At 38.5% G+C, this 121670-nt stretch overlaps 7 protein-coding genes, 1 long non-coding RNA gene and 2 pseudogenes across 10 annotated transcripts; 4 read left to right on the top strand and 6 right to left on the bottom strand.

Moving 5' to 3' along the window:
* Positions 1-18551: 18551 nt before the first annotated feature.
* LOC121978465 (zinc finger BED domain-containing protein RICESLEEPER 2-like) lies at positions 18552-29565 on the bottom strand. Its single transcript, XM_042530807.1, has 8 exons — positions 27955-29565; positions 27557-27875; positions 27326-27453; positions 27062-27125; positions 26949-27008; positions 26449-26525; positions 19032-19089; positions 18552-18718 (listed from the first exon to the last, which is right to left on the bottom strand). The coding sequence occupies exons 1-8, from the start codon at positions 29563-29565 to the stop codon at positions 18552-18554; spliced, it is 2484 nt and encodes an 827-aa protein (XP_042386741.1).
* A 5377-nt stretch (positions 29566-34942) lies between these two features.
* LOC121975773 (sialyltransferase-like protein 5) lies at positions 34943-46511 on the top strand. 2 transcript variants are annotated; one of them, XR_006110414.1, is made up of 12 exons: positions 34943-35181; positions 35275-35348; positions 37118-37204; positions 37298-37375; positions 37440-37531; positions 37615-37816; positions 44089-44179; positions 44551-44609; positions 44714-44862; positions 45545-45626; positions 45710-46178; positions 46309-46511. XR_006110414.1 is itself a non-coding variant. In XM_042527613.1 (11 exons), the coding sequence occupies exons 1-11, from the start codon at positions 35064-35066 to the stop codon at positions 46106-46108; spliced, it is 1431 nt and encodes a 476-aa protein (XP_042383547.1). In that variant the 5' UTR covers positions 34943-35063; the 3' UTR covers positions 46109-46307. The 2 variants fall into 2 exon arrangements, 1 of the variants encoding a protein (XP_042383547.1); XM_042527613.1 differs by lacking the exon at positions 46309-46511 and having other exon boundaries at positions 45710-46307.
* On the bottom strand, positions 46469-49368 carry LOC121978463 (G-type lectin S-receptor-like serine/threonine-protein kinase At5g35370). The gene has a single exon (XM_042530806.1). The coding sequence runs from the start codon at positions 49280-49282 to the stop codon at positions 46622-46624; it is 2661 nt and encodes an 886-aa protein (XP_042386740.1). The 5' UTR covers positions 49283-49368; the 3' UTR covers positions 46469-46621.
* Positions 49369-79975: 30607 nt separating this feature from the next.
* On the bottom strand, positions 79976-81409 carry LOC121975770 (mitochondrial uncoupling protein 5-like). The gene has a single exon (XM_042527611.1). It carries the CDS (start codon positions 81208-81210, stop codon positions 80230-80232), a length of 981 nt encoding a protein of 326 aa, XP_042383545.1. The 5' UTR covers positions 81211-81409; the 3' UTR covers positions 79976-80229.
* Positions 81410-82776: 1367 nt separating this feature from the next.
* LOC121975771 (bet1-like protein At4g14600) lies at positions 82777-85767 on the top strand. Its single transcript, XM_042527612.1, has 4 exons — positions 82777-82903; positions 83036-83159; positions 84306-84362; positions 85421-85767. Exons 1-4 carry the CDS (start codon positions 82860-82862, stop codon positions 85580-85582), a joined length of 387 nt encoding a protein of 128 aa, XP_042383546.1. The 5' UTR covers positions 82777-82859; the 3' UTR covers positions 85583-85767.
* Positions 85768-86565: 798 nt separating this feature from the next.
* Positions 86566-96009, bottom strand: LOC121975769 (probable bifunctional riboflavin biosynthesis protein RIBA 1, chloroplastic). 2 transcript variants are annotated; one of them, XM_042527609.1, is made up of 8 exons: positions 95852-96009; positions 92289-92357; positions 91551-91941; positions 91242-91463; positions 88990-89315; positions 87816-87945; positions 87413-87709; positions 86566-87038 (listed from the first exon to the last, which is right to left on the bottom strand). In XM_042527609.1, the coding sequence occupies exons 2-8, from the start codon at positions 92336-92338 to the stop codon at positions 86784-86786; spliced, it is 1671 nt and encodes a 556-aa protein (XP_042383543.1). In that variant the 5' UTR covers positions 92339-92357; positions 95852-96009; the 3' UTR covers positions 86566-86783. The 2 variants fall into 2 exon arrangements, with proteins under 2 accessions (XP_042383543.1, XP_042383544.1); XM_042527610.1 differs by lacking the exons at positions 92289-92357; positions 95852-96009 and having other exon boundaries at positions 91556-91690.
* Positions 92364-94952, bottom strand: LOC121975772 (annotated as a pseudogene).
* An 8702-nt stretch (positions 96010-104711) lies between the features above and the next one.
* On the top strand, positions 104712-108972 carry LOC121975766 (annotated as a pseudogene).
* A 27-nt stretch (positions 108973-108999) lies between these two features.
* On the bottom strand, positions 109000-110460 carry LOC121975767 (peroxidase 17-like). Its single transcript, XM_042527607.1, has 3 exons — positions 110023-110460; positions 109744-109935; positions 109000-109657 (listed from the first exon to the last, which is right to left on the bottom strand). The coding sequence occupies exons 1-3, from the start codon at positions 110242-110244 to the stop codon at positions 109055-109057; spliced, it is 1017 nt and encodes a 338-aa protein (XP_042383541.1). The 5' UTR covers positions 110245-110460; the 3' UTR covers positions 109000-109054.
* Positions 110130-111084, top strand: LOC121975768. The gene is made up of 2 exons (XR_006110413.1): positions 110130-110270; positions 110458-111084. It is a non-coding gene; the product is annotated as an uncharacterized LOC121975768 (long non-coding RNA).
* Positions 111085-121670: the final 10586 nt, after the last annotated feature.

The following is a 121670-nucleotide window of genomic DNA, read 5'->3' as shown; positions in this document are numbered from 1 at the left end:
GAAATGATGTTGATACTTGAACAACAACAAATGCTACTTGAGTTAGCTCAAAGTACTTCCTGTGGAACACACAAAAGAAGGTATCTAAATTGAGATCATGAAGTCGGACATGCTCGTCTTGTTGATGATTACTTCACTTATGAATCAGTATTTCATAGTGAAGTATTCCGACGGTGATTTCGTATGCAAAAAGAGTTATTCCTTCACATAGTCCAAAGCCATGTAAAATCATTCCGAATATTTTCAGTTGAAGGTCAATGCAGTTGGAAAAAAAGTTTTGTCATCGCTTCAAAAATGTACGGCTACTATCCGTCGATTGGTGTATGGAGCCCCTGTCGACCATTATGATGAGTACCTATGAGTTGTTGAAAAAAATTCCATCAAATTCTTGTTCAACTTCTGCCGACGTGTGATTAACGTATTTGGGGCACAATACTTGAGAAGACCCAATGCTACTGACATTCAACGTTTACTTGAAATGCATGAACATAGACACGGCTTCCCTAACATGTTAGGTAGCCTTGGTTGTAGTCATTGAGAATGAAAAAATTGTCTGGTCGCTAGGAAAGGTCAGTTTACTTAAGGTGATCATGGAGTCCCAACAATTATGCTTGAAGCAGTTGCATCGGTAGACTTGTGGATATGACATGCATTTTTTGGGGTCGCAGGTCGCGTAATGATATCAACATGCTTAACAAATCACCTTTATTCAATAATGTAATACAAGAAAATGCACTGGAGGTTAGTTTTACAGTAAATGACACACAATATATAAAAGGATACTATTTAACGAATGAGATCTACGACTACTTTAGTCAAAAACTTTTCGTGCCCTAGGATCCCATGAGAAAGAAGTTTAAAGAAACACAGGAGGCTGTGAGAAAGGACGTCAAGCAAGCATATAGGGTGCTCCAATCTCGTTGGATAATAGTCAAAGGTCCCTGTTGATTTTGGTACAAGAGTAACTTGAAGGATATCATGCTTACATGTATAATTTTGCATAACATGATAGTTGAGGACGAGGGGGATCAGGAGCAGTCCTGAGAAAAATTAGGCCCAGGGCAAAATTATAGATTTAGCCATTTGGACCCTCCCTCTTGCATTAACTTGAAAAATCAAATATATATTAAAAGATAATTAAATATCTTAATTAAAGTAAACCAAAATATGCAATTGAAGAAACTATATATTAGAAAACATTTTACATAGACGTCTCAAAATAACTTATTCAATAATCAATATTATTTAAAATGTACTCTTCTTGTGTCTTTTGAAGCAAAGTTATCAATTATATCATCATATGAGATATCCTCGAATATATCTTTTTCCAGGATTGCTAAGTCATTCAATCTCTCTTGACTTATTGTAGTTCTCAAATAAGATTTCAATAATTTTAACTTTGAAAAGCTCCTTTCAACTGATGCTATAGTCACAGGAATAGTCAGTAAAATTTGATAGGCAACCACAACTATAGGAAAAATATCCATTTTCAATGCAAACTTTAAAATTTTAATGGTCGTCCAAGATTTATTTGTGTCATATGCTTCCAGAGGTAGCAACTCTTGCAACATTCATAATTCTAAAAGTAGATCATATGCATCAATATCAGATAGATTATCCCTTTTTAGATCAGATTCAAGATTCACACAATATTTTCTCAAATCATCTTCATCCAATGCTATTAACTATTCTCCATCAAACAAGAATCCAAACATCTCTTCAAAAATATTCAATTGTTCAAACCTACTCCTCAACTCCATAAGAGCAATATCTACCACAACAAGAAAATAATGAGTCCTAAATCATTCTTCAGCTTTTTGTGGTTCTCTTTTAGTATTAGCAATCTCATCAAATTGTCTTTTTCTAGAAGTTTGTCATCGCTTAGGAAATACAAGGTCAACTCTTATATTGGAAGCAATTTCTTTAGTATAATTTATGGCTGATGCAAATCCTTTTTCCCTATAATTCTCAAAAAAAAAAAGAAACAACCCCTTTCAATTATTTCACCACAACATTAATTCAGATCGTTTCAAATTGTAAAGATTTACTAACTGAGTTTATGTTGTAGAGAATATCATACCAAATTACGAAGCTTAACAACTGCTAAGTGCATGTGTTGCTAACAATCTAGTATCCCTTGATAATCTCACATCATTAGTTAAATCATCTACTTTAAATAAAGCTTCTCTGATTTGCCCAACTTGTGATTTAATGGCTTTGACACTTTCGATATGACTTTCCCACCTTGTGGTGCACAATGACTTAAGTGTCAAATTATCCAAACAATCAAGTAAAATACTCCAATGTTTTGTAGAATTGGAGAACACTATATACATGCATTGACATGCTCCAAAAAAAATTTTTACTTTAACACAAAAGTTTGCCATATCACCAAATTAAGACAATAACTATCACATGGCATGTAAAAGGCTCTTGGATTTATATCAAAGAATGTTTTTTGAACGCCTTGGTGTTTTCCTTTCATATTAGAGTTATTATCATAACCTTGTCCTCAAAGATTATCAATATCAAGGCCAAGAGAGTGCAATGCATCACATAATTCATTGAAAAACTCAATCCACTCGTGTTTTCAACATTCAAAATTCTATTAAGTACTCCTTAATTTTTATAGGAATACATGACACATCAACACACTGTAATATTAAAGTCCTTTGTTCCTTGTGGCTGGCATCAGGAGTACAATCAAGTATCACCGAATAATGCTTTGCTTTCTTGACCTTTTCAATAATTGCACTTTTTTACTTTTAATGACATATTTGTTATCAACTCATTTTGAATTTTATTACTGAGGTAATGATGATGAATTTCTTTCCCTTTAATAAGCCGAAGATGTTCTTGCATTATAGGATCAAACTCAGCAATCATCTCAATCAAGCCCAAGAAATTACCTTTTGAACCATCTTCCAAGTTTTCATTCTTTCCACGGAATGCCAGGATATTTTTAGCCAAATATTTTACCACTGCTACAATTCTTGTCAAAACCCCTCTCCAACGATATGTTTCATTTTTAATCTATTCCTGTAGTTCTTTGTCAATATTTCATTTTCCCTCAATGCCACCTGTGACTCCACCATGGATCTTAAATTAGAAAGATGTTCACAACATTGTTCGTGTTCAACATTGTTCGTGTTCTCTAAGTTTCTCACTTAGATGTTTCAAATCTCTAGATCCCTCTTTTACTAATTGACCTCGTGATTGTAGTGTTTTGAAAAGTTTACAACAGGAACAAAATACTTTATCCAACTCTTTTGAATAGACTAGTCATTTTCTTCCATAATTTGTTTTGTTTGGAAGCTCTATATTATAATGATATGAGGGAAAATGTCTACCAAATTCATCATAAGGGTATTCAAAATTAACCTCTCTAATTAGGTTGTTTTCAATGAGTAAATCCCTCATTTTTATATCAAGGTCATCCCAAACTCTTGGATTAAATATATTTAGAGAATGATCTATGTTTCCATCTTCCTCATTATTATTTTAGTTTTGATCTATATCTTTAGTATTTGCAACATACACATCTTCTATTTGTTCTTTAGAATGGTTTTCTTGTGTGCTCTGATTATTTAAATCGTCAATCAAATTTTCTTGCTCTGGTATTATTTCCTTTAAAATAAATTTGTCCATAGAACCTTTCATTGATTAAGTCATCTTCTCTTCTGTTTGTTTTTTTTTTTCCTTTTAGCACTTTCGGAGGAGTATTTTCTAGGCATCATTTTTCTTTAGTTTTTCTTCACCAAGTACAAACACAATAAGATAAAAGTAATAATTTAATTTCTGATATAACACAGAAACAAAAAATAAAATAAATTATGTTTTGCTAAGGAATTTTAACACAGATAAAACTTAAAAGAAAGAATAATCATGTAATTTCTAAAAATGACTAATAGAAAAAAAAGCATGTACAAAGTTATAACACGGATCATCATTCATAGAGAATTGGAATTTACAACACAAACAATACAATTCAATCGAAAATAATAGAATTGTGTTATCTGGCAATATAACACAAATCTGAAACAATAGAAAAATAATAGTAGTCGTGCAACATATATTGATGATAACAAATAGAAAGGCTATTGAAGATGAAGGATAAGACAACAAATCCACTATACCTTGTTATAGATCCCTTGACAATTTCAATCCAGTTGTTCTTTTTCGACCAAGATGATCCAATACTAAATACTTTTGGGTCCAATTTTACTTGAACTAACAACCAAATCAAATAAACAGGAAATGACACTTCAAAGATTGCAACTTCCCCAATCACTACAAATAGTTCGATCACAGCAACTAAATTTTCAACAAATAAGCAACACTCACCTTGAGATTTGCAAGGGAAATACCCTCCAGAGGAACGGCTAAAAGAAATTAACTTCCGATAATCCTTCCATTGCATACAGCTTGCCCTCTTTGGTAAGGAGATAATTGTCCTTCTCAAAAATTAAAATCATGCAGGAAAACACAATAAAAAATCGCTCCCAAAAAAACTCATGAAGCGTGAATTTGGTGGATGACACTAACAGAAGGGATCAGATGTTAGAAGATCTGCACGGCGAGGGTCGATGTGATGACTTCACATGTCGCAACGAGGGAGGTAGGCATGAGGAAACCCTAGCTTTGACGCTTCATGCCCTCATCATTGCAAGTGAGAGCGACTCGAGGGAGGGCATGGTGAGGGACACTTCGTTGCAGGGAGCTTCGAAATTCAGGCACGATGAGGGAGGGTGTGGCAAGAGGGAGGGCGTGAGGGGACAAGAGATGGCTACGACAATAGGGCTTCGCTTCAGCGAGGAGGAATCGAGAAATAAACTAATGTCTATATTTTTTATAATGTATTAAAACAAACAAATTTGGGCCCCGCCCAAAGTGGGGCCCTAAGTAGGTGCCCTGCCTACCCACCCTAAGGGTCGTCCCGGGGCGATATAGTAGGTAATTAGTCATATAAAGATGATAATGATCTTTTTGCATAGGTAAATTAGGGCTTGATAGAAGAATTATATTAATACATAAGGAAAAATTACGAGTTACATGATAATCAAATGAATCATCAGCTTCAAGCCGACTTAGTTGAGCACATATGGACATGCTATGACAGATGAATAAAGATTCATTTATTAATTTTGAAACAATTAATTATCTGATGTTTTATTTTATGTAGTATTTTGTAATATGTCAGGGAAACTCTTAGGCTATGTTTATCTCAAAAGAGGAAAAGGGAAAGGAAATGAATTAATGGGGGAAGAAAATTTGTAGGGAAGGGTAAGATAAAGGAAAGAGAAAAAAAAAAGAATACAGTAGGAAATGAGAATGTGGGAAAAACCCATGTTGCCCACTTCTTAGGGGCAAGGTGTCCCTTATATCCTTGAGTTATTTTTTTTTATAAGGGATACATCCAAGGATCATTCATGAAAAGAGGAAATAACGAAGTGTGTTGAGAATAGAGAGGGCTGGGAGAACATCCAAGGTGGTGGAATTTAGTTCGTAGAATTGCGGAGAACTTTCCGATTTTGTGATCATTCTTCTAACAATAAATCTTGTCGTCGCCGATTACAGATCCACAAGAGATCATTGTCAGTGTTTAATTATTTTATGCAATTAATATATAATTCCTACATTGGTATGCATTAGGAATTATATTATATCGCTTTGCATTTTCTCGTCTCTGAACACGTCGCAACAAGTCATGACGGTGACTATTTGGCTAGAAATCTCCGAAATGAGTTTTTCCCGGAAATCTCCATGCGGTCGACGGTTTGGTCGCTGCATAGGAGTGTCGATAATTGCATCACGACAGTAGGAGACTGGCGACAGGGTCGCAAGTCAGCGATCGAGTCGCCGTCGGTGTTAGCATTGTTGCTTGGCATCGCACTGCACCAAAATCATGACAGGGTTACGATTTCCATCAGATCTAGGGTCATGCCGTGGAGATATGCCGATGACGGCAATCCATGGCCGGAGATGGCATCCCGACTGGCCTAGACTGGCAGAACAATCGTCAGCGACCTTGTCAGGCCGAGAGCGACCTGAGTCTGGTGTCGGAAAAGACTAACGACCTTCCCAATAGGTCGACAAGAGACTGGCATGGCCGGTGACTGCGTCCGTCGTGGTTGTGCGGTTGAAGTGGCATGGGTGATGAGCGGCGAAGAAACACGAAGCATAGTACTTTGTGAGAAAATGTTAGATTTTAATAAATCAATTAAAAAAACAAAATAACTTTTTTTTTTATTTTGCATGATAAGTTTGGTTGAATAAAAGAAAGATAAGTTTGGTTGATTAAAAGAAATAAAAAAAATAAAACAAAACGTGAGCATTTAGCTTCACGTGAACGAACAGAAAGGAGATTTTTTCCTTCTTCTGTTCTGTTGGCTGTTGGTCGGTCTAGTTCAAGCCAAATGAGTTCGAATCAGATTGATTTAATCATACCATTAGGTCTTGGTCAAGTTTAAATCATTAGTTGATTTAATAAATTAGATAGGATCAAATGACCAGATTTATTTGATTGAGTCTAATTTGATTAAATTATTAGATTTATTCTAATGAGTCAGACTTAATAAAATGAGAATTGGTTTGATCAAACGGACTTGAATTTGATCAATAAGTTTAAAATTGACTAAAATGAGCTTAGATTAAACAATAACAGAACATAGGCACAGAAAATCCCTGTTCAATTAGATTAGTTCTAATGAGGGCAATGTCCCGAGCTTAGAATCTGGATTACCAATCGACCAGTCTGATGGATCAGTAGACTTAGACTCTTGAAAATCGAGAAGATTTATTTTTCTTGATTGATTATGTTGGTACTATGCTTGTATAAATTGAATTAAGCTAATTTTATACTGGTTAGTCGGTTTTGTACTGACTTATTTAATTTTAATTTTTCAGATAGCTAGTTGCGATAAACGATAACATGAGCTTTGGGAGGAGATTAAGGAGCTTGATTATGACTCGGTTTATGGAGTTGGATGGTTTATTGGTCAGCTCGATCGGTTGTTCTGGAAACTCGAGCGAGAAGAGTTTCCAGTCCAAGACGCACACAGAAGATGGGCCCTGGTTTATTCACTGTCGGAAAATCTTAAGCAGATAGCATTTCAACTTTGGGATGATTCTAATGGGCACGTCTCATATTCAGAGGTGTGCAGACAATTACTTCATTTCGCTTGGAGTCCTAAAGAATCAGAAGCGGATCCGGACGAGGATCTCGATAAATTCTAGGAGGATTCAGAAGAAGATCCCGAAGAATCAGAGGAGACTCCAGAAAAGTGTGGAGAATCCAGAGTTGGATCCAATTGTGGATCCGATGGAGAATCCTGAAGTTGTCCCACCTGAAATTACCTCTAATGAGTTTAGGTTGAAAGGGATTATATTGACCACTACACTAGTATCTGTCCTAGTGAAAGTGGTGATAGCATATCTAGTTCATTAGAGTTCTATCATTGTTATTATCATTATATATGAACAATATTAGTCCATTTCGTTCATGTTAATTTATTATATGTTAACAATATGTTGTATATTTATGTTAATGATATGTTCATTCATATGTTTGTTTATGTTGTTTACTCTATATGATGCATGATACTCTTTGATTAGTTCATTATGAGTATAATATATAATGATTAGTTCATTAGTTGGGATGCGTGTAATAGTATTGATCGATATTGATTTGATTGGTCATATGAATAATGAGTGAAAACGTAGTTATCACTTGATTTTGTAAACAAACTCAAATTAATATTGAGTCAATCATAAATTACATACATATGAATTACACTGAATACTAAATAATGTGTTTATTTATGATAGATTATGGTAACTAAAAATATTATAGCTAAATTCAACAAGGGTAAAAAACTTAATGGGGATAACTATAAGATCTGTCACCTCATGATACAGTATGTACTTGAGGAACAAGAAGTTCTAGAGACTGTAAATCATGTTATAATAGAACATGTAGATAGTCCCACTGCACAACGCAGATGAGATCTTGATGCCTATAAGGCATGGAAGAAAAAAGGACTCCACTGTAAAGGTCATATCAATTAGTTCAATGATAGATGACCTAGCTTTTGAGTATGAGTCATATCTTTCGGCTTATGCAGTCTGGGTAGCCCTTAAGGAGAAATACAGTGGAGTAAGTCTGAGCAAGCTTCGACAGCTAACAATCAAGTTTGACAGCTATAAGAAGCGTCCGAATGTATCAATGGTTCAACACCTCAGGGGATGTCGAACATGATTCGAGATCTTAAAACTACTGGTCATGAGTTGACCAATGAACAACAGGTTCAAGCAGTTATTCGTTCCCTTCTAAATTCTTAGGAGACCATGAAGTAGACCCTAACTCACAGTAAAAGTATCAAGACTTTTACTGATGTCTCACGCCATGTAGAATTGGAAACAGAGAGAGTTGAATCCACAAGGATTTTTGGACAAGCCTATGTGGCTGTGGGTTCTGTTGGATCATCTGGATCCATGAAAAAGAAATGGTTAAAGACAGAAAAGGGAAAGAAGAATAAAGCTGTTACTGTGGGACAGGGTCATTAAGAAGACAAAAAAGAATACTGGAATGAAACCTAAAAGCAAGTTGACTTGTTTTAATTGCGGCAAGAAAGGTCACTTCGCTCGGGAGTGCACTGAGCCAAAAAAAGATAAATCCAAGTGTATCTTCTTTTCTTGAGCATTTTATTGCTAGTTTAGTGTTGTTAGCTGATTCTTATCCTTTGTGGATTATAGATTCGGGAGTAACCAACCATGTAGCTTGGGAACAAGTTACATTTGTAGAGTACTGTCGGATACCAGCTGGCAACAAATGGATCTATATAGGAAATAATGTAAGAGTTGAAGTCAAAGGAGTCGGCACTTGCAAACTCAACCTTTATGGTAGTAGTGTTTTATTTCTACATGATGTCTTGTATGCTCCTGAAATTTAACGGAATCTTGTTTCTGTTACGTGTCTTCTTGATTTAGAGTATTGTATAAGTTTTTACAGTCGATGTGTTGAACTTAAGATTGACTCTGTGTTAATCGAATATGATTTTTTAACAAATAATTTTATGGTTCTTGATGTAGAACCAGATGTCAATTATGCTATTGATTGTTATTTTTCAAACATTGCTCTAACTAGTGATGCAAATATAATTAATGAGGTTTGACATGCTAGATTAGGACACATAGGACAAGAACATATGAATCGGTTGACTAGAGATGGTCTATTGGACACTCAGACTAAGATTCACTTATCTATATGTGAACATTGTCTTACTGGAAAAATAAGTAGGAAATCATTTGATAAGACTATTAGAGCTGAATTATCATTGCAGTTAATTCATTCGGATATTTATGGTCTAATAAATGTGAAGGCTAGACATGGAGCTTCCTATTTCATTACATTTATTGACAATTTCTCTCGTTTCGGTCAAGTGTATTTGATTACTCATAAATCTGAAGCATTAAATTGCTTCATTCATTATATGAACGGAATTGAGAATAAAAAGGAATGTAAAGTTAAGACTTTACGCACTGACCGTGGAGAGAAATATTTGTCTGATATGTTCAAGACAATATGCAATGATAAAAGGATTATAAGACAACTGATAAATCCTGGAACTCTACAGTAAAATGGGGTAGTTGAAAGAAGAAATAGGACTCTTCTTGAAATGGTTAGGTCTATGATGCCACAGGTTAATTTTCCTATCTCCTATTGGGGAGATGCATTATTAACTACGACCTATATACTTAATAAGGTGCCTTCAAAATTAGTTTCATCTACCCCATATGAATGTTGGACAGGCAGAAAATCAAATTTAAGTAATCTGAGACCCTGGGGGTCAGCTGCTTATGTTCATGATAGTTCTCACAAGTATGGAAAACTGGAATCTAAGGGTAAGAAATGTATCTTTATTAGATATCATGAAACCTCCAAAGGTTATGTTTTTATAGGTGAGCAATTAGATGGAACCATCTTCGAAATAGATTCGAGAGATGCGACTTTTCTCGAAACAGAGTTCCCAACCAGAGGTGATGTTAATAAAATAGTTCCTCTATTTGAGGAGGATGAGATATTATCAACAAGAGAGGTGTCAAAAGGGATGCCTGAGCCTAGTCAAATATGTGAGAGTGATATGCCAAGTCATGAATTGACTTCTCAATAGCCCAACTTACGAAGAAGTATTCGTGAAATCAAACCTAAGAAGAGGTTTGATATTAAGGATGAGGCATTGATAACACTTTTAGTTGACGATGACAAACCTCAATCCATTGAGGAAGCATTGGGATGTAGAGTTAGAGAAAAGTGGAACACTACAATGGATGAAGAGATTGAGTCAATGAATCAAAATCATGTTTGGAACTTAGTCGATATTCTTTCAGGCCGAAAGGCGATTAGGAATAAGTGGATTTTCAAGATAAAGAGGAAAGATGATGGATCGATTAGCATATACAAAGCTCGTTTAGTTGCAAAAGGATATACCCAAATGGAAGGTATTGCCTTTGAAGAGACATTTTCTCCCATAGTGAAATTTGTATCAATAAGAGTTATTTATGACTTGGAATTACATTAAATGGATGTAAAAACTACTTTCCTTAATGATGAGTTTGATGAGGAAATCTATATAGTTCAACCAAAAGATTTCATTGTTAAAGGCCAAGAGGAGAAAGTATGTAACATTAAAAAGTCTATATATGGGATAAAGCAAGTGTCTAGACAATGGAACATAAGATTTAATGAAATCATTTTATCTTATGATTTCGAGATGATCAATGAGGATCATTTCGTTTTCTTGAAAAGGGAAAAAGGAAAGTATGACATTTTATCATTATATGTTGATGATATACTGATAGCTGGAAATGACATTGGGTATGTGAATGAAGTCAAGAAGTGACTATTATCACAATTTGATACAACGGATATGGGAGAAGCTAAGTACATCTTAAGGGTGAAGATCATTAGAGATCATCCTAAAAGACTTTTGGGTTTGTCACAAGAGTCTTATATAAATAAGATGTTACATAATTTCAACATGTTTAATTGTAACGTAGAACATACACCTATTGTGAAAGGTACTGTTTTGAACAAGAATATGTGTCCTAAAACTCTAGCGAAAATAGCTTAAATGAATAAAAAACTATATGCCAGTGCTATTGGTAGTTTAATATACACTATGTTATGTATACGTCCAGATATCATCTATGTTGTTGGCTTAGTCAGTCGCTTCCAATCAAACTCAGGACCAAGACACTAAAAAGTAGTAAAAAAGGATATTTAGATATCTGAAGGTGACAACAGATTATTGTCTCTATTTTCAAGGATCAGATATGAGTCTGAAAGGTTATTCAGATGCAGATTAAGTTGGGGACCTGGATGATAAAAAATCCACATCAGGCTATGCGTTCTTGTTGAATGGTAACTGTTGGTGCGGGAAGCATCAAACGATCGAACCTTAGTTTTGATAATGGCAAAAGGGATTCAAAGTTAAGTTTAATTGTTATCTAATGTGCTTGAATGAGTTTGCAGGAAAGTCCTAACCGCGGCTAGGCAGGTGGAAAATCCTAAGGGGCGATAACCTTAGATCCTAGGGGGTGGTAACCCTAGGTGGTGGAAAACCCTAAGGGGTGGTAACCTTAGGTCCTAGGGGGTGGTAACCCTAGGAGGAGGAGAAATCCTTAGGGGGAGGTAACCCTAGGTGGAGAAAAACCCTAGGGGGCGATAACCCTAGGTCCTAGGGAGTGGTAACCCTAGGCGGAAAGTCCAATCGGTTTGGTGGGCCAAACTGCCATCAGGTATGATCTCCAGAGTGGAGTGGTGAGGACGCATTCCCCGGAAGAGGGAACAGTAGACGTCGGTTCAACCTAGGGTTTCCGGTCGAAAATTCAAAGTCAGAACCGGACAGTCCAGAAACTGTCAAATACTCTTTTTATTGGATTTATATGTGTGTTAACTTTGTCTTGCAAGGTATGTGGGTGTTTTGTGAAGTAACACATTTTGTAGGGACTAAAGTGCACATCTTACCCTGGATAAACAGTACCCGAGTCACCCTCATGGAGCTTGGAGGCACCTCGGGTGCAGAGTGTGAGCTGGTTGCAACGAGGAGCTGGAGGCGCCTCAATGGTCATTGGAGGTGCCTTGGACCACTGCTTTGAGGCGCCTCAAAGGGTGATGGAGGCGCCTTCAAGCAGATAAGTTGCGACCTGTTCTGTTCTGATCCGCGCGGCTGACTCGGCAAGTTGGAGGCGCCTCAGACAGGCTTGGAGGCGCCTTCAGCAGGTTATGTAAGCAGATTTCAAGCAACACTTCAAAAGATCAACGCTCAAGTGTTCCTTTTCCTGTGTGCTACTAACGAAAGGTTCCGGCCAAGCTACGACAAGTCCCCGACAACCCGACGCTCCGATTTCTATAATTTAGTTGTCAGTATTGCTTTAAATTTTTGTTGTATCCATTTCATACTTGTACTGAATTTTGCGATATTATAGTTGTTGTCCACTGAAAGCGATCACCGATCGCGGGCCTTGGAGTAGGAGTCGCTCAAGGTTCCGAACCAAGTAACTCTTGGTGTTCTGTTGTGTCTTTTAATTATTCTGCTGCTTTTCTCATCGATTTACGAATACGAAACGCGTGAAAGCCACGAGCGCAATTCACCGCCCCTCCTCTAGCACGGTCTTGATCCAACAATTGGTATCAGAGCGGGGTAGCTTCGATTTGGTGCAACCACCAATCAAGCATTCTTTTCGTGGTGATTTCATTTTTTTTCAGAGTCGATCGGAATCGGTATTCTTGCAGTCTTTCGATCTTATTTCTTTCGTAATCAGATTTGTCTCGAAGTTGGTGCAACACCAGTCGAGATCGTAATTTATTTTTACTTTAATACCACACTGCTAATCCAGGATTAAGTCCTGGAATAATCTTTTCATTTATTTTTTTGTGTGCAAGTTTTTCAAATGGCCCAACAAGAAGGCTACAGCACAGTTCGTCCCCCGCTCTTCTCTGACGAAGACTTTAGCTACTGGAAAGGCCGAATGGAGTCATACCTGTAAACCCAGTTAGAAGTCTGGATGATCACCAAGACAGGCCTCGAACTCCCACTTGACGGCACGGGGAAATTAGTATCATACATGAACTATGATGCATCCTTAATAAAGAAAATAGAAGCGAACGTAAAGGCAACCTGCATACTCCAGTGTGGTATGACAAAGGAGGAACTTAACAGAGTAGGACCCTTCTCAAGTGCAAAGGAGCTATGGGAAAAGCTAATCGAACTACACGAGGGTACATCAGAAACCAAGGTAAGTAAGAGAGATTTACTTTTCAATAAATTATATAATATCAAAATGCAGGAAGGAGAGACAAGAAGCTAGCTCCACACCTGGATACAGGATCTACTCAACGGTCTACATGCAATTAGACAAAAAGTAGAGAACCGGGACATCTTGAGGTATGCCTTGAACGCTTTTCCGAGGAATACCTTGTGGGCATCCATGGTAGATGCTTACAAGGTTTCCAAGGATCTCTCTTCCATTAAGTTAGATGAATTATTTGCAGAGTTTAAATTACATGAACAGGTAAACTCACGTTCGGCTAAGAAAGGTGTTGCTTTTGTAACGACCCAAACTTCCTCATTTCGAGTCCTAATAGTACTTAAAAATATTTAGAAATGTTTTATAAAAATTCTAGAGATTTTTAGAAATTTTTAGAGTATTTTTATGTAATTTTTTGAGTTCGTTTGGTATTTTTACCAAAAGAAACAAGTTGCAAAAAAATTAAGAAATTTAGCCGAGGTTTGAACCGGAGACCTCCGGTTAAGCAAAACCTTAAGTTGTCTCGGCTAGCCAAGTGCCCAAGCAGGCGTTGCTGATTAAAGAAGAAGCAGAATTAATTTAAGTAATAGTTAATAGATAGAAAATAAATGCATAAAAAGGTTCGACTGAGGATTCAAACCCGCAACCTCCGACCTGAACCAAGTCTTAAGCGAATCTGGATGACCAAGTGCCCAAGCGGGTGATGCTAATCAAATAAGGGATGGAATTTATTTAAGCAGTGGTTAGAAAACAGAGAATAAATAGGAATAAAAAGGGATGCAGTCGAGATTCGAACCCGCGACCTCCGACCGACCCGAACCTTAAGCAAATCCGGCTGACCAAGTGCCTAAGCGGGTAGTTCTGTTTAGAAAAAATAGCAAAATTTATTTAAGAGGTTAACAGAATATTGGAGATTATAAAAGGGATAAGTTGATGTTGATTCCTCCCGTGACCGAAAACCCCTCTCCTTCTTCTCTCGCTCGCGACGGCAGTGCTCGGGCGGAGAGCAAGGAAGGTTAGGGCTCGTCTCCGGTGGCCGGCCAAGGGTCCAATCTGAAGGGTTTTCTCCACCATCACGATATCCTCGTCAAGGAGAGTTCGTGGGCACGAGGAGGAGCCGAAATCTTGAGCTAGCCGAAACCCTAGGAGCCTTCTTCTTCAGTAGTGAGTCCAAGAACGCCAAGGCAAGTGCTACTCACCTGCGGTAAGGGTAGTTTCGAGCTTTGATTTAGTGTTTCTTTTAGTTTTCGGAATATGCTGTAAAGGATTGTGGTTGCTTGGGAATTTAGAGTAGATCCAAGATTTGTTTTCCCCTTGTAATTAGAAATTTAGATTTTTATGCAGATTTTAATTAAGCTTATAGTGCAGATTTTTATTTAAGCTTATAGTGCAGATTTTAATTAAGCCTATAGTGCAGATTTTAATTAAGCTTATAGTGCAGATTTTTATGTAAGCTTATAGTGCAGATTTTAATTAAGCTTATAGTGCAAATTTTAATTAAGCCTATAGTGCAGATTTTAATTAAGCTTATAGTGGAGATTTTTATGGAAGCTTATAGTGCAGATTTTAATTAAGTTTATAGTGCAGATTTTTGGTGGAACTTGTAGTGCAAATTTTTGGTGGAATTTATAGTGCAGATTTTTAGTGAAACTTGTAGTGCAAATTTTTGGTGGAACTTATAGTGCAGTTTTAAAAAAAAAAGATTATAATGCAGTTTGGTTAAGTATTATAGTGCAGAATTTATGTTTGCATAGTATGCAGAAATTGTGTAGCATAGAATGCAGAATCTTGATTAGTAGAGTATGCAGATTTAGTTTTCAGTTTGTGATTTTGGCTTAGCATTCCAGTTTAGATCATGTTGTAACATGCTTAAAGATCTCTATTGCTCTATAAAAGTATAAGCTTTACATAGGTATCAAGCTTTAACAGATTTTTAGTGTGGAATAGCTATGTGTAGCATTATAGATTTTGAATTGTTTAGCATTGCAGTTTTGATGGTTTAGCATTGGAAGATCCAATTAGATCTCTAGTAGCTTAATTGGATTTGCAGATTTTATTAAGCTTACAAGTGCAGATTTTATTAAGTTTACAAGTGCAAATTTTATTAAGCCTACAAGTGCATATTTTATTAAGCTTACAAGTGCAGAATTTTGTTAGTATAGTATGCAAAATTTTGATTAGCATAGTATGCAAATTATTGTTTATACATTTCAAAGTTAGAATTTGTTTAAACATTTTAGTTTTAAAGAAGCATTCTTTTATTAGAGGTATTAACAAGTATAAGAAAGATAAAGAAAAGAAAGAAAAAGGCCAATGCCTTAAGTAAATCCCAAAGTCAAGACTTTAGGGATTTTGACACACAAGGTGCTTGTTAAAATGTCAAGGCATTTAAAGAAGAAATAATTAAGATAATAAGATATTTTACTTTGAAGAGGCTAGTACCCGACTTCCAAGGTTGTCGTTAAACAAATCCAGGTGTCCAATTCCAAAGTCTTGGCCCTGGTAGACCAAGGTCTGCTCTTTTAGGATTGGTGGCTCGCTACCCCAACCTATTAGGGAACGCGCATAAGATGATACTACGTCTGGGCCCAAGAGAAGTTGATTATTATTTTGAAGTATTAAAAGTATAAGCTTTTGAACAAGTAAAATAAGTTTCACATAAGTATAAAAGTATAAAGTATAAGATTTTAAACAAGTGAAATAAGATTCAGAAAGTGTTTAAAATTCAGCAAGTTTAGTTCTTTATGCTAGCATGATTGTATAGATTTGTTTTAGATGTTTAGCATTTCAGTATGTTTCTTTTGCTTGTAGATGAGCATGAGTAGTTTTCCTTTTGAGCATTCAGCTTTTAGATTTCAGTATATTCACATGCATATTCGAGTTTTGTGAGTTAGATAGCGCTTACTAAGCAATTTTGCTTATAGTTTGCATTTCCTCTTACTACAGATAAAGGAAAAGGAAATCTATAGCAAAGGAAGGCGTCAAGGAGGTGCGGATGGATGTGTGATGCTTGGACTATAGAAGCCTTGGGATTTAGCATAAGAATCTATTAAGATTGTCATGTATTTAGAATTCTTTATTTAAATTGTTATGCACATTAGATCTATTATCTGAGTTGTATAATGGTTGCATGCATGTTTAGATTAATACATATATTTCAGCATGATTAGATTGATGTATAGTTTTAGTTGTGTTCATATGTTGGAGTAGGATGTAGAGATAAGTTATTCATGTTTTCCGCTGCTATCAGTTGCATGTTTAGAGAGCTTATGTATTGATCTTTACATGTGAACAAGGATAGTTAAGTATAGTTAGTAGTCCAGTAGCGCTCCGCCCTCGCAGACTAGTAGTGAGGAGGGTGGGGTGTTACAGCTTTGGTTGCAGGTACAAGCATAACCAGGGAAGCAAAAACAAAGCGTGAAACCGAACCAGAATCGGAAGAAGAACCGGACTCTGACAACGACAATGAACTCGCAACAGAACTCATCAACATGGTGAAGAAACTCTACAGAAAGAAGAGGGGCTTCAACAAAAAGGATATTCAAAAGGTAATTCAGTCAAAGGAGGCCCAACCAAAGGTAAAGTTTGAGGTGACGTGCTATGGATGCAATCAGAAGGGGCACATCAAGGTGAACTATCCAAATCAGAAAGATGTAAAGAAGTCAAGAAGGAAGAAAGCTCTGAAGACAACCTGGGATGAGTCATCCTCAGAAGAGTTTGATGACGAAGAACTCGAACAGACGAGTTTTTTCGCGATGACGGCCCGGGACTACGTCAACGAATCCGAAAGCGAGGATGAATCAGAAGCCAAGTCCTAGAGAAGCCACAGATCCGCATCCGTTTCCGAAGGGCCAAACCACTCTGTAAGTACAAATCATCTATATAATTTAATTAATTTTTTAATGCATAAGTTATCAAAATCCAATGTTCAGATCAAGTCGCTTCTAAAGGAGGTAACACCCCTTAAAGAAGTGACTAATACTGAGTCCTTGGCTGACCCTGTTCAGACTGGAACCTCAACTCAAGTCCAAAAACTTGAGGAAGAGAATTCCAGCCTGAAAAGTCAAGTCAAGGATTTTGGAACGGTTTACACTGAGTTCCAAGAATCTTGACTTGATTCTTGGAAAACAGAAAGTCGTATACAATCGATCTGGACTAGGATATAAAGCTAAAAAGAAATATTGGTCTTATTTATCACTTATTAACAGACCGAATAGTAAAATAGTCCAGGCATGAGTACCTAAGTCCAACTTGGTCAATCAAGTTGGACTTGGTCAATATTGCGTCCCCAAGGATCAAGTTCATTACCTTGATAGACCATATCGAGGCTATAATATAGGGGGAGCCAATAGAAAAACTATCTTAATAAATAAATAAAACTGTTTGATGATTGTTCATTTACTTGAATTATGCGTGTTTAGATTAGGATAGATTAAGGACCTAGGTAGGGCTGTGCAAAAAAATCGACAAACCGAAAATCGGACCGAAACCGGTACCTTACCGGTTCCGGTTAACCGGTTCGGTTTTCGATTTAGTATATTTTAAACCGGTTAATCTAAGTTGGCAAATGATATTCTCAAACACCTAACATAAGTTTGCTATTATAATATATATTAAAAATAAATAAATAAATAAAATTTATAATGCTTATTGATAATTTAAAACTCATTCAGCTGGGCTTTAGTCCAGAACTCATCTAACAGTCTCAAGCAAGTGGTTTAAAGGAATCAATTCACTAGAATTATGTGATCAAGCATCAACGTCATACATTCCTTACATCCTGAATCAAGAATAGAATTAACCAAAGCAATGCATTGACATCCGTGATGGCCAAAAAACAGTATCAATTCCCCAAAAGAATATGATAGAGAGAACAAGACTCTTTCATTCCTTTCATCGAGATCGCTTAGAAGTGACAAAATCAAAGTATACCATTAGCATCGATTCAATTCTTTGGAATCGACCGCCCAATCACGTGTCGAACAAAAAAAATAACAACGGAGAACAAAGAAATATTCCAATCTCGGAAGAAAAAGTTAACGATTCGAAGAAGGACGCAAGGTTTCGATGAGAATACCTTTGAGGGAGAAGTTGAGAGCGACAGAGGGGTAGTATCGGATGACGCCGGTGCCATTTCCACGCCACAGAGAGAGCATTCCCTCCTCGCGAACGGTGCGGGTAATGCAATCAATCATACCCTGGAGGCGGCGGCCACAGCCAAGGAGCGTAGCGTTCCTCTCCTACATCTGGAGCAGCAGCTTGCCACGCTCGATCGGCGCCACCACGGTGTGAACTGCGCCTCCCATCACCGCCCCGGCGATCATGTCCCGCTGGAACTCCCATATCCGCCCCTTCGACTGCCAGCTGTCACCGCCGCCGCCGCCGCCGCCGCCGTCGCCGCCGCCTCCTACACTAGCAAGGGAACTACTTGTCGATTCCATCAATAGACGCCACTTCTCCCAATTCTCTCCTCTCCCTCCCTCCGTCCCTCCCTCCCTCGCACTCCGATCACGTCAGCCGGCGAAGGTTTTCCTTCGACACTCCGTTCTCTCTCACAGATGACTGCCCTCAGCTCTTCCTCCCTCCCTCTTCCAGCTTCCAGTTGGACTTGGGTCTATACACGGAGAATTGAAACACGTGCAACTTAAGCTTGCAACTGGGCTTTAATTTACTTATTTGGGTTGGGCTTTAATCCAATTACTAATAGTTACTAGGCTTACCGGTTCTTGGTTGGAACCGGTTAACTAACCGGAACCGGTTCAACCGGAACCGGTAGAACTGGTAATAATACCGGTCGATTAACCGGTTGTCAATAAAATGCGATTAACCGGAATTGATAAACCGGTAAACCGGTTAATCAACCGGTTGAACAGGCCTAGACCTAGGCATAATTTACACTTGTTCAGTTAAACTTAGGGATTTCAAAAAGAAAATTAAATATGACATTTCTTTGAGCGGTTCTGTCTAAGAAGTGGTGGATGATCACATACCCAAGAAGGCCTAGTGCCTTGCCACAACCTAGGAATCAATCCTTGAAATACATATTTAATTGACTAATTGAAAAACCTAAGTTTAACTCAAATATAAATTAATCCTTAGAAATAATCTAAATCAAAGATAACCATCTCACAAAACTACTTAAGGTTCCCTGATTGATAACTTAGAATCAGGTGAGATAGATTTAGGTTGAATTTAGTTTAAATTAATCAATTAACTTAATCAATCAAATTAATCAATTAACTTAGTTTAAATTAATCAATTAACTTAATCAATCAAATTAATCAATTAACTTACTTAATCAATTAACTTAATAAATTCAACTTAATTTAATAATTTAAATTAATTAATCAATTAACTTAATTAATTAATTTTATAATTTAACTTAATTAATCAATTAACTTAATTAATCGATTTAATAATTAACTAAAATCCAATTCAATTTAATTGACTTAACCTAATTTACTCAATTAACTTAATAAACCATCTCACAAACACCCATAGGAATACCATGGTTGATCATTTAGACTGGGTGAGATGGAACATTAAGATAATTTCTGTCAAACTATCTTCTAAATCTAGTAAATTGACCCAAATCAAATACTTTATGTAGGAACATAAAGATTTGGATCAATGGATGCTAGATAGTGGATGCTTTAGACACATGACTAGAGACAGACTAAAATTCACGAAGTTGAAACTCAAGAACCTAGGGTATGTCGCGTTCGGCAACGACGGAACCCTTAAAGTAATCGGAATAGGTAATATCCAATTAAATTCTGATTTTTACATTCGAAAAGTATTATTAGTTGAACAATTCAATTTCAATTTACTTGGTATTAGCCAGTTATGTGACTCAGGATATTTAGTCACATTTTCAAAAACTGAATGTATAATTAAGAATATTAATAATCCTGAAATTACACTTAAGGGTATTCGAAAAAAGAATATTTATACTATAGACCTACCAACCTCCTCACTAGAGTGTTTATTAACACAACAAGAGGAAACTGAGTTGTAGCACAGGAGACTAAGTCACACTCATACAAGACTCATTTCAAAAATGAGTCAAAATGGTCTAGTTAGAGGTCTGCCCAAATTAAAATTTATAGAAAATTCATTTTGTGATGCTTGTCAACAAGGCAAACAAGTTAAGTCAAATCATAAGTTAACCAACCTAAACAGAACAATTTCAATACTTGAGCTTCTTCGCCTAGACTTGCTTGATTCACATAGAGCCAAGTCACTAAGCAAAAACCAATATTGCTTAGTAATAATCGATGACTACTCAAGATTTACTTGGGTAAAATTTATAAAACCCAAAGATGAAACTCTTGAAATGTTTAAAGTTTTTTGTAAATTAATATAAAATGAAAAAGCATCTCAGATAAAAAGAATTAGAAGTTACCATGGGGGAGAATTTGAAAATCATAATTTTATTGAATTTTATGAAATTAATGGGTATAAATATGAATATTCTTGCCCTAGGACACCCCCAACAAAATGGTCTAGTAGAACGTAAAAACATAACCCTACAAGAAGCCGCTAGAACCATGTTAAACGAATATAAATTATTTAATCAATTCTGGGTTGAAGCAATTAATACAACCTGTTATATACAAAATAGGATTTTAATTAACAAATTTCATAATAAAACACCCTATGAAATATACTATAATAAAATTCCTAACTTAAATTATTTAAAAGTATTTATTTTAAACACTAGAGACTACTTAGAGAAATTTTCATCAAAAATAACCCTAGGAATATTTTTAGGGTATTCAACAACCAGTAGGGCATATAGAGTGTATAACAAAAATACCCTAAAAGTTGAAGAAACAACAAATGTAATATTTGATGAAGAAAATAAACTACCCAATATAATAAATGAAAATAATAATATAGAAAATGTTAACTCAAGATATACAGATGATAATGAAGAAATTCAACCTGAACCTAATGAATCTGAAGAACCAATTACTAACCCAAATATAAGACCAACAAGAACAAGCACCGATCACCCATCTAACCAAATTTTGGGTGATTCAACTCTAAGAGTCAGAACTAGATCATCTTATAGGAACCTAACCCAAATAGCTCTCATTTCCAAAATTAAATCCAAAACTATAGATGAAGTCCTACCAGACCTAGATTGGACCTTAGCAATGCAAGAAGAGTTAGCCCAATTTGAAAGAAATCATATCTGGGAATTAGTCCCTAAACCCATTAACAAGACCGTAATTGATACTAAATGGGTCTTTAGAAACAAATTAGATGATCAAGGCGAAATAGTTAGAAACAAAGCTAGGTTAGTAGCTAAAGGGTTCAATCAAGTAGAAGGGTTAGACTAGGATGAGACCTATGCCCCTGTAGCCAGACTTGAATCCATTAGAATGTTGTTGGCCTATGCAGCACACAAGGGATTCAAGCTATACCAAATGGACGTAAAATCTGCATTTTTAAACAGATTTATTAAAGAAGAGATATATGTAGGTCAACCCCCAGGATTTGAGGACTTAGAACATCTAAATCATGTCTTTAGACTAAAAAAGGCCCTATATGGACTAAAACAAGCTCTTATGGCTTGGTATGAACGTTTGTCCAATTATCTAATATCAAAAGGGTTCAACCAAGGTCAAATAGATCCAACCCTCTTTGTAAAAATCTTAGAAAAAGATATTTTTATAGCCCAAATTTACGTAGACGGTATAATTTTTCGATCAACCAACTCCAAATTTTTAAAAGAATTTACCAAATTAATGAAAAATGAATTTGAAATGAGTCTGGTAGGTGAACTTAACTTTTTTTTAGGTTTACAAATTAAATAAACCAAAGATGGAATTTACATTTATCAAACTAAATATGCTAAGGAATTAGTTAGAAAATTTGGAATGGAAAACTTTAAAAATATTAATACACCAATGACCACTAATATTAAAATTGACTCAAACTTAGAAAGTAAACCAGTAGACTTGAAATACTATCGAAGTGCGATAGGAAGTCTACTATACCTAACTGCAAGCCGATCGGACATTCTTTTTGCGGTAGGTATGTGTGCAAGATATCAATCTTGTGCAAAAGAGTCTCACTTAATCTTTGTCAAAAGAATACTTAGGTATATTAAGGGAACTTTAAATGTAGGACTCTGATACCCTAGGTCTTGCACCCTTGACTTAACTGGCTACTCTGATTCAGACTATGCCGGGTGCAAGTTAGATAGAAAAAGCACAAGTTACAGCTACCAATTTCTAGGTCAATGCCTAGTAAGTTAGTCAAGCCGAAAGCAACACTGTGTTATTTTATCTACCACTGAGGCAGAATACATAGCCCTAGGAGAATGTGCATCTCAATTGTTATGGATGATGCATACACTTAAAGATTATCAACTAGAATATCAGAAAATAAAAATTTCAATTGATAATATAAGTTCAATTAATCTAACTAAGAACTCAATTCATCACTCAAGGACTAAACATATAGAAGTAAAACACCATTTTGTAAGGGATCACGTAGCTAAAGGTGATATTGTACTTAACTATGTTGAGTCCAAATCAAACATGACTGACATATTCATAAAGTCCTTACCTGAACTTGAGTTCAGTACACTTAGAAAGCAAATAGGAATGTGCTTAGTAGAATAGAACTTATTTTCTGTTTACTATATTTATCAACTTACTTTTTCAAATTGGTTTCAAAATTCTAGGAAAAATGATATTTTCAAAATCCCAATTTCTTATATTTTCAAAATTTGGACTTAGCCTAGGCACTAACCCTAGAAATCATGTTCCCCTAGATTTCAACCAAAGCATCTCACAAGCACACTAGACATAACTTGTTTGTGTTTGAAATACTTAGAATGGAGTGAGATGCATAGGGTACAGTCTAGACTTCAGAATGCTTATTTCTGTGCATCGCAGTAAGTCTAAACAATAAATACCAAAATAATAGTAATCAAGTTAAGTTATCCAGACTTAGTCAAATATAACTAGATCACTAACTTAACTTGACTAGCCAAGTGAAAGTTGTTGCCCTCTAGGTAATCAACTAGTAACTAATGGTTAGACATGTGGCCAAGGAATTTCAGTTACTCATGCTTGGACTTTAGGAATATCTTTCTAGAGTAAAAATGACCTTGGTTAAAATGTTACAAGCTTTTTCAAGTTAACCATTTTTCAAAATTATCTAAGTATTACTTCCTAAAGCTTCTTTCCAAATTTGACTAAGTTTTTTTTGGTGTTTAAAAGCTTCTCAAAAATTAGCTAAGTTACTTTTCAAAGTCAAAAACTACACTTAGCTAAAAGTTTTACAAGAAAATTAAGTGTTTTCCAAAGTGTGTTTAATCCTCCATTTAAAAGCTTTTATATTTCTTCAATTTTTTCATTCCCTCTTTAAAAGCTAAGTATTTATTTGACGCTCTATTTTTGAAAAATAAGATGAAATTATTTCTGAAGAATTTAGGTTTCTTAAACTAAAGAAATTCAAAGAAATTCTTTTTCTCCCTTAGTTATTTTGATGTATGACAAAGGGAGAGCGTATAAAGAAATTCAAAGAAAGTTTGAAAGTTTGAAAATTTTTAAAAAAATTTAAGGGGAGCCTTTATTAAGGGGAGTTCTTGTAAGATTCTATTAAGGGGGAGCTTTATTTGTGCTTATCATATTTATGCTTGTGTTAAACTTTTACTTATGCTAGTAACATTTTTTATTATATTTTTCTACTTAACTTTGAATTTAAGTTGCCATAATAAAAAAAGGGGGAGATTGTTGGTGCGGGAAGCATCAGACGATCGAACCTTAGTTTTGATAATGGCAAAAGGGATTCAAAGTTAAGTTTAATTGTTATCTAATGTGCTTGAATGAGTTTGTAGGAAAGTCCTAACTGTTGTTAAGCAGGTGAAAAATCCTAAGGGACAATAACCTTAGGTCCTAGGAGGTGGTAACCCTAAGTGGTGGAAAACCCTAAGGGACAGTAACCTTAGGTTCTAGGGGGTGGTAACCCTAGAAGGAGGAGAAATCCTAAGGGGGGGTAACCTTAGGTCCTAGGGGGAGGTAACCCTAGGTGGAGAAAAACCCTAGGGGCGGTAACCCTAGGCGGAAAGTCCAGTAGGTCTGGTGGACCGAACTGGCATGAGGTATGATCTCCAGAGTGGAATAGGTGAGGACTCGTTCCCCGGAAGAGGGAACAGTAGGCGTCGGTTCGACTTAGGGTTTTCGGTCGGAAATTCGAAGTCAGAACCGGACAATCTAGAGACTGTCAAATACTCTTTTTATTGGATTTATATGTGTGTTAACTTTGTCTTGCAGGGTATGTGGGTGTTTTGTGAACTAACACATTTTGCAGGGACTAAAGTGCACATCCTACCTCGGATGAACAGTACCCGAGGCACCCTCATGGAGCTTGGAGGTGCCTCAGGTGCAGAGTGTGAGTTGGCTGTGAAGAGGAGCTAGAGGTGCCTCAATGATCATTGGAGGTGCCTTGGACCACTACTTTGAGGCGCCTCAAAGGGTGATGGAGGCGCCTTCAAGCATATAAGTTGCGACCAGTTCTGTTCTGATTCATGCGGCTGACTCGGCAAGTTGGAGGCGCCTCGGGCAGGCATGGAGGCACCTTCAGCAGGTTATATAAGCAGATTTCGAGCAGCACTTCAAAAGACCAACGCTCAAGTGTTCCTTTTCCTGTGTGCTGCTAACGAAAGGTTCCGGCCAAGCTACGACAAGTCCCCGACAACCCGGCACTCCGATTTCTGTAATTTAGTTGTCGGTATTGCTTTAAATTTTTGTTGTATCCATTTCATACTTGTACTGAATTTTGCAATATTATAGTTGTTGCCCACCGAAAGCGATCAACGATCACGGGCCTTGGAGTAGGAGTCGCTCAACGCTCCGAACCAAGTAACTCTTGGTGTTCTGTTGTGTCTTTTAATTATTCCGCTTCTTTTCTCATCAATTTACGAATATGAAACGCGTGAAAGCCACGAGCGCTATTCACCCCCCCCCCCCCCTCAAGCGCGGTCTCAATCCAACATTAACGTCATCTCAAGGAACAGCAAGAAACAAGCTTGTGTAGCTTTGTCAACAATGGAAGCTGAATATGTGGCATGTTTAGCGGATGTACAAGAAGCAGTCTGGTTAAAAAGGTTCATGAAGCATTTGAAAATTATTGAGGACAGTCGGAGTCTAGTAACTGTCTATTGTGACAGTCAAGCTGCAATAACTTTTTTCAAGGATCCCAAATATCACAGCAAAGGTAAGCATATAGAAATTAAATATAATTTTGTGAGGGATATTGTGGCTAAAAGAAAAGTAATTCTTGAGTATGTTCTTACACGTGTTATACTTACAGATCTTTTTACTAAGTCAATAACTAGAGAGTCATTTAAAGAACATGTAAAGTCTTTAGGACTTCGTAGAATGTAACAATATTGAAATAACAATCAAACTTTATGATTTGATTGTGTGATTTGTCATAATTTATTCAGTGTATATGTTATTTTTATTACATTCATATAAGATCTCGGTAAGCATGTGACAGGTTGAGATTGGTCCACTCACATGGACAATCATCTCTGTTTATTGAGTATAAATAGAGGTAAGACCTTTACTTATGGGACATCTTACATAGCTGTGAAAAGAGACAAACCATAAGTTAAGGTTGCCTTGATAATTGTGTCAAGTTGAGATCATTTATGTGTTAATAATGATCGAAGTAAATGCACCCACCATTTGTTGAACTTGTTGAAGTCTAGATTGGAATTTATATGTTGAATTCAAGATTAGACATTAGGTATGTCTAGATCAAAATATGTACGATGTTAAATATTAAGAAAAATATGCGTGCTTTTTAGTAAAGAGAATAACATCGTAGCATGTGATTCATACCACATGTACTATTGTGACAATAAAGGTAGTAGGAGAATGGATCCATATTTCTCTACTATGTGAGACCTTTGAGATTATAAGTTAATCTCAGTTTTTACCCTTGTGACTATTTAGCTGTTTACTTAAAATTTTAATTAGTGTCTGCTACTTTATCGTGTATTCTATGGCTATGGATGATTAGAGCCGTCAAACGGGCCAACCCGTAGCGGGGCGGGCCAACCCACCAAAAACCCAACATTTGGCGGGGCGGGGCGGGCCGACCCACCATCCCGGCGGACTGCAAAATCTTCAACCCAACCCAATTCAAGGCGGGCTGCGGGTTAAGCGGGCCAACCCGCGGGCCTGTAAAAAATAAAAAAAAATAAAAAAAATAAACTAATCAATATGAAAAATCATCACTGATAAGTGATAATTATTCTCATCCAGCGCTGTTTACTTCATTGCAAAACTGCATTAACTATTCGAAGACTCCAAAATCCAAATCCTTCATACTAAAATACAAAACTGCAGCGGTTACTTATTTTATATTTTCATATTCCATAGTGTAGACTACAAATTCTAAATTCTAATGCAGACTTCAAATTTCAATCCAAAAGACCAGAATTCCAGAATCCGGATTCTAATTTCCAACTATGGTCTACAACTTACAAAATTGCAAATCTACACCATAAAATAATTAACTAACTAAGAGATACCACTTAAAGAGATTACACAACAACATTACATTTACAACAAGTAAGCACTACTACACCAGTACACCACAACCACAGTCCGTAGGTCCACAACCACAATCCACAGCCATCAGCAAGTCATTAGTCAACAATACTGCCAAAACATAATAGCATTACATTTTTAGCAACTCAACAAATAAACACTACTCCACCAAAGCCACAGTCCGCACTCCGCAGGTCCACAGTCCACAGCAATCAGCAAGTCAACATACTGCCAAAATATAACAGCATTACATTTACAACAACTCAGCAAGTAATTGTAAGCACTACTACACCACAGTCACACTCACAGTCCGCAGGTCCACAAACCACAGCAATCAGCAAGTCCACAATACTGCCAAAACATAAAATAAAACTGAAACGAAAAATTCAATGACTCTAACACAATATTTTTTAAATTCTATCAATAACATCATCCACATCAATTTCTTCTGATCCTCCTTCATCTCTTTTCTCTTCATTGATATCCTCTTCTAGAGTATTTGATTCTTGCTTAGAGAATGTTGTTTTGATACTTGCATTATCTTCATTATCTTTATCTGCACATAAAATATACAAGGATGAAGATAATTAAAAAATAAAATAATAATAAAATAGTAATATCAACTAAGTTAAAAACATAACTAAAATAAATAAAATTACCAATAGCATAACCATGTAACCAATTGCGAGTGCAAATAAGAGCTTGTACTTTTTCATGAAGGGTGCAACTTCTATACTTGGTAAGTACACGAGCACCAATGGAAAAAGCTGATTCAGATGCAACAGTAGTTATAGGAATAGCTAAAACATCACATGCCATTAGTGCAAGTGTTGGATATCGATGCTTTTGATTCTTCCAATGCTCCAAAATATCCAAATCTTGATAATAAGCAAATTCAAGTTTTGGCTCCTCTAAATAGAGATCCAATTGAGATTTTCCAGCACTTGTAATTGTTTGGCTCTCATATGCCATCATTTCCTGCATTAATTGAAATAGTAGTGAAAAAAAATTATAAATCAATCAGAGAATACAAGGAAAAAAATATTAGAGTACTTACATCAAAGATTCTTTTGTTCTTTCCCTTAACTCCTCCTACACTTTGTGAAAGTGTATGTGTGGTAGAAGATTGTGGTTGTGAAGAACTTGTATTGTTCGTATTAGAATACTGGTCAAAAAGCTTATACAATTTTGTCTTCACAAGATCCATCTTCTTTTGGCATTTAAGAGCATCACTTTCAACCTTTGAATAAAAAAACTCTAACATCGAAAACTTTATTCGTGGGTCAAGAATAGCTCCAAATGCAAGCACCATGCTATATTGAGTCCAATACTTGTCAAACTTCTCCATCATTTTTTTACACATACAACTTATCACCTCATCTTCATTCGATAAGTTTTCCTTTAACAAAACTTCAATTTTCCAGACTTGCATAAAAAATAAATTTGATGTAGGATAAGAAGAACCAGAGATTAAATTAGTAGTGTCATAAAATGGCTCAAGGAACTCACATATTTTCTCTCCTCTTTTCCACTCTTCACTTGAAGGACAATATTTATAATTCTTGTCATTGAATTGAAGAGAAGCAAAAGCTTTTTTATATTTGATGGCACTATCCAGCATTAAATATGTTGAGTTCCAACGAGTAGACACATCCAATCGCAAGCCAATACTAGTATCAATGTTACCAACTGCTTGTACACACTCTCCAAATTTCTTCATCCTAGTCTCTGAACCTTTAACATACTTGACCGACTCTCTAATTTTATTCAAAGCCACAGTAGCCACTTTCAAACCTTCTTGGACAATGAGATTCAATATATGAGCAGAACAACGAACATGAAAAAATTCACCGTCACATAATAAACTATCATGCAAAGAGAGTTGCTCTTTCAAATGAACTTGCATGTTATCGTTACTAGATGCATTATCCAATGTCAAAGAGAAAACCTTTTTCTCAATTCCCCATTCCTTCAAATATTCAAACAATTTTGCAGCTAATTCAACTCCTGAGTGTGGAGGGGGCATATGAGAAAAACTAAGTATTTTACTATTCAATTTCCAGTCATTATCAACAAAATGGGCAGTCAAACAAATATAACCCTCACTAGTGCACGCTGTCCACAAATCTGAAGTTAAACAAACTCTATTCTGAATAGTAGTCAAAACATACTTGAGTTTTTCTTTCTCCTTCAAATAGATTCGGTTAATATCAGAAACAAGAGTATTTCTAGAAATGCAAGCAACATCAGGATTTATATACTTCATCCAAGTTCTAATACCATCATACTCAACAAATGAAAATGGTAAATCATGTCTGATGATTGCACAAGCCAGTAACTCACGTGAAAGCTTTTGATTTATTTTCTTAGATCTCATCTTCCCATCTTGATCAAGAATCATTTGTCCTACATCATTAAACTTTAATTTGTCACAAATTTTAAGATGACGCCACAACGTAGAAGTTCCATATTGTTTACCCCCACACTTGTACTGTTTTTTACATCCAATACATTCAGCTTTATCTATACTATCAACCCCTTTGATTTTCTTAAAATACACCCAAATATCAGAAGTTTCTTTGGACCTTTTAATTGACCCCTTGTCATGCTTAGCACTTTCCAATTCATCATCTAAAATAACAGTTTGCTTTTGAGAAGTAGAGTCCATTACAAAATCAATCTGAAATACAATAAATAAATTTAGTTTCTAATAAAACCAATCAAACAAAACTCTAAATGTTAATAGCATAATAGCATAAATTCATTTTTGTGTTAGCCCTCTGGACTACAGTCTACAGAACAAATCAATCAAAAGAAATGTTAAAACAATCAACAAATGCAGAACAGCAGAACAAAAGAAATGTTATCAACACACTAGATAATGTTAAAACAATCAACAAATGTAGAACAGCAGAACAAAAGAAATGTTATCAACACACTAGATATGTTGCGTATCAAAAGAGAGAACTAGTATTGCTATTGCAGAAGAACAAATTGTTCTTAACAATTAACAAATGCTAAAACATTAGAGAATACTAGAATAGGGACTGCAGATTACTGGAAAATAGAAAGAAATTAGGAAAGGAAGCTAAAAATCTTACCTCAAAGTCTCAAATAAGAGCTTGGAGAGTCGGAACTTGGATTCAAGCTTATCGCCTATTGAAAATTTGAAATCGGACTGCCTTCTTTAAGCACTCTGCTCTCTGCACTCTCACGCGGCTACGGGGAGATGTTGATGCAGACGCGCACGAGGCGGAATGTCACTCGTTCTACTCCACGGAGGCACGGACCACAGACACGGCCCACGGGGAGGCGCTGGGAGGCGGGCGCTGATGAGTGATGCGTGCGACTGTGCCAGCACGAGGTAGGTGGCGATTCGACGGCAGGTGCTTGCAGGTGCTTGCAGGTTGCAGCGTGTGCGCCTGCAGCTGCGACTTTGCAAGTGGAGCTGTGGAGGTAGGCGGCGAGCCGGCGACAGACGTGAGACGACAGTGGAGCTGTGGAGGTGGAGCTGTGGAGGTAGGCGGCGAGTCGACGACAGACGTGAGACGACAGTGGAGCTGTGGAGGTAGGCGGCGGCGATAGAGCTGTGGAGGTAGGCGGCGGCGATTCGGTCTAACAGTCGAAGGCTCGAATCGATCTCAAAGTGGTGTCGGCGGTGAGAAATAGGGTTTAGGATTTTAGGTCTTTAGCTTTATGTTCACAGTTCACTGTAGCTACAGTGATGGTTGAAATCTCAACCGTTGGATATCTAGCTTTAATTTTTAAATATTACTTGCTTTTTTTTTATCCAGCCCGCGGGCCAACCCAAGCCCGCCACGGGTTGGCCCGCCTTGACCCGCGACCCGCGCGGGCTGACCCATTTAGGCCCGCCAGATGATGGGTTGATAAATTTTCAACCCAACCCACTTAAATTATTTGGCGGGGCGGACCAACCCGACGGGCCTAACCCAAATTGACGGCTCTATGGATGATTCGGTCTATGAAGCATAACTAGGAAGCAACTAATTGAAATGAATAGATTCTAGCTAAAAAAGAAGATTGAATATATTTACATCTTTTGATGTTATTCACTTGTTGACTCATTTCTGTTATGTATGGAAATAATAGTGAATATTTGAATATGAAACATGCTCTTGACATAATAGTCATTATAAGGGATTAAAGATGTTCATATTGATGTAAATGAAGATTATTTAATCTAGATAAATAGCAAGACATAGATATCTCCAAGATAATAGTTGTGTGTCACTGGGAGATTGAATGAATCCTGGATAAAGGCTATGTGCCACTAGGAGAGAGAGGCTATGTGCCATGAAGAGTGTGTCTCTAATTTATTTGGAAGAGCGGCTAAGTAAAGTGTAACAACTTTGTTAGCATTGATCGCTCAGAGACCGGCTATGTAAGGTGTAACAATCTTCTTAACAACTATTGCTCAATGTGCTTGTTGTCGCATAAAACCATTTTCTCTAAATATGGATTAGATGTTCTAATATGGTCTTTGTGACTAAACTCTCAAATAATATATGTGACTTATTTAGTCTTTGTGACTAACTAATCTTACTGACTTACCTTGGACGAGTAGGATATGTAGGAAATGGGAACGTGGGGGAAATCCACATTGCCCATTTCTTAGGGGCAAATTGTCCATTATACCCCTGGGTTATTTTCCTTTATAAGGTGCGTCAAAGGCTTATTCATGGAATGAGAAAACACAACAAAGTGTGCTGAGAATAGAGAGGATTGGGAGAACATCCGAGGTGGTGGGATTTGATTCGTGGAACTGCGGAGAGCTTTTCGATTTTGTGATCGTTCTTCCCACAGCAAGTCTTGTCGTTGCCAATTGTAGATCTGCGAGAGATCACTGTAAGTATTTAATTGTTTTGTGCAATTAATATATAATTCCTACAAATACAAGGGGGAGAGAAAAGAATAAAAACTCTCCATAGAAAGAAGGGAAAGAAGCGAAAGAAGAAAAAAAATAAAGAGAATCGCAGGGCCAAAGCATCGCTCCTTAAAAAAATCCTTGCACATCTTCTGTTTGATTTACCGGATGATATTTCTACCGCTCGTTGGCGGTGCGATTGTTAAGCTGAGCTGATGATCTCGGTGTTGACGATCGCGAATGCTTGGACTCGGGATTAGAGATTCAGTGGTAGGCTCCGAGATGTGGCGAGCGGCTATGATCACACGAAGGCAGTGAAGATGTACCCGACGAGGTGGGCTAAGGAAAAGGAGGAGCGAGAAGCATCCATGGGGCGTCGGGTCTCCAGAAATCCAACAACGATTCACTAATATCAGGCATCAAGAGTAGTAAGTTTGTTTTTCCTCTCCTCACAGCAGCAACAATAATTTTCAGTCGTCGCTTGTTGTTTTTGTTGTCTTTGCCAGCCATGCACAGCAGCCGTCGGAGCTAGCCAGGATAGTCATTGGATCTCGTCGAAGCTCGCCGAGGCCATTGGCGAAAAGGAGAAAGGTTCTCCTTCCTCTTCTTTCAATGTTTCCACAGCTCGTTGGTTTGTCATGTTCTCTCAGCCAACAACAATAAACCATCACTCCTTTCATCTCCTCTAAGATTTCCAACAACAACAACATATCTCGCTGCTTTTTTTTTCAAGCTGTTGACCATAATGAGCCAAAGGTGAGAGCTACCCGCTCTCTTGTTGCCCAAATCGTAGGACATTTAGGTTTTCCATCTTTGAAATGTGTGTTGGATTAAGTATAGGAAGAGAAAAAAGACACTAGAACCTGCATCCCACACTGACGCAAGTGAGCTGGCTGGTTCCCCATTAGATGTCGCCTCCGATGGCAAGGCAAGGGAGGTGCTGAGCCTAAAGGATCTGAAGATGAGACAAAGACTACAGCACGAGAGGATGCTAAAGTTGTTGCTCTTGTTGCACGAGAAACAGAGAGGCACGACAAGCAGAGAGATGGGAGGGAGGTGGAGGAGAAGACAAGCGGTGGAACATGCATGGCAAATAAACTCTCGATCGTCGGGCCACCGGTAGGAAGAGAATGTCGTGCTAGGCAATTGATCGTGTTATAGTTGTGCACGTTAAGGGAGAGAATTGTTTTCCGCCCGATTTGGGTGGAAGCAAAATGATGAAAAAATTATTCATCGATGGATTTATAAATTTGTCTGTCCATTAAGTAAGCAAGATGGAGGGAAATAATTTTTTCAATTTTTCGAAGTAAATAAGAGAAAGGAATATAATCCATCATTTTTTTAAAAAAAGTAAACAAAAGAAAATTTTTCATGATGGAAATATTTCCATAATTTATTTCTTTCATCCCAAGTAAACAAAGCATTAACCTTGTATCTCCTTTTTAGTAGGTGATAAATATTTTTTTTTTTATCGAATTATTGTTTTTACATAAATAAATATATAAAATTTAAAATACTAATATAATTATAAATATTAAATTAAAATATTAAATAATATTATATATAATAAATGAAATTATAAATAAAGATAAGTAAAAAATATAAATTGATAGTGAATTTTGAAAAGAAATGATATTTAAAATTTTTTGATACAACGGAGCATAAATCTTCGTAAGAAGTTTACGACTATAGATATCCTAAATATATTACAAAGTTAGTACTATATAACAATTCTATCACACTTTTAAATTTATAATAAATCATTAACTAAATAAAATTACATAAATTTAACAATTTACTGAAAATAATTTATTCTAAAAATGTCAAATTTGTCCTTACACCAAATCCAACATTTTTAGCATATGCCCAATAAAATTGATATACATCTTCTTCTGTCTGAAATTCCAATCCCATTTGTGATATATCTAAATCTGTTTCAATATTCAAGCATGTACAATCAAACAAACAAAGCAAGTTGGCTAAAAAGGAAAATTTGATATACTGAAGCTCAATACATTCCCAATATGATTCTTATTACCTTTGTTAATAACATCAAAGTCACATTCCAAAATATCTTCATTTTCTTCAAAATTCAAACGACGACAACTTGTAGATTCACCTACCATGATAATTACTTTGATCTTGTAAAAAAATTATATTTAGGGCAAAAAAAAAAATAGCCACAAAGAAATAAGCTCAAAGTTATAATTCAAAGTTGATGCCATGAGTAACTTGATGTTGAGTACAGATTGGAACTTGATGTTGAATTTGACAGCGTACAACACTAGTTCAATGCATAATTCAAAATTATTATGCCTAATGTCTTCAACAATATTATGCCTTGAACTAGTGTTGCACTCTGAATTCAAATTATTTCCAATCATCAGAGTGCTCAACAGTGTTCTTAAGACACTCTAAATTCAAATTCAACATCAAGTTCCAATCTGTTCTTATAATTTCAACATCAACATCAAAGAAATAGGCTTATTTATAACTTCAAAGTTCTAATATGTTATTATACCTAGGTAATTGTTATAACTTCAAAGTCCAATCTATTCCACTTTGAAATAAGCTCTGAAACACATAGTTAAGTACATTAGATGAAAAAGAAAACTCAAATCTTGGTTTAATTTCTCTAGAACTCATTATAAAAGCTCTGAAACTTTTAAATAAGAAGGAATTAAAGGAACAAACTTGTTCACACCAACAGTTGAAATCAGCCCTAACGGCGGCTGAGCTTTGGCCGTCGTCAGTCGTGGGCAGGGCTGGGCCTCGAAGGAGTCAGGGAACTGGGTCGTCGCTGCCAGATCGCAGTGGGTTTCTGCGTGAGTCGCAAACGTTGGAGGTCGTCGGGGACACTGGAGGCCGTCGGGGAGGGGTTAGGGTTCTGAAATTTGTGGGCGAGGTGGTATTCACATTGCCGGCGGATCGCGGTGGAGTTTTCATCATCGGCGGATCGCGGAGATGGAAGATCACGAGAGGCTAGGGCTCGAGGCGCATTTATACGTGAGTTGTGTTTCTACGTGCATGCGCATTGCACGTGATAACCTTTTAAATCGATTTTTATGGTCCATATGATCCAACCTCCCAAAAAAAAAAAACAATAATCATAACAATTCACATAAATTATATTTTTCTGCGTTTGCTGAAAATCATGTTCATTTTTGGGAAAATTTACCGTTCTTTTTTTAAATAATAATAATGATGATAAATACACTGCCGGAGACGGTGGTGAGGGCGGAGCGATCCAGTCAAATCCGATCTCGCCGTCGCGGGGGGAAATGAGAACGGCGAAGAGCAACGCGGCTAGTCGGCATCCGACCGTCATCGCCATCCTCCTCGCTGCGGCCCTCGTCTTCTCCGCTGTCGTCGTCTCCATCCAGTCCTCCCTCTTCACCGGTGAGCCGCCGCAGGAGAAGCAAGTAATCGACACATAAGCCCTCAATTGTATTCCTTGTTTACCTCTCGGAGACTTTTGTTTTTCTTTCCCAGGAACCCGGATATCGGTCGCCGACGGCCAGATCCAAATCCTATCGGATTTTCAGTCCACCGTCCAGCAATGCGTGGTGCGTTTTGTTGATCTTTTTGGATTCTGCTTTTTTTATAGAAAATTTCTCTTATGCAGAGAGATCTCTGTACCTCTTTTCTTTGAATTAAAATCGTCTGTTTGTTTTGAGTATGATGGCAAATATGGTTGTCCTGTGTAGCAATCTAGAGAGCGGTTATGCAATTTAGTTCCCTTAATGGAAACAAAGGAACATTTTAAAAAAAAAACTTTTAATGGATCCTTTATATTGTTGCTTAAGATGGTATTGGCATGTTGAAAAGTGAGAAAAATTAAATTGATTATACTTGAAGCTGAGGAAATGAGAATTGGACGCATGAGGGTAGACGAAATGCAAAGAAGCATATAGTTAATTTAACCAAAATTATTTTGGGATGTCTCAATATTTTCAATGATATAATCTTGCACAAATTATCGAGGGATGGGTTCCATTTAGCTGCCCTCAAATAGTTGGGTTGGCACTGAATTTTTCTGGATGATCAAGTTGCTGTGCTCCCTAGCACTCTTACTTTCAACAAATTTCCAGCTTATCTTGAAGAGGTTCTTGCATATTTTTTGTGAGAATTGGATGTATTGTGAAATAACAAGTTAACTGATAATGCTTATAAAGATAGGATGCTCTTTTTTGTAAGAGTGACTCATTTTAGAAATTTCCTTTGATTACCCAAGCAAAATGAAGTTTTTCAGAGAACCAGAGAGAAAAAACTTCAACTTGAACAATTATCATGAAAACATTGTAAATAGAAGAAAATGCAAGCGAAACAACTGATTACGAGGAGGTGAAACAAAACTTTTAAATTTCTTCTGAGGCCATGAGGTTTCTAAACTAGCTTAACTTTTGTTGAGTTCAGACTTTGGATATTCATCTATACAGGCAATACTTCTCATTGTGAATGATCAGGGTTGGAATGTTATTTTTTTAAGGAGAGAAAGAGATGCCAAGTGCCTAACCAATATCTTAGTAATATTTACAAAGTTTGAACATCTAAGTTATATTACTTGTATGTATTGTGGGGGTGGGGAGATGACAGATGAGTCAGTGACATTCTATAGTTCAGTCATTCCACAACAAAGGCATTTAAAATTTTCACTCTTCTCTCAAATCCGATTGTTTGCACTGATGTGCCTAGTTTGATGTATCTTGATACTCTAGATGCACAATTTTTTTGTGGAAGGTTGATTGTTAGGATTTGTACCAATTAACCCACGTAACAGGGTCTTCTTTGGGAGTAGCTTTTGCTAGTCTTGACGAGCAACTTGGTGATGAAGCATTAGATTTTCTACTGATATGACCTGATATTTTTAGAAGGTGCATGTGGGATGTGACACAGTGGCGGAATATCAAGCTTGTGTAGAAAGTCCATGATGCGGAGTTTCTTCTTAAGGATGATCAGTTAAGTTCTCTTAAAGTTGTGTAGGAGGAAGTGCATTGTTGGCTTTGCTTCTTGTGGAAATAGCCAACTGAACTAAAGTGGAAATACAATTGAAAACACAGGTTGGAATTTTTGTAAAAGAAGTTTTTGCCTAAGTATGGTTTTACAAAAAATTATCTAAATTTATCTATTTATCTATAGAATGGAATAGCCTATTCTCAACTTCTACTGTGTTAAGTTAATTGATGTTTCCTGGAACTGGCAACCTTGGAACATAGTTTTCAGACATATCTATGACTTTACATCCATTTACACAATTGGTACTTGTTGTTATGCATGAACAAATTTTCAAACTTTAGATATTATAATTATGTGCTAACCATGTGACTTTGTTTAGGCAAGCAGAGGACTTGGGCTTACTGCAGAAATCATTGACCACTGTAAATTAGTCCTCAAATTTCCCCAAGGCACCAACAGCACCTGGGTCAAAATTTTCAACTATTTGTTCAAACTTTATCTCACTTCCATAAGAATTTTTTTTAAAGACAAATCAGAGTTTGTATTTTCTACTTTGCAGTATAATGCACAGTTTAAAATTTTTGAGCCACTGGAGTACAAATATGATGTTTGTGAAGCTATCCTTCTCTGGGAACAGGTCATTTAGCCTTTGTTGCTAGTTTTATTGTTGTAGTTTGCACTAAACCCACTAGTTTTGCCAGTATCATAACATGACCACAGTCTTGACACGGGAATATCTGGATGTTCGACCTGATGGATGGTTTGATTATGCTGCAAAAAGAATTGCACAGTTGTAAGTTATATTCTGAGCTGATTCTTGTGATTTTTCTCTTAGATGACTAAATAGGTGGTTCACTATACTTTCTTTGATTTTAGGGGTGCAGATAAATGCTATAATCGGTCACTTTGCGAGGAACATCTTAACTTAATATTACCTGCAAAGCCTCCATTCTATCCTCGCCAGTTCAGAACTTGTGCTGTCGTTGGGAACTCAGGGGACCTCTTAAAGACGGAATTGGGGCAGGAGATTGATGAACATGATGCAGTATTCAGGGATAATGAGGCTCCGGTAAATGAGGTAAACGGTCAATTATTTTTCTTTGGTCCATATTCAATATTGTGATAATTTATTTTATGGTCTACACAATTTCTTGGACTCTAAACTTTTAGTGTTTTAGTTACATTCTTATATTTTTTTTCCCCTTATTTGGTACATGATCTTCAGAATGAAAAGTAACTTCAAGATTTAGTTCTACCAAATATATTTGCTGAAGAAATTACCTCTTGAGAAACTAGCATGGCTGATATTTTAGTTTGATTAAGAGTTAAGACTCCATTTGTTTCACAAAAAAAAAAAGTGCTTCCAGGAGAAAAGAACTTCTGCTATCTACTCCAATAAAAGAAATAGATTTTGACGCCGGGCAGTATAGCGATTATCCTGCAGGCTGACGAAAATGAGGGTTTGAGGAGAAAGCAAGAAGAGATAACCGTTGCCTCCCGATCTTTCTGAAAGAAGGAAATTTTATTTAATATTCGAGGATTGATTCCTCAAACAGCTAAACACGTGTTTATATATACTCTAACCTTAAGATCCAAAAAAAGGAAATAAATCCCAACATAAACCTCAATTCCAAACTTATGAAGAAAGGAAAGGAATCATAATAAAAGGAAAAAGACTCATAATTTTAAATTCCTAAACAAACTAAAAATATAAAAAATAGAAATTACTAAAAATACCTAAAATATCAAAAATACCTTAAATACTAAAAAATAAAAATTACCAAAAATAATAATAATAATCTTCAGATCCTCCTACATGTTGAAAGAACTCATCCTCGAGTTTAGAGTAATTTCAGGTGGTAGGTAGTCTAGGAGGAAGATCATCTGGCACCAAATAGATAAAATATACCCGCAGTTGCTGACTTTGGGAACCCTCGTTGATCTGTCGAAGAGCGTGACATTGCAGACGTTTCTCTTGTTCATCTTCTTGCTTTTCAAGAAATAGCTCAATCTCTTCATTCTTTTTGAGATTTTTCTTCCTCAATTTATAAAACAAGAAGGAGAAGAGGCATAACATTCCTAGTCCACCTCTAAGACCCAAAACACTGCTACTGAGAAGAACTTTAATGCATCATCTCTTAGTAGTCTTTTCAAGTCCTTAAAGAAATAGTGCTTGGATTGGGAAGCGTTGTCACAATAATCAGTGTGCGTTGTGGATTGGAGTGTAGTATGGCACCAGCCTTCATCATAAAAATTGTAGCAATGATTTAAGCACCTTTCACGGGCGTCTTCACATATGGCGCACTTGAAAGCCCTCCATGAAACTTGAAAACCAAAAGTCAAAGTGGTGGACCATATGTCCAAATAGGAAGCCCTTTAGTCAAAAGGGGAATCCATAAAAGCATACGAGAATGATGTGGACGCCGAGGTGGACGCCTTTGTTGAACATCGCTATAGTTGGAAGGAAATTAATTACTACCTAATTAGCTATTAGAAATAAATTAGCTATTGCCTAATTAGTAGAAAATAAATAATAACCTAATTTAACTACTGCTATAGTAGAAAACAAATAATGGCCTAATTAGTTTTTCTATTTTTGATTCCTTATTTTTCTTTATGGTTGGGCTTTCCTAATCTTGTCATGTTTGACTCCTTGTATAAGGAGTGTCATTATTAATAAAGGAGGGAAAAAAATTGAGCAATTAGGACTCTGTCTAGGACGAGTCTTCCTCCTTGAGTGATTTGGACTCTGTTTAGGACGAGTCTTTTTCCTCCTCCCTTCCCCCCTTACGTGTTGCATGACGAAGTACAGATCCGGATCTCGACCTGTGACTCGATCCTATACTCGGGACCATATCAACTTATTATCAAAGCCGGTCATGGGTGACACGGATCCTATCACATCCAAACTCGAGGCCTTCATAGAAAGATTGATGTCACAACAACAAGTTTTCATGGAGCATATCACTTCTCGCCAGCAAGGACTAGAGGAGCATATTGCTGAGATTTCCTGTACTGTTCAAGATGCTAGACGACGACCTTTGCACACTGCAGACAACCCTACCAGCGCAGAGTATGACCCTTCTAGAGGCTTAGAGGTCAGACCTGAACTGCCAATCAGCGGCACCATGGCTCTGCGATACTCAAAGATGGAGTTCCCCACCTATTCTGGAGAAGGGGATCCGTTGAGCTGGGTTAAAAGGTGTGAAAAATTCTTTACCAACCAAAGGACCACAGAGGCTGACAAGGTTGGCCTTGCTGCCTTCCATTTAGTAGGGGAAGCCCAACTTTAGTTTGATCAGGTAGAGCACGAAGAGCCAGAGATGACTTGGAAGTAGTTCAGACCACTGTCATATCCGCTTTGGCCCGCCCCTAAGCAACAACCCTTCGGGAGAGCTAGCAAATTTGAAGCAGACAGACTCTATAGAAGACTACCAGCGCCAATGTCAATCTCACCTCGCTCGGACCTTAGACCTTTGACCACAACAACAAGTTGACTTATTCACTGCAGGGCTAGTCGAAGATCTCCACATCGATATCGAATTGCAAAAGCCTGAAAACCTAGGCATTGCAATGAATATAGCCAGGCACTAGAACGGAAGCAGTGCTTCCATCAAGGTGGGGGGCTGCTGCGCACGAATTGAGGCGGGACCACAACCAAGCTCAATACCAGCAGTGGATGTCCTCCTTTGGCGAAGACCAGGACCCGGGACATCAGCAAGGAGACTCCACCTGTTTTATTTTTCAAACGTTTGACTTGCGCCGAGATGGCAGAATGGAGAGCCAAGGGCCTTTGTTTTAACTGTGATGAATCCTACTCCATGGGTCACAAGTGTAAACGCCTGTTTTGGATTGAAGTGCCTGATGATGACAGGGAAGGTGAGGAAGAGGGGAGAGTGAATTCAGAAATTTCCCTTCATGCTATTAGTGACGTTATACCCCGCTTTCGAGCTTGAGGACAAGCTCAGTATCGAGGAGGGGAGTGATGATATGGACGTCGAGGTGGACGCCTTTGTTGAACATCGTTATAGTTGGAAGCAAATTAATTACAACCTAATTAGCTATTAGAAATAAATTAGCTATTGCCTAATTAGTAGAACATAAATAATGCCCTAATTTAACTACTGCTATAGTAGAAAACAAATAATGGCCTAATTAGCTTTTCTATTTTTGATTCCTTGTTTTCCTTTATGGTTGGTCTTTCCTAATCTTGTCATATTTGACTCCTTATATAAGGAGTGTCATTATTAATAAAGGAGGGAAAAAATTGAGCAATTAGGACTCTCTCTAGGACGAGTCTTCCCCCTTGAGTGATTTGGATTCTGTCTAGGACGAGTCTTTTTCCTCCTCCCTTCCCCCCTTACGTGTTGCATGACTAAGTGCGGATCCGGATCTCAACCTGTGACTCGATCCTATACTCAGGACCATATCAGAGTATTTACAGAACCGTTTGTAGTTGGGTACGGAAGTGTCTCGAAGCCTAACATAGTGGTGCCCATCATCTTTATGCAATATCTTGCTTTCAAAGAATGACGGCAATGCTGGCAAGGTACTCTAGGAGAAAGATCTTATGAATAAATTCAGCACGGTTTGAAAATAGTTGTTGCACCTCATCAACTCCGTCATCATTGTAAATTGGTTCGCAAATCTCTTCGGTCTTGCCTTCAAGGTCTTTCTCAGATGGTCTGATATAATTTGATAAAAGGTTCAATATTACCTTGCTGGACAAAACATGAATATGGAACGAGTAAAGAATCATCATCAAACACTTTGTCCTGCTCTATGATCGTCATAAACTGAATCATTAGCTGCCTCGGTCTCATCTCCCACGTCTTCCTCAATCAACAAACTCTTAGGAACGATTAAAGTTTCAGGGTCATCACCATAAAGTACCTTGTCAACTTTTTCTTCCAAATCATCTTCGAATCCGTCAAGTTCATCTTGGGCGTCGAAACTATCGTTTTTCATGGAGAAACCTAATCATCCCTCGAACGAAGTTTAAGTATAACCAAAAGGAAGAAAGTAATCTTTTATCTTTTTCTTCATCTTCTCCCAATCCTTGATCTTGGTTTTGCCCTGTCTAACTCGTGAGCGCCGCAAGTGCTCCCACCACGCCGATGCTCGACCCTTAAGTCTGATTGCAATCAGTTTCACCCTCATCCAATTCGAAACTTGCTTATAGTCGAAGATCCGCTCCACTTATTGATCCAATCAATAAAATTCTTCATTACGACGTAACAAAATTTTCGAGTAGATCAACTCGACATCCAAGGTCTCCATATTGATCCTCTCAACCATGTACCTCACAATCTTTAAAATTTCACGTCGTCACCGCTACACGCTGGGTTAAATTTGCGACTTGCCTCTTTAAATCTTCAATCTCGTCCTAGGTGTTGTTAGGACCAAAAGAATACACATATCTCCACAATGACATGATATTGTCCACTTTGAGCTTAAGCCCTCATGGTTTTATTTTTGGACTCTACCAAAAAGGCCTCATGGAGAAATCTTCATCTTTTAAACCTAGGATCTTTTTCATATATTTTTAACGTGAGACTTTGATTGTATTCCTAACAATCCTCCTCTTAAACGAAAGACCACCATTATTCTCGTGGTCTTGGCCTCCCCTCAAGCATCCGGTCACTCTTGACCTGCTCCGTGCCTCCTCTCCTTTGTTTGAGGCGACTATTCCACATGGACCATAGCTTTGGTATTAATTGTCAAGCCCAAAAGAATTCACGTATCTCCACAATGACACAAGATAGTCCACTTTGAGCCTAAGCCCTCATGGTTTTATTTTTGGACTTTTCCCAAAAAGCTTCATACCAAGGAAGATATCTTCATCTTTTACCCGCGATCTTTTCCATGTATTTCCAATGTGGGACTTTAAACAGGTGCTACGACCACTGTGCGAGGCTTCCTTAGCCGGAACCTACCTGGCACGACCCTGATCACTTCTATGACGACCTTCCATTGGATCCAATAGGATAGTGATTATCCTACAGGCTAACGAGAAGGGGAGTTTGAGGAGAAGGCGAGAAGAGACAACCGCTATCCTCCGAATCTTTCTGAAAAAAGAAAAATTTATTTAACATTCGAGGATTGATTCCTCAAACAACTAAACACATGTTTATATGGACTCTAACCCTAAGACCTAAAGAAAGAAAATAAATCTCAACATATAGACTCCAATTCATAATTTATAAAGAAAGAAAAGAAATCTTAATTGAAAGAAAAATACTCATAAATTCTAAAATCCTTAAACGGACTAAAAATCTAAAAAATATAAAAATTAGAAATTAGTGAAAATACCTAAAATACTAAAAAATGAATATTACCAATAATAATAATAATAATCTTCAGGTATCAGATTTTTAGCTAAAGCTGAAAGAGTTAGAGAAAAATGAGTTCCCCTTCTCAAAAGTAAAATTCATGTTCTATAGCTGAGACACATCTCTGTTGGGGTGGCAAGGTTGCGAACATAGTTCCATATTGAAAACACATGGGAAAGATCATGGGTTTATAAGAGAAAGATATCTCCATTTGGCATGAGGCCTTTTGGGGAGAGCCCAAAAGTAAAACCATGAGGGCTTAGGCCCAAAGTGGGCAATATCATGCAATTGTGGAGATATCTAAATTCTTTTCGATCCAACAATTGGTATCAGAGTCCGGACTACCAGAAGGTTTAATCGCCGACTGTGCACAAGAGCTATGGTCTGATTGAGCCATGTGGGTACAATATTGGTCTCGAACAAAGAAAGTGGGGGTTCTTATGTTCGGATCAAGAGGACCAGACACCAGGCAGGAAGTCCTAGTAGGTCGGGTGGACCGAGGGACAGGAAGACCTGGTGGGTCGAGGATCGGACGTGAGAAGCCTGTGGTCCTTTGTTTGAGGGGAGGATTGTTGGGGTTGCAAGGTTGCAAACATAGTCCCACATTGAAAACACATGGGAAAGGTCATGAGTTTATAAGAGAAAAGATATCTCCATTGGTATGAGGCCTTTTGGGGAGAGCCCAAGAGCAAAATCATGAGGGCTTAGGCCCAAAGTGGACAATATCATACCATTGTGGAGATATCTAAATTATTTTCGATCCTACAATCTCTTCATCAATGTTTTCAAATAAAACCTTGATTATTTATTTATTAACTTAATTACCAATTTATTTATTTTATGTTGATATAACTTTGTGCACTCCATCAGAATCCTAGCTGCTATTTATTGTCAATTGTTTTATCTGAAAGATTTTTGATTTACTAGATTCAGTTTTCATTCCTGAAGCAGGGTTTAGAAATTCTTTGTTTTTGGATCTGTCTTCTTTGCTGATTATTTTTGTGTTGTCTTTCTGCAGAAATATGCCAAATATGTTGGACTGAAAAGGGATTTTCGCCTTGTTGTGAGAGGTGTTGCTCGTAACATGGCTGCTATTATGAATGGATCTTGTAAGATTCTAGCCTTGATTGCGTAAAAAAATCTTTAATATACAGAACCTATGATCAATATGTTTTTTCTTATCATGTTTCTTAAATCATATTTTAAGATCATCCGTTTGAGCAACATGAGAATATTTTTAGTCAACTTGCATATCACTCAGTTTATGAATTGTTCTTTTAGTTTGGAAAGGTAACTTTGATGGGCAATCTGCTAGGTGGAAATGGAATCTTGCATGAAGTGCATATGTTGTCGATCATTTCTAGATCCTATGAGTGTTCCTCCTTAGCACATGCCGTTTGAATGTAGCTGGCTAATAATCTCTTTCCTTCTGCACTCACATTTATTTTTACTAATACAATATCATGCATGGTGGTTGCAGCTGATGAGGTGCTTATAATCAAGAGTGTAATGCACAGAGACTTCAATGCTATGATAAAGGTGATACTTCAATGTCATTGCTCTTGTTTGTCCAGTGGTTGACAAATTTAAATATTTCATCAAAATCTATAGACTAAAATGTACATGTTTCATCCCATATTTAGGAACTTCCCAATCCTGTTTATCTTTTCCAAGGTATTGTTCTAAGAAGAGGTGCCAAGGGAACTGGAATGAAGTCTGTGGAATTGGCACTCTCCATGTGTGACATTGTCGATATATATGGGTTCACGGTAGATCCTGGCTACACAGAATGGTCAGTATTTAGTAATTTATCTTTCTCTAGTAGTCTAAGAATGAAACTGAAACCCAACCAGAAATCCGATAGTATCATCAAACTTAGCTAAAAATTACGAGTGCAGAAGAGCATCGAGATGTTTCTGAAGTTTTAGGTTCCCGAAGTCATGATAAGTGAGAAACTCATCAACTTGTTGGGCATAAGGATTGATTCAAAATGCATAAGCTCATTCATTTATACTTGTAAATCTTCTTTATTAGCCGACAGCTCACTATTTGAGATCAAACTGGTGTGTCATAGTCCCCCCCTCATTTAAGGCTTGATGTCTTCCAAAGGCTAACTCATAGCCTAGAATTTTCCTTAATCTATGGCATGTGAGCTCCAATGCTGGTCACCTCGTCACGCATAGCCAATTGTTTCCAACACTTCATGCCTAGAATTAAATTTGCTTGGATACCAATTATTATGACCTGCTTAGATAAGAAACTTACCCATTAGGTAGTCAATCCATACCATTCTTTCAAAATGTTTTTTCTTATCTTTGAGCTTCTTTATCAGCTCAAACTTACTATGTGAAACTAAATTGGGGTATCACACCTGAATTATAATGTAACGCCAGAATTTAACTGCAATCATTCAACTCCATGGAAAAACAAGTGTTAATGTTGAACTTTTTTGGCTTTATATTTTCTTGTGGCAGGACGCGTTACTTCTCGACCCCTAGGAAGGGGCACAACCCACTGCAAGGAAGGGCTTATTATCAACTTCTCGAATGCCTAGGTGTAAGACTTCTATTTAATTGTGGATTGTTTCCGTATAAAAAAAGTGTGGAGTACACTAACGTCCTGAATACTTATTCCTGTAGGTCATCAGGATCCATTCCCCCATGAGAGCTAAGAGGAAGCAGGATTGGTCCAATGTGCCGAGCAAAGAACTCATACGAACTGCTCATGCTGCTGCATTGCATTTGAAGCAGAAAGAAACTGGCCACAGAGGCGATTTAGGACCCTTTGCTAACTGCAAGGTTTGGGGTTCTGCGAAACAAGATGGTCCTGTGTCAGGGTCGCCCGACATGGGTGACGTGCGCAAGAATTCAAATTACAATAAATGGGAGCTCCTGCCATTCGAGAGCTTGAGAAAGGAAGCTCGAGAACATTATGCACAAATGAGCGGCGTTTCTCTTTACAAGATGGATGGGAACAAACTGGATGATCTTGTCTGTGTAAGGCACACAGGGAAAGCTGAAGCTCAAAGATACAAATAAAAGATCAAGATTCTGCTGGCGGTTGTCGGATATTGCGAACCATACGTGGAAGACCAAGGGCAGTTAAGAGGTCAGTATTTGTTTTGATTGCGGTTTGTAACTCGATAAATTCAAGTAGGAATCAATTTTGTAATAAAATCCTTCATACTGTGTATCTGTTTATTCTTTGTACAAGGTATTCATCACTCTGTTTTCTTTAGTTTTTTCTTTTAGGGTACCAGTTAGACCTATATTCTGAGACAGACATGACCGAAGCCGAACCGATTAAAGACAGTCCTCTACGAGCAAGAGAACCAAGTCGACGGCAACAAAGGATGGATTCCAAGTATGGTCACTTCTATACTTCGTTCTAAACGTTCGAGTCGATTCTGTACAGAAGTGTTATTAACACCCTTCATAGATCCATGAAGGTTGTCCATAGAATTAACATCCTGTTCTGCGTAGCTTCTGTGCAAAAAATAATATAAAAATGGAAATGAAAAATAAAAAAAAGGTCAAAAGAACGAAGTTTAGTTAACTACTGGGGCCCGGAATTGACTCTTCAGCCGTGTAGGTGACGGAGTCCACGTCAGACGCGGTACGATTACCGTTGGCCGGAGTAGCTAATCTGATCCCTCCCCTCGTCACCGGCGGCGAAGGGTCCGTAGGTCCCTGGCCGTAAAGCCTCAAGAAGTTGAGCAAATCCACCCTCGGCTTCCCCACCTCCACGTTTCCCTCCAGCATCCCCACCACCGCGGGCATCGACGGCCGCAGCCTGGGCTCCTCATGCAAGCAGCAAAGCGCGACCTTCACCACCCGCGCCACCTCCTCCTCCCTCACCCGCCCTTCCAACCTCGGGTCCGCCAGTTCCAGGTATCTCTCCTCCTGGTGCCCCTCTAGCGCCGTCAGGGGGAAGTACTCCTCCTCCCCGGCCGACGACTCGCCCGACCAGCTCCCCTCCTGCTGCTGCTCCTCCTCGTTGCCCCTCGACAGGTTCTTTCGCCCCCGCACGATCTCCAGCAGCACTATCCCAAAGCTGTACACGTCTGCCCGGTCGGTGACGGCGGAATTCGTTAGCCACTCCGGCGCTAGGTAGCCCCGGGTCCCCCGCATCGTCGTGAACAATCCAGACTGCTCCGGAGCCAGCAGCTTCGCCAACCCGAAGTCGGAGATCTTGACGTGACCGCCGTCGTGGAGCAGAATGTTCTCCGGCTTCACGTCGCAGTGGATGATCTTGTGCTCGCACCCGCCGTGGAGGTACGCCAGGCCTCTCGCGGCGCTTACCGCGATCTCCACTCGCTCCTGCCACTCCAGCGCCGGGCCGGGGCCGAACAGCAGGCAGTCCAGCGAGCCTCGATTCATGTACTCGTACACCAGCAACCGCCGGCTCCCCTGCGCGCAGAACCCGCGGAGGCGGACCAGGTTCACATGCCGAATGTTGCCGATGATGGCGATCTCGGTGCAGAACTCCTTCCGGCCATGAAGCCCCACGTTCTCCAGCCTCTTCACCGCCACCTCCGTCCTGTCCTGGAGCTCCCCCTTGTACACCACTCCGAATCCGCCGGAGCCGATCTTGGTCCCGAAGTGCCCGGTCGCCTCCTCCAGCTCCGCGTAGGTGAACCTCGTTGGCAGCCGTGGTATCAAGATCTCTATGTTGTCCTGTGAATCATCTCCTTCACCGCCGCCCAATGCCGCCGCCGTCGTCGCCCTTGTTTTCATCCCCTTCGATCCCTGGGTAGCGCCGCCCCTCTTGCGCCAAATAATCCACGTCGAAACCGATCCGAGAACAAGAAGGAAAGAGGCCCCAGCGGGCAACAAGATCGCTATCAAGTGCGTCTTCTTCGCGCGGTCGTTCGAATGATCCGGCGTCGACGATCGAGAAACTAGAGTCTTGATGTAGCCGATGGTGGTCGAAGTCCCCACTGCGTTGCTCTCGAAGAACGAACCGAGCTGGTGTTGCAAGAGAAAGCAAGCGAGCGAAGTGTTCCTGTAGAAGAAGCCCAAACAGGAGCAGCTCCCCGTGCAGAGACTCTGGCATGAGGAGACGTTGCCGCCGGAGGTCGTCGGGCTCGCGAACTTGTTGGCGAAGTACTCGATTCCACTCTCAAGCGTTATGTAAGAGATGGCGGAGAGGTCGCCGCAGGAGGCTGAAGAGGGCAGCCGAGATCCGTCGGCCGGCATGCAAACTCCGGAATTGAAAGCCTGGAAGTTGGTCGGACAACTACAAGTGGATGAATTGATGCCTTCGTTGCAGATGGCAAGAGAAGGGCAGGACCGGGGAAGGTCGCAATTGCTGCTTGGCGCCTCGAACTCGTTTCCCGTGATCGTTGAGGAATTGGGGGCGGCGTAGCTGGCGATTTGGAACTCGCCGGTGTGGTTCAATTTCAGGATCCGGAAGTCCGATCTCGGCAGAAAGATCTCGAAGACAACCTCTCCCCCGAGGGAGAACAAATAGAGACCAGTCGCGTTGGTGGCCATGGAGACGACCTCAGCGTTGGATTCCTTGAACGACCGGACGTCGGTGGAGAGGCTCCAGTATCGCTGGCTGCCCTTCCAGGTCATCAAGGCATCGCCGGGGGTGACGACGAAAGCGTAATCCCCTTCCGTGAAGTTTGTGCTGGAAACAGACGCCGTGAGTGGTGAACCCACCGGGAGATTTTGGCCGGAGACGAGGGTGTCGGTGGGGTGATCGAACGATTGCCAGAGGGTGCCGTTCGCGGCGTCGATGAGGAGGAGGTTGCCGGAATCAAGGAGGCGGAGGGCGCTCACGGCTAAGGGGAGGACTCGGGTGGTCCATACGACGGTGCTGTCGGGGAGAGCGATGGAGAGGCCGTGGCTGGAGAGGGCGACGACGCCGTCAGAGGGAATGGAGGCGTTGCGGTTGGCAGACCAGACGACGCTGCCGGTGGCGGAGTGGAGGACGGAGAGGTAGAAGCTGGCGTTGTGTCTGGTGGGATCGGCGATGGTGAGGGAGAAGACGGCGGCGGGCGAGTTGAGGAAGACGCCGCCGGACTCGCTGAAGTTGAAATAAGAGACAGTGAAGTTGGGATAGAGGAACTCGGTGGCTACTGCAGCGACGACGGAGGCCCGGGGTAGGACGAGGAGGAGGAGGGGGAGGAGGAGGAGGAGGAGGAGAGAGGTCGGCATTTGGGATGCGGACGGTTCGCCTCCATGACTCCATCCACCGGCGATCATTTGGTATATAGAAACCGACAAGGAGTTGACTTTGGATTTAGTCAGAAATCTAAAAGCATATATTTTTTTTAAAAAAACGTGTATTTAATTTATAAAAATATTTTAATGCAAATGATATTTTATCATTTTATTAATTTTTATCTGACTTTTTTTCTTTATTTAAGTAAAAAAAACATAAAATTAACGGCCAAGAGTTGTGAAGATGTGAATTATATAATTTTCTAGCTTGCAAATTAATATATACTTTGTTTTTCATCATCGCCCATCTTTTTTGACTTGCAACTTTATCTAAAAGTCTAAGAAAGAAAATTGAAAAGAATTCATCGTCATAATTTTCAGAGGTAAATTCATACAACACAAATTTTCTAAAAAAAGCCCGTGCAGAGTCTAAAGACCTCTATCGCTTTTCCATTGTCTTAGGCTTCTTCCTCCCTTGACAATGCTGTCTGTTTTTTTTTAAATTTATTTCTCGTGAGATTTCATAATGTTGTCTTTCTCTTCTGTAACAATCAATAAAAATGTTTATTTTTCTCCCTGAAGAAGACAATTCTCAATTAACTTTCATCATCAATAAAATTCTTATCTAAAATTTTACACTATCACGTCTTAATGTAAACTTGCCCTTCTTGATATATATATATATATATATAAAAAGGATTTGTTATCCTGCGCGATATTATAGTGCACGACTGGACGTGCCGCGTAGGATAATAACTGTTTTCATTTTTTTTTTTATTTATGAATTAAAAATAAAAATAAAAATAAAAAAAAATATTTTTTTAAGAGTTTATTTCTAGGGTTCAGGCTTTGGTTATAGTGTTAAAGTTATTTTTTTTTTAGATTTTACCTCTGGGGTTTAGGCTTCCCAATTAGGTTATAGTGTTTGGTTTTAAAAATAAAATAAAATAAAATTAATTTAAGCATTTATTGAGTATTGTAATATGTTAAGAGGATATATTAAGGTATTAGAAATTTATATAAGGAAATGTAAAATTTTTTAATTATTTTTTAATTTTAAAACTAATAAAAAAAATAAAAAAATGTCAATTGATATGCGCGTGCACAATCGTACGGTGCACGCAGCATATCAATCCTCTATATATATATATATATATCATATCATATTTTCTTTGTATAAATCTAGAATACTATAATTCAATTGAAAAGTTGAACCTTAGAAGTAAATCTTAAAAGATTTTTGAATATAAATCTTAAATACATTACTATAGTCGGTAAACATATTACTATACCCATAAATGTCTAGATTTATTTTATTTTTAAATTTTCTTTTAATTACACATTATAATCTAATTGGGAAGGCTGAACTCTAGAGGTAAAATCTTTAAAAAAATTAATATAAATCCTAAATACATTATTATACCCATAAACATATTAATATACCCGTAAATACTTAAATTTATTTTATTTTAATTTTTCTCTTAACTGAATACTATAACCTAATTGGTAAGTCAACTTAGTGGTAAAATCTTAAATTTTTTAAAAAGTGAATACTATAATTTTTGGAAAGTTTAAATCAGTTAAAAAATTATATTAAAATTTTTTTTAAAAAAAAGCTTGATACGTTGTGCGACGCGCACAGTCGCGACTGTAGCGTTGCGCAACGTATCAAATTCATGTGTGTGTATATATATATATTTATAATGGGTGTCAATAAGATATATTTTTCCTTAGGTTATAGTGTTCCAGATTAAAAATTTTAGATGTTCACGGGTATATTATATGCATTTAGGATTTAAAATTTTAGAATTTAGAAATTGGGTTATAATGAATTTAAGTTAATAAGATTTTTTTCTAGGGTCCACTCTTTCCTTTTGGGTTATATTTTTCAAGATAAATAATTTTAAGTATTCATGGGATATAATATATATATATATATATAAATAATGTATTTAAGATATTTTAAGGAATTTTAAATTTTTAAAAATTTTAAAAATAAAGTCAGGACGCCCTGATTTAAGCCCGAGATTAAATCCAAGCCCCTGACTAAAAATTAAAAAAAAATAAAAAGTGAATCATCGATTGTTCCATAGAAAACAATCTATATACAGATAAAATAGATAAAATTGACGAATTTAAAAAATTTTGAATCATTTTAAATCAAAATCAATCTATTTATAGAACTATTTTCAATGTATATATGCCTTGAGATTTAAATTTGATAGCATAATTTGAGAGTAGTGAATTTTTATCATTTAATTTCATCCAGATTTAAATTTGATAGCGTAAATTGAAAATAGTAAATTTTTGAATCAAAGGAAAGTATCATCTCACAAATCAAGATTGATAGATTCCAACATATAAATATGGATGAGGCAAATCCATACTGTTAACAGTCCATTTTTTTACTTTTCAAATAACGTGATTGATCCAAACTGGACTATGTGATTAAAGATCTGATTAATCCATCAAAATATTTTTTTGATTAAAACTATTGTATTGTACAAGCTAAATTATTTAAGTCATTTATAGTATAAAGATTTGTGCTGAAATAATGGAGAAGAGTTTCTGGAATTTTATGTGTGCATTTTAATCTTAAAAAAAAATAATAAGGCTACAATATGATTTGTCATACTTTCTAGAAAAGAGTGTTGAGGAAAAATTTTAATGTTAAAATTTATTTGAGAATTATTGGGAAAAAATCAAACATATTGCTATACTAAAACTATTAGGCGTAATTCCAATACTAGAGCCCGTGTAATTAAACAAGTTACGCAAAAATAGTTATAAAGCCCGTGTAATTAAACAAGTTACACAAAAATAGGTATATAAATGTTGAAAGATGACTAACTATATGTTTAGACAAGTTAGATTGATCCAATTCCAAAGGAGAAGAAACAATTTGGAGAGGAGAATTAGGTTTAACGAAGGGGAAGAATCGATTTGGAGAAGAGAATTAGGATTTACGTCGAATGAATGAGGAATCTGACTCACATATCCCTTCTGTTTTATATTCACGGATCAATTAATGGTAGGAAAATAAGTGGGAACAAAAATATTTTAGGAAGAATATAAATGAGAACAAAAATATTTTAGGGACATAAAAAAAATTCAAAAAAAAAATAAGAGGACCATAATATTATATTTCTCAGAGTATGGAACATCAAGTGAATCAAGACACTAAGAGTATATCAGAATATTTTATTTAGTTTTTTAAATAAACTTTCCCATCTTCATCCTCGGAAATTTATTCCTACAATTTTCATTTCCTTATATAGAAAAAATACTATAGAAATAAAGTTGAGAAATTTTTTGCTATGCCTTTTTCTGTAATGTCCATGTTTCTTTTACTATATTTCACCGAGTAGGCAAGAAATGCTATCTTGTCACCGAGTAGGTACACGAAATTACTCCCGTGATTTTGGTATTATGAAAATTAGTTAGGTTTCTTCTTTGAGTGAATCTTGTTAGGGTCAATTTGTAGTTCACTCGTTGCTTACTTCGTCAATGATGATGTACAGTGAAATACTCTCAAAGCAAGCTCCAATGCTAACAACGTAAATTTACTTGGTATCCACCTCAAGATGAGGTGACTAATCCAAAGATTCACACACGACGCACTTCAACACTAATAAAAACACTTCTTTACGGTAACTACCGAAGACGGAGGAGCCTTGTACAAACCCACACAACAAATACAACTCACACAAGAAGAAAATACAAAAGATGCAAATAAAAACTCCTTCTTCTTGCTTACTTGTTGCTTGTTGTTGCCTCTTGAACCTTGGAAGTGTACCTACACTTGTCCTCAAGAGCCATCAAGATCTGGCTGTGAGAGTGGAGAAATCGCTATAGAGCTCATTGAAGTCGTGTGGAGAAGAAAACCGAAGAAGTGCGTAGAAAATTGCTCGCCAACAGCTATAACCTGTGCAACGGTCGGATCTCAATCGATTGAATAGCTCTCAATCGATTGAATGACTCTTAATCGATTGAGGAGGCTTTGAATCGATCGGTTGATCGATTCAGAGCGCCTCTGTGCTCTCTGGAAATCGCCTGAATTGATTGCCCAATCGATTCAAAGTGTCCCGCGATTTTTCAACCTCCCAATCGATCACCCGATCGATTGGAGGCTCCCAATCGATCGGCTGATTGATTGGGAGGACTTTTGTATGACGGCGACACCTTCCCAATCGATTCACCGATCGATTGGGAGGTCCTATTGTCGTGGCACCTCATCCAATCAATCAACCGATCGATTGGACATGAGTCAATCGATCGGTTGATCGATTTGGCCCATTTGTGACTTGCCAAATCAAGCCCAAAGTTTCTAAAATCAACATCCGGTCAACCATGACCTGTTGGAACATCATGCCTAGCATCCGATCACCCTCAATCTGTTAGGACTTTCTCACCAAGTGTCCAGTCAATCCCTTTGACCCACTTGGATTTTCCCGTGTCTGGCTTCACTCACCAGGGCTTTAACTTCTACCTAGCTTCACTCACTAGGTCTTTCACCTGACTTCACTCACCAGGATTTACCTTCTGCCTAGCTTCACTCACTAGGTCTTTCACCTGGTTTCACTCACCAGGATTTCCCTTTTGTCTAACTTCACTCACTAGGTCTTTCACCCGGCTTCACTCACCAGGATTTCTTAACTGTCTGGCTTCACTCACTAGGACTTCCTAGTCAAGCATCCGAGCTTGAGCCAACTCAAGCGTAGTCAACCTGGTCAATCTTAATCTACTTGACTCTTCTTCACACCAATCTGGTCAACCCCAAACTAGAGGGAAATTGCACCTGTAATCCCTGCGTATTGTCAGTCTCCATGTATTATCAAGCATCGAAACTCAAACATCAAGACTCGAGATTGAGCCAACTCAAGCGCAGTCTATTGGATCGTGAATTCGATAAAGGGGGGGGTGAATATCGATTAAAAATTTTAACGAAAGTACGCAGCGAAAAATTTGAAAACAGAAAGAATGACACAAGTAGTTTTTACTTAGTTCGGAACCTGTGTCGACTCCTACTCCAAGGCCCGCACTCATTGAGTGCTTTCATTGGACAATCACTAATAATTCAAAATATTGATTACAAAAGAAGTACAGGAATTACTAAAAAAACAACCGACAATAAGAACAAAAAACAAAATAGCACTTTGTCGGAGAGCCTTCGCAGCATCGTAGGAGCACAGGAGAGCAAATCGTGAGTTGTTGTTTTTAACTCCAGCCTTTACCCTCCTTATATAGGAGGTTCGGGGCGCCTGGATCCCTTCAGGCGCCCTGAATATGACGTAGCCAAGCCGCGCTCCACGTGGTGAAGTGACGTTGTAGATAAAACTTACATTCCGGGTGCCCAGATCCCTTCCAGGCGCCCGAACTCCATTTTCCAGCAACTTCATTTCCCTGCAAGAAAATGTTAGTCCGAATCATAAATACAAAATATCCTGCAAAACAGAGTGTTAGCATAATTTATGATAAAAAAAGAATAATAATTAGATTTTGTCTCCTCGAGACTAGGAATCTAGTCACGATCTCGACTTAGGTATCCGAAATGGATCTAAGTCGGATCGACGCCTAATGTTCCTTTCCCGAGAACGCGTCCTCACAGTCACTCCCCTCCAGTGACTTACTTTCACTTACATGTCAGACCTTCGGTCAGCCCTTCGACCCGTCTGGGGTTCGTGCCAGCTATCCGGTCAACCCGTCGACCTAGCTGAACTTCATACCAAACGTCCGATCAACCCATCGACCCGTTTGGACTTCGTGTCAGCTATCTGGTCGGCCCTTTGGCCTAGCTGGGCTTCGTGCCAGACATCAGGTCAACCCGTCGACCTGTCTGGGCTTCTCATACACACTCGGTCAGAGTGTTAGATAACAATGAAACTAACTTAACCTATTTTGTCATTCATCAAAACTTGAGTTAGACCGTTAGTGCTAACCGAACCAACAATCTCTCCCTTTTTGATGCAATGACAAGTTGGTTAAGTTAGTGAAAAATATATGCAAGTAAAAGCAAGCATTTATTAGGTTGTTAAATTAGCTTAGCTTTGTTTCAAATTTTGTTGTTTAACTAACTTAAACCACCTAATCCTCCCCCTTTGACATTCATCAAAAATGAATATAGAACAAATTAAAAAAAAATGCAAGGACGTTTAGAAATGTAAGTCAGATTAACTTGGGGGGAGTTTAAGCTAAAAATATAGAAAGATATGTTTTAAAAAAAACAGTTAACTTTAAAAAGATGACTTAAAAATATTTAACTTTAAAATTTGTAACTTTAATTTTTCGAAAAAAAAATTGATAACATAATTTTCAAATACAGCATTTTAATAAAAAGATTATTAGGGCTAAGTCCAATTTTCAAATCAAGTTTTCAAAACTAAATCCAACTAAGTGAATTTTGTTTTTAAACCTGAGTTTGTAACTTCCAAAATAAATCTCCAAAAATATGTTTTTAAACTCAAGTAGAATATAATTTTCAAAATGAAGAGTCTAAGTTACAAACCCGAATAAAGTTTATTTTTCAAAACCAACTTTTTTAAATTTTAGTTTGGAAGGTCTAAATTTCAAAACTAAGTTTAAAAAATTAAATTTGAAAAGTTTAAGGTTTGAAAATACAACTAATTTTCAGACTTAAGTTTAAACAATTAAATTAAGTAAGTCTAACTTTCAAAACTAGGGTTGAAAAATCCAAAAAAAAATTTAAAACATTTGGTTAGAGATATTTTTCAAAATAGGTATAAAATAATTAATCCTCCCCCTGAACCTGACATTACAAAATCTGTCTAACCAGTTAACTACTTATTGACTATTAGAGGATAACAACTTTCACTTGGTTAGTCAAGTTAAGTCTAATTGTAATCAGTTAGTGTTTGACTAAACTGAATGACTTAACCTGATTAATGTCTGTTTGGTATTTAATGCACAAACTTATGTTGATGCACTGAAATAAGCATCTTAAGCATAGTTTGCAAAATCGCGATCCGGATCGTAGGATCGTACGATCCTACGATCCGGAAACCCAAAATCGATCCAGGATCGTGCAGAATCATTTTTGCAGTAGGATCGCAGCAGGATCTGTAGGATCGGTAGGATCGGAGCAGAATCGGTAGAATCGGAGCAGGATCGGAGCAGAATCGGAGTAGGATCGGTGGAAGCTTTGAGAGATCATAACTTTTGACTCGGATTGAACCACGGGGCCTATAATATATCAAATTAAAGCTCGTTCAGAGATCTTTAATAAATTTCAAAGTTTATTCTTAACCATTATCTTTTTTTCATCTTATTAGAGTTTTAGATTATTTAAATATATGTTTAATTATTTTTGAGTTAGTTTTTTATCAATAATATTCTGTCATTTATTTTTCTTAAAATAATAAGTTTTTGGATGTCTATTGTCTAGTATTGTGTGGCATCAACCAGTCTTTAGAAGATTATTTCCGACATTCATATTTGAATCAAAGGATTCAATAGCTTCTGTTATATACGTTAGATGCTTTGTTGGCATTTAAATTGAATTATCTTATAAATCAAGGAAATATTTTTGACATTGTATGTGTTATTATTATTGTGTTAATAGATATTTTATATTCTTTCATTTTATGATATGAAAATATAAATATTATTACTATGCGAGAATGATAGTTGAATTACAAGTTAATTTAAATTTGTACATGTAGTAATGTAATTTGATGTGTTGAGTGTAAATAATTGCATATATATACAAAATTAGTTATTTATTTATATGTAAATGAGTTTTTTAGGTATTTTTTCTAATTATTAATCATGTATGATAAAATTTTAAGGGTTTTTGGTAGGATCGTACGATTCTACGATCCGATCCTGACCGATCCGATCCTGACCCTAAATTGATCCTGCGTAGGATCACGATTCTACAAACTATGATCTTAAGTCCAGACAATTTGCTTATGCATCTCACCCCTTTCTATGTTCGGCAATCACAAACAAGGGAATCATAGGATGTTGGTGAGATTCTCAAGTATTAGCCCTAGGGGAACATGCTTTCTAAGGAATTGTTCTAGTCTAAGGCTAAAACTGATTTAAAATTCTAAAAATGGAAGATTTAAAAAAAATAAAAGATTTTATCCAAGAATTTGATAGCACTATTTTTGAAAACAGTTTTTTGCAATCCTAGTTTATTAGACACATCCCTAATTTTCTACGTAGATTGCTAAACTCACTTTCAGGGAGGGGTTTAGTAAATATGTCAGCTAAATTAGATTTAAACTCAATATACTTGAGTTCAATGTCTCCTTTAGTGACATGATCCCTGATAAAGTGATGCCTAATTTCAATGTATTTGGTTCTGGAATGATGCACAAGATTTTTTGTTAAATTAATTGAGCTAATATTGTCAATTAATACTTTTACATTTGTAAGGTTTAAATTAGTCTTTTAAAGTATACATCATCCATAATAGTCGGGCAACACATTCTCCTATGGCTATATATTCTGACTCAGTTGTAGACAGAGCAACACAGTGTTGCTTTCTACTAAACCAGCTGACAAGTGATGGACCTAGTAGTTGACATCCACCACTTGTGCTCTTGCGGTCTAATTTGTATCCAACATAATCTGAGTCAGAATACCCTATTAATTCAAAATTGTTAGTTCTAGGATACCAAATTCCTACATTTCTTGTTCCTTTAAGGTATCTAAAGATTCTTTTGACTTGAGTCAAATGAGATTCTTTAGCATAGGTTTGGTATCTAGCACACATACTCACTGCAAATAAAATATTGGGTCGACTTGCAGTTAAGTACAGTAGGCTACCTATGGCGCTCTTATAGTATTTTAAGACGATTGGTTTTCCATTTGGGTCGTCATCTAGAATAGTATTAACCATAGTTTGTTGAATCGCGATCCTACGCAGGATCGGTCAGGATCGGATCGTAGAATCGTACGATCCTACCAAAAACCCTTAAAATTTTATCATACATGATTAATAATTAGAAAAAATACCTAAAAAACTCATTTACATATAAATAAATAACTAATTTTGTATATATATGCAATTATTTACACTCAACACATCAAATTACATTACTACATGTACAAATTTAAATTAACTTGTAATTCAACTATCATTCTTGCATAGTAATAATATTTATATTTTCATATCATAAAATGAAAGAATATAAAATATCTATTAACACAATAATAATAACACATACAATGTCAAAAATATTTCCTTGATTTATAAGATAATTCAATTTAAATGCTAACAAAGCATCTAACGTATATAACAGAAGCTATTGAATCCTTTGATTCAAATATGAATGTCGGAAATAATCTTCTAAAGACTGGTTGATGCCACACAATACTAGACAATAGACATCCAAAAACTTATTATTTTGAGAAAAATAAATGACAGAATATTATTGATAAAAAACTAACTCAAAAATAATTAAACATATATTTAAATAATCTAAAACTCTAATAAGATGAAAAAAAGATAATGGTTAAGGATAAACTTTAAAATTTATTAAAGATCTCTGAACGAGCTTTAATTTGATATATTATAGGCCCCGTGGTTCAATCCGAGTCAAAAGTTATGACCTCTCAAAGTTTCCACCGATCCTACTCCGATTCTGCTCCGATCCTGCTCCGATTCTACCGATTCTGCTCCGATCCTACCGATCCTACCGATCCTGCTGCGATCCTACTGTAAAAATGATTCTGCACGATCCTGGATCGATTTTGGGTTTCCGGATCGTAGGATCGTACGATCCTACGATCCGGATCGTGATTTTGCAAACTATGGTATTAACTGTTATAGGTGTTTTTATTTCTTTAGTATTTTCCATCCCGAATTTTTTAAGTAATTCTTTGGTATATTTTTGCTGATAAATATAATTTTCCTCATTTGTTTGTTTGATTTACAATCCTAAAAAGTAAGTTAATTTTCCTACTAAACTCATTTCAAATTCTTGTTCCATTAAGTTTGTGAATTCTTCTAAAAATTCTGAATTAGTTGAGCCAAAAATTATATCATCTACATAGATTTGGGCTATAAATGTGTCCTCTTTTATTAATTTAATGAATAAGGTTGCGTCAATTTTGTTGGACCGCGGCGGTCGGTTAGAAGGGGAGTTGAATAGCCTGGAAAAATAAAACACAACCCTTCTCGAACTCTTAAACTAACACTTGTAAAATAATGAAAGCAGAAAGTAAATCAGAAAAGACGAGGCACACCGGATTTGACTTGGTTACAACTGGGGAGGTTGTTAATCCAAGGAAGATGATCACACTATTATCTCCTTCAGACGGAGAAGCCTCTTACAGCAATGAAGCGCACAAAAAGAAGCTAAATTACAGACGGAGTACAAGTGTTGAAAGAATTGCTTAAGTTCTGATTGTTGAAAAGCTTCTGGACCAAAGCTATATTTATAGCATTGGTCGGGGTGTCCTGAGGGTTCCGGGCGCCTGGGGGGGATAAACTTTATCCCTCAACGTTCAGATCGAGTCAAAATTCGATTATGTGAAAAAGTCAACTCTGGGCGCCCGGAAGGATTCCGGGCGCCCCGGAGGGGTCCGGGCGCCCCGGACAGCTCCGAGCACCCCGACTGGAAAAGTCAACCTCGTTGACTTTTTCCAACCCGGGTCTTATGCTCCGGCTCCGTTCGCCTCAAACCGAGTCTTCCGCTCGCTTGGGGTGATCTCTGCCATCCGGAATAGGACTTACCCGAACCCAACTTCCGATCTTCTAGAGCAGGCTTCCGCTCCGGCTTCTCGTCCCTCGGAATCGCCGCGTGCTTCCTTCTCGTCCACCAGCGTACTCATCCGCAGTCTTCATCCCTCGGTCGCACCCCATGCCGACCTTCTCGCTAGCTGCGTCTCTTGCTCCTCGAGCAGTCTTCCACTCTCGCTTCTCGTCCCTCAGAACCACCGCATGCTTCCTTCTCATCCGCCGGTGTACTCTTCCACAGTGCCTCGTCCCTCGGACGCACCGTGTGCCGTCCTTCTCGCTAGCTGTGTCTTCCGCTCGACTACCTGTGTTCCTAAGTTCCTACACACTTAGACACCAGGTTAAAAACACACAGGACCTAACTTAACTCGTTGATCGCACCAAAATAACTTTGGTTCCAACAATCTCCCCATTTTTGATGTGAGCAACCCAAGTTAAGCTAGAGTAAAATAGACATGCAAATAAACTAACTAAATTTGCAATTAAGTGCAAAAAAGATAAAAAATTGTCTACCTCCCCCTAAACTTATACTTTTTCTTCTCCCCCTTTGATCACAAAAAAATGGGGTTCCGAAAAAAATCTAAGGGTTAAAAAAAATTTCTAACTTTCTTAAAAAAATTTTAAGTTAAAAAAAAACTCTAAGTTAGATAATTTTTTTAAAAAAAAATCTAACTTAAAAAAATTTACGAAACAATTTCTAACTTTCAGATGAATTTTGTAACTTAAGCAAAAAATATTCTAAGTTAAAAAAAACTTTTAAGTAAAAGAAAATTCTGACTTAAAAATTTTGCAAAAAAAAATTCTAAGCATAAATTTCTAATTTCAGAAGACCTTTTAGGCAATTTTAGTTTAAAAAAATTCTAAGTAAAAAAAAATAAAAAAATGTTTAAAAGACTTTTTAAAGCATTATTAAATTTTAATTTTAATACTTTACCAGAAAGTTAATTAAACATTTAATTTCAGTATTTTGGCTTCCAGGTCGTGGCGAGGCACTAGGCCTTCTTTGTTATTGGAGCAACAACCACTTCCTTAGACAAAGCCTCATAAAAAAATTCATTGTTTAATTTTCTCACTGAAAGCGCTAATTTCGATTAAAATTTAGGCTAAGCAAGATTTAGGAATCCAATATAGATTCCAGCCTACTGGATTAATCAAAAATTTCTTAGGGACATATTTTCTTGAAATATTCCTAATTTGTCCCTAATGATATCTATAATACCAATTTAAATTATTAAACTTTCTAAAATTTGTATTAGTTGAATATGCACGGTTTTTCAAGTTATCTATTTGAATTTTCAAATTTTCATTTTCTGATTTTAATTTCTCATTTTCTAATTTAACTTTATCTAATTCTTCTAAAGGGAAAGATTTAGCTAATATTATTTTTAAATTCTTAATTTCTTTTTCTAACTTGCAGTAGTCTTTAGTTAGCAACTTAACAAACTTAAAAAATTTATCGGGAGGAAGAGATCGTACCTCACTTACCTTGTCGATCTCGTTGTCTGTGTCTCCCCCTGAACTGCTGCTTTCTTCCGACGTAGCTCCCCCTTCATTGATACTCTCGATGCTCATCTCGGAAGAGCTTGAATCACAGTCGTCATCTTGATGACTCGCCATTAATGTGAGTCCGGAAAACGCCTCGACTTCTGATTCGGATGACGTGTCGTCCCACGTCGCCTTTAGGACTTTGCGCTTTTGGGCAGACTTCTTACCTTTATGCTTGTCCTTGTTCCTCAGCTTGGGGCAGTTGTCCTTGACGTGCCCTTCTTCGTCGTAGTGGTAGCAGCGGATGGTCCTTTTCTTTCTGCCCTGCGGATGGGTAGTAGTTCTAGATTTACAAAGCTTTTTAAACCGTCTTACCATCATTACCATTTCCTCGTTGTCGAGAGAAGATTCCGACTCAAGTTTGTCTCTCGATGCTTTTAGGGCGACATTTCTAAATTTTTCGAAATGTAAAAGGCATCTACTAGTGATGCCCATTTTGAATTTCTCGGAAAAGAATGTAAAGCGTACCTTAGCATATCTCGGTTACTTACCTTTTCTCCGAGATTCGACAGCCCAGTGATGATTTCTTTAATTCTCGAGTGCAGATGTGCAACTGTCTCGTCTTCCCCAAGTCGCAGGCTGGTGAGCTGATTGCGAAGTAGATCCCGTCTAGCGAGCTTGTCTTCGGACGTTCCTTCGTGCAGCTCAAGGAACTTCTGTTGGGGCCTTTGTGCCCGATAGAGTGGGGTGAATAGTGATTCATCGCGCTTGCATCTGTTTGCTTCGTCTTGTTGTTGATATGCAGCAGCAATGAGATACAAGACTCACACAACGCTAACTCAAGGATTTACTTGGTATCCACCTCAAGAAGAGGTGACTAATCCAAGGATCCACACACGACACACTATCTCCACTATGAAAACCTCCTTCTCGGTCGCAGTCGGAGGCGGAGAAGCCTCGTACAAACTCACACACAACACAAACACAAATACAAGAAGAAATTACAAGAATACAAGTAAATATACCTTTCTTCTTGCTACTTGGTGTTGCCTCTTGAACCTTGGAGATACTCCCCAAGTGCCTTCAAGAACTGGCGTGAGTGCTGGAGAAATCGCTGTGAAGATCGCATAAAGCTCGCAGAAAACAGATCACAAAAATCTACTGAGAAAATGCTCCACCCAGGCTTTAAACAGTGCTCCCAATCGATCTAATTCATCCCCAATCGATTGCCACATCAGCACTGCTTCATCGCAGCCATCCATCACCTGTATCCTGTGCAACGGTCACTTCCCAATCGATCGACCGATCGATTGGGACTGCCTGAATCGATTGCCCGATCGATTCAGTACCTTTCTGTGCTCTTGCGTCTACGCGGGAGCTTCTGCTTCCCAATAGATCGATCGATCGATTGGGACTGCCTGAATCGATCGCCCAATCGATTTAGAGCCTTTCTATGTTCTCGCGATCGCGCGAGAACTTCCCTGCCCAATCGATCGGCTGATCGATTGGCAGCTCCTAATCGATTGCCCGATTGATTGGGAAGGCTTTTGTGCTCGCGATTTCACCTCTCAATCGATTGATCGATACATTGGGCCTTCCCACAATCGCAGCACACTCTAATTGATCGACTGATCGATTGGACCCTGGTTCAATCGATTGCCCGATCGATTGACCAGCCTGGACTTGACTCAAACTTAAGTCCAAAGCCTCCAACCCAACTCCTGGTCAACCATGACCTATTGGGTTTCCATGCCTAGCATTTGGCCACACCCGACCAACCTCGAGCTAGTCTTCTAACCTCCTCCATCAGCCTTACGTCCCTCGGATATCTCCCATCCTTTACGCCTTGCCTTCAGGAGCTTCCTTCGGCCTCATCCTAGTTGTCGGATTATACCACCACACTCGACTAACCTCGAACTAGCGTTCTAGCCTTATTCATCAGCCTTGCGTCCCTCGAATATCTCCCCATCCTTCACGCCTCGCCTTCAAGAGCTTCCTTTGGCCTTATCCTAGTTATCGAGTTCTCCTTGCCAAGTCACACTAGGACTTACCTTGTCAAGACCACATGCTTGGAGTTGCAACCTTTGCCAAGATCACACTTGGACTTTTCGTTGCCTGACTCCTCACCAGGACTTCTCAATTGCCTGGCTCCTCACCAGGACTTCCCAATTGTCTGGCTCCTCACCAGGACTTTCTCCTTTGCCAATATCACACTTGGACTTTCCAATTTGCCTAACCTTCAGTTAGGGCTTCCACCACTGCCTAAACTCCAGTTAGGACTTCCAATTTGCCTAACCTCCAGTCAGGACTTCCACCACTACCTAAACTCCAGTTAAGACTTCCATACGCCTAACCTCCAGTTAGGACTTCCATACGCCCAACCTCCAGTTAGGACTTTCCCAGTCAAGTCTCCTATCAACCTTAACCTACTTGACTTGTATACTCATCAACCTGGTCAACCCTTTGACCTTTTCCATAACCAGACGATTGCTCCAGCAATCTCCTTATATTGTCAAACATCAAAACTCAAATCCCGACTCAAGCTTGACTCAACTCAAGCTTAGTCAACTTGTCAAACTTGACCTAGGGAAATTGCCCCAACAACTTCTCCCAAAGTTCCTTTGCCAAGTCGTACTTACCTATCCGGTTGACTTCTTGTGGCGGAAGAATGCTTAGCAGATGGTATTCTGCTTTGTCGTTCGCCACGTAGTCGACCTGTTCCTTTTTCGTCCATTGATTTTTTTCTTTGCCCTTTGGAGCAACAAAGCTAAATTCCATTATTAAAATTAATTCAAAATCAGTTGTAAAGAATACCTGCATTCACTTTTTCCAAGTAACGAAATCCTCATCGAATTTCGGTGAGTAGATGCTTGGTCCGACCATTATCTTTGCTTCGATTGGCGGTTAGTCCTCCTGAAGTGCCTTGGCTCTGATACCACTTGTTGGACCGCGGTGGCCGGTTAGAAGGGAGGTTGAATAGCCTGAAAAAATAAAACACAACCCTTCTCGAACTCTTAAACTAATACTTGTAAAATAATGAAAGCAGAAAGTAAATCAGAAAAGACGAGGCACATCGGATTTGACTTGGTTACAACCGGGGAGGTTGTTAATCCAAGGAAGATGATCACACTACTATCTCCTTCAGGCGGAGAAGCCTCTTACAGCAATGAAGCGCACAAAAAGAAGCTAAACTACAGATGGAGTACAAGTGTTGAAAGAATTTCTTGAGTTCTGATTGTTGAAAAGGTTCTGGACCAAGACTATATTTATAGCCTTAGTCGGGGCGCCCTGAGGGTTCCGAGCACCCTGGGGAGATAAACTTTATTCCCCAATATTCAGATCGAGTCAAAACTCGATCCTGTGAAAAAGTTAACTCCGGGTGCCCAGAAGGGTTCCGGGCGCCCCGTTGGAAAAGTCAAGCCCGTTGACTTTTTCCAGCCCGGGTCTTCTGCTCCGGCTCCGTTTGCCTCAGACCGAGTCTTCCGCTAGCTTAGGTGATCTCTGCCATCCGGAATAGGGCTCACCCGAACCCAACTTCCTGTCTTCTCAAGCAGGCTTTCGCTCCGGCTTCTCGCCCCTCGGAATCACCGCGTGCTTCCTTCTCGTCCGCCAGCGTACTCATCCGCAGTCTTCGTCCCTCGGTCGCACCCCATGCCGACCTTCTCGCTAGCTGCGTCTCTTGCTCCTCGAGCAATCTTCCGCTCCAGCTTCTCGTCCCTCGGAACCACCGCACGCTTCCTTCTCGTCCGCCGGTGTACTCTTCCGCAGTGTCTCGTCCCTCGGACGCATTGCGTGTCGTCCTTCTTGCTAGCTGCGTCTTCCGCTCGACTACCAGTGTTCCTAAGTTCCTGCACACTTAGACACCAGGTTAAAAACACACAGGACATAACTTAACTTGTTGATCACACCAAAACAACCTTGGAGTTCTAACAAATTTGACCCTGGTTAAACCCTTTAGATATTAGGTAAGAGGTTAACCTTTCATACCAAGCCCTGGGTGCTTGCTTAAGTCCGTATAAGGCTTTCTTTAATTTAAAAACATAGTCAGGGTGTTCTAAACATTCAAACTCATGTGGTTGGCCTACATAGACTTCTTTTTTTATCAAGTCATTTAGAAAGGTAGATTTGACATCCATTTGATATAGTCTGAACCCTTTATGGGCTGTATAACTGAGTAACATTCTAATGGACTCTAACCTAGCTACTGGGGCATAACTTTCATCATAGTCAAGTCCTTCAACTTGACTGAACCCCTTAGCGACTAGCCTAGCTTTATTTTTGGTAATTTCCCCAGTTTCACTTAATTTATTTCTAAATACCCATTTTGTTTCTATTATTTTCTTATTTTTGGGTGGTGGTATTAAGTCTCAAACTTCATTACGCTCAAATTGAGCTAGTTCTTCTTGCATAGCTATAACCCAGTCTGGATCAAGTAATGATTATTCAGCTACGGTTTTGGGTTCAATTTTTGAAATCAGAGAAATTTGACTTGGATTTCTAAAAGATGACCTAGTCTGAACCCTTAAGTCTCGATCACCAATTATTTGATCAATTGGATGATTGGGATTGTCTCTTATGGTTCTAGAAGGTTGATTCTCTAGAGGTACTTCTTCTTCTTCGTGACCATTGGTTCCTTCTTGATTATTATTTTCTTAAATAAATTCAATTGGTTAAAGTTAGGTTTATTCTAGGTTTTGTTTGTATTTCTCAAATTTTACATTAGTAGTTTCTTCAATTCTTAGTGTAACTTTATTATATATTCTGTACCCCCTACTATTTAGGGAGTATCCTACAAAGATTCCATTTTCTACTTTAGAAGTGAATTTTCCTAAGTGTTCTCTTGTGTTTAAGATAAAGGCTGGGCACCCAAATACTTTAAAGTATTTTATATTTGGTTGTTTATTATAATAAATTTCGAAAAAGGTTTTATTATGTGTTTTATTTAGTGTTGTTCTATTTTGCACATAGCAGGCTGTACTGACAGCTTCTGCCCAAAAATACTTAGGTAGATTGTATTCATTCAGCATAGTTCTAGAGGCTTCAAGTAGAGTTCTATTTTTTTCTTTCTACAACTCCATTTTGTTGGAGAGTTTTAGGACACGAAAATTTGTGATGATATCAGTTTTCGAGACAAAATTTATCAAACTTATGATTTTTAAATTCTCCCCCATTGCCACTTCTAATTCTTTTAATTCTAAGGTCTTTTTCATTTTCAACTTGTTTACAAAAGTTTGTAAAAATTTTAAAAGTTTCATCCTTATTTTTTAAGAATTTGACCTAGGTGAACCTAGAATAGTCATCTATTATTACTAGGTAATATAAACTGTCAATTATTGATTTGACCCCATGAGAGTCAAATAAGTCTAAGTGTAGAAGTTCTAGTATTGTGTTTGGTTTGAGTTTAATTAGTTGGTTTGTGAGTAGATTTTGTTTGTTTACCTTGTTGACAAGCATTACCTATTGCTGAGTCTAAGTTAGGTAATTTTGGTAAACCTCTAACTAATCTATTTAATTTGCTTATATTTTTGAAATTTGTGTGTGACATTTTTCTATGTCATAACCAAGTTTCTTCTTTTTGTGTTAAATAACACTTAATTGAAGAAGTGGTTAAGTTAATTGCATAGATGTTATTTTTTCTAAGCCCTTTTAGGCTTATCGTAGGATTATCTAGGTGTTTGATTAAGCATTCCGAAGATAAGAACCTAACCTTATATCTGGTGTCACACAATTGACTTATACTAAGGAGATTATACTTGAAATTTTCAACAAGTAAAACATTTGTAATAATGAAGTCAATTTTAAGCTCAATGTTACATATACCAATTACCTTGAGTTTGCCATTGTTACCAAAGATAACTATTCCTAAACTTTTGTAGGTAAGTTGGGTGAATTTGGTGTGATCCTCAATCATATGTTTGGAGCAACCACTGTCCAAGATCCACTTGATCTCCTACAATAAGTAGGGGTTGAAGGTTAGGCTATGTTTTGATTCCAATTTTGTTTAGGTAAGAATAATCGTAAAACAATTATCATCATTATTATTAATAAAGAATTTTTAAAATAATTTTTAAGGTTTTTTTTAAAAAAAATAAAATAATTTTTAAAGATTTTTAAAAAAAAATTTAAAAGAATTTTTAAAGTTTTTTTAAAAGAATTTTTAAAGTTTTTAAAAGAATTTTTTTTAAATGATTTTTAAAGTTTTTTAAAAGAATTTTTAAAGTTTTTTTTTAAAAGAATTTTTAAAGTTTTTAAAAGATTTTTTTAAAATAATTTTTAAAGTTTTTAAAAGAATAATTTTTAAAAGAATTTTTTAAATAATTTTAAAAGTTTTTTAAAAGAATTTTTAAAGTTTTTTAAAAGAATTTTTAAAAATATTTTTTAAAGTTTTTTTTAAAAATAATTTTTTTAAAATAATTTTTAAAGTTTTTAAAAGAATAATTTTTAAAATAATTTTTAAAGTTTTTTTTATTTAATTTTAGTTTAATTTAATTTAATTTTAATTTAATTTAATTTAATTTTATTTTAATTTTTACTTAATTTTATGTTTAGTCGTTAGTCATCTCACCCAATCTAAATTTTCAATCAGGGAATCCTATAATTTTGTGAGATGAGTTAGGTTCAGTTTTAGGGTTTGGTTTAACTATGTGTTAGATTCAGATTTAGCTTTGAGCTCAACAAATAGGCATTCTCTGGATAAGCTTATGAGTTATGGTGAGTCACTTGGACATCATTAGAGTAATCATGCCTTCGAGGTTTTCCAAATAGTCCTATCCACTGAACTTAATACAAAACATTGGTCTAACTGGTTAGGATCCATAAAGGGTAGCTTAGGTTAGTTTCACTTAGCCAAATGTACCAGGTAGAAGCCATATCTTCCTAGACATGCATAGACTAAGCTTCCCTAACATACTATCATCCAAAACTTTATCAGTACCATAGGTCAAGTTAAACTAAGTCCCTTTCTAATTAGTCCTAATTATCCTGTCAGGTAGGTTAGTTTCGGTTACCCTGTCTGGTAGATTATTTTTGGAGGTGCCAGCTATTCTGGAGTCTCCCCCTGAATTATTGGTCTTTATTTTTGAGTTTTAGTTCTTGGTTTATGTCTGTTCTTTTTATAATTATAATTGACTTGATGATATTCTAAGTTTTGGTGGGTTTCAAAATATTTAGATTTTGAATTTGTTGGTCTAGGTTTGTATTTTGGTTTTTGATTTGATTTATTTGATTTTACATAATATATTTTTTTCTTTGGATATTTAGTATTGGTTGAGTCCTACTTGTGTGATTAAGCACGTTTTCGGAACCCAAGCTTTACTTGATTGTTTGTGCTAGGTTATTAACGATTTAAATGTTTTATTTGAACTTGACTTGTAGCCAAGTCCGGTTTGTTGTAAATTACTTTTTGATTATTTAAAATTAGGTCTAAATTCTTAGATCTTGTTGTAAATTTATCTAAGAGGTCTTTTAATTTATTAATTTCTATTTTTAGTGATAGATTTTCCTCCTCAAGAGTTAGGTCTTGAGTTGGATTTGAATTTATGATTTGTTTCTTGAGATTTTGATCTTTCTCAAGGAGCAATTTGTTTTCATTTTCTATTGTAATTAATTTCCTATTTACACATGCAATAATTTTAAAGAATTTTTTATTCAAATTAAAGTGTACCTCTTCGGGACCTTCGGAAACGAGTACAGACTCGTGGCTTGATTCGGGTTCAGACCCGTCTTCCGATTCGTCCTCCGACTCTGCTTCGAGGGCCATCAATGCGAGGTGGCTCTGGTGTTTCTGATGTTCGGCCTCCAATTCTTCTGAGGACGAGTCGTCCCATGTTGCTTTGAGAGTCTTCTTTTTTATTGTCTTCGTCTTATCGCTCTTCAACCTCGGGCATTCGTTCTTGTAGTATCCCTTCTTGTTGCATCCGAAGCAGGTCATGTTTCTAGGTTCGTTTGGGGAGTTGATCTTTTGCAGGTCCTTCTTGCTGAAGCTTTTCTTTCTCCTGGTGAACATCTTCCTTACCAGGTTCACCGGGTACTCTTCATCTTCAGAATCCTTATCAGACTCATCTTCAACCGTAGGCTTGGTCTTTGTTCTTTTCTTGGATGAACCTGCAAACAAGGCTACACCTTTCTCGGTCCCGGCGTTAGGTTGCTTGTGCAATTCTAATTTGCAAAACAGTTCGTATAATTTTAATTTAGATAAATTTTTTGAAATCTTGGAGGCATCCACGATGGATGCCCACAAGGTGTTATGTGGAAAGACATTTAACGCATACCTTATTAGATCGTGGTTCTCCATTTGATGACCTATCGCGTGGAGTCCGTTGAGGATGTCCTTAATCCTCACGTGAAGCTGACTCGTCGTTTCTCCTTCCTGTATTTTAATATTAAATAACTTATTTAAGAGGAGGTCGTGTTTTGTTACCTTAGCGTCGCTAGTTCCTTCGTGTAGCTCGATCAATTTGTCCCATAGCTCTTTCGTATTTTAATGTGGTCCTACCCAGTTCAACTCTTCCTTTGTCAGTCCGCATTGTAGGGTGTTGAGGGCTTTGAAGTCCGTTGACGACTTTTTCTTCATATTCGAAGTCCACTGTTCCGGGTCCAGTGGAATTCCTGAGTTGTCGATCGGCACCTTGTAGCCTCTGGTGACACTGAACCATTGGTCGAAGTCTGGCTTCAAGTAGACTTCCATCCGCTTCTTTCAGTACGGAAAATCATCCCCATTGAATAGGGGAGGGCGTACTGTGCTGAAACCTTCAATTTGAGACATTTTTTAACCTGCACACAAGTAAAGAAATAGACAAGGAAAATCCCAAGACTTGGTCTTGGATTAGTAGTGCGGGAAGAAATAAAAATAATATAAAAGCTGAATTGGTGTTGCACCAATTCAGATAACTTGCAACGAAAAATACTTCCAAAAAGGTAACAATGCCAGTTTGGATATAATGAAAAAGGTTTCACCCCCTTGTCTGATTAGTGGTTGCACCAAATCAGAGTGGTACCGGCTCTGATACCACTTGTTGGATCATGAATTCGATAGAGAGGGGGGTGAATATCGATTAAAAATTTTAACGAAAGTACGCAGCGAAAAAATTGAAAACAGAAAAAATGACACAAGTAGTTTTTACTTGGTTCGGAGCCTATGTCGACTCCTACTCCAAGGCCCACACTCGTTGAGTGCTTTCGTTGGGCAATCACTAATAATTCAAAATATTGATTACAAAAGAAGTACAGGAATTACTAAAAAAACAACCAACAATAAGAAAAAAAACAAACAAATTAGCACTTTGTCGGAGAGCCTTCGCAGTGTCACAAGAGCACAGGAGAGCAGATCGTGAGTTGTTATTTTTGACTCCAGCATTTACCCTCCTTATATAGGAGGTTCGAGGCGCCTGGATCCTTCGAGCGCCCTGACTATGACGTAGCCGAGCCAACCAGGGCGCTCCATGTGGCGAAGTGACATTGTGGATAAAACTTACATTTCGGGCGCCCGGATCCCTTCCAGGCGCCCGGATCCCTTCCGAGCGCCCGGACTCCATTTTCCAACAACTTCATTTCCCTGCAAGAAAATGTTAGCCCAAAGCATAAATGCAAAATATCCTACAAAACAGAGTGTTAGCACAGTTTATGATAAAAAATGAATAGTAATTAGATTCCGTCTCCTCGAGATCGGAATCTAGTCACGATCTCAACTTAGGTATCCGAAATGGATCTAAGTCGGATCGACGCCTAATGTTCCCTTCCCGGGAACGCGTCCTCACAGTCACTCCCCTCCAGTGACTTACCTTTAGTTACCTGCCAGACATCCGGTCAGCCCTTCGACCCGTCTGGGTTTCGTGCCAGCTATCCAGTCAGCCCGTCGACCTAGCTAGACTTCGTGCCAAACGTCCGGTCAGCCCATCGACTCGTTTGAACTTCGTTCCAGCTATCCGGTCGATCTGTCGACCTAGCTGGCCTTCGTGCTAGACATCAGGTCAACCCGTCGACCTGTCTGGGCTTCTCCTGCACACACGGTCAGAGTGTTAGATAACAATGAAACTAACTTAATTTATGTTGTCATTCATCAAAACTTGAGTTAGACCGTTAGTGCTAACCGTACCAACACAGTCAACCTGGTCAACCTGACCCAGGGGATATTGCACCAACAATCTCCCTCTTTTTGATGTTTGACAATACCTTTAAGTTAGGATAATCCCATAGCCTCAACTTTCTTCATGTCAATGTATGAATGAGGATTCCCTTCATTCTCCCCCTTTCCTAGAGGGTAAACTCCCTCTTTAGGTAATGAAGGCCTAACTTAAACCACACATTCTTCCCCTATTGGCACACATCAAAAACTCTCCCCCCCGAAGAGTTACCAAACATTGTTCACAACTTCACATATTGTGTACAATACAATAATGAAGGTCTCATACCCTTCATTTACCTTTAATGCTCACTCTTGAGCTTTAACCAATTCAACAATGAAGGTCACATACCCTTCATTTTCTTTCAATGCTCACCCTTGAGTATGAACAACTAAACAATAAAGATATCCACTCGCCGTTATATTCAAAATGCTCAACCTTGAGCATTTACGCTAAGGAAGGTTGACCACCTTCCAAGGTGTATGAAAAAAATAAATTTTCATGTCTTTAAAGAGTAACTCCCCCCTAAAGACATGCTCGTAACTTCTGTTATTACACCAACAATGACTTGGAATCCCTAAACCTTTAGGAAACCCAAATTTAGAAGTTTTGAGGTTCAAAAATTTTATATTGAAACCAAACCTTAACTTAAACCTCTACTTAATCTCCCTTAACCAATCCATCCATGTTTTCATCATGAAAACTCCCCCTAAATGTATACAAATGTGTGTTGAGGGGTTAGGAATGGTTACATGGACGGAAAATGGTTTAAATAGCTGAAAGCAGGCTTTCCCAGCAAAAAATAACGCTTTAATCGATTGAAGTTAGGGTCTGAATCGATTGAACCTGATCCAATCGATCCATAGATTGGTTCAATAAGTGTGGATCGATCGAAGGATCGATCCAGTGAGCTTCTGCTCACGACATCATGCCTCTTAATCGATCGCCCGATCGATTGAAGGTCTGATATTTTTGAAATTTTATTTCAGTGAATTTCAGAAACTCCCCAAAAATTCTACCAAATTCTAAAAATCATTGAAGTTGTTGTAGACATTATTTAGGGTATATACTATCATGGAAAAATAATTTTCTATGAAAATACTTCCTATTTTCAAAGAACTTGACAACTTGTAAAGACGTCAATGTTTTCTTCTAGTTTATGTTTAATTTTTCAATGATGATTACTGTCAAGAGATAGTCTTCATCAAGGTTTTCCAAAATATATTTAAAATCATTTTCAAAAATAATATCCAACCATGTTCTTTGGGCTCAATGCACATGACTTGTACATTAGCTTTCCCAATGATCGGAAGACACATAGTTATATGTTTTGATGAACCTAAAACTCAAAAGAATGCACTAAATCAATATCTTGAGTTTTGTTCATCATCCTAACATCTCACTTGTATCTAATGTGCACTAAAACACATACAAATCACCTTATAGGTCTTTGTGAGATGTAAAGTTTGGTTTTGCCCTAAACTAGGGATCATGCATATCTACCTAGGCATTTTGAGATTATGAACATCCACCTAGGATATTATTTGGTAGTAAATGTCATTATCCTTAATTGTAAGGAATTAAAAATAATGCATGATGTGTTATGACATACATCAAAATAAATAATTTTCAAAAGAAAATTCGTTGTAACTACATGATGTATGAATGACATGACATTTTATTTATTTTTCATAATAAGCATGAATACAAAAATGTGATGTCATAGCATATGATGGTCAAACAAATCATGACAATTAGCATAAAATTAAAATATACCTAGATTATCTAAGTGTCCTTAAATCCTTAGCTAAACCTAAAGGTAGTCCTAGATTGCCTATGTTTTCTTTAGAAAATGCCAAAATCTAATTTTGACATTTCTTTTGTTTTTCTTAATTTGTGTCAATTTAAATTAAGCATAATTCCTCAAGGTTTGGCACACTTTACTTTTTCAAAGAGTAATCATTTTAAATTAAGGCCTAACTTGCCCTTAACTTCCTAAGAAAATACCAAAACTCCAACTTGACATTTCTTATCCTTTTCTCAAATGTGCCAATTTAAATTAAGTTCAATTCCTCAAATTTTGACACATTTTACTCTTCCAAAGAGTAAACAAATAATCCATTTCATTTTCAAAGGTTAACAATAACCTTGAAAATGCTCTACGAGTGTCAACTTCATCAAGGTTGGGTTGACTACCCTTCCAATTTGAGTTGACACTCTCTAACTCATCTAGGGGGTAGAGAAAATACTCCTAAGAACCAAAAACCTATTGGTGCTCTTTGGATGCTCTAGGTACTCACTAGGGATAACTTCCCTAGATACCTTCCTAATGACCTTTTTAGGCTCCTTAGAAGCCTTAATCACTTCCTCTAGGTCAACTCTAGGGATAGCTTCCCTTGTGACATTCTTGGTGACTTTCTTAGAAGTCTTAGTCACATTCGTTGTTGCAAAGATACTCCTAGGGATAACTTCGCTTGTATCCTTGACTTGACCCCTAGACCTAGAGTTGGTTCCATAGCTATATGGAACCCTATGGTAAGAAAACACATCCTTCTTGGTTTTAGGTTTGTATCCCAAACCCCTATGACCATTGGATGACTTTTGTGTTCCTAGCCCTAGGTTGTGCTCATTTTGCCCCTTAAGGATATTTTCCATCCTTTTTAGGGACTTCTCTAATTTATCAAGTTTTGACCTCAAGACTTGATTTTCTTTCCATAAATCTATAGATTTTGATTTTTCTTGATTCTTATGAGCATTTTTATTTTTAGGCCTATAACTAAAATCCTTAAAGTTATTGCCCAAATTTCTATCTACCTTTCTAACCCTAGGTGTGATAGTCTTGGCACAGAAAGCTACATGTTTTTCCTTAATGCTATCATACTTTCCATTTTTATGGTAAATAGCATTAAAGTGATATAAATTTGAACTAGCATGCTTTTTACTATGATTTAAAGAGATAGCCTCAATAAATGATACATTGAGTTTTACCTTGGAAGCTCCCCCTTGACTTGTGCTTCCACCCTTGATTTTGACTGCTTTCCTCCCCTTAGGACATTGACTCCGATAATGTTCTTTTTGATGACACGAGAAGCATACAATGTGCTTCTTGCTCTTCTTTATCATGAGGGTGATCTCCTTGGGCTTCTCCTTGCCCCTTTGTGTTGGTTGGCCCTTCTTCTTAGCCAATTTGGGACACTTGCTTTTGTAGTGCTCATGTTCCCTACACTCAAAACATATAATATAATTTTTATTTTTAATTGAACTAGTTATACCTTCATATGTAGGGATGACACTTTCTTCTTCTTCTTCGCTTGACACGGAAGTAGAAGCTTCTCCTTCTTCTTAGTCCGGTGTCAACGAATGTCTCTCCCCCTCAATCCTAAAGGTGGAGACTTCTTCATCTTCATCTTATACATGGAACAAAGAGTATGTGTTGGTTGCTACTCGGAAAACCTAGAGGTTCCACTGTACAAAAATTTTGTACAAAGGTCTGAACCTTTTCCTAGCTACCATGTGTTCTTTTAAATTAAATTTTGGATCGCCTGCGGAACTTAACACATTTGATCCAAAACTTAATCTATTTGTTCTTTTAGGTTTAGACTTGGATCTCCTGCGGAACTTAACACGTTCGACCCAAATCACCTTAAGTTATTAATTCCATTAAATATTAATTTCCATAATTGGTTCCCAGTACTGACGTGGCGAGGCACATGACCTTCTTGGATATGGGAGCAACCACCACCGACTAGACAAAACCTTTTATGGAAAGCTAATATTTAATTTCCTAAAATAACTTTAGGTTAACCGAAAAGAACAATCAAATCACAAGGAAAAGAAAAACAAAAGAACACTATATCGAAAACAAATTCGAAATACTAGAATCGTATGCCTCTTGTATTTAGTATTATTTCCAAAAATAACTAGTATGATGCGGAAAGAAAAATACTAGTTATACCTTTTAGAAAAACCTCTTGATCTTCTACCGTATTCCTCTTCTAACCTCGGACGTTGTGTGGGCAACGATCTTACGAGATGAGAACCACCAAGCACCTTCTTCTTCCTTGTAAGTTTCGGCCATCAAAACTTCTTCTAGGATGAAGAGGTTCGGCCACCACCACCATGCTCCAAGGGATGCTAGAAAAGAGGTTTCTTTTCTCTCCTTCTTCTCCTTCTTAGATCCGGCCACCAAAGTTATATCCACCATGAGAGAGTTTCGGCCACACAAAGGAGAGGAGAGAAAAGAAAAGGTCCGGCCATACCCAAAGAAGAAGAGAGGGAGAGAAATAATAGAGACATACATCATGAAGCCTCCTCTACCCCCTCTTTTATAATCCTTGGTCTTGGCAAATAAGGAAAATTTAATAAAAACTTCCTTAATTCTTTTGCCATTGAAAAGGAAAATTTATTTAATTAAAAATAATTTTCTTTTCATCATGTTAATGGCCGGCCACCTTAATCCCTTTAATCAAGGAAATTTTAATTCACACAAGAATTAAAACTTCCTAATTTGCTTCCGGAAATTAATAAAAAATTCTCAAATAATTTTTCTCTTCATGGTGGTTAATAAAAAGGAAATTTTATAAATTAAAATGTTTCTTTTAAACATGTGGATAAAAAGAAAGTTATCTCTAAAAAATTAAAATCTCTTTTAATCTACAAATAAGGAAAGATATCAAATCTTTTCTTAATCTTTTGTAGAAACTTATAAAAGAGAATATTTAATTTTAAACTCTCTTTTAAATCATGAACATGATTAAAATTGAAAGTTTTCTTAAAATTTAAAATCCTCCTTTAATTAACAAATAAGGAAAGATTTCAAATTTTAAACTCTCTTTTAAACATGTAGATGATTTACAAATAAGGAAAGTTTTTACCAAAAATTAAAACCATCCTTTTAAACTACAAATAAGGAAAGAGATTAATCTCTTCTCTTAATCTTTTGTAGAAAGTTATAAAAGGAAATTTCTAATTTTTTAAACTCTCTTTTAAAATCATGATATCCACATAAGAAATAATTTTAATAAAAATCATTTTTAATATTCTAGTGGCCGGCCACCTACATGACTCATCCACTTGGTCTTGGCCGGCCCTAGCTTGGGTTCCAAGCTAGCTTGGCCGGCCCCATTGGATGGGTAAGAAGGTGGGTATGCGGTGGGTATAAATCTCTATATACTAGAGGCTACGATAGAGACCGAGAAGAGGAATTGGTTTTGGTCTCCCGATGAAATTAAGCATCCCGTGTTCACCCCGAACACACAACTTAATTTCATCAATAATAATTCATTCCACTAAAGAACTAGTATTGAACTACCGCACCAATCCCAAATTACATTTTGGGCTCCTTCTTATTATGAGTGTGTTAGTCTCCCTGTGTTTAAGATAACAAATGTCCACTAATTAAGTAAGTTACTGACAACTCACTTAATTAATATCTAGCTCAAAGAGTAGTACCACTCAACTTCATCGTCATGTCGGACTAAGTCCACCTGCAGGGTTTAACATGACAATCCTTATGAGCTCCTCTTGGGGACATTCTCAACCTAGATCACTAGGACACGGTTCCTTCTATAATCAACAACACACTATAAGTGATATCATTTCCCAACTTATCGGGCTTATTGATTCATCGAACTAAATCTCACCCATTGATAAATTAAAGAAATAAATATCAAATATATGTGCTTGTTATTATATTAGGATTAAGAGCACACACTTTCATAATAACTGAGGTCTTTGTTTCTTTATAAAGTCAGTATAAAAGAAACGACCTCTAATGGTCCTACTCAATACACTCTAAGTGTACTAGTGTAATTATATAGTTAAGATAAACTAATACCTAATTACACTACGACCTTCCAATGGTTTGTTCCTTTCCATTATGGTCGTGAGCTACTGTTTATAATTTATAAGGTACTGATAACATGATCCTCTGTGTGTGACACCACATACCATGTTATCTACAATATAAATTAATTGAACAACTTCATTTATCATAAATGTAAACATTTGACCAATGTGATTCTTATTTCTAGATAAATGTTTATACCAAAGCTAGGCTTTTAGTATACACTCTAACAGTATGCTCCTTCTTTTCCCTTTTCATTGCATTCCGTTGAAGATGAATCTTCTTGGACCTCTTCTTCAAAAGTTGAGCATCTCTCAACTTCGAAGTCCTCTTCCTCTTGGCCTTGATTCAATGAGTCGCCCTCTTTGGATTCTTCTTGATTTGGTACAGTGGAGGGGACTTCATGAATCTTTGCCAATTTGCTCCAAAGCTCCTTGGCATCCTTGAATTCTCCAACTTGAGCCAAAATATTGTTTGGCAATAAATTGGCCAATAGCTTGGTCACTTTGTCATTTGCCTCGCTCATTTGAATTTGCTCTTGGCTTCACTTGCTCCTCTTGAGAGTTTTACCCTTAGAATTTGTTAGAACTTCAAAGTCTTCCATTAGAGCAAACCATTACTCTATTTCCACCATCAAGAAATTTTCGATCCTTGATTCCAAAGATCGAAGCTTGTTGAAGTGAATGGTGGAGGCACCCTTGTGTCGAATCCGAATCCATCTCCGAATTTCATTTGAAGTAGAGCTCTTGATAAAATCTTTGGCTTGATGAAATTTGCTTCAACTTCTTTACCCTCTAGCCTTGTTGCCCCTTCCAGCGATGATTCCGGTGAAGAGCGACCCCGCTCTGATACCACTTGTTAGGGTCGATTTGTAGCTAGGGGAGGGTGAATAGTTCGTCATGCGCTCGTTGCTTACTTCATCAATGATGATGTGTAGCAGAATACTCTCAAAGCAAGCTCCAATGCTAACAACATAGATTTACTTGGTATCCACCTCAAGATGAGGTGACTAATCCAAGGATCCACACACGACGCACTTCTCCACTAATAAAAACACTCCTTTACAGTAACTACCGAAGGCGGAGAAGCCTTGTACAAACCCACACAACAAATACAACTCATGCAAGAAGAAAATACAAAAGATGCAAATAAGAACTCCTTCTTCTTGCTTACTTGTTGCTTGTTGTTGCCTCTTGAACTTTGGAAGTGTACCTACACTTGTCCCCAAGAGCCTTCAAGATCTGGCTGTGAGAGTGGAGAAATCGCTGTAGAGCTCGCTGAAGTCGTGTGGAGAAGAAAATCGAAGAAGTGCGCAGAAAATCGCTCGCCGACAGCTATAACCTGCGCAACGGTCGGATCCCAATCGATTGAATGACTCTTAATCAATTGGGGAGGCTTTGAATCGATCGATTTATCGATTCAGATCGCCTCTGTGCTCTCTGGAAATCGCCTGAATCGATTGTCCAATCGATTCAAAGTTGTCCCGCGATTTTCCAGCCTCCCAATCGATCACTCGATCGATTGGAGGCTCCCAATCGATCGACTGATCGATTAGGAGGACTTCTGTGCGACAGCGACACTTTCCCAATCGATTCACCGATCGATTGGGAGGTCCTTTTGTCGCAGCACCTCATCCAATCGATCAACCGATCGATTGGACATGAGTCAATCGATCAGTTGATCGATTTGACCCATTTGTGACTTGCCAAATCAAGTTCAAAGTCCCTAAAATCAACATCCGGTCAACCATGACCTGTTGGAACATCATGCCTAGCATACGGTCACCCTCAATCTGCTAGGACTTCCTCACCAAGTGTCCAGTCAATTCCTTTGACCCACTTGGATTTTCTCATTCCTGGCTTCACTCACCAGGCCTTAACTTCTGCTTAGCTTCACTTACTAGGTCTTTCACCTAGCTTCACTCATGAGGATTTACCTTCTGCCTAACTTCACTCACTAGGTCTTTCACCTGACTTCACTCACCAGGATTTCCCTTCTACCTAGCTTCACTCACTAGGTCTTTCACCTGGCTTCACTCACAAAGATTTCCCTTCTGCCTAGCTTCACTCACTAGGTCTTTCACCTGGCTTCACTCACCAGGATTTTCCAACTGTCTGGCTTCATTCACCAGGACTTCCTAGTCAAGCATTCGAGCTTGAGCCAACTCAAGCGCAGTCAACCTGATCAATCTTGACCTACTTAACTCTTCTTCACACCAATCTGGTCAAACCTGAACTAGAGAAAAATTACACCTGCAATCTCCACGTATTGTCAGTCTCCATGTATTGTCAAACATCAAAACTCGAGTTTGAGTCAACTCAAACACAGTCAACCTGGTCAACCTGACCCAGAGGATATTGCACCAACAAGCCTTTGTTTAATTTGATGCTTGTTGTCGTTAGCTTGATTTAGTTTTACCACCAACATTAAGATTTTGTAAAATGAAAAGCCAAACTCAAGCGTAAACTCACTAGATCATATTCAATTGTGACAACACCCACCACATATCAACTTGGATGACCCACGGGGTCGCACTAGATCATATTCAATTGTGACAACACCCCTCACATACCAACTTGGATGACCCACGGGGTCGCACTAGATCATATTCAATTGTGACAATATCCACCACATACCAACTTGGATGACCCACGGGGTCGCACTAGATCATATTCAAGAACAATAAACTGATAGAAACAAAGATATAAAAAAAGGAAAAAGAAAATTGTGTTTGTCTTACAATAAATGTATACAAAATTGTAGATCATTCTTGTTCGTCATCATCGGCAATCAGTAAATCTCTGCCATCGGCTCAGTCGCCGTTTTGGCTTCAGAATTCCCTGAGGAGCTTGCGCACCTGCTCGAGCGTGACGAAGAGGACGACGGTGAAGGGACCCTGGCGAGACACGGTGGGGACGAAGCCCTTGTACAGGGCCATGGGCCCTTCCGCCTTCACTGTCTTCAGGGCGCAGTCCATCGCTCCGGAGTACGGCGCCGCCGCACCCTTCTGCACCTTCATGTTCATCACCCGCGTCTTGACCACGTCCACCGGGTTGGACGCCGCGGCCGCCACCAGCCCCGCCGCGAAGCTCGCGGCCACGTGCGTCCCGAGCCCGTCCGCCCCCACGCCGCGGCGCCGCAGGATGGCCTCCTTGGCCTGGTCGTACGTGGCCAGCTGCGACGCCGTCACGATCATCGCGCGGTTCACCGTCAGAGACGACCCGCGCCAGAGGCTCGCCACGCCCTCCTGCCTCGCCATCCGCCCAATGGCGTCCAGGACGCTCTTGTAGTTGCGGCGCTCGGAGGGAGGGAGGCGCCCATCGGCCTGCATCCGGACCATGGCCACGTCGGCGGGGTTGCCCACCACGGCACCAATCCCGCCAGCGAAGAGGCCTGCCGCGACCTTGCGATGGAGCGGGAGCGACCCAGGGCTGTCGTTACCAGACCGACTCCACTTCCCCTTCAGCATGTCGTAGAGCCCCATCCGCACGGTAGAATACAGCGTCTGCCGGAGGACGGTCGCTGAAACGCCGGAGAAGAGCGCGGCAGCGCCCTCAGTGCGGAGGATCTGCACGCCCACCGCGATCGGCCCGGGACGCCGCAGTGGCTTGAGCAGGGCCGGGTGGTGGTGAGGGAGACTGGCGACCCCAGCGGTGCCATGGAGACCGACGACGGGGCGGAAGGCCGAGACCGCCGGGCTAACGTACTCCCCTTGGAGCTGCATCCGGACCTTGATAAGGTCAAGCGGGTGGGTGGAGCACCCTGCAACAACGGAAGCGACGCCACCTTCCACAAAGCCTTTGAAACCCATCTCTCACCCCCCCCAAGATCGCAGCTTTAGGCCTACAACAATGTCTACAACCAACTGGAGCTCAAATCGCTAGAGACGAGGAGATGGGAGTACAGTTGTGGAGGGCGGCGGCTTAAGCCATTTATAGAGAGGGAGGGAGGAGGAAGAAGGAACGGATTCCGGATTCCTTCCTCCGTCGCCACCTGCTCAGCCTGTTCTTCTCGCGCAGATTCATTAGGGTTTGGAATCTTTGCGGCGGAAGGCAGCCACGAGCCCTTGATCTATGATCGGACGGTCCCGACGCAGCAATGGGTTCCGCGAAGATTCGCGACACGCGTCGTCGATCTGCGCCGCCGGCCATGGGAGGATCCTGGCCGTCCGTGGGTTTGCTAGAAAAAAATAGTAAGAGGAGCCGATTGGTTCGGAGCCACCGCAGCGCACGTGGCTGCCGTTTTTCCCTAAAAATTTGATTTATATATTTATTTATGGGTTAATAATTTTAAGCCCCCCTGAGTTTTATAGCGAGTTACATTTTGCCCCCCTCTATTTAAAAAACTACACTCAACCCCTCTTTGATATGAAGTAAAAAAACAAAAAAATAAATAAATGACTAAAATAACCCTAATCTAAATCAGATTTCTAAGAAGAAAATAAAAATAAAAATAAAAATAAAAAATCTTATAAAACAGTTGAAAGCTTAACCTTAACTAGATTTATATATAAGTTCAAAATCTCATTTATTCCTAGAAAAATATCCTCATAAAATTCATATATGTACTAGCATAAATAATAGAAAAATAGTAACTCTGAATTCTAAATAAATGAATCAAAATTAAATAAAAATAGAACAAAATTTATTATTAAAAATAAAAAATGAAGACCATTTATGATTTAGAAAAAAAATCATCCTTTTAATTTTTGCCCAAAAGTAAATTTTCATTTCAAAACAACACCCTTTTGAAACGAAAAGTATTTTTAGCTGCTTTGAAATTAAAATTTATCTTTGGACAAAAATTAAAAGAGTGATTTTTTTTCTAAATCGTCAAAGGGTCTTCATTTTAATTTTTTAATGATAAATTTTGTTCCATCTTCATTTAATTTTGATTCATTAATTTAGAATTTTAGCTCTTTTTTATTTGGTAAAATGAGTTTTTTTATTGATTATCACTTTCAGAGTTGTTGTTTTTCTGTTGTTTATACTGGTGCATGTATTGTGGCATAAAAAAAGGCGAATACGCTCACCCCTAGCGTCACTGCCAACCCGTCCCAGGGCCAACACGGAGGAGGTAAATTTATACTGGTGCATGTATGAATTTTGTGAGGATATTTTTTCTAAGAACAAATGAAATTTTGGACCTATATATAAATCAAATTTGGTTAAGGTTAAGCTTTCAATGGTCTTATGGGATTTTTTTTATTTTATTTTCATTTTCTTCTTCGAAATATGATTTAGATTAGGGTTATTTTAGTCATTTACTTTTTTTTTTATTTTGTTACTTCATATCAAAGGGGGGTTGAGTGTAGTTTTTTAAATAGAGGGAGGCAAAATGTAACGCTCTATAAAACTCAGGGGGGCTTAAAGTTATTAACCCATTTTAAATCAAACTGTTAAATTGTAAACTCGGTGCGATATCGATATCGTCGAGGGAATTCTCCGTCGCCACGCCGCCATGGCGCATCCCCTCTACGGCGCTTCAGGTCCTCTGCGATCGAGGTACTCGATGACCTCCTTCATTCCTACATCGATTCCTTTGTTTTTTTCCCTTCGAGAATTTTGTTTCGTTCTAGTTTTTTTCTTGTTCTTTTATGAAAAAAAATCCGGTTTTTGTGTGTGTTGGGATCTCAGGGAAGGGCTCTTCGCTCGTCCAGCTGCTTCGTCAGACGAGATTCAATTGCGGATCGACCCGATGCATGGGGATTTGGATGAGGAGATCAGTGGGCTTTACGGGAAGGTCCGGCAGTTGAAAGGGGTGCGTTTTCCTCCTCTCTTTTTTCCTCTTTATTTCATTTCATTCTTGTCTATTGTTACGATAGGGGTTCAATTGTTGGAACTTGAATCAAGAAGCATCAGGGAGAAAAGGATGAGGGTTTTGTGTGAATTAAAGTCTGATACGCCATTTTATTTAGGGTTTAGGAGAATAAAAGCGAACTAAATCGATCTTCTTGTGAAATTCAAGTTTTATTTTTAAGAGAATCAAAACGACTGTGGTAGTGTCATTATCATGCCCTTGTGCACTCTTCCTTTCAATTGTTGGTATAACTTTGTGAAGGTACAAGCTTTATGGACCATCTTCATTCAAAGAGGACACGAATGATTTTGTATTAAAAAAGAGTGTTTTTCTTGGTAGTCATACTCTACTGAACAGACAGATAAAAAAAAGGCAGTAATGATTTAGCAAAGTAGATTGCTCATTAACTAAGAAATTGAATAAATCCTTTTGAGAAAATGGTGAATGGTTAAGCTAGTATAGTAGTTCCTTGTTCACATTGAATTGTGCAATTCCTTATTTTTTTGGCAATACGGAAGCATTATGCTTCATCATGTTGGCTAAATCATGAAAGTGCTGGCAATGTATAAATTCTAAGGAGAACCACAGAAAATAGCTGCTCTCAATTCCTTGTCAATTGGTTACATGAATTTTATCCTGCCCATGAATTAGTTTCTATATGTATGGCTACGTCACTAGAAATTAACAACCTAGCCTTGGAAACTACTTATTTATGAGGTTGTACATGCTATTGGTTTCTATACAAAATTTTTGGATAAACAGGTGCAATTGTCTTTCAATTCATTAGGCTTTGTAGAACTGCTAATAAGTGGTAAGATTAATGAGTCATGCTTGGTCGTTACATACTTGAACATGAATAAGGGAATGGTTGTCTACTCTCATAAGCAAGATAAGGGTTGTTCTTCTCCTTAATGCACACCAACATTTAATGACATGATGAGAGCTTTGGTCTCCTCTCTTAAACAATACATACAATCTGAAAATGGCGATACTTAAAGATGATCATAATCATTAAGAAACCTTGTTATCTTTTTACTTAATTTCTTGTACTACTTATTGTATTTTTTTTAATGCCACTAATTGTTCCCCTTGCAATTCATGTTACAGGTAGCTCAAGAAATACAGTCAGAAGCAAAGTTTCAAAATGACTTCATAACTCAATTGGTAATTTCCATTGTCATTTCTAAGTTTACACTCTTACATGCTTCAAACATTTGCCAAGTTAATGTAGAAACTTGACCTGTCATTACCATGTAGTGTTGCTCAAAAACTGTCTTCACGACTGTAGTTCCATTACATTCATCCTGTTTTTTGTCGTTTCAGAAACTTTAAGAAGTCAGATGACTGTTTGCGGAAAGCTCTGGGGTAAACACCTAGGTGTTGGAAACCAGGCAAGGCCCCTCTAGAGCATCTTAATTCTTGTTGGAAAGATGACTTCGAAAACAAGGCTTCTCTAGGTTTGAACCTCACTAGAAGCCTCATCTGACCACTTAAGCATGTGTACTTGAATTCCCCAGAATCACTAAAGATGAGTAGGGGTGAATTCAAGTAAATGGGAAGGATCCTACTTGATTTACAAAGTATCAAAGGTGGATCCTACATAAATAGAGAAACTCCGATGCCTCCAGTTGGAAAATTTTATTGAAAAAGACAAATGGATGTGCCCTATATAGGCCATCTAGTCATCAAAATACCTCAATACAAGAGTAAAACAGAGGGAGAAAACTAGATCTTGTTTTTATCAAGTCCCACAAACAAAATTGGGAGTCTCATTGTCGGAAAATACCATCAAGACATTGGCCAAAAGTTTAGGGACACCGCCACTTCTAAAAACATCAGGATGTTAGCCACGGCATCCTTTAGCATACTTTCGGAAGGAAAAAAGAAAAGCAAAAACAAAACAAATATCTTCAAGAATTTATGTTGATTTAGCAACAGATGAAAAGAGGTTTAAGTGAGTATAACACTCCCATTTTTTGGTTGCATGATTGACTTGTGGTTTGCTAAGTCAGCCATTATACTGATTTCTCATGCAAAGACTTTTGTTCTAAAAAAGCATCAATTCTGCAGGAACGTTGGTGGATGTGCAATTTGAGTCTCGCGTGTTCTTTTTATAATTAGGCTAACATAACAAATATTTATGCATATTTATGTATTTTGCTTCTTTACTTGTAGACTTATTAAATTTGAATGCTTCTCATGAATCTGTGGATGTTAAACAGCAAATGACCTTAACCGCTGCCCAGGCTGGGGTGAAGAATAACATGAGAAGGTTGAATAAGAGCGTCATCCAAAAGGGTTCAAATCATGTATTCCATGTGATTCTGTTTGCACTTTTCTGTTTCTTCATCGTCTATTTTTGGTCGAAGATCTCCCGAAGGTGAAGGCATTACCATGCAAGAGGGTGCGACCAGACAATCTTCTGATTCTCAACTTGCCTGTTATAGATGCTTGATCATTTTATTCAAATGATTGAAGCAGCTAACCCAGTATATCTTGCTGCAATGTATATGACTTCCCATTGTGAGGATCTTTGCCAATGTAATTTGCTATTGTAATATTTTCTGTTTCTTCTTTTCCCTGTTCTTGGAGACTTTCTGCCAGAAGCTTGAGCTCATGGAATGATGGAAAACCAAAGTAAAGAAAGCTCTCCTTTTGTGATTGGCGATCAATAGATTATCAAACAGGGAGATGCAACTGATATATCTTTCGGTGACCAAATTAGAAACCATACAAATGAAAGTTGCTAGCTACTCTAGTGGCTTTTCGTCAAGGAAGGCCTATCGGATTGAGCTTCGCCTTGAAGAGGATCAAGAACTACCAAAGGGATTTCATGTAGTAGGGGGGACTGACTAAGTTGTCAAAGGAGAGCAGAGGTTGGAAGGTTACCTAAAAGAGACACCATACAGGACCAAAGGGGTGATGCCAATGACTCATTTGAGAAAATTAAACCCTAAAATAAGCACTTTCTATCGACCAAGATTTTTTTTTCCCAGAGTAAATAACAAGGATAATTTTCATATAGCAAGAGTTTGAATCTCATGTTGAGCATTTTCCAACATTTTTGAATGCCCTCAGAATTCGAACTACTGGTGACGCTTAAGTGTCATATCAAGATCCACTTACACTTTGCGGATTTATCTAATAGTTGGTGGAATCAAGCCTCCCACCTCTATATTACTTGGACTTAAAGCTCGTATATCTAGATTAGCAAATAAAAAAAAAGAATTTTTTACTGACCAATATTTTATACCGCATTAAATATTAAACTTTTATATATATATATATATATATATGAAATAAATGAGTCCTTTTTGCAGTGGCAAAAAAAAAATCCAATATATGCATATATACAGTTACCAAGAAAGGAAAGCAATAAAATACAATTATATGGCAAAATAAAGCTACCATTTTTATTACATAAGAGCCAACTTTGTTTTTGTTTTTATTTTTATTTTTATTTGGCACAACAGCTTAGATAGTCATTAACTCAGTGGAGCTCCATCAAATTAAAAAAAAAAAAAACTTGACCATAAAAAACAAGGTGGTAAACAACTAAAGCTTAATCAACTTCTACTTGCAACATTAGGAGGAAGCCTGCTGCTGTTCATTAGTTGCATCACTTCCGATGAAACTAGAAAGATGACCATTGAAATCAGATCCATATATATGCCCCATTTTTTCCTTTTTTGTTTCCATATACCTTCTATTTTCGTTGGTGATTGGAGTTAGCAGGGGAACTTTGCCGGCAATGCTCAATCCGTAGCCCTTGAGTCCATGATACTTGGAAGGGTTGTTCGTCATCAGTTTCATGGTCCGAACGCCGAGGTCTTGTAGAATCTGGGCAACATAAATGAGTTAGTTTATCAATGAAGTATGCTAGCTTCTCTAAATATATATATACTCAAACAGTCAAAATGATCTTTTTTAGTGATACTAGAAGTTTATCATGTAAAAGAGAAGTGAAAAAGTAATAGATAAGGTGTTGAACATACTCGCATGCGAGAGAAGACTGTAGTTGCAAGAGAAAGATACCTATTTTCAGAAAGGGAGACAACCCAGAAATTTTGCCACTATTCATTAAGAAATAATCACACTCAAAAATATGCTAATTTACCATGATGGGATGCGACTCTAAAATGTTCACTGATTAAGTGGACAAACTACTTGATTCCTACAGTCCATACCATAAGTTTGGTTAATGGTATTTTTACCTGCGCTCCAATGCCGTATTCCCGTGAATCTACGGGTAATCCTAGCTCCTCATTAGCTTCCACAGTGTCCCGCCCATCATCTTGTAAATTGTAAGCACGAAGTTTGTGACCAAGGCCGATACCCCTGCCTTCATGTCCACGAAGGTAAACTAGCACACCCCTTCCAGCTTTTTCGATCATTTCCATAGCTAGTGTGAGCTGATTGCCACAGTCGCACCTAGCAGATCCAAATATGTCACCAGTGAGGCACTCAGAATGCACCCTTACAAGGATATCGTGGCCATCTCCAATATCTCCCTGAATGATATTAGATCTATAAATGACAATAGAATAAATGTGGCAAAGCAAAGCAAGCAAAAGGGTACAAAAAAATGCACGTAAAATTGTATTGAAGGCTGCTTACTTTAACCATAGCAATATGTTCCATTCCATCAAGAAGTGATCGATAACAATAGGCCTGAACAGAACCCCATTTCAACGGTAGGCGTGCAATAGAAGCACATTCAACTAACCTATCCCTTTTCCTCCTATATCTGTCATAATCTCACATGGTCAGAACAAAAATTTATCACAAAAACTGACCAGAATAAGAAAACAAGACTGAATAATCCTGAGGCAACTAAAAGAATCCAACATGAGAAGTCATTGTGTTGAAGAAACAAAAACACTGAGCTAAACTACAAGGCTAAAATGTGGGAAGGACATTACAAGAGATGAGAAAATAGAACAGAAGTTCTATGTAGGGAAAAGTGTAATTAGTTGCTCACCTAGTATTTACATTCATTCATCGTGTTATCTTAATCAAGAAAAAGATCAGAAAAGTACATGGTGCTTCAAACTAAAGACAAGAAGCAAAAGTAGGAAGTTCTTATTGGTTGATGGAAAAGGTCAAATCAATAAACTTTAATCTCAGAAGTTACTGTAAAGGGCCACCTACCTGTAAATGTATTACTAAAATAATTATCACCAATTTTATCATTTTTCAATAGTATCTTATCGTTTTGTTATTTCAATTGGGTTGGTACTTTTAAGTCCTTAAGATGGTTTGGCAATCGTCCAAGTAGATCATAGTCAAGAGGATGTAAACTCTATCTAAATTAATGTGGTGAGTTTAAGTGAAAATTCAAGTAGAGGATAGAAGGAGAGCTCTTTAGGGTTCAAGTGAGGGATCATCAATTTTCTAAGGTGAAGTCATTTAAAGACAAACATTAAGAGGATCCTCTTTGGTTAAGTCAGTAGAGGAATTTTCTAAGGTAATCTAGTATTTCAATTATAAGTTCATAAATTTTTCGTAAGTTGAGAGCTTTGGATGTTGTCACCTTTTATTAATTAGCTCCCTTTCATCTTGTGTTGTGTATTTTTGTCAGTGATGCTATTAGGTGCAGAATAATTATCATGCTGCAAAATTTTCTTACACTCATACTCTGCAAGCAATGTCCATCCATAATGTGGGAGCATGGTTCCTATCATCAAATTAAAACTACCAATGAACCACACAAAAAACAGTATCATCATTGTTTGTGTTAAAGCTAAAAACAATTAGCCTGTTGACACAACGAGAGAATTTGATAATGCACCTGATCAAATCTGCAATTGAAATTATCTTCAAGTTCTCCTCCTTGGCAAACTCACGTAGTTTAGGTAACCGAGCCATGGAACCATCACTTTCATCAACAATCTCACAAAGAACTCCAACCGGAGGTAACCCAGCTAATACAGCCAGATCAAGTGATGCTTCGGTATGTCCAGCTCTTTTCAAAACACCACCTTCCCTGTATCTCAATGGGAAAATATGACCTGGACGGTTGAAATCTTTAGATTTTGAATCAGGTGAAGCAAGCATCGTAACTGTCCTAGCTCTGTCTGTAGCAGAGACACCGGTACTTGTACCATCTTTAGCATCCTGAAAATAGAACCGTGGAATGATCCCATAATTTTAGAAATCAATGGTCAGCCAATGTAAGAAAGAAAAAGTAGCTGAATGCAGGCATTTAAGAATGAAGAAAATTGTACCACAATCCATATGTTTATATCACATATTTTTCTATGAAGCATTACAGTTCATGCAGATAGGATAAGCAATTACTTGCAAATAGTATGAGTAACACAAGTTGCCAACTAAAATACAGTTTAATTTAGTAGTATTGGGGTAGACCGCCTCCCCTTTTCCCACTCAAAAGTAGTAGGAAAAAAGGAAAAACTTTGCCAACTTAAGTAGTCACCATATATAACTCATGTCATCAAACAAAAAGATAACTAATTCCTTAAACTGATATAAGTGAATAGGCAGTCAACAAGCAGTCCGACACCTATGGTTCCAAAGAGGTATTAATTAATATGTAAAGCTGGTGTCTCTATAGCAAGCTTTCCCAAACCATATGCACCCAAGACATGCCTCTTCTTGCTTTCATTTTTCTAAGTGTTGGGGAGTTAGATATAAATAAGAGTTTAGGGATTATTTGTAATATTTTTTATTCATCAATAATATATAAAGGTAGAGAGGCCTACCTACAGTCCCTATGGAAATATAGTTTTCCCTTTAATATGATGTTAGAGTCGCTTCCTTTTTCCTCGTATAACAACTGTCTATGACAAGCACTGGGCAAACTCCAAGTGAGCTTCTTCCCAATGACCGCTATCTCCTTCTGTTATCCCACATGAGTTGGGAATCTGCTCCACTGTTGCTCCTCCTGCCGTGCTTGCATCTTCCCCTTCTTCATCGCTCTAGCGGCTTGTGGAGGCATTGCATCTTGAGCAGCACTGCCACCCATGTCTCTCCTTACATCTTGCATCCAATCTTGCTAGTACATCCCATGACATCACTCCTTCCAACATTGCATCAGTTGCTCCTCTCAATGTTGGTGTTGGCGTCACTCCTTCTAGCTGCAAAGTTAGGTGTCTTTCTTTACCTTTAATCAGCTTTGGGCAACCTAGCTTCCCTATATTGAGTTCACTGCAATAGCACTAAGTTCGTTTTTGCCTTCACCTCCTGTCATTTGTTACAACTAAATTTGCCAATGCCATCCAGATCCACTGTCGCCTCCTAAGTCTGCTTTGTCATTGGAACATGATCTAACCTTGTTTTTTTCAAGGTTTGAGTCAGTATTCTGTTTGGCTAACAGGTTATTGTAGGTCCAATCTAGTTGGGACTTGTTTAGGCCCAATCTAGTTAGGCTTTGTTTAAGTTCAATGTAGTTAATTCATTCATTCTTTTGGAGCTAATAGATAATTTCAGCCACATTCGGTGTGCCCTTATCTATCCATGTGAGTCATTCCATGGATTTCAAGTCAGCATGCCCTTTTATCTACACGTGTGTCATTCTATAGATTCCAAGTCAGGTAAATCCTTTTCTCTCCATGTGCATCATTTTGTGAATCTCAAACCACCATACCATGTTCTCTCCACATGCGTCATTCCATAGATCTAAAGTTGAATCTCTCTTCTCTCCATGTATATCACCGTGTCAATATCTCAAGTCGAGGCAGTCCTCTTTTCACCTATGTCATTTTGCAAACCTTAATTTGGATCAACCCTGCTCTCTCTCTCTCATTCCACGAACATCTCAAGTTGGATACATTCTGTCTCCATGAACATCATTTTGTGGGCATATTAGTTGAATATATTTGTAACAAATAGGTCCCTATAGAATATCCAAATTTTGGAATTAAAAAATGCAAGGGTTAAGGGGTTATTTGTAATATTTCCTATTCATCAACAATATATAAAGGTAGAGAGCGCTACTTGGGGTCTCTGAGAATTAAGGAGTCTAATCTTCCCCTCATGACTAAGAAACATTATTAACTAGTAAAACAAATAAAAGTAACATACCACTGAGACGGTGAAAGCTGTGCATAGTTTCTCCTCATTTTCTTTGTTTGATACCATGAGAGGAAGCTCTAACCTTTCAAGATCTTCAGCTTTCATACTCGCACAGACAATTCCAGTCCCATGTTTCACAATAAAAGCCATGGCCTCTGGCGTCACCAAAGATGCTGCCATAATGAGATCTCCCTCATTTTCTCTATCTTCATCATCAACAACAATCACAAACTGCAAGGAAACAACATATAATGATGATGAAAAAGGTCTATGGAGATGAATGAGTCATAAGAAAGCATTTAGAAAAGCAAAGCAAACCTTGCCTTGACGAATGTCTTCAATTGCCTCTGGAATAGAGGAGAATCCTTTTGTAGGACAATCCAAATCAAGTTCTCCATTGTAGATAGGAAAGTCATTCGGAACTGGAGAAATATCAGCTACAACTGTTTGGATGGATGTTGCATCAGCTTGAAGAATATAACTGTTATGTGCATTATCTTGTTCACTAACAGCACTATCTGCTGATTCTACATCGCCCTCACTAGAGTTTGGTATTGTCACAAATGCACCATTTCCTTTTAAAGCAAAGCATATTGTTCTCTTGTAACCATTTGATGTCACATTGGGAATCAAATTTACTGAAACTTTATCACAACTCAACCCTACAATCTTTTTGAAAGAACTCAATGCTCTTGTACCATAATGCACCCTGTTAACAGCCATGATAAGACAACAGGTAAGGATCCACCAAGAAAGAACTATCATTTTACATTAATGAGATTCAATCGATAGATTAAGCTATGCTTTAAGAATTTTCCCATACCATCAGACTACAACCTAATTATTTTAAATCAAAAACCAAAGTGAAGCAGACATGCATGAAGTGCTAAATATATCGACAACAAGCTTATGAAAAGGGCATCAGTGCTTGGTTAAAAATTGCACCTTTTGAAAAAGTATTTTCTTCTCCTACTCCATGTCATACACAAGCTAACCCTTTCTATGAAAAGATAGAACTATAAATTTAACATGGAAGTTCAACTTTTCAGATCTTACCGAGTGAAACGAAGTCCAACGGGCGATGAAGAAAAAGCAAGAGAAGTCATCCGCAATTGCCACCTAGTCCTGGTTTAACAAACTTGAATTCATATCTTCAATCAAAACCTATCAAATTGCATCTACTGAAAACAAATCCCTGAAATTGATATTATGCAAGCATCCCTGAAGTTTCCAACAATAAGGCTACCTCCTCTACAACTTCTTAGCAACTATTTTCGTGATACCACCAAAGTAGTTGAAGAAGATGTACCACATAAATTTTGGCAAAACAAGTCAATATTTTTATTAAATATATTCGAAATTTATTTTTTGGTTGACTTGTTATCTTTAAGTAGGTGTTTGTCATTATAAAATCTAACACTACATATATTTCATTCAAAATTTAAAAAGTAAATATTATTAATTTAATTGAATTTAATTTGATATTATTTAGTTAAAAATATACCTTAAAAATATTTTAGATTTATTATTTAATTACATTGTTCTCTTGTTCTTTTTTTATTACATTTTAATTATTTTTCTAAAAAAGTTTATAAATATTAGTTTCAAAATGTATAAATGCTTGACCTCCTAAGCAAGTAACTCTAGCATCTCTTTGGTGCTGAGGAGATCAATGGTGTGGTAGAGGCCAAAGAGATGTAAAAGTCGTGTGTTTAGGAGGTCGAACATTTATATATTTTAGATTTAACATATATTTTTTCTCAGAAAAAATAATTAAAATAAAATCATATATAAAATGAAGAAGAATAAGAGAACAATGCAATCAAATAAATATTAAATTTGAATATACTTTAAAGTTTAAACAAATAATAACAAACTAAGTTTAACTAAATTAACATTTACCTTTTAGATTTGAATGATATATACAGTGGTGTCATATTTTACAATGATGAATGTGTTATTTCAATACTCAAAAGGTAACAAATCAACCCAAAAAATAATTTAAATAGGTTCAATAAAAAGCATTGACCTGTTTTTCCGAAAAGCTTGTGGTACACCTCTAATAAGATACTCTAATGGTTTCCATAGAACAGTTGTCACAAAGTCATTGCATTATTAGACCCCAACTCACCTAGACACATCAAGAATATAAAGTGATCAACATATTGTAGCACGTATGAAAGGACCACAGACACACATAACCAATTGTTACTCGCTAGAACCATCATCCTTCTTCTCTTTGTTCCTTGTTCATCGTGAAGATGCGCCTGCTATCCCTATTCCTCTCCCTCCCTCTCTCAGAGACATTGCGGTTGTTGTTTTACTGCCGGGATGTTGCTTCATTGCGACTTTTTGATCAAATCTTTAAAGGAGGTACTCCTTTCATTTGGAAACTTCAGGGATGCTTCCATAATTTCAATTTTAGGAATTTAGTTGGAGGTACTCTTTTCATCGATCTCTTTTAATTTAATAATCTTTTGCCTAATGTTTTCCACTTTTGTAATATGTGTGTGTGTGAAAAAGGTTGTCAATGTTACAATGAACTGTGTGCGCTAGCATTTATTGATATACTATAACATAACAGGGCAAAAGGTTGTCAATGTTACAAAAAAGAAATGGATATCAAGTGTGAAATCAATTGCATGAACTCATCCACGGTATCATCTCTATTTAATTAGATCATAATTTTAATTTGTATATTTCTTTCTCATCAAATGGTCTTCTCTCCTAGGGAGATCTACAAGATCATGAACAAATTCCATCGACTAGGTATGCCTTTTCCTCTTATTAGCCTGAGCATGTGGCCCAAAGCATTCAGATTCACAGTTGTTCAACATGAACGTAAGGATTGTGAGAGAGTATCATAGGCTTTTGAAGAAAGATGAAGTCCCTCATCACAAGCCCTTGAGTACATCTCATTTGCTAATCTTGGTTTGCCAACTCTTGCCAAGGCTTCCACCAGTACTTCATAAGTTGTTTCATTTGGTTTGGGCTTGCAATTTTTCATGTGGTAAAACCACTCCAAAGTAGCATTTTGCATACCATTCTTCACACACACAGAAATTATTGCATTAGAAGTGACCACGTTTGAATTAATACCTACTGATCTCATTTCACTAATGACAGATTCAACCATCTCCGGATAACCTTTCTCAGTATAAACTGATGTCAATATTGTACATGCATATAGGTTTGGTTTGACACCCACTTTACCCATATGCTCCCACATGCGGAGTGCTTCATCATAAAGCTTACCTTTTCCAGTGCACTCAGCAGATCTCCATAAGATACTATGGTTGGTTTCTCCCCCTGCTCCACCATCCTAGTGAATATCTGTACAGCAACCGATGTTTCTGATGCTTTAGAGCAAGCTAAAAGGACAGCTCTCCATTCTCTGTTTCCTGGTCTTAAGCCTTTCTCTTGCATCTTGTCGATGATCCTAATAGCCGATTTCCACATCCCTTTTTTCCTCGCAGCAGTTAGCAGAAAGTTGAAATGCGATAGGATCAGTTCATATGATAGATTATTTGGGCCAGGTCCAATCTCCAGCAAGTCCTCCAAGATCCCAAGAGTTGTCCACTGCTTTTTAGCCTTGGCTGTTACCCATTTCACATGATTGCATACAGATGAACTTATGTCATTGTGCATATCCTTTGTTCTTCTATAGAACTCCATGGCCACAGGATAATGGCTATCTCGTGTGGACACCCATAAAAGGCATTATAATCTACTCAGTTAGGTTTTAATAGTGCCTCATCCATTACCTGAGGTTAACGTCCCGGCCATGTGCTTTCAGCTGTATACCTGCATTTACCTCCCTCCATATCCGTGAGACCGGCTCTAGGGGGGCCATTGATGTGGCGGTTTCACTTTTTTAAAAATATTAGGAGCTGGTTTTCTGCATTTACTAGCTATTGCCACATCATGAGATAACATATACTGATTGTGAACTTTCCAAGTTTAACAAACTCATTCTTCCAATCGTCACTGTTGGTCTTACCAATTTCACCTCTCTGATACTTGTCTCTCAACTGGACAAAGCAAGAAACTGTGCCAAACAAGTCATCCATCTTCTTGTATGATAGTAAGATGGTTGAATAAGTGACAGGAGATGGAGATTGGCTATTACTTTTAATATCACCAAGCACATTTAGAGCATCGTTTGACCTGCCTTGTTCAAGGTAAAATGTTGACTCCCTAATTTTTCTTAATCTAATGCCCAAGTCAAATAGAAAGACTTTCTGGAAGGAATCGGCTTATTGAGCTCATAAGAAGAGGCAAATTTAGCATCGGAAACAAGTATCCTACTTGTTCACAAAAGACTCCATTTTCTTAGACCTTTACTACCACGGTCCACAAGAAAAATAAGATTGGCTAGGACAGCTACGACTACCAAGTAAAAAACCAAATCTTTCCACAATTTTCTCCCTCCTCAACGATCCGCAATCCAAGAATCTCCCGCACTTCCTAAATAAAAAAATCCTGTTTTGACAAATGGGGTTCATACTTCATAGCTTCAAACAAAATCCAGCAAATTTGCATGACTGCATCTACTCAAAAACGAAATCCCTAAAGTTAAAATGATGCAATCGTCCCCAACAAAGCAACAAAAAGAGTACCTTCTTCAGAGACTCGATCGGCGAGCACCGGCGGCGAGGCAGCGTCCGGGCGGTAGATCGGCAATAGCAAACTCCCCGTGAGAGGGAGAGGAAGAGAGTGCGTTCGGTGTGCAAGGGAGCATTATATACAAGGGAGGAACGGATAAGGAACGAAGGGAGTGCGATGGATAGATATGGAGAGATCGGAGGAGCTCGAGGAAGCTCAAACCGTGTCCAGCCAAGCTCGCCTGGTCAATTTAAATCGTTAAAAAAAAAAAGCTTTAAAATCATTAAAATAAACTAAAATTGTTATCTAAATTATTCAGAGAAATATTATAAAGTATTGGGGGAAAATGAGAAGGGCGGTTTAAATTAGGGTTAATAACTTTAAGCCCCCGAATTTTATAGCAAGTTGTATTTTGCTCCTCTATTTAAAAAATTACAGTCAACTCCCTTTGACATGAAGTAAAAAGGAAAAAAATATAAATGATCAAAATAACCCTAACCTAAATCAGATTTCTAAAAGAAAAATAAAAATAAATAAATCCCATAAAATCATTGAAAGCTTAACCTTAACCCAACCTAATTTATATATAAATTCAAAATCTTACTTGTTCCTAGAAAAAATATCCTCATAAAATTCATATATGCACTAGCATAAACAATAGAAAAATAGTAACTCTGAATTCTAAATTAATGAATCAAAATTAAATGAAGATAGATCAAAGTTTATCATTTAAAATCAAAATGAAAGTCATTTATGATTTAGAAAAAAACCACCATTTTAATTTTTACCCAAAAGTAAATTTTCATTTCAAAACAGTACCCTTTTGAAACAAAAAATATTTTTAGCTGCTTTGAAATGAAAATTTACTTTTGGACAAAAATTAAAAGGGTGATTTTTTTTTCTAAATTGTCAACTGGTCTTCATTTTAATTTTTAATGATAAATTTTATTCCATCTTCATTTAATTTTGATTCATAAATTTAGATTTTAGCTCTTTTTTATTTGGTAAAATAAGTTTTTGACTGATTATCCTTTTCAGAGTTGTTATTTTTCTATTGTTTATACTTATATATGTATGAATTTTATGAGAATATTTTTTCTAGAAACAAGTGAAATTTTGGGCCTATATATAATCAGATTTGATTAAAGTTAAACTTTCAACGTCCTGTGGGGTTTTTTTATTTTTATTTTTCATTTTCTTCTAGAAGTATGATTTAGGTTAGCGTTATTTTGGTCATTTATTTTTTTTTCCTTTTTAATCCATATCAAAGGAGGGTTAAGTGTAGTTTTTAAAATAGAAAAAATATTCATTAAAAAAATTAATAGGACATCATCAAATATTGTTATTCTTAAAATTCCTTTTTCCAACATTATTTATCAATTGTTACAATGAGTAGTTACTACAACATTATTCTTTACTTTGAGAGTTATTATAGTAACTATGACTAGCTGCTACAATATGTAGAAATTATTAAATAGTTGTTACTATCCCCAGGTAGGGATGGCAATGGGTCGGGTTCAGGTCGGGTTCGGGTCGGATTCTATATCCTCCGTCCCCATACCCATCGGGTATAGAATCTCCTATGGATATACTCATACCCATTAAATGATCAGATATCTTCTATAGTTATAATTTTTCTTCTTTCTATCCAACTATTATCATTCAACAAAAATATATTAAAATTAACAACCTATTAAAATATATATTTATAATTAAAAAAATAGATTAAACATCTATATAGTCTCCTCCTAATATCAACAAAAATGGTAAGTTAATTTTGGAAAAAGGAAATTTTCTTTAATATATGTATATATATTATTTAATCGGGTATTCGGGTCGGGTATCGGGTATTGATAGTCCCTCCATACCCTCTTCCATTTGAGTTGGATGTCGGATCCTCCATCGGGTTCAGGTGAAATTGTCATCCCTATCCCCAGGGTGTAGTGCAGACGGTGGGTATATGACATCTCTAGCATAAGGGGGGCATTAAGGTAATGGATCTACCTTTTTATTAAGTAGTTGTTACAACTGTTTTAAATGATTTTGATAAAATTTAAATAATTTTGATCAAGTTAGTAAAAAATATTGTGATATAATAATATGAATTTAGGGTTTAAAGTTTTAAAATTTAAGATTTAATCATAATATATAGAAGTTATTTGATAACTGCTACATCGTATAGAAGTTATTTGGTAATTGCTACAATGTCAAAATGGTTAGAGTTCGAGGTTTAAAATTTTAAATTTTAATGTTTAGCCACAATGTGTAGAACATACTCGGTATGTGTTACAATGGAAAATTGATTATTTTACTAAAATTTTAAATTCTAAATCATAAACTTGTAATACTATTATATCAAAATATTTTTTATTAATTTAGTCAAAATTATTTAAATTTTATCAAAATTATTTTAAATTGATTAAAAATTACTTGAAAAATAATATATAACAGTTATCTCATAACTTCTACACATTATATCAGTTAGTCATAACTACTATGATCCTGTCCGAACGCTGAATCGATGGACGCAGGGCACGTGGCGCTCTCCGAACCAATGACGTGGATCTTTGACCGGCCGTATGGAGCTCCGGTGAACCTGCAAAGAAGTCGGGCCGGGAAGGGGTTTCCGACGACGACCCTCCGACGCTCAAGTCAGGCAAGAGGAAAATATGAAGTGGCTTCCAACCTCAGAGATCGCATACCTCCCGCGAAGTATGAGGACCCTTATATAGAGCTGTGAGGAGGCTTATGCACGCATACCGAGGCATATACGTGTCCTCTTACCATACCTCAGTATGAGCTTGTCAGAGGAGCTTGCCTGACACCATACTGCTACAGTCCGAGCATCTCTCTGATGGGACAGTAGAACCTTCCGTCCTAGGACTCTGTGTCCTTTTGTCTTTTCTTTCCCCACGCCGAGCGCCCAGCCGCTCGGCAACCCCATCACGTCCGACCGGACGCAGGTACTGGTCCGCTCGAGATATTCCCGATCGTGTGCTCGGCTAAGACTGTTCCTTCACAGCATTGCTGCTTTCGGCCTCGGCCGAGAGGGCCGCCCGCTCGGCCCGGCGACCTTGTTCACCATGAGCGTCGAAAACCCGACTCCCCGTCGAGTTGTCTTTGATTCTGTTTTGACCCGTTCGGCCAGTTGACCCGACCCTCACTCAATCGGCCGACTTAGACTTTTGACCTCGACGTGTCATTGACTTCCCTCAAAGGGGTCCCCCGTCCTTACCGCCGGATCATACTACAATAACACTGAAAATAAAAATATTCTTAGAATAAAATATTTAATATTTTTTTTGCCAATATATAGAACTACGTTGATAAACTTATGGAATACTCAAATCACGTAGGTAAGTTTTAAAATGATCAAATAACGTATATAATTCCCATTTTGCCCCTTTGCATGTGCTTGTCAAATTTTTTTAGTCAATTGTTATAGTGTTTTAATCGATTAAAATCCTTTTGTGAGGTGTATCACAATAATGTGAAGCACAACACGAACACATAAAATATGGTTCCATATCAATATGAGATTTCTAAACTCATCAATTACTTTTGGACAAAACCGGTTGATGAGCCTTCACCATTCAAAAAGTCAGAAATTTGATATCTTAACAAATTTAGAAGTCTAAGCAACTCATTTATAGTGTCAATCAGTGATTATCATCATCATGGAAATTATAACGAGCTTCTGATGTCATTTCTCATGCTCGAATTATGTAAAAAAGATCATTATTTTCAATATGATGTATCATAATGCTATTTGAGGGCATCGATATATTTAGGAGCATTGTACGAGCACATAAGACATAGTTTCATATTAAGCTCTCTAGGTCTATCAGTCACTTTTGGACGAAATCAACTGATTGACCTTCGTCATTCGAAAAAAAATAAAATTTTAATATATTTATAAATGTGAAAGTCCAAGCAATACATTTATGGTGTCGATTAGTGATTATCATCGCTATGGAAATTATAAGTTATAACGAGCTTTCGACATCCATGTAAAAAAATTGTTGTTTTCAATATGATATATCACAATGATATTTGATGGTATAGGTATATTCAAGAGCATGGCATGAGTATATAGAACCTAGTTACATGTCAATCTGAATTTTCTAGGTTCATCCGTTAATTTTAATTAATCGATATAATGTAGCAGTCGATTATGAGTATTTATGGTTACAACAATTTTTTTAATCTGTTAAAATACTATAACAATCGATTGGGGTTATTATTCATGGTCGTGAAAGGTTTTTAATTAGTTAAAATACTATAGTAATCGATTAAAAAATTTGACGAGCGAATACTGAGTGGCAAACTGGGAATTAGATGTGTAATTTTGAAATTTTAGCCAGGGGATTTAAAATTTCTCTACATCAGTATATAGACATCATAGACAAGAAGCTTTTCATCTTCCTGATAAAGGAGAAGTAAGACTTGGTCTTATGACAGAAGAGGCCACCAAAACTTTATATTTTTTGAAACATAATTATATCTATTTAGGACTCATTGTGTTTAGACAAAGAGGATTTACAAGAGCCAAATTAGAAGGAAAAGTACTTCTAGTATTATATGATAGTAGACTTTCATATAATGAAAAAGACATTATAGGTCTCATAGAAATAGATATGAATGCCAATTTATTACTTACTTATGCCCAAATTTTAATATAACTATCAGAGACTTTATTAAACATATTGAAATCCATATTCAAGCAAAAGGATACAACCAATTTCAAGGAGATAATATCCAACTTGATATTATATCTTTAGGCAAAACGATGAACCACATGCATAATAATTTTAAAATTTCTATTAATGATATGATTGAAGCCTTAACGATGAAAGGAATACATTTTCTTAAGCCAAGAGAATACAACTCAGAAACTTTAGCAGGATTAGAATGGAATATCAATCTACACAATCTAGATATTACACTAAAACCAACATCTTCACTTATGTACAAAGACAGAAACAATAAACTCTATGTCTGTTTCTCTGGATATCAACTAAAAACTTTTGCTACTGAACCAAAAGTGTTAGGGTCGATTTGTAGCTAGGGGGAGGGAGGAGGGGGGGGGGGGGGGGGGAATAGCTCGTCGCACTCGTTGTCTTGCTTCGTAATGATGATATGCAGCGGAATGGACTCGAAACAAGACTCACAACGCTAACACAAGGATTTACTTGGTATCCACCTCAAGAAGAAGTGACTAATCCAAGGATCCAGCTCTCACTCACTCCTCCACTATGAAAACGCTCCTTCTCAATAACTACCGGAGGCGGAGAAGTCTCATACAAGCTCTCAATATAATGGTATAAGAAGAAGAATAAAAGAAGCTAATACAATATGAAATCTTACAAGATTTACAATAATCGAAACCCTAGCTTGCTTCTTCTTCTTGTAGGGAACACCTCTTGACTTGGAAGTGCAACATCACTTGTCTCCAAGAAAGCTTCAAGAATCGGCGTGAGATCACCTATGAACTTGGAGAAAAGAGTGGTAGAAGAGATCTACAGAATCGCTACGAGGAAAAGGACTTTTGTGCGCTTCCTTCGCAACGGTCATATTCCAATCGATTTATCAATCGATTAGGGAGGCTTGAATCTATCGACTGATCGATTCAGAGCGTCTCTGTGCTCCTCTGAAAAAAGCTTAAATCGATCGCTTGATCGACTCAGCGTTCCTCACGTCGTACGAGAAATCCAGCCACAATCGCCCGCCCGATCGATTGGCAGTGCCCAATCGATCGGCTGATCGATTGGGAAGGCTTCTGTGCTTACGATTTTTCTTCCCAATTGATCGGTCGATCGATTGGGCCAGCTATCACTTGTAGCACACCTTCAATTGATCGGTTGATCGATTGAATCATGGTTCAATCGATTGGTTGATCGATTGACCTTCCTTTAACCCGCTTAACTCAAGTCCAAGGTTCCCAAACCCAACATCCGGTCAACCGTGACCTGCTTGAACTCCTCAAGCCTAGCATACGGTCAACCTTGACCTGCTGGGACTTGTTCACCAAGTATCTAGTCAATCCTTTGGCCCACTTGGACTTTTCTCCTCGTGCCAAGTGTCCGGTCAACCTTGAGCCACTTGGATTTACCGTCTCATGCCAAGTGTCTGGTTCTCCATGACCCATTTGAACTTTCTTCCGCTAGATGTCCGATCACCCTTGACCCATCTAGATTTCCTTGTGCCAAGTATCCGGTCAATCCTTTGACCTACTTGGGCTTCCCAACACCAGGTGTCTGGTCAACCTTGACCCACCTGGATTTCCACATGATTGGCTTCACTCACCAGATCTTTCCATCTGCCTAGCTTCACTCATCAAGATTTTTCCATTGTCTGGCTTCACTTACCAGGACTTCTGTCTGCCTGACTTCACTCACCAGGCCGTTCACCTAACTTCACTCATTAGGATTTTTACATAGCTTCACTCACCAGGATTTCCAACTACCTGGCTTCACTCACTAAGACTTCTATCTGCCTGGCTTCACTCACCAGGACTTTCCCACTGCCTGGCTTCACTCACCAGGACTTTTCCAGTCAAGTATCCGATCAACCTTGACCTACTTGACTTTTCTTCATATCAAACTGGTCAAACCTTGACCAGAGGGGAATTACACTAACAATCTATCCAATCGGACGATTGCACCTGCAATCTCCACATATTGTCAAACATAAAAACTCAAACATCAAGATTCAAGCTTGAGTCAACTCAAGCTTAGTTAACTTGATCAACCTTGACTTAGGGATATTGCACCAACAAAAAGAAGAATTTGAACCCAATCATAACTTAATATTTCATACTTCAGATCCCCTCTAGATTTTAAAACAATTTGGACAAAACATATGCAAATGGTACAAAGAAATAAAATTAACCAAGCTAGTACCCTAGCAAAAACTTACAATTATATGAATACACTAGAAGTAACTTATGGTTTGTTTAATGACTTATATGAATATGTCTATATGTCATCTGAGGCTGCAGAACATTTAACTACTCAAGATCTTTTAGAATTAGAAGCCTTTGATTTAGAACATTAGAAACTTTCATCAAACTGGACACTATATTTTGACGAAGACTGGAATATCATAGCCCAAAAACATTTAGTCAATAGGAAATATAGATAACCTTTCTGATATTAGTATTCCTAGGTCAACCAAAATCTTTATGAATCTAGCAAAATCTTCAGCTACTTCTAAACCGTATGAAGTTAAAATGCCAGAAAGTACAATGAGAACAATAGATTATGGGCAAGAACATCCTCCTCGTACTAGGATAGTGCCTTACACAAATAACAATGCTCTCATTAGGACAATAGGAAAAAAGAAAGCCCCTATAAGTTACATTTTTTTTTGGAAAAGATGTCGTCTTATTAAATATAATTGAATGTGATCCCCAATTATATGATATTTACTTAGAATAGTGGATAGTTTAGGTAAAATGAGATTATTAAGCAAAACACGAATTAGATATAGAAATAGGTGATGCCATGATTAGAATAGGAGAAAACTACTTAGGCGATATAGGCAAAGCAGTATGGGAAGACTTTAAACTACATTTCCCAGATGAAGTTACTAGAATTGCTGCACAAGGAAATAATATCTTAAACTTTTACTATGTCATTCATAGACTGTTAACAACAAGGGATGCTGATACTAGTCTAAATATTAGGCAGAAAGAAGTTATGAGATACTTAGAGCAACTTCAACTATTTAATTGGAATTACAAACAATCTTTTTGTAATGACTTCTTAGCCTTAACAGTCGTATCAGACAATTATCTCTGCCGATTACATTTTAATCAACTCCTTTTTAGACCCATCATTGAAACTAATGACACTACTTTTGAAGATGCAATAAAAGATATAAATATGGGGACGAGCGTATTCGCCTTTTGCCATAATAAAAGATATAAATAATTTCACTTTTATGTATCATTAATTTATCCCCCAAAACTTTATATATCATCAATTTATCTCCCAAAATTTAACAGACTTACAAGCTTACCAATGAACTTATCCTCATGAGTGATTTTTAAAAGAAGGAACAAATAATGCCCCTTGTTTTACATGTGATTATTATCCTTCTATCTTACAATGAGGAGCTTGCAAACTTTGTAAAAAATAATATTATAATCTTTGTCTAGAAGGTAGTCCTAGAAATTCTTTACTAGAAACTAGGGTTTCTATTTTAGAAACTCATCTCAATATCCTATAGACGGAACTTGCTCAAATCCGGGAACAAACTCGCTCTTTGGATCATAGCAAAGGCAAACACCTTATGCTATCAAAAGATCCTGAAGATACTAAACTAGTATTCATCCAAACACCAAGTATGTATAATTCTAACCTTTTTGTTGATGTACGTGTTAAGTGCACCATGAATATTTAAGATCATGAACTCACTTTTCATGCATTCCTAGATAGTAAAGCTACTACTTCCATTATTAATGAAGAGTAGCTTACTATATTTTTTACCTACTTCCTTAATATAGACTACCAATACATTTCTTATCCGTACCCAATTTAATAGTCAACAACTTAGTTACTATAAATTTAATAAAAATATTCACCTATATTTTATACTAATTGTGATATTTTTGGTTCGCCTCTCCTCCCTCCTCAACTTTGTGTCAGTGTGATTTAGTAAATTGCCATTTTTTTTCGAAAAAAGATGTATTTTTTATTAATTATTTAACTTCGGGTGACCATTTAATTTTTGCCCTAAAGTATTTTATTCGTGGAATATAGAGTATTTTGTAAAATCTGTTAAAATTTGGGGCATTATGAAAATGATTATTTTCTTAGATACCGTGCTCCGCGGTGCATCTCAACGTGGAGTTCCATTCCACTTTTTTAACGCTTTCGTCCCACGAAGACCGTCACGGAAGTCGTCGTCTTTCTACTCTTACCTACCAATCATCGCCATCGCCACTCCCTCCACCTCCACTCTCCTCGGCCATGGCCGTCGACGATGACCGGAGCAGATCCTCCGATGCCCTCGCCCAGTTCCACTCTCTCGTGGAGGACGCCGACCGCAAATTCGCCCTCGTCCGCGACCTGCCGCTCTGCGCCCGCGGCCCGCTCCACCTCCTCTACTTCCGCAAGGCGTTCAAGTCGTACACCCGCCTCTGGAGGTTCCAGCAGCGACGACGTCGTGAACTCGTCGCTGAAGGCCTTTGCCGCTGGGAGATCGGCGAGGTCGCCTACCGAATCGGGCAGCTCTTCTACTGCCAGTACCAGCGGACCAGCGAGACCCGCTTCCTCGTGGAGGCCTACGTCTTCTACGAGGCGATCGTGAGCAGGGGGTACTTTGAGGCAGTGAAGGGGTCGACTGCGCCCGCGCCCGATCTCAGGCTCAAGTATAAAGAGTTGAGGTTCCTGGTCAGGTTCTTGATTGTAGCTTTTCTGTTGAATCGGAACGACGAGGTGAAGCAGATCTCCGATCGTTTTAGGAGTTTGGTGGAGGAGTCAAAGGCTGCTTTCCCGGTACTTAAAAGACTGGATCTTGTTTGTTATCTTTGTTGGCCATGGCAATCTCATTGATTGTTGTTTCAAAAATCTGCAATTTATGTGCCAGCTAAAGCTTGTACTCTTTGCGATACTGTTGACTAGTACACCAAACATGGTGGATTGGGAAAAATTAGTGATGATAATATAGCTTTTATACTAAATTTTTCATCTAAATCATTCTGATGCCTGTCTACAATGTAACTTGAATATTACAGCTGAGTAGAGAAGTTCATGCGGTTATCAACCTCTAGACCATGTTGAATTAGTGATAATGTGTTGTTGATTCATCTGCTTGGCTATATTAGCTTGTTGAGGGTTGTATTCGTCCTCATAACATGCAACTTGCACTGCAAGGATTATCACCATGGAGTTTTAGTAGTCGTTTCAATTGATACATAGACCAGTTTGAGAAGAAGTTTGCTATCAATATAATAGAGAAAACTTAATCTTGTGTGACTCGTTGTTTCTCCATTGTGCCCTTATAGATACACATTTATAACACTGAGTTATATTTTTAAAGTTTGATCTTCCATTAGGTGTATAGTTCTGTAGTGAATAAGTAGGATTCTAATTACATGTACAAACACTGCATTTGATTTCTGGTTAGCCACTCACCTCCATAATTCACGCATCGCAAATCTTATAAGTGGAAGCACAATCTGCAGGACTTTGTAAGCTTAGTGTGTAGGGACTGTTAACATTCAGTGCCTTTCCCTTTCAAAGAGATTGTTCTGAAAATAGCACTCTTGACACAATGATTCATTGTGAACCTTTAACATCGATTCTCAATTTGGTGTAGCCAACTAAATGTTATTGTACAAAAGTGCTTTTATGGTTTATTTTGATTAAAAAAATGCTAATGATGCTATTATAATGTTGATTTTACTGGTTCTGTGTAATAGTTTGACTGTCACTGGTCAGAAAATGTTTTTTTTTTTTTGCATAACCATTTGAGTAATTTTTTTGGTTATATATTGGAAAATATTTTTTTTCTTTGATATATTATCCAGCAGTTTTTCTCTGCTTCATATTTGTATAATTTTGCTTCCAGGCAATGAACTTTAAGGAATGGAAGCAAGTGATACACGAAAGTGCCAGGTTTTTGAAGGCTGATGCATTGATTCAAATCGCCAGGCCTTTGAGATATAACATTTTGTTTGATGCTCACCAGTCTTCCTTCTCATGTATATCTCGGTTTCATTCAACTAGGGTGTTGAGACTGAAAGATGCTTTGCTTACCAGCTATCACCGGAATGAGGTTTTGATTTTATACTTGTCTAGTGATAAGCAATAGTTCGAGTAATATTTATGTCAACAACTACATCTTTCAATTGCTTTAATACATCATTACTTATTAAGTTGATTGCCTCTGCAGATAAAGCTCGCAGAACTTACTCTGGATACTTTCAGAATGCTACAATGTTTGGAATGGGAACCCAATGGATTCTTCAAGCAGAATCCTATTCAAGAACAATGTGCAAAGAGTTCTGGTGAGCAGAATGAAGCATCTGGATTGATCGATATAAATGTTGCTGCTGATATGACTGATCCAGATGCTCCTCCAAACCCACATAAAGCTGTTATTTACCGCCCTTCTGTATCACATTTAATTGCAGTGAGTGTTAAGGTTTTCTAATCATTGCTTTATCACCATTTTTCAACATGCTAATCTAAAAATGAGATAAACCAAGAGACAAATGTGGTTTTACATAGATGCTGTCTGTGAGGTGTGGAGATTTGCAATGGTTAGATTTGTTGTTGGCCGCTAGTGATATATATATATGGTTACTTGCAGTTTTTTTTATAATGCTTTAATACCCTGTGACATTATACTTATCTTTAATGGCTATTTAGATGGACTAATATCTGAAATTCAGTTTACACAATTTGGATTCTATTTTATTTCAGGTAATTGCTACAATCTGGGAAGAGTTGTCTGCAGATGAAATTATGCTAATTTATATATCAGCTTCAGGTTTCTTCTTCATTCAGCTTGTAATTATAGATCATTGATAGTCCGTCTCATTTTGTAATGCAAGTGAAATTTGCAGGAAAAACTGATTCTAATGTTACCCTTCAAAACAATGGTTTTCGAAGGTCATTGAATTCCTCGAAAGTAAATCACACGCCACATGCTCCTTGGAAGAGGAAAACTCAGTTGTATCCACCATTGGATGATGATAATGTAAATTCAACTGCAAATTTAGGAACTTGTTTATGCCTAGGTTCTCAAGGAAATGGAGGTATTTTTGGATTTTGTTCACACTCTCTATTCTGTTACTTTTTAGTTGTGTTACTGGGATATGAACATTCTTCTTTTGTATCTTCTATGTTTTTAAATGTCAGATTCAAATAATCTTTATCCTGAAGATTTGGTTCCATTTACACGGAAACCACTCTTCATTATACTGGACGGTGACAATAGCCAATCATTCAAGGCAGGTTTGTCAAACTTGATCTCAATTTTCTAGTTTATAATATATCGACATGATTATGAAATATTCCCATATTAACAACTTTTCAAGTTCATAGGGGGCATTTCAATTAGTAATCACAAATGATTCACATTCTAGAAGTTTATGTATTCCCATGCCAAGTGTATTCCACTCTTGCTGCACTAAAGCATAAACTTGTCAAATCTTAGTGATGTTAATGGAATCAATCAAGTTCCACTCACGCAGTTTGTGAGCTCATCTTTTCCTTTATGCTGCTTGTCTACTGGCAAACAAGCAGACTATTCATGGTGCAGAAAGAGGCGAAGCATCTGCCTTACTTCTTTCCCACGAGAAACCAGTTTCAGTATCTGATACCGATATATCATTTGGTGGAAGCCAGTTTACACACTTCCTAACTTCCCCATTACATGCATTCTTCCAGTTAGTAGGCCTTTCCTCTGGTATTGATTCTGTAAGTTGTCTTGATGCTTTTGTTTTGTATCTCATAAGTTGATGCCGGAGTTAAAGTTCAATGTCTCTTGTGTCTGTTCATGTTCAGGATTTGTACAATGATGCTGAGAGCTTGCTTTCATCGGGTTTAGCTGAATGGGAAGTGACACTCTGCACATCGAATTCCTTAAGTCAGGTCTGGGCTCAAGTGTTAACTGATCCATTTCTGCGACGGTTGATCGTAAGGTAATTTCCTCTGTTCCTAACCGAAATTTAACAGTGTCATCAACATTCAAAGTTTTAACAGGTTCATTTTCTGTCGAGCTGTGCTTTCTCTTTGTCGTTCTTCTTCGGGTGGCGACCTCCCCGCTTGTATGCCTGAATGCCTACCTACTCTTCCTGATTCTGTGGATCCAAGTTCCACCCTGGTGCAAAATCATATCCAACTTCTTGTAGAAAGAACTGGCGTCTTGAACCATTTCAATTTTCTGACTCCATGAAAGATCCTATTCAGAGCTGGTGATGATTCTTCAGCAGATCACGGTAAATAGCATCCGACCATTCATTGATTGTTTTGCGACGTTCTCTTATTCTTAGAAGTTCAATTATGGTGCTGCATCTTGCGAGTTTTTTATGTCAGTCAATTCTTGACTTGTAATCTGTTCCATGAATTCTTTGCTCGTACTTTAGTTTGATTTATGAAAACTTGTTTGGCTGCATGAATCTCTACAATATTCATTTCGATTATTGAAGTATAAGATTCCGAATTATGAAGCTTTATTGCATGAAAATCTCTGTTGATACATCAAAATTCAGAGAAGACGGCGGTCGGTCGCCTGTCGTTGACTACCCGACAGTTCCGCCTGATCTCTCCCCTCTGCTGCGTCTGCAACTCCCCCATGTTGATCATCCCCTCGACGAAGGCAGCGAAGAAAGCTCCCTGATCCCTGCTGAACCTCTCCACCACCTCCTTCGTCGCCGTCTCGCCGCCGGAGAAGAGCGTCTGGTCGGCGTTCAGGAACCCCCTCAGCTGCACCAGGTCCTTGAAGTACTGGTTGTCGAAGACCGTGGGCGTGGCGTCGAGCCCGCCGGTGACGTTGCCGTCTCCGCCCAGGGGACACAGCGCGTCGAGCTTCTCGCGGTAGTCAGGGTCCATGGCGGGGTCGGGCCTGCCCGTGCCGGACTGGTTGTAGAGCCTGAAGACGATGGAGAAGCAGCGGCCTTCTCCGATGGAGTGGGAGCCGGAGAGCGCGACCAGGTCGACGACGGTGAGGTTGAAGCGGGCGAAGAGGCTGATGAGGGCGGTGGCGTTGGCCCTGGGGCTGGGCATGATCTCGTCCGACGCCTCCTGGCTGGCAATCAGGCTGTCCTCCCGGCCGAGCCTCACTTCCCACTCCGGCCCTCCGCTCTGCAATTAATCCACAGATTTCCCGATCAACCAACCGATACCCAAAAAAAAAAAAAGAATCTTGACTAGGTCGGACTGTTTATTACCAGGGCGACGGCGTCTCTGGCGGCGATGACGACGATGTCGGCGCAGGAGACGACGCCGGGACACTCCTTCTCCACCGCCGCCTTCGCCTCGTCGATCACCTCGAAGGACCGCAGCGAGTTGATGTTGGACAGAGCCAGCTTCTCGCCGACCATGGTCGGCGTGTCGTCGAGCAACACGGACCCGTCGCAACCCTGCGCGGTCGATCGATCCATCAACAGAAATCAATCCAAGAACCAACCGATCGATCCATCAGAACGAACCAGTACTACTATTCTCACGTTGACGAAGCAGTCGTGGAACTGGAGGCGCATGACGGAGGCCCCACTCCGCGGCTCGCGGGACATCGCCGCCCGGATCGCCTCCCGCACGAGGCGCTCAGCGGAGGGGCAGGTCTCGGAGTAGTAGCCGGCGCGGAGGTTGGTGGCGGAGAGGGAGATCCTGGGGCGGAGGAAGAAGGCGGTGAGGAAGAGCAGCAACGACGCAGCGTAGACAGCGGACATCGCGCAAAGTACACTGCACGTAAAAGGTACTGAGAAGAAGAAGAGGGGGAAGAAGTCGATGATTTTTATTACCCCCACTGCTTTTATTGGTGGTCCGTCCAAACTGCCATGTTTACTCGGACGGAAATAGGATGGTAATGAAGGGAGGAAGAAGAAAAATATCCACCAGATAACATTTCGGTGAACAATAATTAAGTCTCTCTCTCCCTACAGGTAAACAAGGGAGAGGCTGAAGGCAGTATCGGAGGATGGACATTTATGGAGTAGTAAACAAAGAGAGTTGGAATATGATGCGCCCCAGTGGCGCAGCGGCAGTGGCCCATGTCAGTTACTGCCATTTGTGGAGGAGATGTAAGTGGTTTTTGTTGGCGCCTGCTGTTTGTCCGTTTGTTTGTTTGTTCCCGAGGTAGCAGAAGGCACATTTTGAAGACCGGAGAGGGGCCTGGAGTGGAAGTCTAGAAGTGGTGTTGGTAGAGGGAGGGATGGGGTCCATAGTTTCCCATGCCATTTGTGGGGCCCGACTGAGGCAAACCAAGTGATGGCATGGAGGAGAACGGGGTCCAGAGATTCCCAGGCAATTTGCGGAGGCCCGCCGGATGGCAAATCAAGACCACGTGATGGCATGGCGGACGAGTTTCTTTCTTCACTGAACCACATAAGAAATTTTTTAATATTATCCATTTCAAATACTTAACTTTTATAATTTTAAAAATATATATCACATTTTTATCGTACTCTTGATTTTTTTTTCCTGTTATGAAATAATTACATAAATTTAAATTTATATGTATATCTTCAAATTTTACTCTATTTATTAAAAATTCACTACTATTATGAGTATGAATATGAGTATGAGTGTGAAAGTATGAACTTTTTAATTTAAAGTAATTTAAAATTCTCTGAACTATCAGTTAATTTATACCAACTAATAATTTATAGGGATATAATCGAGCCGAATCGAGTCGAGTCGAACTCTTGAATATTTGAGTTTGACTCATTTATAATCGAGCCGAGCTCGAGCTTTATTTAACGAATATATTCATGCCTCACAAGCTTATTCAAACTTTTATCGAGTCTAAACGAGTTTAATAAATATAAATTATAAATTTAAATATTTATTAAAAACTAAATTGTATATTTTAAAAAAATATAATATTCTTATTAAAATTTATAATTTTATTTTAATAAATAAATTTAATATATTTGTCTATATTTTTCATAAGTATAGTGTAAAATCTATAAATTCAATATCAAAACTATTATTTTTTTTCATTAAAAGTCGATTCATGAACTTACTAACGAACATGTTCATGAGCTAACGAGTCGGATATTGTGAAGTTTGAGTTTGATTTGTTTATCTTAACGAACCTCATTAAACGAGCTCAAATGAGTTTTTATCGAATCGAGCTTTGAATAGCTCATGAGCGACTTGATTCATTTACACCCCTAATAATTCGAGTTTGATATTTTCTAAATTAAGAAAGTCATAGAAATATATTGATGATGTTGGCCGGTGGTTATTATTTTTCTATACTTATAATGAGTTTGTAATAAATTTTTATAATTTTAAAAATTCATTGTTTTAATATATATTATTGAATTCAAGTTTTAAGATATGGATACATTAAAAAGAATTATAGGAGTATATTAATTTTAATTTAAAGTGATTCTAAGTTATTTAGATTGTCAATAAATTTTTAAAAACTTAGAAGGGTTTCTGCAAAAAAAATTGGAGACGCATGCCCACAAACTCATGTGATCATTGTTAGATCTAACAACATGAAACACAATAAATATGTAAACAACCGTAAACACTTACAGATCTCCTAAGACGATCTTGAAGGCGACGAGCCAATCTTGACAAATTCTTCTCGCTCGTTGTCGGAAGAGCGATCACAGATCAAAAAGCTCTTTGCAAGATCATAAACCAAATCCTAAGAGTATGTTCTCCTTTGCTCTTTTGTCCATCATCACCTCTTCAATACACACACCTCGATTGCTCTTGGCCACATCAATATAACAAGAAAGCATCGGTTTGTAATCGATGCTTTGATGACCCTTAATTGTAATAAACATTGAGGGAGATGAACCAATCATCTCCTCAACGTAACGTTACAAATCCTTTGCAACGTCTACAACGTCCAATATCTCCCACTCGTCCAAGTCATTCCAAAAAGATTATCTGATCACATAGACCATATTAGTCACATAGACTACAAGATGATCATTTCACAAAGGCTAGAGCAAAATATTAATTAGTCACAAAGACCAAATAAGTCACATAGACTATATGTTGATCAAGTCACTAAGACCACAACAAAATTAATTAGTCATAAAGACCAAATAAGAACATCCATTCCATAAATTAAATCATTTACATCAATATAAACATCTTTAATTCCTCATAATGACCATTATGTCAAGAGCATGTTCAACATCTCCAATCAACACAATTATTCACAATTACATTTTATATACTAAACAAAAATATAACTGGTACCAGTGAATAAATGTCACAGATGTAAATCAATTTTAATCTTTCTTTTTAGCTGAAATATATTCATTCTAATTAGTCGCTTTCCTAGTTATGCTCCATAAATCGAATTATTCCTAGCCAATAGAAAACATGTTAAAATAGCAAATACTGATCAAAACTTCAAGTAGATAGTTAAATAGTCACTCAGGGTAATATTAAGATTAACTTATAATCTCAAGGGTTTTACATAGTAGAGAAGCAGAGATTCATTCTCCTACTACCCTTCTTGTCACTATAGCACATGTGGTATGAATCACATGCTACAATGTTATTCTCTTTACTAAAAAGAGCATATGTTTTCTCAAAAATCTAACATCGTACAGATTTTGATCTAGACATACCTAATGTCTAATCCTAAATTTAACATATACATTTCAATCTGACATTAAGTAGATTCAGTAAATGGTGGATGTATTTATTCTAATCATTACATAAATGATCTCATCTTGACACAATTATCAAGGTGATCTTGACTTATGGGTATCTCTTTTCACAGCTACATAAGTTGTCCCATAAGTAACGGGCTTGTTGGTGCAGGGAGCACCAGACTATCGAACCTGAGTTTTGATTATGTCAAAGGGTCCAAACTTAAGTTGTCTTGTTATCTAACAAGGTTTATTGAACTTGCAAGAAAAATCCTAAGTGTTCTTAGGCAAAATGTCTTAGCTGCGGTTAGGCAGATGGAAATCCTAGGGGGAGGTAACTTTAGGTCCTAGAGGGCGGTAACCTTAGGTGAGGAAAAGTCCTAGCTGAGATTAGGTAGATGGAAAACCCTAGGGGGCGGTAACCCTAGGTCATAGGGGGCGGTAACCCTAGGTCATAGGGGGTGGTAACACTAAGTGAGGAAAACCCTAAAGAGCAGCAACCTTAGGTCCTAGGGAGTGGTAACCATAGGCGGTGGAAAACCCTAAGAGGCAGTAACCCTAGGTAGTTGAAAACCCTAGGAGGTGGTAACCCTAGGCAGAAAGTCCAGTCGGTCTGGAGGACCGGTCTGGCAACAGGTATATTCTCTTGAGTGGAGTAGGTGAGAACGCGTTCCCTGGTGAGGGAACAGTAGGCGTCAGTTCGACCTAGGGTTTTCGGACGGGAAATCCGAACTCAGAACTAGACAGACCGAAGACTGTCAAATTGCTTTATTTATCATGTCTATATTGTGCTAACTTTGTTTTGCAGGGTATGGTTGGTTTCTTGGACTAACATATTTTGCAGGGAGCGAATTAGACATTTTTGTCTCGGATGAACAGTACCCGAGGCGCCCTCCATGGAGCTTGGAGGCGCCTCGGGAAACCTAGAGAAGCATCCTCACAACAAGGTGCGAGGGCACCTTCATGGAGCTTGGAGGCACCCTGGACGCTGGACAGAGGGCGCCCTCCATGGAGCTTGGAGGTGCCCTAGACACTGGTTAAGGGTGTCCTCCATACGGTTGGAGGCGCCCTCAGGCGGATAAGCGACGAAGAAGTCAGAGCTTATCATTGTTTTTTATTGTCAGTATAATTTCCATTTTGCTTTATATTGTAAATCAAAATTGTATATTTCAGAGTTTATAGTGATTGGCCAAAGTAAATGCTCAACAAGCGTGGGCCTTGGAGTAGGAGTCGCCATAGGCTCCGAACCAAGCAAAAAACTTAGTGTTTGCATTGTTTATTTTATTTCTGCTGTGTATTACTCAAAAGTTTTTCAAAACGAACGTGAAAGCCACGAGCGCTATTCACCCCCTCTAGCGCTTTTGATCCTACAGGTCTTACCTTTATTTATACTTAATAAATATAGATGATTGCCCATGTGAGTGGACCAATTTCAATATGCTAATATACTTATAGAGACTTTTTTTTCAAATATAACAAAGACATATACACTGAATAGATCATGATATTTTCATTTATCTAAATGTCTTTATAATAAGTTACATTCTTCGAAGTCCCAAAGACTTCACATGTCTTTGAAATAAGTTTTTAGTCAATGACTTAGTAAAATGATCTGCAAGCATATTACGTATAGGGATGTACTCAAAAAATATATATTTCTTGTCAACAATATCCATTAGAAAATTATATTTAATCCTTATATGCTTGTCTTTGCTGTGATATTTGAGATCCTTAGAAAAAGCTATAGTAGCTTGACTGTCACAGTATACTGTAACAGGATACCCATTATCCTCAGCAATCTTCAGATGCTTCAGGAACCTTCTTAACCAGACAACCTTTGCACAACTGTTGCACAAGTCACATAACTTTCATTATCAATAAGGCTACACAAGCCTAGCCATATAGCTTATATTGTCGACAAGGCTACACAAGCCAAGCCACATAACTTTCATTGTCGACAATGCTACATAAGTTTGCTTCTTGCTATTCTATGAGATGACGCCACCATCTAGCAAGAAGACATAGCCAGATGTGGATTTTCTGTCATCAAGATCCCCCACTTAATCTGCATTTGTGTAGCCATTTAGGCTCATATCTGATCCTTGAAAATAGAGGCAATAATCCGTTGTCCCTTTAAGATATCTGAATATTTTCTTTACTGCTTTCCAATGTCTCGATCTTGGGTTTGACTGGAAATGACTAACTAAGGAACATCATAACTTATATCAGGACGAGTACACAATATAACGTACATTAAACTACCAATAGCACTGACATATGGTTTTTTCATCATTTCGGTTATTTCCTCACAAGTCTTGGGATATATACTTTTGCTCAAAATAGTACATCTCACTACAGGTGTCTGTTCAATATTGTAATCTGATATATTGAAGTATTATAGCATCTTATTGATATAAGATTATTGAGATAAACTCAAAAGCCTTTTTGAACGATCTCTAATGATCTTCATTCCTAAGATGTACTCTGCTTTTCCTATATCTATTATGTCAAATTATGATAAAAGTCATGATTTGGCTTCTTTCATACACTTTATGTTGTTGGTGCGGTTAGCACTAACGGTAGATTTTGATGAATGACAAATCAGGTTAAGTTAGGTTTGTTGTTGTCTAACACTCTGATCGAGTGTGCAAGCGAAGTCCAGACAGGTCGACGAGCTGACCGGATATCTGGCACGAAGCCCAGCTAGGTCGACATGCCGATCGGATAGCTGGCACGAAGTCCAAGCGGGTCGACGGGCTGACCGGACGCTTGGCACGAAGTCCAGCTAGGTCGACGGGCTGACCGGATAGCTGGCGAGAAGTCCAGCTAGGTTGACGGGCTGACCGGATAGCTGGCGAGAAGTCCAGACGGGTCGAAGGGTTGACCGGACGTCTGGCGGGTAAGTAAAGGTAAGTCACTGGAGGGGAGTGACTGTGAGGACGCGTTCCCGGGAAGGGAACACTAGGTGTCGATCCGGCTTAGATCCATTTCGGATATCTAAGTCGAGATCGTGACTAGATTCCGGTCTCGGAAAGACGGAATCTAAGTCATACTCTTTATGTTGAACTTATAAACTGTACTAACACTTTGTTTTGCAGGATATACATTATCTATTTGCCTCGAACTAACCTTGTCTCATAGGAGAAGATATTATCTGGAGAAAGGTGGTCCGGGCGCCCAGAGGGGATCCGGGCGCTCGGAAGGGATCCGAGCGCCCGGAAGGGATCCGAGCGCCCGGAGGCAACTTCTATCCAGTTCGTGGTGTAAACACATGGAGCTCGCTGGTTGGGTCTGCCACGTCTCACCAGGGCGCCCGGAAGGGATCCGGGGCGCCCCAAGCCTCCTATATAAGGAGGGTCAAAGGCGGAGCTCAAAACAACAACTCTGAACTGAAAACCTGCTCTCCTGTATTCTTGCAACGCTGCGAAAGGTCTCCGACAAAGCTCTGTCTGTTTCTTCTTATTTTCTATTGTCGGTATTTCTTGTTCTAGCTTTTCTGTACTTAAACTTTGTAATTGAATATTCGAATTTCTAGTGATTGCCCAACGAAAGTATTCAACGAGTACGAGCCTTGGAGTAGGAGTCGACACAGGTTCCGAACCAAGTAAAAAGGTTCTGTGTTAGCATTGTTTTACTTTTTCCGCTACGCTTACTCTCGACGAATTTTTGAAATCGATATTCACCCTCTCCTCTATCGAACGATTACGGTCCAACATATGCCACTTTTATCTAGTAGCATATTATTAACATATAATGATAAAATGATAAATTTTCCTCTTTTTTTCCTTTCATAGGTGATCCTGTCCGAATCGCTGAATCAACGGACGATGGGCACGTGGCGCTCTCCTAGTTGCTGACATAGATCTCCGACCAGCCGTATGGTGCTCCGGCGAACCTGCAAAGAAGTCGGGCCGGGAAGGGGTTCCCGGCGACGACCCTCCGACGCTCAAGTCAGGCAAGTGGACAACAAAGGGGTGACTCTGAATATGCGAGAATGCGTACTCCGGCGAAGTGTGAGGCTCCTTATATAGAGCTAGGAAGGAGCTCACGCACACATACCGAGGCGAATACGTGTCCTCAGCCCATACCTCAGTATGGGCTTGTCAAAAAATCTTACCTGACACCATACTGCTACAGTCCGAGCACATTTCTGATGGGACAGCGGAACCCTCTATCATAAGATCTCGCGTATGGCCTGCTCGTCGAACATACCCGCTGTCAGAAGATGTTCCCTTGTCCTTTTCTCCTATTACTCCATGCCTAGCATCCGGCCGGTCGGCGATTCTCTCACGTCCGGTCGGTCGTATGTGCTGGTCCACTCGGGAGATTCCCGGTCGTGTGCTCTTTGGACTATTCGCAGTGTTGCTACTTTATGTCTTTGGCCGAGCAGGCTACCCGTTCGGCCATACGACCCTGTTCAACATGAGCGTCGGAACCCCGACTCCCGCCGAGGTGCCTTTGCTATCAGTTAGACACTGGTTGGCCGGCCGGTCGATCGGTCCACCCCTTTCCGGTCTGCCGGTCGGTCCAGCCTTTTCCAGTCGTCCGGTCGGTCCACTCTTCTCCAATAGTCCTTTTAACCTTTTGACTTCCACGTGGCGTTGACTTCTCGGAACGGGGGTCCCCTGTTCTTACCTCCGGATCACTTGCCTCCCCTTCAAGTCTAGTCGAAGGAGGCGATTAGTCCGACTGATTGGACCATCAGTGAGCCGAGCGGCGTCCTGAAACTACCATCCGCTCGGAAACAAAGAGGGCAGCTAAAACGCCAGTCAACGCCAACATTCCTCAGCATCTCTTCGAAGTTTGCGCTCTGTGACTCGATAAGGCGCTTATTAAATGCTCTCCTGTGGTGAAATGCCATGTGTCATCGCTGTCGTCATCGTACGGCGACGGCACTGCGGGGTGATGAGACCGACGCGGTTCGAAATGGACGGTGAGATGCGTGCTCCGGTTCTCGCGACCTGAATCAGACGGTAGAGGCCGCTCGGGCTCCACCCTATAAAAGCTTCGTTTTCTTCCTTCGCCGCATTCTTGCTCTTGCGTGCCCCACAGCTTCTCGCTCTCAGCTCTCCGATGATCCTGTTCTCTTGTTCTCCGACGATCTCCGGCGCTTTTCCTTTGATCTTCATTCTTCTCTGTAAGGCTCTTCCCCTGCTCTTTCTTTGGTTCTTGTGGTTCTTGTGTTTATTTCGTGTTTCCTTCCTGAGTTTTGATTCTCGGGGCACTGTTCTGTTTGTTGTCTTCTTTCTACCTTTCTTTGCCTTTTTTGATTCCGTCCGTTCGGACAATGTCCCATTCTTCTCCGTCCCAAGACCAAACCCTCGGCCCATGGTACACTACCATGGAGTTGCGTTTCGATCGGCGCGACGCCGACATTCTGATTAATAGTTTGGATATCCCCTCCAACCTTGAAATCATCCTACCCACAGATTCCGCTCGGCCACACAAACCGTCGCGCGGAGCCTTTTGTGTTTTCCGCGACCAGTTCACGGCCGGTCTGCGACTCCCCATTCATCCCTTCTTTGTAAAAGTTTGCAACTTTTTCGGCATTCCGCTCTGAAGCCTAGTCCCCAATACTTTTCGCCTCCTATGCGGTGTTGTCGTCTTGTTCAAGATCCATAACATTCCCCTCCGACCGGAGGTCTTCTATTATTTCTATTATCCTAAACAGTCCGAGCCGGACACTTACATGTTCCAGGCTCGGCCTGGCTTAGTTTTCTTCAATAAACTTCCTTCTTCCAATAAGCATTGGAAAGAATTCTATTTTTATATTCGCCTTCCCGAGCGGGCTCCCTTCCGAACCCAATGGCAGGTCGGAAATCCTCTCTCCCCAGAACTCAAAAGATTCAAGACCGGGCCGGATTATCTTCACGCCGCCAACATGCTTGTCGGTCCGCGGTTTGACATCAACAAATTCCTTCCAGAAGGGGTTATGTACATATTCAGGCTGAGTCCGATTAGAACACCCCTCCCGAGCAGCTTCGGTAAGAATCTTACTTGTACATTTGCCTTGCTTGCTAACTGATTCTTTCCTTTTTCCTTTGCAGCGAATATAGTCATGGAGTCGGTGATGGCTGGTATTCTGAAGAGGAAGGCACGGCGGCTAAAGAAATGGAGCGCTCGGCAGCTGGTCGGCTCTAATGAAGAAGAGAGCGGACGGGGGAGTCGGCCGCTCAGGCTTCTCTCCCGAGCCGGCGGTCAACTGTCGACCAAGAGCCTTCCGCTCGGGAGGAAGGCTCGGCGAAGAAGAGCGGCCTCTCCAACAAAAGAGGCGTCGAGTGGAGACTCCATCGGCTCAGGTAATTGCAGGCGACCGCGGCAAGGCTCCCGCAGTCGAGGCTATTTCGTCCGATCGGACCCCATCTCAATTGGACGCACCGGCGGACCCTCTTGAGGCCGTTCCAGTCGGCCGCTTCCCGCCGAGTCCAACGTTCAGCAATTTTATCCCAATTTTGGTAGGCCTCGATCCTCTTCCATCCTCGCTCGGACCCCGACCATGGCCTTGGGGTCACCTGCATCTCCCCAGGAGATTTTACCGTCGAGCGCCTCAGCATACAATCACCTGAAGGGGCCCCTAGCCGAAATGTGGGCCGACGCTCGGGCGTGCATGAGCCAACAGCCATATGCAAGAGGCCACCGGGGTAAGTGTATTTTCTTTTAGGTCTTTTATGCGATATTTCCGATCGGCTTATTAATGATTTTGTTAATTGCAGAGATGGGTAGAAGAGATAGCTGTCTCCAACCGCCTGGCGATGGTGGACGAAGAATTAAGAAAACTGAAGGCTGCAGGTGGCCCGTCTGGCTCCCAAGGCCCCTCATATGCCGAGCTGTAGAAAGAGCTGAAGAAGGCCCAAGACTTGTTGGCTGCCGAGCAGAAGAAGACGGCCGACCAGGCTCACAATTTGGCTGAGCTCGAGCGAGTGAATAAATCTCTAGATCGCAAGATAAGCCTGGCGACCGAGCGGAAGAACACGACTATCTCCGATCTGGAGAAGAAGAATGTAGAGGCTCGGGGCTTGGAGCAGAAAGTTAAAGAGCTGACGGACCAACTAGCCGGCGAGAAGGTGGCCCGCTCGGCAGAGGCGGATAAGCAAAAGGAGGAGCTTAAAACTTTGCAGGAGTCCCTCGCTGCCTCCCAAGCTGCCTTTAAAGAATATCAAGAGGCCGAGCCAAGCCGGGTCGCCGCCCTGAGACAAAATTACATCCGCTCGCCCGAATTTTCGGAGAAAGTTTACGAGCGGATGTACACTGCCTTCGACCTCGCTATGACCGCCACCACAACATATTTGAAGTCCAAGGGTCTTCTTCCCGACTCTGCTCTCATCCCGGCCGCAGATCAAGTGGCGCTCCTCGACAACATCCCAAAGGATCTTTATGATTATTTAGAATAGGAGTTTATATGTAATTCTGCCGCTCGGCTAAAAACTGTCACTTTTTGTAATTTGGCCGCTCGGCCTTAGTTTCCTTAATATGATATCCTTTTGCTTGCTTTATCCTTTTGCTAGTCAATATGTGTGCTGTCCGCTCGCCTCTTATCACACCTCTATTGTGTTCGAAAGGGATTTTGACGAAGTATTTTGCGTAACTTTTCCGCTCGGTCTAATATGTCCTGCTTCGACAGAAGAGGTTGTTCGCTGGATGTTGATGAAGTACTTTGGGTACTTGGCCGATCGACTAAACGATTCATGCGCGAAACCTCTTTATCGAATTCGTCCGGCCGGAGGATTTATAGTCACTGGCTCGACTCTCGATATTTAACGTCGGAGCTCGATGGTCTTCCGCTCGGAGGGTTTATAGTCGCCGGCTTGACTCTCGATTTTTAACGTCGGAGCTCGACGGTCTTCCGCTCGGAGGGTTTATAGTCGCCGACTCGACTCTCGATTTTTAACGTCGGAGCTTGACGGTCTTCCGCTCGGAGGATTTATAGTCACCGGCTCGACTCTCGATTTTTAACGTCGGAGCTCGACGGTCTTCCGCTCGGAGGGTTTATAGTCGCCGGCTCGACTCTCGATTTTTTACGTCGGAGCTCGACGGTCTTCCGCTCGGAGGGTTTATAGTCGCCGGCTCGACTCTCGATTTTTTACGTCGGAGCTCGACGGCCTTTAAGGCTAATTTTAACATTGCCGTTCGGCGAAGCTATTTTCCATCCTTTAATCATTTTTGCTTCCTGCATTACAAGGACATAGGCGACCAAAGCATATGTAAAATTACATCAGCGCACCTCTCATCCAGCTCAGTACAGCTGGAGATGATTTGCGCTCCATGGTCGATCTAGCCGCCGTCCGTCTTCATCCTCCAAATAATAAGCACCCGAGCGGAGCTTTTAGATGGCTTTGAAGGGGCCCGCCCAAGGAGCCTCCAGCTTGCCGACGTCGCCGACCGACTTTATTTTCTTCCAGACAAGGTTGCCAACTTGGAATGCTCTAGGGATCACGCGCCGGTTGTAGTTCTGCTTCATTCTCTGCCGGTACGCCATCAGCCGGACGACCGCCTTGTCTCGGTCTTCGTCGATCAAGTCCAACTCC

The sequence above is a fragment of the Zingiber officinale genome, chromosome 4B (assembly GCF_018446385.1).
Source record: "Zingiber officinale cultivar Zhangliang chromosome 4B, Zo_v1.1, whole genome shotgun sequence".
Classification (NCBI taxonomy): domain Eukaryota; kingdom Viridiplantae; phylum Streptophyta; class Magnoliopsida; order Zingiberales; family Zingiberaceae; genus Zingiber; species Zingiber officinale.
This window is presented reverse-complemented; position numbering and strand designations above follow the sequence as displayed.

Excerpts from the sequence above, each read along its gene's own strand:
- LOC121975771 (XM_042527612.1), top strand. The coding sequence starts at position 82,860 with ATGGCGCATCCCCTCTACGGCGCTTCAGGTCCTCTGCGATCGAG. Across the intron at positions 83,160-84,305 it reads AGGTCCGGCAGTTGAAAGGG|GTAGCTCAAGAAATACAGTC; the intron begins GTGCGTTTTCCT and ends TTCATGTTACAG. Across the intron at positions 84,363-85,420 it reads ATGACTTCATAACTCAATTG|CAAATGACCTTAACCGCTGC; the intron begins GTAATTTCCATT and ends GATGTTAAACAG.
- LOC121975767 (XM_042527607.1), bottom strand. The coding sequence starts at position 110,244 with ATGTCCGCTGTCTACGCTGCGTCGTTGCTGCTCTTCCTCACCGCCTTC. Across the intron at positions 109,936-110,022 it reads TCCACGACTGCTTCGTCAAC|GGTTGCGACGGGTCCGTGTT; the intron begins GTGAGAATAGTA and ends TCGACCGCGCAG. Across the intron at positions 109,658-109,743 it reads CCAGAGACGCCGTCGCCCTG|AGCGGAGGGCCGGAGTGGGA; the intron begins GTAATAAACAGT and ends GATTAATTGCAG.
- LOC121978465 (XM_042530807.1), bottom strand. The coding sequence starts at position 29,565 with ATGGACTCTACTTCTCAAAAGCAAACTGTTATTTTAGATGATGAATTG. Across the intron at positions 27,454-27,556 it reads GTTACATGGTTATGCTATTG|ATAAAGATAATGAAGATAAT; the intron begins GTAATTTTATTT and ends TTTTATGTGCAG. Across the intron at positions 27,126-27,325 it reads AAGAAATTGATGTGGATGAT|TATGTTGACTTGCTGATTGC; the intron begins GTTATTGATAGA and ends ATATTTTGGCAG.
- LOC121978463 (XM_042530806.1), bottom strand. The coding sequence starts at position 49,282 with ATGATCGCCGGTGGATGGAGTCATGGAGGCGAACCGTCCGCATCCCAA.
- LOC121975770 (XM_042527611.1), bottom strand. The coding sequence starts at position 81,210 with ATGGGTTTCAAAGGCTTTGTGGAAGGTGGCGTCGCTTCCGTTGTTGCA.
- LOC121975773 (XM_042527613.1), top strand. The coding sequence starts at position 35,064 with ATGAGAACGGCGAAGAGCAACGCGGCTAGTCGGCATCCGACCGTCATC. Across the intron at positions 44,610-44,713 it reads ACTTCAATGCTATGATAAAG|GAACTTCCCAATCCTGTTTA; the intron begins GTGATACTTCAA and ends TCCCATATTTAG. Across the intron at positions 44,863-45,544 it reads GATCCTGGCTACACAGAATG|GACGCGTTACTTCTCGACCC; the intron begins GTCAGTATTTAG and ends TTCTTGTGGCAG.
- LOC121975769 (XM_042527609.1), bottom strand. The coding sequence starts at position 92,338 with ATGACTTCTCTTGCTTTTTCTTCATCGCCCGTTGGACTTCGTTTCACT. Across the intron at positions 87,710-87,815 it reads AACATATTGCTATGGTTAAA|GGAGATATTGGAGATGGCCA; the intron begins GTAAGCAGCCTT and ends AATATCATTCAG. Across the intron at positions 87,039-87,412 it reads AATACGGCATTGGAGCGCAG|ATTCTACAAGACCTCGGCGT; the intron begins GTAAAAATACCA and ends TATGTTGCCCAG.